Source organism: Microtus oregoni, unplaced genomic scaffold, assembly GCF_018167655.1.
Source record: "Microtus oregoni isolate MIOR12 unplaced genomic scaffold, Mior012 000020F_ref0000438, whole genome shotgun sequence".
Taxonomy (NCBI): Eukaryota; Metazoa; Chordata; class Mammalia; order Rodentia; family Cricetidae; genus Microtus; species Microtus oregoni.
This window is the reverse complement of record NW_024543079.1, coordinates 5,006,893-5,147,588: the sequence shown is the minus strand read 5'-3', so window position 1 is coordinate 5,147,588 and position 140,696 is coordinate 5,006,893. Positions and strand designations below refer to the sequence as shown.

Sequence of the window (140,696 nt, the reverse complement as noted above, 5' to 3'; positions counted from 1 at the left end):
TGTAGCTGGAGTTAGACAATTGTGAACGGCCATGTAGATACTATGGATTGAACCTGGGTCTACCCAATGCTCTTAACCACTGAGCCAACTCTCCAGTTCTGTTGCTGAGATTAGGTCTCATGTATCCCAGACTGGGCTCAAACTCAATATGTAGCTTAGACTAGCCTTCACTTCCTTATGATCCTGCTTCCTCTGCTCAAGTGTTGGAATTACAGGTAAATGCTCTATCTGGTTCACACTTCACCTTTCCAAGAGCCTAGGACCAAGAGGTGCTACTGAGCTTCCCTGTGTTTTAGAGATGGGTTGCTTTAGAGATGGAGGCATGATGATGAGCTGGGGGAGATATGTGGATGTGAGATGGTGTCAAGGCCACTGAGAGGTAGGAGAGAGCTCTGCACTAGACAAAGCCTTGGGTACATTCTGGGTCCAAGTGGTGTTTACACAGGAAACTGCTTTAGACCCGGGGGGGGGGGGGGAACGGGGACAGGACAGGGACATAGACAAGGTGAGAATGAAGCCAAAGAAGACCAAGAGAACCACATGCAGCAACACATAACCCTCAGCACAGAAATGGGGTGGGGACTGAATGGGAAGGCTTAGTCACCTGGGAGTGGAACTCTGAAAAGATTAGGAGGTGTGGCCTTATGGAAGAGGTATGGTATTGTTGGAGGAAGAGTGACATCAGGGGTAGGCTTTAAGGTTTCAAAAGCCCATGCCTGGCCCAGTCTCTCTCAGTCTGCAGATCAAGATGTAGCTCTCAGCTACCACTCAGTGTCATGTCCCCTGCCATGGAGACAATGGACTAAGCCTCTGAAATTTTAAGCAAGCCCTCAATGAAATGCTTTCTTTTATAAGAGTTGCCTTGGTCATGGTGTCTCTTCACAGCAACAGAACAGTGATTAGGACAAATGTTCACTGGTTACTAGACAGCGTACTGGGAAAGACTGTCCTTGGCTCCACAGAACCAGGTCCTTCAAGTTTTGCCCATAAGGGTTAGATTGATCTGCCCCCAACAGGTAATCTGGACTCACTAGTCTCCTTTACGTGCCGCATTCAGCAGAGCTGGCATGCTCAGCAGTTAGGCAGGGGAAATCCTGAGTGCTCACCTGCAGGGCTGTCGCCCCCAGCTCCCGTTGGGCGCTCATGTTCAACAGCAGGTCCAAGGCTGTCTGAGTGGCCATGGCAGTGGACTCTTCAGCTCCTGGGGGTATGAGGCCTGGGTTTGAGAACAGGCTGCACACCCGGCACCCAATGCCACCCTTGTCATCTTCCTACCCTACTCCCTGCCTTCTTCAAGGCTCACCTTGTTGGTAGATGATTGTGGCACCACCTAGGGCATCAGGACAGAGTAGTGGGGGAGTCTCAGGTGACTGGAAAGGTGCTGGCTCTTGGGGGGCCTGGGGAAGTGAATGGGTCAAACTTGAGAGGGGTGGCCTGATCCAAGTGCATTTCCCGAGCACATCTAATGTCATCATGTCCTCCCAGTCCCTTGTTTGACTCACCTATTATTTTTAAAGGTATTTACCAGCTCAGTGTTCAGTGGAATGGTAAGGCTCAGAAATGTGAAGGGCTGGGACTTGAACCCAAGGCTGCCAACTCCAGAGCCCATGTACTATTATTGTAGTGTGGTTATCTTCCTAGGGCCACTGGGAGCTCCCATGACAGAATACTAGCTCCTTACCCAAATCTAAACCATCCATCCTTTTTTTTTGGTCTCTGTGTATGTGTATAGGCACAAGCGCCACAGTGCATATATGGGTATCAAAAGACTACTTTGGGGAGTTATTTTTCCACTTCTACCATCTAGGACCTGGGAATCCAAATCAGGTCATAAAGCTTGGCAACAAGCACTAACTTGCTGAACCATCTCACAAGTCCCTTCATCTTCCTTCTTGTCAACAGTACTCTTGAGTTTCATGAGGGAAGGCAGGTACCCATCTACAAGATGGTACTTCTCAGCATCTCATGGCTCTAAAAGTGTGGCCATGTAACTAAGCAGCAGCTTCTAATAAGGCTCACGGGAAGATTTGGGTAGATGACAGCAAGCATCATTTTTTACCATCTCCCAGCCGTTCCCTTTGCTTCTGGCCTGGAAGGTGTTCCTGAAGCTATGCTGGACCATGAGAACAACTATAAAGACCAAAGACAGATAGATCCTAGGATGCTGTTAAAAAATATTCAGACAGCTTGGTCCCTGACCAACAGGGTTTGGGCCACAGCATCTCAGAGCTGTTAAGTTTTGCATCTAAGAACACAAGTCACTCTGGTGTATGTGCAGCACTGGAAAGCCACCCTCCGTTACGCTTACAACTGTACCCATAACTTAACTGATGTCCGCCACAGCGACTGAGGCAGGGATCATCCTGTTGGATCACAATGTGCAAAGGAGACCCCGCTAGTTCCCACTGTGTGTACTGCCTCCCAGCAGGACCTACCTCAGGCCCTGGCGAGCTGGGAGGCAGGCCAGGAGCTGCAGTATGCTGCTGCTTCAGCTCTTCTATCTGCTGCAGGGAGAAGAAGGGGCGGCGGCGGGAGGGGGGTTCCTCAGGGTGGCGCCGTCCCCACTCCTCAAAGCTGTTCGCGTGTCGGCATCGCACATGCAGGCGCAGGTTCTTCTTGTGCCGAGTGCTGAAGTGGCAGTACTCACAGGCGAAGGGCTTGGCCCCTGTGGATACGGGGGACACTTGCACCCATGCAGCTCTGCAAGGAACCCTAAACTCACTCTATAAGTCATTACCATGCTTGGACAAACACTGCTGTCCAGTCCAGTGGACTAAAGCAGAAAGGACATTCTCAAGGTCACCCCCCATTTCCCTCTTTCCTAACTAAGGCAGGGAAAGCAGTTGATGGCGCTGGGCTCAGGAGCAAGAGAATACCACAGGAGTTCCTTTATGGCATAAGGGTTAAGTCTACCTGTAGCTTGGGCTGTTGAGAGGGACAAAGAGAGCTGAACTCTGGTTGGGGTGTTGGGACTGGAGGGCTGGCCTGACCTGTGTGCTTGACAGCCACATGGGATAGCAGGAAATCCTCACGGAAGGTTCGGTAGGGACAAAAGCTGCATTTGAAGGGCTTGTCGCTAACATGGGACAACTGGTGGTTCAACAGTGCCTTCTTGTCATCACAGAAAAACTCGCAGAACTCACATTTGAACCTAGAGGCAGTTAACAGGGAGCTCAGAAACAGGAGGGGTTCCTTCCCGACCCAGGGACCTCCAGTGGGGACATACCTGCGGTTGGCAACAGCCTGGATGTGTGTAAGCAGGTGCATTTTGAAGGTGTAGCGCTTCTTAAAGGACTTCCCACACTGTGGGTGGGAAGGTGGAATGAGATGGGGACGGCCCAGAGAGGGCCCTGCCTCCAGCCACAGCTCGCCTAACTACCCACCTTATCACACATGTGTGGTTTCTCAGTGCTGTGAGTCTTCATGTGCTGCGTTAGTCTTTTTTGCATGGGATACACACGGCCACACACTGGGCAAGGGAAAGAGCTCAGCTTTGGGGTCTGGGAAGGTATAATGAGAGGTCAGAGGGAGAGAAGGGGACAGAGCAGGGAGCTCTCACCTTATCCACTACCCCTATCAGCAGTCCAGGGCCCTTCCCAGGCCAAGGCCCCACACTCACCGGATCTGGCCTCTTCTTTCTGGGAAAGGAGAAACCAAGTGTCACCAAAGCCTCCCCACAGCTGTCCAATCTCAGTCCAGACCACCCCTCTTGTTCCTCATGCCCTCTCCTCTGAACCCATGGAGAGCCAGCGGGTATTCCCTGGGGAGAATGCTAAGACTCCACAGGAGACACGCTCTGTGCTAGGTAAGCAGGGTCATGGTCTGCCCCCCTCCAGTCACAGGACACATTTCTGCACTACAGGCTCCAAGAAGCCCCACAGGAAAAAGCCCTGGAGAACAGGCTTCAACCTGGTGACCAGAATCCTAGCAGGCTACACAATCCCCTCTTTTTCAAGAAACCTGTAAGCATCTTGGAAAACTGTCACCCACCCTGGTTCCAGTACTCCATGGGTCTCTATCCACCCTCTGCTCATAGATCATAGGCCAGAGAAGCCAATTCTTTGCCGGAACCATAGGCCTGGCTGTAACTCACTGAGCAGCCACCAGGCTGAAAAACATCTGATTTTCCCAGTCCTAATCTGCTCTTAGCTCTGAGAAAGGCCTGCACCTGACCAGCACAAGACCTTCTAATCACCCATGAACCCTGTAGTCACACAATTTCCTTCAGGCCCCTCGACAACTGTCTCCACTTTCCAGATGAGAAACTAAAGCTCCCACATGAAGAAAGATCCTGAACTGGGGACCTCAAAGCGCTAGCCCTGAGGATTCTGGGAACACTGATCGGGTAGGATTCACCTTGCTTTCTGAATGTTTCTAACCAGAGCAGGGGTGCTACAGAGGACCCACGGTACTTCTGACCACATGTTCTCCTGCCTAGATTCATGTGCCCGCACAACTCACTGACCGGTCCCGGCTGTGCACGGCCGCATGTCGGATGACATCCTTCCGGTAGACACTGGTGTAGCTGCACTCGTCACACTTGTAGGGCTTGCTGCCCACATGGTTGAACATGTGCTCCTGGGAGAGACAGACAGGGCTGGAGGCTCCGCTGCCCCTCCTTCTTCCTTACCTCCCCTTGCACACTCGCTCACAGCCTCAGGGTGAGTGTGGACAGCAGAGCCTGCTGCCTGGCTGGGGACTCTTCCCAGAGAGACACCTGCTGTGCCAGTCCTTAGGCTAGTTTACCATCTGACTGAAAAGGAAATGAAGGCTCAGAATGAAGGGACCTCGTGACAGCAAAGCTTGGAGCTGGGCAATGTGGCTCCATAACCCATGCCTTATGCTCCACACTGTGGGACAGTTCCCTGAGGAGCCTAAAGAACAACTCCAGCCTGCGTGTTCTGCGGGGGAAGAAGCAGTAGCACATGGAGACAGCACAGACTGTCCGCCAGGCCATGAAGGATGAGTCTACACTCCACCCTGCCATAGCACGGGTGTCATCAGGTTGCAATTCTGCAGTACATTGGTACAGTCAACACCTGGAACCTCAACTGACACAAAATGACAAAATACAGCATGGGCTACTGTTGGCCCACACCTCTGGAGCGAGATGAAAGAAGCGTTTTTCTGAGACATGCCACTGTTGTGGAGTGACTGTTGGACGGAACTACACACCCGGCCAGTCGGGCAGCGAGGATAAGCATGTCTACACGATCTCTAATGTCAACTGCATCTTTCAAAGTGAGGTGTCACTCACTGGACACCCTAACAATTGCCTGTGGCAGCCCTCCACAGGCCACCATGTCCCAGTATCCTTCATAAGCTAGATGGTCAGAGTGACTCATCCTGCCCTGTGACCTCCTGGACCACACACCTTGAGTGAGGACCAGCGACGGGAGCGGTAGCTACATTGCAGGCACTTGAAGAGCTGTGGGTCACCAGCTTCGTGGGAATTGACGTGGAAGCGCAGATCCTCAAGGGACAGGAAGCGTGAACCACATATGCGGCATAGGTAAGGCCTAAGCAGTGGCTTGGGCGACTTGTAGTAGTACCTGCCAGGAAGGGATGGAGAGGCCACTGGCTGGGCTGTCGGCTCAGGGAATCCCCAGCCTGTTAAGCTCACCTCTGCAACACTGTACCTACTTTCGGTACTTCTTCCCTAAGAACCTCCTGGAGGGTCGCCCTCGGCGGCGAGGTTGGGCGTCAGGTTCATCCTTGCAAGAGTGGGCTGCATTCTCAGCATCCGACTGACTCACACCAGATTCCACTGGGCCTCTCCCCACCTTGCCCCATAGGCCTCCTGGGCCCGAGGAGCTGGGAGCCTCGAGATCCTGCAGTTCTGGAGGGTTCTGTGTGCTCTGGGAACTCACCAGAGGCTCTCCTACACCTGTAATGACACCAAGATTAGTCAGTCACACACTCCAGGCTGAGGCCAGTCAACTTTCACAAGTGATCACAGAATAGACACAAGGTCAGAGGAGAGGACAGTGCAGATGTCACCCTGCTTCTAACCTACTCAGCACAGCAGGACAGAAATGGGACAGTATCTCAGCAACAGCCCAGACAGTCAGGTTCTGGACTCGGCACCCTCATGGGTTGGCTGTGAATCCGCAGACAAAGACTTTCCCTCTCTGAGTCTCATCCGTCCCATCTCCCGACTGCTGTACTAACCCACAGGGATACTGTGGATTTGGGAGAAAACAACAGTGGCTTTGACCCTGGAATATCCTTGTGAGGCTGGTGACCCAAGAAAGGGTTCATGGCAAGGGAGCTCCATGGACAGCTTACAAACTCTCTGAAGTCTAATTTGAATGGCAAACCTCTTCAAATTGTTTATAAATACTATTTCAAGGGCTGAAGAGGTGGCTCAGTGGCTAAGAGGACCCGGGTTCAATTCCCCACTCACATGGCACTCACAACTGTCTAACCCCAGTCCCAGGGGATCTGATGCCTCCAGATACTGCAAGCACATGGCAAACAGACATACATATATAGGCAAAAAACCCAAGCATATAAAAATAAGAAGAAACAAACAAACAAACAAACAGAAAAACTCCTTCAAGGCTGGAGGTGTGTGAGTCAGTGGTAGAGCACTTGCCTGGCATGCACAATGTCATGGGCTGCATCCCTGGCACTGTCAACAAATTTGGCCACTTGGCATGAAGGCCTAGGGAATAACCACAGACTTCTGCACCCAGCCTGACACCTGAGCTCAATTACTAGGGCCCACAGGGCAGAAAAGAACCATTTCCCATAAGCTGTCTTCTGACATGTAAAGCTCCATGTGGTATGCTTGTGTGTGCACACACAAACGTGCACTAATTTTTCTATTCTTTTTAAATATCTTTATTTTTTGTGTATGAATGTTTTGCCTACACGTATATCTGTTTGTCATGTGTGTGCCTGGTGCCTGTGGAGGTCAGAAGGAGGCACTGTAGATCGTTGTAAGCCACCATGTGGATGCTAAGAACTGAACCTTGGTCCTCCTCAAGAGCAGCCAATGCTCTTAACCACTCAGCCACCTCTGCAGTCACTTTGTTCTGTTTTTAATGATACAGCCTGGAAGGTGCCTCCTTTGTGTGTGCTCTACAGTGTGACGTCTGGGGAATGGTACATGGACTTGTTCTTGGACCAGCAAAGCTACAGAAGGACATCACGTCTCCTGCTCTTTATTCCTGCCTTACTCACTTGACATGGGATCTCCTACTGAATACTGAACTGGAAACTCTACATTCTGGCTAGGCTGGATGGCCAATCAAGTCCTAGGGCCAACCTGTTTCTGTACCCTCAGCACTGTGAACACAGGCACACAGTCACCTCAAGTATTCCTTCTGTGGGTGCTGGAGCTTGACCTCTCATCTTGTTTCCACAGCAAATTCTCTTACCCACTCAGCCATTTCCCCAGGCCCTGGGACCAGTGCCACTCATTCTTGCTGTGAACCACTGCCTGGGTGGGTTATATTTACTTTTCTGCAACTACAGTTTCTCTGGAGGGATTCCAGAATCTACGTTCAAACTGTATAGGCACAGTGGCCACCACACAAACAGATGCTGTCCTCTTCCGCTCATAAAGAGATCCAAGGGGCAAAGTGACACGCTCTAGGTCAGAGCTGATAGGTGACAAAGCCTGTACTCACACCATGACAAGTCATCCCCTCGAGTGACACAGCAGTCACCAGGTCTCATTCTCTCTTCTCCAGTGCCATTAAAAGATGATTGGCTCACTTATAAAGACTCACCCCCTTTTCTTGCTGTGACAACTTATCACTGGAAGGCGTCTGCCTAAACTAAACAATCACCGAGGTTGGGTTTCTCCAGCTGGGGTAGGGCTCCTTTCCACGAAGCCTGCAGCAGTGGACGTAGACTGCTGCTCTGCACGCACTCAGTCTCACAAGTACCCCAGAAGCATCAGGCAGCAGAGCCATGTGTGACCCCCACACAGCCATCCCATGACTAAGTCTTACCATCATAGAGGTCCGCAGTCTCTAGGCGGGGCAGCTTTCGGGGTCGGCCAGGCCTCCTCCGAGGTCTTGGGGTGCTAGGGGTGGGACGCTGGAGCCGCAGCTGCCGGCCCCGGGGCTCATCCTCAGCTGGATTGTAGTCGCTGTCCTCTGCAGAAACAGTAAAGGACAGTGTCTAGACCCACACTCTGACAAATCCCACTTCCCCATCACTTTTCTCTCTGCCAGTGAGGTCCCCTCCAAGAAGCCATCTGCACCCTCCCCCACAGAGGACTAGCCTTCATTTTCCTGCACCTTTCCTGGCACCTGCCAATAACTCACCTTAACTGTAAGCACAAAGAGGTACCTGGTTCTCAAGTCACTTAAGCGACTGGTAGAAAACAGGCAATTAGCACTGAGTCTACAAGCTCCCAGACTGAACTGTTCCACCTTGTGGACAATAGCCACACATGGCCATTCAACCATAAAACGAGCCTGGTCCAACTCAGAAAAACTTAGTTATAAAATGCATACAAGATCTCTAAGTACAGGAGAAAAAAAAGTGAGCCAGTTATGATGATACATACCTATAATCTCAATGTTCAAGAGGAACAAGTCTGAAGCCACCAAGGGCTACACAGGAAAACTCTATCTCAAAAAATTAGGAGGGGGAGGAACTGGAGAGATGGCTCATTTACTACTTTTGCAGAGGACTCAAGTTCAGTTCCTAGCACCCATGTGGAACAGCTCACAACTGCCTGTAACTCCAGTTCCAAAGGATACAATACCCTCTTCTGGCAGCCAGGAAGTACTGCACTCAAGATGCACATACCCACAAACAGACACACATACAATTAAAACAACCAAAAACTTTGGAGAAAAACAAGGGGCTGGGGAAGTCGCTAAATCAATGAAACACTTGCTGCTGTGCATGAAGATCTGAGTTTAACCTCCAAGAACCCATGTCAAAAGTTATGCAGACAGTGGATGCCAATAGTTCCAACACCAGACACAAACAGGAGGGTCCCCAGGACTTCCTGGCTAGCCAGTCCAGCACAAACAGCAAGTTCTAGGTTCAGTGAGAGACCCTGTCTCAAAAAGTGAGGCAGCGAGCAATTGAGGAAGTCACCTGACATCAATCTCTGGCCTGCACAAGCATCCACACAAATGGTATATGTGTGTGTGTGTGAGAGAGAGAGAAAAAAAGAATATTTTATTGGTTTGAATTGGGGTGGGGAAGAGTCTCATGTAGCCCAGGTTGGCCTCTAACTATGCTAACTATGCAGTAAGAGTGACCATGAACTTCTGATATTTCTGCCTGTACTTCAGATACCACTGTGCCTGGTTTTACTAAGATTTTATGACCATACACTGAACTATTTTAGATATGTAAGTAAATAAATTGTGGCTAACAAAGCTATGGAAAACACATCTATTTTCTGCTTGCATTCTAATTCTTCTGTTGCTCTGGTTTTCGGTATGTAGCCACACAGCTTCTTCTGTACTGGAGGGACAATGATGTGTCTCCTTCCAGGTAGGCAGCCAGGAGCTCAGGATTTGTAGACGAGTGTGGGGACAGAGGGTTACCCTGCAGAGTGGCTTACCCTCTAGATCATCAATGGCCCCAGCATCCACAATGTCATCCTCCTCCTCCTCCTCTGGCCCTTCCTCCTCTGTGGTCTTGGTAGCTGTGCCCCACTTCCGTAGACGCCCCCTTTTACCAGCGGCTGTTGTTACTGCTGCTGCTGCTGCTACAAAAGCAAAGCGAGCTGCCACGTCTGGCTATGTGTGGTCCCCCCACCCCTCCAGGCCTAACTGGCTACTGCAGACACACCTGGGCGGAAGTGCCGCTCCCGCATGTGGCGAAGGAGGGTTGCCTTGGTGCTGCTCCGGTACTGGCACATCTTGCACTTGAACTGCTGCACAACCACCACCTCCATCATGGCCTCCAGGCTCTGCAGGTCCAGCTCGTCAGTGCCAGAGGCTGGGGGTGGCTGTGCTAGAGAGCTAGGTTCTCCCTGGGGCTCCTCAGGAGGTTCGAGGCATGCAGATGTAGATGTGGGGCCATCCGCCAGGGTTTCAATGGCTGCCAGACTATTGGTCAGGGTGGAAGTAGTAGACATTGGTGATGTAATGGGAGCACCTGAGGACAGGACAGAAAACGGAAGGCAGGACTGCCTGAGAGTTTCCGCTGCTCTTCTCAGGCAGGCTCAAATCCCCCACGAGGCAAGGGCAATGGCTAACCCTCTGGGGTCACATGGAGACCTCTTCTTCTGCTCGCATCTATTACAGGGTTCCCTGGGAATGGCAACAGAGTTCATACCATCATCTGGGCCCTGCAGGATCAGATACTGGGTGGTTTCTGCTCCTCCCTCTTCAGCACTGGTCACAGTAATGCAGCCTGGCAAAAGAAGATGAGGATGAGAGTCCTCGGAGGAGCCCCAGCTGTAGGCCCATACCCTTGGGTTTTACCTGGCAACTGGATACCAGTAGCAGCACCTCCTTGAGCCGTGTGTACTTCTGCTGCAGGATGGTGGGAGGTCTGGTGGGGAAATGCTGGCCCCGGCACCAGGATGCCAGAGCTACTACTCCAGCTGCCCAGTCTTTGACAAATGGGCTAGAATGTCTTCCTCTGACCTCTCCACACTTCAAGATACAGATCCTGCACTATCTTTTTCACAGTGCTTCTCAGCCTATGCCAGAGCTCTGTGAGGTGATGGGCATTGTGCACGTCATGAAAGACCCAGCACAGTAGCTTGAACTCACGGAGCACCCATCTGGGCTTACTGCCCCAGAGCCACCCTCCACTTTTTCTAAGTACCACTTTTGGGTAAGTCACTTTTTGTCTTCTTTGCCTTTCAATTCTCATGTGGGCCAGGTTAACGATAGCCATGTCATCTGGGGGTCACTGGAAGATCTGTGACCTCCTGTGCTCCCAGCACAAAGCCAGATACAACTGCTTTTTTTTAAAGAAAAATTCATTACTATTGCATGTACAGTGTGTGTATATGGACATGTGTATAGAAGTATAATGACAACTTTCTAGAATTGGTTCTTTCTTTCCACTGTTACATAGGTTCAGGAGCGGTCACCATGTTTGCCTGGCAAGCACTTGTTCACCAGCCATCTTACTGGCTCCTGTCACAACTATCTCTGCCACTGAGTGCTGTGACATCCGGGCATCATACTAAGAACCCACTGTGGCACCTTGTTTGGAAACAGCTATCAGTTTTCCTGACACATTCCACAGTAAGGCAACTATCTTGCATTCACACATCTGGCTATGGGATTCTGCAGGACCACACCCTCCCCACTCACTCTGGATGAGGTCCGGGCCAATGGTAGACTCAATGATCTTGTCAATGGCAGCACCGAGGTCTGAAGAGGAAGCTGCACAGTCCGACACCAGCATGCTGGGGTCTGGGAGAACACTGGAATGCACCAGGGCTGGGGGGCCACCTGGCACCTCTACCACTGTTCCGCGGGACACAGAAGATGAATCAGGGAGGTAGCCATGAGGCAAGGGGTCTGCTGAAATGCTCTCGGATACATCCTCCTAGGAGCAGGAAGCAGAGGGCAGTTTAGGAGCCAGGGATGGGGCAGGTCAGAGCAGCCTGCAGATCCCCAAGAACAAAGCAAATAAAGTCACCTACACTTGGACCCCACTGAGGACTAGGAGAGCTCTTCAGGCACTGAGAGCCCTAAAGTCCATGGATGTAATCAGGCTCTACCTGAGGGCTCAAAGAAGGACCTCTCTAGACCCCACACCACAGCCAGGAGGGACAATTTTCACAGGGTTTCTGCATCAGTTGCTCTCTCTGCCTCAAACTCCTCCATTATCACCCCATTGTTAGTTTGCACCCAGACTTCTCCCAACCGCTTAGTGGCTACCTCCTCTAGGAAGCCAAGCAGGACCCTACTTAGACCCTTTCTCCGTGTGCACTCTGCAGCGACTCTGTCACCTCCATCACGGTGGTATGATGACAGGTCGGGTCTGCACTCCCAGAGGAGCTGTCCAATATGGACCAGGGCTACACCTGTCCTGTAATTTAGCACATGTTACACTCAGAGCAGGCCCATTTCTGCTGACTTAATGAAACCTTAGACTGCACATCAAGGGCCTCTGCTTAGTATTCTCCATCAAGTGGTGTCGGGATACATCCATCCACTGCCTTGCAAAATGACGCATTAAGAGATAAACGCACTTCTAATTCTCACTTGGCAGAGGAGTACGGGGTCAGGAAGAGATGGGTCACTGTGGGTTTTTTTCCCTTACAACCTCACACGCATAAAATCAGACATTCCCATCCCATTAGACAGATCGGAAGGCTACAGTTACTGTGAGATGGATCAACATTTGAACCAGGAAGGGCTGACAGAGCATGAGGGCTCTAGGAAGGCCAGGAGATAAGGAATCCTGGCTGTCAGCATGCTCTGCCTCAGTTTCCCTTTCTGCAGGACCTGGAAACAACTGGTTTTATAAGTATGTCCCTTTAACAACTATGGGGTTTGTCAAAAGAACAAAACCTACTCCGAGCAGTTTGGCATGGCATGGCCTCTGTCTCAGAATCAACAAGTATTTTTCTACAAGTAAGCTTTGCTCTTTGCTGGATGGTCCCCTTGCCCACACCGTCCAGCCTGGTCCATACCACAGAGCGGCTGCCACTGTCTGAGCTCTGCCCTACGCCAGAGTCTTCGGCCTCCGTTAACTCTGGGGCAGTCGCCGCGTCGCTGCTGTCCGCGGACACGGCTTCCGAGGTGCCCACACCCAGGTCGCTCTCAGAGGGCTCCTCCGGCTGGCCCGGCCCAGGGGCCGCGTCGCTACTGCTCTCCACCTCGTTCTCCTCCATTGGCGCGGGGGATCGCCTGCCAGCAACGTGCACGGTATGCGGCTTTCACTCTGCCGGAAGAGACGACCATGGCTGCAACAAGTGGTCCACCTTTCGGGTCCGGCCAAGCTGTACCCACCCCGATGCATCGGCGTGCCCATTCCGCAGATGCAAACACTGAGCACCCGACCAAACGGGGAGGGGTTTCCTCAAGTCCCGGAGAGCGAAGCTTCCAGAAGAGGACGGGGACGCCTCGCCTCTCCGGCTGGTGCTCCTCCAGTAAAGGTGGTCGCGGCGTGCAATCGCCGCCCTTTGCTCCTCCCAGAGGCGTGAATCACCCTCCGACCCAGGGTGGGCACAGCGGCTCAGCCCTTCGGACCCCGCGTCCCCTCGGATGAGGACCCAGTGGTACAGCCCGCAGGCCCCCGGGGTCAGTGGTTCGCTCCCCCTCCCCGGGTTCCCCTGCGGAGGGGGCTGACAGCGACGGTCTCGGGGCTTGGTGACTCGGGGCTGTCCCCGGCGCTGCCTGAGCTCCAGGCCCGACGCCATCTTGTGGCGGCGCCGGGTTTCCGCTCAGGCAAATGCTAAAGCGGCTAAAGGGCCTGGGACCCCGGGGCCCTGTTCGGACAGCCCCGCCGGCCCGGGAGCTCGGCACCCGGCAGCCCCGCGGTAGGACCCTAGTGCACCGCATTGTGCAGCGGGGCGGCCCGTCTCCGGCTGTCGCTCACCTGAGCCTCTGGCTGCTGCGTCGCTCTCCGACTCCGGCATCGACGAGGTCGCCATCCTCTCACCCCCGTCGCGGAGGAACCCATCACCCTCCCTTGAGCCGGGACTACTTGCGCCGCCGCCCCCGAGGAAAAACAGATTTGCGGAGTCTTAGAAGGTCTCTCGGAGGGCTTAGAACCGTGGTCGGGTGCAGAAAGACTCTAGAAGTTTATATGCTGTCTTACCTGGGGGTGAGGGAAGCTGGGGTGGGGGACTACTTTTTCTGGTGGCGGATGGCTACAAGGGAAGTGCAGTGACGTCACGCAGGTCCCGCCGAGGCACGCAGGATGAGGCGTGGCGGAGGCGCCTAGCTCTTGTGGGCGTGGCACCCAGCATCTGGCCACACCTCTTGGGGTCGCTGGGGGAAACATCGCCTCCCAGGGTGGCTTAGAGGTGTCGTGAGCGGGAGGAAACGTCTGCTATTCTGGCTTTTCGCCTATGATTTAAGGCGCCTATCGAGCCCGATCGGGTCCTCTCGGGTTAGGTTTGCTGTGCCGTGCGGAGGGAGCGGGGGCCGTATACAGATGGGAAAACCGAGGTTTGAGGACAGAAAAGGCTGGTCCGGAATCAACAAGGGTTCTTCGGGGGATGGCGGAGGTCGGGAATTTTTTAGTGAAGGGTTAATGTTTGACCCATAGTGCGCTTTGCATCTTCTGTCTGTGCATATCTGTCTCTCTCTCTCTTTCTAGACGGTTTCTCTGTATAGCTTTGAAACTTTTCTGGAGCTTACTCTGTAGACCAGGCTGGCCTTGAACTCAGAGATCTGCTTCGGCCTCCTGAGTGCTGGGATTAAAGATGTGTGCCACCACCGCCCAGCTCTTTTTCCTTTTCCTCTTTTTCTTTTGGAGACAAGGTCCTAATATGTAGACAAGGCTGGCCTAGAATTCACAGAAGTCCTTCTGCCTCCTGAGCGCTGAGATTAAAGGCAGGTGTTGGGGATTAAAGGCCCGTGCCACCATGGCTCTCAACTTTGTTCTTTAAGATTTATTTTTAATTATGATTTAGTTTGTTTTTAATTATATGTGAATGTGTATTTCTTAACATTATTAGGACTCAAGGTCCAGGTGCCCCAGCTGTCCTCTGGTCATTGTAAGTAGTATAGGTGTGTTTAGAAGTTGGGGAATTACCTCTGTGTCAAACACAAGGCCCTGGGTTCGATTCCCAGCACACACTCACAAGCAGTGTTCGGTATTTTTAGAAATCTGCAGTTCTTGGGGTTGGAGAGATGGCTCAGTGGTTAAGAGCACTGACTACTTTTCCAGAGGATATGGGTTCAGTTCCCAGCGCCCACATGGCAGCTCATGGCTGTAACTCCAAGATCTGACAACCTCACACAGACAACATTCAGGCAAAACACCAATGCGCATAAAATATTAAAAGGAAGTCTAGACTCGGAATGAGGACTTATGCGTGCCTTTAATTCCAGCACTTGGGAGGCAGAGGCAGGTGGATCTCTGTGAGTTTGAGGCCAGCCTGGTATACAAGAGCTAGTTCCAGGACAGGAACCAAAAAGCTACAGAGAAACCCTGTCTCGAAAATCCAAAAAAAAAAAAAAAAAAAAAATGAGGATTAAGTAAACACACACATATCCCCGGGTCTCTTGAGACTTAGGTTCACTTTGAACTTGCTGTGTAGCCAAGGCTGACCTTAAATCCTGATGCTCCTGCCTCTCCCAAGGGTCTGGAGTATAGGCATGAGCCATTAAGCCCAGTTCAAGCCCTGATTTCCTGACTGCCAGTCTGGACTTCTTCCCACCAGAGCATGTTGTTGCAAAGAAGGGAAGCAGCAGAACTGGAGAAATAGTTCAGAGGTTAAGAGCACAGACTGCTCTTCCAAGAGGTCCTGAGTTCAATTCCCAGCAACCACATGGTGCCTCACAACTATCTGTAATGAGATTGGGTGCCCTCTTCTGGCCTGAAGGCATTCATGCAGGCAGAATACTGTATACATAATAAATCTTTTTTTTTTTTTTTTTTTTTTTGAGACAGGGTTTCTCTGTAGCTTTGGAGCCTATCCTGGAACTAGCTCTTGTAGACCAGGCTGGCCTCAAACTCACAAAGATCCACCTGCTTCTGCTTCTCGAGTGCTGGGATTAAAGGCATGACCACCACCGCCCGGCTAAATAAATCTTAAAAAAAAAAAAAAAAAAAGGAAGCAGTAAAAGCAGGTGCTCTCTTCCCGAGGATTTTAAAGTAGACAATTGGAAGGACAAGCCAGCCAGAAGAGGATGGGCTGTACCAGGCACTTAAGGTGCTTTGATACATTATTTTAAAGGGGCTCACTGTATCCCCAAGCTGGCCTGGTGATCATCCTGTTTGTTTGTGCCTTCTGAGCACTAGAATTACAGACAAGTCTCACCAGGCCTCCCACACATCCCAGTATGGGGAGGGGTTTGAATGAGAATGGCTCCCATAGGCTCATATATTTGAATGTTTGGTTCCCAGATAGAACTGTTTGGGAAGGATCAGGAGGTGTGACCTTGTTGGAAAAGATGTGTCACTGAGGGAAGAATTTAAGGTTTCAAAAGTCCACCATACTTTCTGTTATGTCTCTGCCTTCAACTTGTGAATCAGATGTAAGTTCTTAGCGGCTGCTCCAGCTTCATGTCTGCCTACCTGCTCCCATGCTCCTCCTGGTCATGATGATCGTGGGCTCTTAACCCTCTGGAACCATGAGCCAGAATAAATGTTTTCTTTTATAAGCCGCCTTGGTCATTATGTTGCTTCACGGCAATAGTGAAGTAGCTAAGAGAGTATGCCTTGTTTCCTTTTTCTTCTTGCCACTGGCAGAATACATGAGGTAACCAAAAGATTTGGGATTGCCATCCATCCCCTCAGTGCCCCTGCCATGTTGCTGTCTGTCTGTCAAGTTATTAATATCTCATCTAGTAAGTTTCTTTTACAAAAAAAGACCAATCTAGTAGAGCCTTTGAACTGTTTTAGAGTGTCTTTTTGCTGCAATAAAACACGACCAAAAATGTGTTATTTTGAATATAATTGGGCCTCACAGTCTCATAGGGACTGGGCACTATTATTAGGAGATATTGGAGTAGGTATGGCCTTGTTGGAGGAAGTGTGCCACTGTAGGGGCGGACTTTGAGGTTTCCTATGCTCATAATATTGCCCAGTGTCTCAGTTGACTTCCTCTTGTCTGCAAGATGTAGGACTCTCAGCTACCTCTTCAGTACCATGTCTGCCTGCATCCATGTTCCCTGTCGTGATAATAATGGCCTGAACCTCTGAAACTGAATGAGCCACCCCAATTAAATATTTTCTTTATAAGTTGCCGTGGTCATGATGTCTCTTCACAGCACAATAAGAGCCCTAAGACAGAAGTTGGTACCAGGAGAGGGGTATTACTGTGATAGGCCTTGCCATGCTTTTGTTTGGAGGAATGTGGACTTTGGGAGTCTGGGCTAAGAAAGCAGTGGAATGCTCTAAGTGCTGCTGAGTGGGCCACAGTGTTAGAGCATGGAGCATGGGCAGCGGTGCTGGGTGGGATTTGATGAACTGTGGGGGCCAAGAGGTTTCAGAGAAGACTGCTAGTGTGTAGCCTAGAGACTGGTCTAGTGACATTCTAGTGAAGAAAGTGGCTGCCTTTTGCCCTGTCTGATGAGGCCAAAGGGAAGAATTTTTGATTAATTCCCTTGGTGGAGGAAATCTCAAAACGGCCTAGTATAGACTCAATTGTGTGGTTATTAGTGGTAACTCTAATGAAGATTTATAATGAAAGGGAACAAGAAAATGTAAAATTTGAGGAGAAAAGGAATGGAGTTAAGTGGAATGAAGCTAAATTCTGTGTTCAAGGAGATTAAGAAATGGAATAAGGGAATGATGACCTCGGGGCAAGATCCCACCCAGCTAAATTCCCAACTTGTGAAAAGGAACTAAAGAAAAGCCTAGAGCCAGGTGTGGTGGTAACGCCTTTAATCCCAGCCCTCAGAAGGCAGAGGCTGGCAGACCTGAGTTTAAGACCAGCCTGGCAAGTTTCCGGACAGCCAAGCTTAAGTAGTGACAGCTGGTGAAGATGTAATTGAGTGAGGGGCCATGTTCCAGCCCAAGCAAGCAGCACAACTTGGCAGCTTCAGCCCTGTGGTGCTGGGTTTAGAGTTAAGGGTGGAAGAAAAGGGGTTAAAGCTGCTCAGACCTCGCATGTGTCAGGGTGTCCTTGAATGGAGGCCATTGCATGAAGCTGTGAAGTTGAAGCCTCCATTGCCTTAGAGAACCTAAGATGTTAGAGATGCCAGTCATGGCATCCCAGCCAAGGAGAGCTGCTAACAGGGAGTGGAAGCAGCCCAAGAGAAAAAAGTGTGTTGCAGTCAACAAAGCTGAACTGATTTGGAGATTTGAAGAGTGTTTTGACATCAGATAAGGAGATGCAGAGTTTGAAGTTTGCCCAGCTGGTTTTCAGTCTTGCTTTGGTACAGATTTCCTTGCTATGCTCCCTTCCCTATGTTTTGGAATTTTAATGCATTTTCCTGTGTATATATGTTGGAAGTGTGTGATCTGCTTTTTGATTTTGATTTTTGCAGATGATAACAATTAAGAGATTGTATTTGAACCATGGGCTTTAAAACATTTTTGAGACTGTGATAGACTATAGGGACTTTTGAAGTTGAACTAAATGAATTTTGCATTATGATACTGTTAAAAGTTTATGGGGGCGAGGGAGTGGAATGTGGTAGTTTGGATGTAATTGGCCCCCATAATCTCATAGGGAGGGGCTGGAGAAATGGCTCAGCAGTTAAGTGCATTGCCTGCTCTTCCAAAGGTCCTGAGTTCAATTCCCAGCAACCACATGGTGGCTGACAACCATCTGTAATGAGGTCTGGTGCCCTCTTCAGGCCTGCACACAGACAGAATATTATATACATAATAAATAAATAAAAAAAATCTCATAGGGAGTGGCACTATTAGGAGATGTGACTTTGTTGGAGTGGGCATGGCCTTGTTAGAGGAAGTGTGCCACTGTTTGTGACTTTGAGGTTTCCTATGCTCAGGATATTGCCCAGTGTCTCAGTTGACTTCCTGTTGCCTGTAAGATGTAGGACTCTCAGCCACCTCTCCAGTACCAACTGTGTCTGCCTTCATGCATCCATGCTCCCTGGCATGATGATAATGGACTGAACCTCTCAAACTGTAAGTGAGCCACCCCAGTTAAATGTTTCCTTTATAAGAGTTGCTATACAGGGCTGGAGAGATGGCTCAGTAGTTAAGAGCATTGCCTGCTCTTCCAGAGGTCCTGAGTTCGATTCCCAGCAACCACATGGTGGCTCAAAACCATCTGGTGCCCTCTTCTGGCATGCCGGCAGACATACAAACACAACGCTATACATAATAAATAAAACTTAATATCTGTGTATTTATTATGTATGCAATATTCTGTCTGTGTGTGTGCCTGCAGGCCAGAAGAGGGCACCAGACCCCATTACAGATGGTTGTGAGCCACCATGTGGTTGCGGGAATTGAACTCAGGACCTTTGGAAGAGCAGGCCATGCTCTTAACCTCTGAGCCATCTCTCCAGCCCTAATAAATAAATCTTCAAAAAAAAAAAATAAGAGTTGCCATGATCATGTTGTCTCTTCACAGCAATAAAAACCCTAACTAAGACAAAAAGCAACTCAGGAAGAAGAGGGCTTATTTTGTTAAACTTCTACATCATGTTCATTCTCAAAGGAATTCAGAGCAGGAACTCAAACTGGAGGAACCTTCAGACAGACCTGATGCAGAGGCCATGGAGGGATGCTCTGGCTTGCTCCTCATGACTTGCTCAGCCTGCTTTCTTATATAACCCAGGACCACCATCCCAGGGACGGCTCCACCCACAATAGGTCTGGGTCCTCCAGCATTAATTCTACCTACTGCCCAATTATATGGAAACATTTTCTCAGTTAAGGCTTTCTTCTCTTTGATAATAGGTTTTTTTGAGACAGGGTTTCTCTGTAGCTTTGGAGCCCGTCCTGGAACTCACTCTGTAGACCAGGCTGGTCTCGAACTCATAGAGATCCGCCCTGCCTCTGCCTCCCGAGTGCTGGGATTAAAGGTGTGCACCACCACTGCCTGGTGATAATAGTTTTTATCAAGTAGACATAAAACTAGCCAGCACACACCCCGAGTCTGAAACCTTTCGGTAACAACTAAAGGCGAGGGTGATTGCCTTTAGGTCATTATGTCAGAGGTTTCCATCCATAGTCAGCTGTCTCTGCTGTGGGGCCTGTGGTGAGTCCTCAACATCCAGGACCAGTCACATCATGGTGGGCAGGGACAAGATAGCACCTTCAAAGGCATGCCTCTGTTGTTTTACTCTTTTGGGGCGCCCGCCACCCAACTCCCAAATATATGAAGTGGGGGCTTATTATTATAAATGCCCGGCCTTAGCTTGTCTTGTTTCTAACCATCCCATCTACCTTTTGCCTCTGGGCTTTTTCCTTTTCTTCTCTACATCTTACCCCCATTCTTACTCCGGGGCTGGCCTCCAGCATCCTCTCTCTTGCTGCCCCTTCTTTGATCTCTCCTCCCAGACTTCTCCTCTTTATTCTGCCTGCCAGCCCCGCCCATCCTTTCTCCTGACTCGCTATTGGCCATTCAGCTCTTTATTAGACCATCAGGTGTTTTAGACAAGCAAAGAATCACAGCTTCATGGAGTTAAACAAATGCAACAATAAAAAGGAAATACATCTTTGCATCATTAAAACAAATGTTCTACAGCATAAACAAATGCAACACATCTTAAAGAAATATACTACAACGTACCTCCAGTGACCTTTCAGGAAGGTACCATCTAGTAGCCACTCAGCTATTAATCCACTGATGAATTTAACATCTCATAATCCAATCCCTTCTCAATTGTACCACCAGCTGGGGACCAAGCCTTCTACACAAACCATTTGGGAAGACACTTCTTGTCCATTTTATAGCAAAAGGCTATTATCTTCCATGTAGAGGGAAGAAAGTGAGGGTAAGAGAGACAGAGGTAGGATAGGGAGCTGTGGTGAGTGGAATGAAAATGGTCTCCATAACCTCATAGATTGGGTTGTTTAGTCAAGAGGAGGCAGGACTGTTTGAGGATTAGATGGATTAGGAGGTGTGTCCTTGGAGGAAGTGTATCACTAGGGTGGGCTTTGCCTGGCCCAGTGTCTCTCTTTGCCTCTCTGCCTCACTGCTTGTGGATCAAGATGTAGCTCTCAGCTACTGCTCCAGTGCCATGCTCTCCACCATGCTGATAACAAACTGAACCTCTGAAGCTGTAAGCAAGCCCCCAATGAATGCTTTCTCTCGTGATGATCGCTTGGCCATGCCGTCTCTTCACAGCAACAGAACAGCCCCTAAGACAGTAGCCAAGTGCATCTTAAGTCCAGAGCCACATGGAACTCAGCTGCCTTTCAGAGTGTTCTTAAATACAATGTCAATCATTGCTCTAAGAACTCTGAGTTCAAGGCCAGCCAGGGCTACAGAGTAAGTAAGACCTCTCAAAAATTAAATAAGCAAATCCCAGCACTCGGGAGGCAGAGGCAGGAGGATCTCTGTGAGTTCGAGACCAGCCTGGTCTACAAGAGCTAGTTCCAGGACAGGCTCCAAAACCACAGAGAAACCCTGTCTCGAAAAACAACAACAACAAAAAAAAAAACAAAAAAAAAATTAAATAAGCAAATCTGAGTTATAGCTCTGGTTCTGGGAAAGGGACCTAGCATTCCAAGCTCTCTAAAAAAGTTAATCCAGCTCAGTCTGTCAATAACCTGGCCGAGAGATCTGCCTCAGGAAAGCTGACTCACCTTTAATGGTGCTTAAGAGCTGGGAGAACAAATTACCCTTTCCACATCCTTCCAGAAGCCCCACCCTCTGCTGTTCACTCCCTGTGGGTGGGCTAAACCTACTCACTTTTCCTGAATTATCAGGCACGCGTGGCTTTTCTTTTTAATTTTCTTTTGGATACTGACTAGCCTGGGTATGCTTTCCTCGCTGGGCTTTCTCACTTTCTCTGATGCTGTTCCCTTCCCTCTTCCATGATGTGGCCCCTTACAGACCTTATGGCTTTCTCTCTCCCTCTGTTCGCTCTTCCTCCTCTGGAAGCTGCCAATGTTTACAACTTGTCTGCCCTGAGGTTTTCCTTTTGTTATTATTATTTATTTTGATCTCTAACAAAATCATCCTTGAACTTCCATCTTCAACTATTCTTAAATTCTTTGATTGATGAGACTAAGTACTCAAAAGAGGTCCCAACGTACCCAGTAACCTATGGCTTCCCAGGTGGAGGTCCCCAGATTTACAAGAGCACCAACTGAAATATTCCTTATTGGATGGAGCTAATGATGTTTAGAAGAGTTAGCAGGATTCTAGAAGGTCACAGTCTTATGAGCCCCATCCCCAAGGTTACTCTTCGAGACTCAGTGGAGCTGCCAGCTGGTTAGGCAGGAAGCTCAGGGATGTGGCTTCCTTGTGTTGTCATCAGTGTTGGGGTGGGCATTTTGGAGATGTAGCTCCCTTTGAGTTCCCATGCTCACTGCTTCACCAAGCTAGATTGGATAGAATTATCCCTTTGGTTTAATGTTGCTAACCTGTCTGGGGTGAATAGAGTTGGTTCATATTTTCCCAGAGAGTCACATAAGACAGTTGGCACCTGAACAGGGACTGAACTGACACACTCGGAGGAGTCGGAGAGCCCCTGTGATGGCAACGGAGGCTGAGCCCTCTTTAACCGCGAAGCATCTGTGGGAGCAATTCCGGTTAAGACAACCTTTCCCATTTGGTATGTCATGTGTGTCTCCAGCTGTGAGCAATAAGACATGCCACCAAGGCTGAGCCATCTGAGAGTAGAGTGTCCTGGGGTGGGGGTGTCCAAGCATAGTTATTTCCTCCCAATGGTGTTGCGGGAGGTCCTCCCACTCCTCCAGCCTATCACCGCTGAGGTACCAGCCCATTGGGGCGTGGTTTCTCTCCCTTTAAAAAAGCGGCCACTTCCCTCTCCTCTCTCTCTTCACTTCCTGCTCCTCCGGCGACTAGACTCCTTTCCTGGTTGCGTAGAGGGCTGTTGCCTGGGACAGTGATCTGTAAGTTTTTTCCCCTTTAAATAAATACCACCCTAATAATCATAACCCCGAATTGGTGTGACATTGTTTGTGACTTACGCCTTCACAATGGTATGGGATAGCATGCCTCCTTTGATGAAGAGGTCTGTCATGTTAGTATAGGGCAGAATCTCTGAACAGCTGATGGACCAGAGAATACATTGCAATACCTGAAAGCACCGTGTATGGGTTGGGATCATAAGTAGGCTACGGTGGCAGTTCTGTGCGGTATGTCCTATGGGGGACAGAACAGCAGAGGTTCAGCTACCTGCCGAGAGAGAACTTGGCTGCATAAGAGAGAATTCTTTTTTTTTTTTTTTAATATTTATTTATTTATTATGCATACAATATTCTGTCTGTGTGCAGGCCAGAAGAGGGCACCAGATCTCATTACAGATGGTTGTCAGCCACCATGTGGTTGCTGGGAATTGAACTCAGGACCTTTGGAAGAGCAGGCAATGCTCTTAACCACTGAGCCATCTCTCCAGCCCCATAAGAGAGAATTCTAATGGGAAAAAGACATGCAGATGTGATGTGATAATTTGAGTAAGAATGGCCCCATGGTCATATATATTTGAATGCTTAGTTATCAGGGAGTGAAACTATTTGAAAGGATTACAAGGATTAAGAGCTGTGGCTTTGTGGATGGAAGTGTGTCAGTAGAGGTGGGCTTGGAGGTTTCATAGCCCGCACGAGGCCCAGACTCTCTCTGCCTACGGGTCAGGATGTAGCTCTCATCTACTGCTCTGGTCCATGCTAATAATGGACTAATTGTCTGAGGCTATAAGCAAGCCCCCATGAATGCTTTCCCTTGTAGTAGTTGTTTAGGTCATGGTGTCTCTTCCTAGCAATAGAACAGACATGATGAGCAGGGTTAGACATGTGATGAGCAGCGTTAGACATGTGATGAGCAGGGTTAGACATGTGATGAGCAGCGTTAGACATGTGATGAGCAGTGTTAGAGATGTGATGAGCTGTGTAAGACGTGATGAGCTTTGTTAGATGTGATGAGCAGTGTTAGACGTGATGAGCTTCATTAGCCACTGATTTGGCAGGAAAAGTGGTAAGAGGTGAAGCGGACAGGATTTAAGGGAAAGAGCACAAATTATCCCTTGTTGGGATTCAAAGCTTCCACAAAAGGGAAAACTCAGACAACATAGATGGAGAGAGTGAGGTAGAAATGCTAGAAGGTACCCTCAGGGCCAACCATTAGTGTTGTGCAACCTGTGATTCAGCATTTAAGTGACCTGACGATTGGCCCAGTGTAGAAAACTCTGAATCAGGGCATCTTCTCTCTTTGAACTTCATCAGCTGGAGAAGCTTTTAAAACAAGAAATGAAAGAGCCTCTCGCAGCCTGGCTCATGAGGGCTGTAGGACTTGGGGAAGATGGGATTAATTTGATTATTGTGGAATAGGGGAAATAAATAAGTACCCATTCCTTCTTGAGTCAAAGGTTGCGTAGCCTAAAGCACCTCAAGGAAGATCAGCCCCAGGTGGACTGGCTGTGAACCCTAGGATGCTAGGTCACCACCAGGGAGGTCCCATGAATGTCGCGGGTTGAAAGATAGCAGAGGAGGGACAGACATTACTAAGACTACTAGACACTTGATGTCCAGTTCACTTAGTCTGGCAAGACTGTGCTCACAGGAGAGTGAAGTTTATCCAGCAGAGACCGCAATATGGAGCTGTAGCGGCTGTGCTGAGCTGGGGGTGTGGGGTAGGGAGTGGGGGGGATAGAGGGGTGAGGGTGGGATGGGGCATGATCTTTACGGCTAGGAGAGGCTCAAGTGGGGCGGAATGATTCAGACCAGCCTATAAATTGGATTCCTAAAGTACAAAAGCAATCAAGAGGGAATGAGAGAATGGCAAAGCACACCCAGGGTCAGTTTTGGTAAATCAAAGGAGATAGGGAACATTTGAGTGAGGCTAGAGTTCCTAGGAAGGAAATTGGTAGAAAGGAAAATGCTAGGTTTGTGAGTTTGTTTTTTATATTTGTTTTGAAAGCTTTAGATGATGGAGTCGTACAGGGGAAACTCATTACCTTTGTCTAGGGCTGATCCCTTATTTCCCTTAAGTATGCTGTGTGCATTTGTCCCATGCAAGAAAGTATGCTGGGAATAGAGATTGTTTGCCCAGTCACTGCCCTTTCTGCGGGCAGATGTGACTGATTTTCAAGACAGGGTCTCACTGTATATATAGCCCTGGCTGGCCAGAACTCGCAGAGTCCTACCTGCCTCCCTCCCCAGTGATAGGATTAAAGGCACACACACCAAGCCCAGTGTCCTGATCCCTCTTGCCCTGAACTAGGCTCAGCAATGCAAGACAGCCCCCACCAAGCCCAGGGATAGGGGTGGAGAGATAAACATTGGCCCCACAACAGCTCATCGGGATGAAGAGTGGGATCATTTGTGGAGAATGACATCAGATTACAGAGAACTGAATAGGTAGCGACAGCCATTCCTGCCACTTCCTGCCACTGCTCTCTTGATGAAATGATTGATACAAAGGCGGAAGAGATGGCTAAGTGGTGGATGAGAGAGAGCACTGCCTGCTCTTCCCGAGGACCCAGGTCCAACTCCCAGCACCCACACTGCAGCTCACTACAGGCGTGTACAGATTCATGGGTTCTTTCACCTTCTTTTGGCCTCAGACATGGCACAGACATGGTGCAGAAACACACATACAGGCAAAACACCTACATACATAAAGATAAATAGATATTTTAAAAAAGAAATAATTGATAGAAATGATGGGTTTTTCTTACTGCCTTGGGCCTTGCTAGTGTTTCATTTTTAGTATCCCATTTGCTGCCAAAGACGAGTTATCATTTGCCTGGAACAGATGGTCGTGAGCTTTCAGAGCCCCTGCTCACCCTCTGTAAAAAGAGTTCAGTACACAGTGCTCACCCTGAGTCTCTCACAGATCCGGGAGACCGTCTGCAAGAACATTGTCAGCAGACATGGAAGAACATGAACGCAGGCACGCTGCATGGCTTGGAAAGACTCTTCCAGAAGCCATAGCATTGTTGAGTGAAAGTCCCGATCAGTGTCTGGACAGGGAGTCCTGTGATGCCCCCAAAGTCATAAAAGCTATTGTCATTTGTGCTGGGTAGTCTTATGTCCACTTAACACAAGCTAAAGTCATCAGAGAGAAACCTCAGTTGAGAGAATGCCTCCATAAGATCGGGCTCTTTGGCGTGTTCTTAATTAGTGATTGATGGGGGATTGTTTACACTGTGAAGATGGGTCATTGCAACTGGTTTAATAAAAAACTGAATGGCCATAGGCAGGAGAGGTTAGGTGAGACTTCCAGGCAGAGAGAGGAACTCAGAGATTAGAATCTAGGCACACCAGAGATGCCAGAAAGACACTAAAGAAGTCAGACGTATGGTACAGAGAGGTAACTAGCCATGTAACAGAACATAGATTAATAACAACAGGTTAATTTAAGTTGTAAGAGCTAGTTGGGGGACATCTATGGTTGTTGCATGGAGAAACCCTGTCTCAAAAAAAAAAAAAAAAAAAAAAAAGCTAGCCGGGCGATGGTGGCGCACGCCTTTAATCCCAGTACTCGGGAGGCAGAGGTAGGCGGATCTCTGTGAGTTCGAGACCAGCCTGGTCTACAGAGCTAGTTCCAGGACAGGCTCCAAAGCCACAGAGAAACCCTGTCTCGAAAAACCAAAAAAAAAAAAAAAAAGCTAGTTGGGAAAAAGCCTAACCTAAGGTCGAGCTTTCATAATTAATAAATCTCTGTGTCATTATCTGTGTGCTATGACCCCAGAGAAATGCCCAGCCCCATTTGTGGATGGTGTCATCCCTGTGCTGGTAATACTGGGTTCTATAAGAAAGCAGACTGAGCAAGCTAGAGCAATCCAGTAGACAGCACTCCTCCATGACCTCTGCATCAGCTCCTGCCTCCAGGTTCCTTCCCTGCTTGAGTTCCTGCCCTGACTTCCTTCAATAATGAACAGCAATATGGGAGTGCAAGCCAAATAAACCCTTTCCTCCCCAACTTACTTTTGGTCATGGTGTTTCATTGCAGCAATAGAAACCCTAACTAACACACCACCACTACCGTTGGTGCATGCCGGAGTTAGACGGCAAGACTGTTGCTAATCTGGACAGTGGTGGTACACGCCTTTGATCCAAGCACTCTGGGAGGGAGAGGCAGGTGGATCTCTGTGAGTCTGAGCCATTGAGAAATTAGCAAATGGGATTTACAATCCTCAGGAAATAAAACCCACAAGATCCAGGAAGCTCAAGTCATGAGACTCATAAGACTAAGGCTATATGAACAGTTAATAATTGCTGGGCAGAGGAGGCTCTTCAGGGGAGCTGCCTGCTGGTTGGCAGATGCTCTGAGGATACAGCTTTTGTGAGTCATCGTTCATCCTGGGATAGGGTGGGATACAACCGCCTTTGAGTTACCCACAGTAACCCCAATAAACGCAGTCAATAATCTCGGGTCACTAAGACAAACTTGAGTGGAGTGGTTCTACTCAAGTGTCTGCCGTCCATTCTGTCTGGGGAGAATAGATGTTGGTCCATGTCTCCCAGGAAAAGGCACACAACATCTGGTCGAGTGGAAATGGCTGTGGCTCCAGGCCAGAGCTGCAGGAGCTCCCTGTGCTGTTACTACAGGTACTGGTACTACTGATACTACTGAGTACTCGGCAGGTACCAGGTCCTGCACATGCGGTCTGAGCTGCAACCACAGAGGGAAGTTCTGGATACTCCTAATGTTGCCCTGTCACTTGAGGCCAGGCAGGCAGGCAGCAGGTGGTGCTAGTCACTCACTACCTTCTCTCTGGGCCACTGACATCTAGGGATTTAGCTAAACCTGTTGTTAAAGACCTATTTATAGCCCCCAACTATATACTCCCACTTGGGATAATGAGACCCTAAAGTTGACTCCCCGCGGTGTAAAATGAAGGCTTCCTCTTGTTTGTCCTGAATCTGTCGACCTTGGAGGCAGGTGGGGTTGTTCGGGAAAGGCCTTAGGATCAGAACACTTGGGCTGAAGTTGAACAGGTTTTGTGTGTGAGGGCAACTCCTGAAGGCCGCAGGTGGCATGGACACAAACATTTCACCTGATGCTAAGAGGATAGGGGAGAGGCAAGACCTGAATTTTTGTCTCTTGCCTATGGTATCCTCAACAGTTAGTGAAGTCTGTAGGCTCAGGAGACACTAGACATCTGTTTACATGAATGAACTAATAATAATAATAATAAGTAACACACATACTTGAGACACCGTCTCCTTATGCAGCCCTGGCCGGCCCTATAACTCTGTACATCAGACTAGCCTGGAACTGGGATTTCTCTGTAGTGGATCTTACTATAAATAAGTGGAGCCTCTAAGTTCCTTTGGTGCCCTGTACATGCCTCTGTCTGTCATAGTTTGTGTCATACTGTGACGCTGCCAGCGACCCCCCAGTGTCTCCAGCAGACTCAGACCTGGGTCTGCCTTGTTTCTCTGTGCCCTGGAAACTTTTTTCTTTTTTGAAAAAGGCTCCCGTGTAGCAAAGACTGGCCCTCTGCTCCTTGTTTAGCCAAGGATGACCTTGAACTTCTGATCCTGATCCTCTTGCTGTGCCTCGATGCCTGATTTTTTTTTTTTCGAGACAGGGTTTCTCCGCAGCTTTTGGTTCCTGTCCTGGAACTAGCTCTTGTAGACCAGGCTGGCCTCGAACTCACAGAGATCCGCCTGCCTCTGCCTCCCGAGTGCTGGGATTAAAGGCGTGCGCCACCACCGCCGGGCCTCAATGCCTGATTTTATGTGGCGCTAGGGATTGATTGAACCCAGGCCTCATGTGCTCTAGGCCAGCACTCTGAGCTGCGGTCTCAGCTTAGAAACTGTTGTGTGAATTGGCTCTCAGTAGGATGACTTGACACAAAGAACTCCAATGAAGTCACATCAAACCAAGGGCTCAAGGAGCCCGGCAGCTACGTTTACACACAGCCTGCCCTGGGACAGCCCTCGCTCCCTGGGAGCCTGTGCATCCTCATCTCTGCATGGGAACAGCACACACAGCCCTGTGGAGTGGAGGGCAGGCATGTGGCAGCTAAAACCTAAGCCACAGGCTCTGGACCAGACTGTGGTTGAGCCAGGCTCTACCCTGCAGGTGTGGGGTGGGAGGTCTTGGTTGTCTCCTCTGCTCCTCACCTCTACCCTTGGGATGCCATGTGTCACACGGCATCTGCAAAGATTAAATGATACAACATATGGGGGCCAGCGTCTACTCGATGAATACACTGAGTGTCATTACATAGTTGAACAGGGAAGCCTGGACCGCATCTGTCTTTGCAGTAGCTTTTATTGCAGACACTGGCATAATGTACCCGACCCATCATCACTGAGTCCCCAAACAAACGCTAAGTTAGTGACGTGATGACACTATTTTACCTAGATGCTCAGGGCTTTGGGATCATCCCCTCTGCCCCAGACACTACGGAGGATGGGATGTGTGCCCTACAACATCAGCCCAATCAGGCAGCATCACACCTTGGAAGCGAAGGTGGGGACCTCTGGACTTGTGATGTTATGCATAGTGGGGTTTGGAGTGCCCGTTGTGAAATATTATTTTAACTATGTAAACACGTGTTACATTTGTTTGTGTTGCGGAATATTGCTTTAGCTGTGGAAAGGTGTGCCACATTTGTTTCTGCTGCATTTTTTTCACGAAGGGAAGATGTATTACATTTGTTTCAGACTTGCCTATTTAAGGCCTCTGGTCTAATAAAAAGCTGAATAGCCAATAGCTAGGCAGGAGAGGGCTAGGCGGGACTGGTGAGCAGAGAGAATCAATAGGAGGAGGAATCTAGAGAAGGGGAAGAAAAGAACGGGGGAAAAAGAGAGGAACACACCTGGGGCTGGAAGGCCAGTCAGCTAGCCAGACAATGGAGGAATCAGGAAAGTCAGACAGACAGACAGACAGGTAAAAAACCCCAAGGCAAAATGTAAATAAAGAGAAAACAGATTAAAACAAGAGCTAAGATAAGGCCGATCATTCATATCTAATAATAAGTCTCTGTGTCAGGATTTGGGAGCTGGTTGGTGGCCCCGAAAGAAAAAGCCTTCTCCAGCCCACTGTGTGTCAGATGCTGAACACCCTGTTTTGCTTTTCATCCTCGAAGTAGCCTCTAAGGTACAGAGCGCTGCCTGTTTTAAAGATGATGAATGAAGAGTTCTGGGGTGGGGCAAACTCACCCAAGGCTGTGCAGAAGTGGAGAGTGCATCTGGATTTGTGGTCTGCACCCATACCTCCAACTCCTGGGTCCCCCGTACGAGCTGCCTCCAGAGACCAGCTATGATATAATATTGATTGTCAACCTGACACGATCCTGAATCAGCCAGGAGACAAGACCTTGTGAGGACTGTCTGACTAGGTTAGCCTCTGGGTGTGCCTCTGAGGGATTATCCTGGTTAGGTAGACAGCACCATTCCCTGGGCAGTGGGACTTGAACTTCATACAAAGGAGGAAGCTGGCTGAACAAAAGCATCCATTGAGTTCTGGACTGTGGCTGCAACGTGACCAATAGCTCCGAGCTTCTGCTGCCTTGCCACCCCCCTTCCCAAGTGATTGACTGTATCTCAAACTGTGAGCCATAATAAAACTCTTAAGTTGCTTTTCTGGGAGTATTTTATCACTGCAGTAGAAAAGCTAATATGCCAGGGGGTGGAAGATAAGGCCAAGCTTGGTGTGAGCGGCAGCTTGGCATGGGGCCTTTGACAGCTATGCTCAGGCAGGCTTGGGAACAAATGGCACTACCTTGGAGCCTGGGAAGATGATCACAAAGACAAGATAGGGCCAGGAGCTGCAGCAAGGCACCAAGAAAGTGCTGAGCCCCATTCCCACATCCTTGGGATCTGCCTTCAACAAAAAGCTCCCTGCTTGCTTGTTCTGTGACCTTGACTGGGTCAACCACCTCAGTTCTGTGTCCTCACTTGTCACACGCAGGGTCATCACTCCTGCTGGGTTGTCATGGTATTACACGAGACTATGCGCAGAGACAGAACTGGGTCAAGTCCAGGCCAGACTCCAGTGCTAATTAGTTATATGACCTAAGACGCGTCTCCTCTCTGAACCTTCCTTTCCCCACTCAGATATCAGGGCCAGTGCCTGTCTCACCAGCACTCTGAATAGGATATGGCTGCTAAAGTACATTTGCCCGGGTTCAAGGCAGGCCCGGTCACCTTGATTTGCTTACTTTCTCTGTGCCTGTTCCCTGTAAAGTAGGAGTCAACATAAATCCATCCGCATGGAGCTGTGACATTAGGTAATATAATCAAGAGAAAGAATGTTGATTGGGGCTGGGGTGATGGCTCAGTGGTTAAGAGCACTGGCTGCTCTTCTAAAGGATGTGGGTTCGATTCCCAGCGCCCACCTGGCAGCTTTACCTCCATCTCTAAATCCATTTCCAGGGGATCTGATCCTTCTTCTGGCCTTAGTGGGCCCCAGGTACCCACATGGTACACAGCCATGCATACAGGTAAAATAATCACACACACAGGATTTTTTTTAAAGTTAAATAAATAAAAAGAATGTAGCCTATAGCCCTCTGCAGCCGAGCAGTCATTAGCCCCAGGTCTGGCACCACACAGGGACTAATCCTGGCTGCACGCTGGGTACCACTTTCAACAGTTTACACTCTGACTCTCGGCCTCAAAGCCGGCCTCTGAGCTGGGTGATAGACTGTCTCTATTTTGTTCCCGAAATTGAGTCACCCAGAGGTCCAGAGCTTTGCCAGAGGTCATAGAGTGATTAGTGGACAGTCTGAGTCGAGCAGACTCCTAGCCACCCTAATAAGGGATCCAGAAATGGGAGCCATTAGAATATCTGTGTTACGTTTTTGGAACCAGGAGAGAAGGCAATTATTCACGTCTCAGCGGAGTAGGGCTTAAATGAGCCCCAGAGGCAGTTCTCAGGGAGGGAGGGATACCAGCTGCTCACTTCCTGTGCCTTACAGCAGGGGGAGCTCGCTGACTCTGCCTGGGTCTGGTCGGCAGGACTGGAGATCTGGTATAGGCTACTTCCAGCCGCAGTCTTATGAGTCCGTGGAAGCGCCAGCAGAGTGGGTAGCTAGTGTAAAATCCGGTGATACAGTCTTGGCTATGAGTCACAGGACACCTGAAAGGGTTTCTTGCATCCCAGGGCAAAAGATTGGGCCGGAAATACATGTTAGAAATAGAAATAGAGACGTTTATTAAGAAAGGGAAAACTAGCCAGGAGGTGGTGGCTCACGTCTTTGATCCCGGCACTCGGGAGCAGAGGCAGGAGGATCTCTGTGAGTTCTAGGCCAGGCTGGTCTACAAAGCGAATTTCAGGACGTCAGAGCTACATAGTGACACCCTGTCTCAAACAAACAAATAGACAAAATGTGCTGGCAGGTACATTTTAAAGAGGGGGACGCTCCTGGGAATGGGAGTGGGGAAGCTCGTGCGCTGAAGAAGCATGTGCTCAAATATGCTGGACTGTGAGTCTGTTCCTGTAGCTCAGGCTGGGGGAAGGCGTCCACTCTTCCTCTGTCAAATGGTTTCTTTAACGTGTTAATTAAAAAAAATACATAGCCGAGCGGTGGTGGTGCACTCCTTTAATCCCAGCACTCAGGAGGCAGAGGCAGGCGGATCTCAGTGAGTTCGAGGCCAACCTGGTCTACAAGAGCTAGTTCCAGGACAGGCTCCAAAGTTACAGAAAAACCCTGTCTCAAAAAACAAAAGAGAAGCAACCAAATAAGCAAAAACAATTTTAAAAAAATCATTACATTTTTGATGACTATAGTGGCACCTCCAGACCACCCTGGTCCGGAGCTAGTTCCAGGGCAGCCAGGGCTACACAGAGAAACTGTCTCGAAAAGTCAAAAACATAAAAATGATTACATCTTAATTTTTGTGTGTGTGTGGGTGCTTGCCACTGTGTGCTATGGAGGTCACAGGGAAACTTTCTGTTTCTGTCCTCCTACCAAGGATTAAACTCAGGTCACCAAGCTTTGTGTCAGGGTCAGTTGAGCCATCACACTGGCCCTTTGTTAATCTTGATGGATTTTTCTTTAGTCACACAGGGAGGTACCCTGTGATCCCCTAATACAGTGGGTCTCAACCTTCCTAAAACTGCAACTCTTTAATACAGTTCCTCATATTGTGGTGACCCCAACCACAAAATTATTTTCATTGCTACTTCATAGTTGTGACTTTGCTACTGTTATGAACTGTAATGTAAATACCTGTGTTTCCTGATGGTCCTAGATGACCTCTGTGAAAGGGTCATAGGACCCCAAAATGGTAGCAACCCACAGGTTGAGAACCACTACCCTGTCAGGTTGCCTGACACTGACTTTCTAGGCCCTCCCTGTGGTCATTAGAATCTTTTGGGAATGGACCAATGTCGTGGAATAATCTTTCTGTACACTGTGAATATGGGTCACTCTGATTGGCTTAATAAAAAGCTAAATGGCCAATAGTTAGGCAGGATTTTTGGGGCAGAGAGACTGCTGGAAAGAAGAAGGCGGAGGCACCAGGAGACACTGAGCAAACAGGACGGGCAATATGGAGACGAGGTAATAAAGCCACAAGAAAGAAAGAAAATTAATAGAAATGTGTTAATTTAAGGTAGAAGAGCTAGTTAGAAACAAGCCTAAACTATCAGCTGAGCTTTTTGTTTGTTTGTTTGTTTTTGTTTTTGTTTTTTTTGAGACAGGGTTTTGTTGTAGCTTTAGAACCTGTCCTGGAACTAGCTCTTGTAGACCAGGCTGGCCTCGAACTCACAGAGATCTGTCTGCCTCTGCCTCTCGAGTGCTGGGATTAAAGGCGTGAGCCACCACCGCCCAGCTAGCTGAGCTTTCATAATCAATAATAAGTCTCCATGTCATTATTGGGGAGCCAACAGTCCCAATGAAAAATTTACCTATAAACCAGGAATCTGAAACTTCAAAAATTTTAATGAAATGCTGCAACAGAAAGAAAAAAGATATTAACATAGAGCTCAAAATGGTAATGTTAAAAAATAATGAAATATTGAGCTTGGAATAACAATTTGCCAAATACACTGATTTAGTGTTACTATTTCTGCAGTGGAACACCGACCAAAGCAAACTGGGAAGGAAAGGGTTTATTGGGCTTATGCTTCCACACCACTGTTCCTCACTGAAGGAGGTCAGGATAGGAACTCAAACGGGGCAGGAACCTGGAGGCAGATGCCCTAGAGGGTGTGGCTTACTGACTTGCTCCTCATGGCTTGCTCAGCCTGTTTTATTTTTTTATTTTTTAAGATTTACTTATTTTGTATACAGTGTTCTATCTACATATATGCACCAGATCTCATTACAGATGGTTGTGAGCCACCATGTGAGTGCTGGGAATTGAACTCAGGACCTCTTGAAGAGCAGCCAGTGCTCTTTACCTCTGAGCCATCTCTCCAGCCCCATCACCCTGCTTTCTTTTCTTTTTTCTTTTTTTTTTTTTACCCTGCTTTCTTATAGAAGTCAGTACCACCAGTCTTGGGGTTACACTACCTACAATGGGCTGCACCCTCCCACATCAGTTGCCTACAGCCCAATCTTATGGAGGCATTTTCTCAACTGATGCTTCCTCTCTGATGATTCTAGCCTGTGTCAGGTTGACACAAAACTGGACAACATATGCCCAAAGTTTAAGAGAGGAGGGGAGAAGGAAAAGTTGTAAACTGAACACCTGGCCTCTGTAGTGCGTGAACACTAGGGTTTCAGCTCTGTCTTCTGCAGCCTGCTCAGTCAAAGAGCGTGGACACTGGAAAGGGGCCTCTATGATGCTAGAGGCAAACCTGATGCTATCAGGACTAGGCCTTCTGGGGTTCCAAGAATCCCAAGTGTGACATCCCGGAGTCTGAGACTCCAGCTGTGAACATTTCTCAGCTACCTGGACTTCTTGGCCATGGAGAGGGCAGAGATACCAGAAAGCTGGGGGAGACGTCATTAAAGGTTGAGGTCCAAGGTTAAACCTGCCAGGATCTAAGCTCCACGGTGCAAAGCGGTACTGTTTACATAATGGCTAACATGTCCTGCACAATATGCTGTGTGTTGTCGCATACAGAAGCATGGCAGTTAAAACACACACCTCTGAGGACATCCGTTCCAACATGGGGTGAGGGGCAACAGGCACCTTTCATCTGTGTCTTCAGACTCAAAAGTGTAATGTGTCTTTCTTTGGACTACCAGCTCCCAAATAATAACATGGAGATTTCTTATTAAGTATGAAAGCTTGATCTTAGCTTAGGCTTGTTCCCAACTAGCTCTTAAAACCTAAATTAATCCGTTTATATCAATCTATATTCTGCCACATGGCTCTCCTCCACACTGTCAGTCCAACTTCTTGGAATTTTGCTGGGGAATCCCCATCTCTCAGATGCCTCCCCCAGTTCCTCTCTCTCTGTCCTTGGAAGTCCCGCCTATCCTCTCCTACCTAGCTATTGGCCATTTAATGCTTTATTAAACCAATCGAAAGGTGCCTTGGGCAGGTGAGGAAGGACAGACACATCTTGTCACAGTGTGATCAAATATCCTGAAACACTAAAGGATCTCGGGGGATTTTTGGCTTCTAGTCTAGAAAAGAAAACTCAAGAATGCGCAGAGAATATCAGAGGACACCCAGTTCCGTGAGCAAAGGAGCACATACACACACAGAAACACACAAAACAAAACAAAAACCAACAAAGGAAAGCTCAACCTGGGCAGTGGTGGCACACACCTTTAAGTCCAGAACTCTGGAAGCAGAGGCAGGAGGATCTCTGTGAGTTCAAGGCTAGCCTGGTCTACAGAGTGAGTTCCAGGGCAGCCAGGCCTATAGACAGAAAAACCCTGTCTCAAAACTGCACCCCTCCAAAAACAAAAACAGAAAGAAGGAAGGAAGAATGAAAGGAAAAAGGAAAGAAAGAGAGAGAGAGAAAAGCTCCTATTTATCAAGCAGCATCTCCCTTCCAGGACGTTCTGCTTTGGTGGGGCAGGGGCTGTTGGTAGGGATCAAACCCAGGCGTTAGACAATCACTTTATGACTGGCTCATAGTCAGCTCCTGTTTATTTGTTGTTATTTTTGGGTTTTGGATTTGGTTTTTGAGACAGTTTTGATGTGTAGCCCAGACTGGCCTCTCACTCTTGACCCTACTGCTCTACCTTCCGAGTGCAGGGATTACAGCCCTAGACCACTGGCCCCTGTTCTAGACTGCATGTTGTTAGATAGTTGAATGTATTACTTTCTTTGGTTTTGAGATTTTATATTGTACATTTGAGAGCTCTACCCATCCATGATGATTAAAGAACAAAAGGCTTTAAAATTTGAATGGTCAAAGCACAGTTCTGGGGCCTTATTCTGTAGCCCAGGCTTTCTGGAATTCACAGCAATCCTCTCTCCTCACTCTCTAGAGGGCTGCAAATGCTGGGGAAGGCTGTCATGAGCCGCCAAACCTGGTTAGTCAATGCAGTCTTAAAAATGGAAAGCCAGTATTCTAGGTCAGCGCTTCTAGAACATGAGTGAGTCCCTGGGGGCAGCTGGCCCCCACCCACAGCCCCAGCACAAAGCCCAGAGACAGGGAGTGAGGATGCAGTAGGTGGGCTCAAAAGCCATTCCTACCTCGAGATTAGAAAAGAAAAATAATTAATTCTTCATCTTCCTAGAGAGGATTTGCCCCCAAATAATGCTTCTCATTGCGGTTATTGGAACAAGGCAGATGTAGCTTCATTTCTTCCAAGTAGCTTACCATTGGTTTACCGCCGTACTCCATAGTACCCTCTGCCTTTAGCGGATACCAGACTCCTGGGGAATGGGCCGATTTCTGGACTCGCTGTCCTGTCCTGGTGACTCTACCTGGAAGGTTGTGCCTCTTAGCGTTCTGCCTGGAGCTGCAGTCTGAAGATGGTACCTCTCTGTGCTGATAAATTATTGTTGGCCCTTAGCAGTGTATGGGGAAAGTAACCGTGTTAAATTTCCTTCCCATCACACACCTTCATTCTGCTCTTAGGGACTAACCACACACTCTCTATGAAAAGGCTTTAAAGACATTTATGTTTTGTGGTGGTCTGAATGAGAACGGCCCCCACAGGCTTGTAGATTTGAATGCTTAGCACCAGGGTGTGGCGCTATTTGAAAGGAGTAGGAGGTGTGGCCTTGTTGGAGGAAGTGTAATATTGGGAGTGGGCTTTGAGGTTTGAAAAGTCCATGCTAAGCCAGGGTCTCTCTCTCTTTCTCTCTCTCTCTCATTCTTTCTGCTTCCTGTGAGTCTGGATGTAAAACTCTCAGCTCCTTCTCCAGCACCATCTGTCAGCTCCTTCTCCAGCACCATGGCTGCCTGCGTGCCACCATGCACCCCACCATGATGACAATGGACTAATCTCTGAAACTCAAGCAAGCTCCAATTAAATGCTTTCGAAGAGTTGCCGTGGCTGTGGTGTCTCTTCACAGCAATAGAACACCGACGAAGACAGGTTTCTAACAGATGGTCATCCTGGTTATTTTTAGTGTTTTGTTTTTGTTTTTTAAAGACCACGTATAGAGAAAATGTGCACAAACTCTCAGTTGGCCCTGTGGTCAGTGACCACTCACTAATTGAATACACCTGTGTTAACTTCCTGGCGCTCCCATAGTTAAGAACCATGAACTCAGTGGCTTAAAGGGACAGGCACTGGGGCAGGCGAGACGGCTGCAGGTAAAGGCACTTACATAAACACAGTCAGTGCTTGGGTTCAGGGTTCAGCCTACACCAGAATAATCTCATCTGGAAGGATCTCTTTTGCTAAGTAAGGTCACACTCACAAACCCTAGGTGAGCATCCACCTGAACACAGAGGTGGGAATTGGTCAGGACAGGAATGGGCTAAATGGCAGTCTACCAGCCCACAGCAGAACAGGGCCTACTGTTGGGGATTGTAACTCGGTAGTAGGGCACCTGATCAGCCATGTATGAGGTTCTAGGTTCAATCCCCAGGAATGGCAAAAAATAATAATAATAATAATAATAATAATAATAATAATGAGATGATGATGATGATAACAACAATAATGGCAAAATAATGATGATCACAGTAACAGACATCATACAGTCTCAGACTTCCTCACATCCTGTTTGGCAATGGAGTCACCACTTCCATGACTTGGTTTCCTTCCAAGCTTTTGTCTTGAAGATCTCAGCACTTTAGAGAAGTGCAGAAACAGCACAGTGGGCACCCGCGACCTTCACCGCCACACAGCTGTGAACATACAGCCCACGGTCTGCTCCTCTTTCTGTCTGTGTCTCTACACATCAGACATTTGTTGTTCTTAGCCTTGGTTTTGAGATAGGGTCTCCCTGTGTAGCCCTGGCTGTCCTGGAACTCACTCTGTAGACCAGGCTGGCCTCGAACTCATAGAGATCCGCCTGCTTCTGCCTCCCAGTGCTGGGATTAAAGGTGTGTGCCACCTCCTGGCTTTACCTGGTTCTCTTTTCCATTCAGTTCTGGGCCCAGCCCCAGGAACTGGTGCCCTGAGTCCACACTGCTGAATGTAATCCGACACGCCCACAGGTCAACCCCATCTAGACAGTTTGTTTACTCTAGATCGTGTCAAGTTGACGATTTCAAGTAACCATCGAAAGGAATATGTCGCCCCACGTCTGGCCATTTCTCACAGGCTTTTGGAAATACAGCATACTATTGATCCTGGATTCAACATCTGGGTGTTGCCATGTGCCTAGCTCAGCTGTACTATTCCAGATGCAAATACTCAGCCAGCTGTGATGTCTCTGGGGCATCACTAGCCATGGGTGACATCTGAACGCTTGAAATATGCCCAGAACTGAATGGAAAAGAGAACCAGGTAAAGCCAGGAGGTGGCACACACCTTTAATCCCAGCACTGGGAGGCAGAGGCAGGCGGATCTCTATGAGTTCGAGGCCAGCCTGGTCTACAGAGTGAGTCACTAAAGGGACTTCTAATTTTACTTAATTTCAATGTAAACTGAAATGACCCATGGATCTCATGGCCTCTGAGTCAGCACCCACGCCACCCCTGCCATCTTGCTCATTCTGCACACACAGCTGGGACTGCAGCAGGGACAAGAACTGTGTCCTGGTTCCCTGGGATTTTTCCTAGAGGGGTGTTGCTTTGTCCTGGCAGAAGGGGAGGGCAAAGGAGGGGCCCGCAGCATCTGTGAGTCCCCTGCCTCTTCTGCATACCACCCCTCATCACTCCTTCCTGGGTGCACACGCATGTTTACGCAATGCACCTCCTAAGCATTTGGCCATGGAATGACAGCAACAGACAAAACAGATGTCATCTCTGCCATGGGTCTGACGGAGGGCGTCATAAAAGTCTGTGACTGTGTGGGCCATACATCCGCTTATCATCCTCTGAGGTCAGGGCCTGGCTCTGTGCCTGGCAGTCAGAAAGAGCTTGGTCAAGGTGTTCTGAGGCCGGGCCTGTGGCCCGTGGCCTGTGTCTGTCATCCCAGCTACTCAGCAGAGTGAGGCAGGGAGGTTGCAACTTCAAGACCTATGTGTGTTACATAAGGAGTTCAAGGCTGGCCAGCCAACTTAGAAAGAGCCTGTCTCAAAATAAAATTTGAAGAAAGGATCTGAGAAAGCCTGGTGTAGTGGCAAATATCTGAAATTTTGGGACTTAGAAGATAGAGACTGGAGGACCAGGAGTCTGAGGTTATTCTCAGCTGCACAGTGTGTTGGAGGCCAGGTCCTGAGATGCCCCCCCACACACACACAGTAAAGAATGTGTGTGGGCTAGCTTGTGCTACATGAAACCCCACAAACACACACACTAAGGAGGTGTGGGGGGCAGTCTGTGCTACATAAGATTCCCCCGTACACACAAGAAATATGTGAGCCAGCCTGGGCTACATGAGACCTTTACACACACACACACACACACACACACACACACACAAATTATGTGAGTATGTGTGATAATATAGCTCACTGGCAGAAGCTTTGTCTAGTATGCCTGAGGCTCTGAGTTCAGTCCTTGCTAAGTATCATCAAAACTCAAAGTTTCCAGAAGGAAGAGTGGAGAGTAGCGGAGCAGGCTTTCTTGGACTGCCAGCCCCCAGTCATGACCCAGAGACTTATTATTAGTTATATATTCTCGGCCTTATCTTTTGCTTGTCCCACTAGCTCTTTTTTTAAAAAGATTTATTTATTTATTATGTATACAATGTTCTGCCTGCATGTGTCCCTGCAGACAGAAGTTGGCATCAGATCTTATTAAACCATGTGGTTGCTGGGAATTGAACTCAGGACCTCTGGAAGAGTAGTCAATGCTCTTAACCACTGAGTCATCTCTCCAGCCCCCCCCACTAGGTCTTATAACTTAAATTAACCTGTTTATCTACATTTTGCCTTGGGGCTTTTTACCTTTCTTTCATTCTGTACATCCTACTCTGTGTCTGGCTGGTAGTGCCTGGCCCCAGGCATCTCCCTCTCTTTCTCCCTCTTCTCTCTTCTTGTTCTCTTCACCTGCCAGCCCCACCTATCCCTCTACTGCCTAACTATTGGTTGTTCAGCTTTTTATTCAACCAATCAGGTGCCTTAAACAAGCAAGGTGAAACAGCGACACATCTTTACATAGTTAAACAAATGTAAAACACCTCTACATGGCTAAAATAATATCCTGCCACACAGACAAATGTAACACATCTTTACATAGTCAAAGTACTATTCCACAGTAGAGGAGGGGGAGTTCAGGGACTGCCCTTCAGTGCCAAGACAGAGGAGACAGGAGAGCGGCTGCTGGGGTCTCGCCTCACCTGGGGAGGATTGGGTCCACTTGAGAGAGCCCAGCCCAGGCGCTGCCCGCCGTGTGGGTTCCTGGCAGATGCTCTTTTTCCTCAGTAGCAGTCATCTGTCAGGGCCCCAGGAAGGCCGAGGTGGTGGTGGGTGGCCCCTCTTCCCCGACTGATTTACACTCAGCACAGCGGTCCCTGCAGAGCCAGCTCTGAGGGGGGGAGGCACTCCCCAAGTCCCAGGGTCAAGCTGGCAAGGACAGTCTGATTGGGCTGTGATTTTATAGAGAGAGCCATAGGACATCCTTGGCTCCCCTTGAAGGCTTCAGGTCAGCTCTGGACCACACCTGCCTGGAGGTGCTCCTGGCAGTGGTACCAGCACCCTGGAGGACAGAGGCCCAGCTCTTTAAGAGCTTGGCCCTTAGGGCAAGAGGAACACTACACCTCTCACCCCCGTATGTGAACTCTGCCCTGCCCTGCCCTGCTCACAACTGACTCAGACTGAAACTGGACCAGGTATTCATTTTGCCCTGAAACGTTTGTCCTGTCAGAGCCTGGGCTGCTGGTATCTGGGGTGTGGCCAGCTGTCTTTCATTTGCCCTGCAGGGAAGACTGTGGTGACAACAGGTGGACTCAGATGGGAGATTGCCCAATGCTGTCCATCCCTACTCCTCTTTTCTATACAGCAAACTCCTATTCAGTTCTCAAAACCCACTGAAGGCATCGTTCGTGTGGAAGACTTCTCTAACCTCTGACTTCTCCCAGAGTTCACCACCTCTTCTTCTGATGGGCACTTGGGTTTGAATCTTAGCCTTCCAAAAATTAGCTGTTACCAAAATTTTCTGTGCCTCTGCTTCTACATCTGGGAAATGGGGAAAATAAAAGCATCCAGGTCACTATGGGAATTAAATGAGTTATTAAATAAAAAATTTAGGATAGTGCTTGGCAAATCAGATGGCCCAAGGAAAGAGGGTGACGTCAAAACAGCTTAGTGGGTAAAGGTGCCTGTTGTAAAACTCAAACTGATCAAGCTCTGGAGTCACACAGTGGGAGGGTACCCTCTGAGGGCTGTTTTCTGGCCTTCATGTTCGTACAGTGGCATGCATGCATGCATGCGTCGTGCCACGCACCCACACACCTATGTGCCAACACACCTACGCACCCACACATGCCCACTCTAAACAGATACATGTAGCAGAAAAGTAGACTGCTATTGGTATTCTATTTCTTTATTTAAGAAATATCTGTAAATGCCACAAACACAGCCTCTATCCCAGTGGTGAGAGACAAACAGGAAATTCACTCTGACTTATGAAAAAAAAATGCCACAATAAGGGAAGTGGCGGGTTGAGGAGAGTCATGAGAGCAGGGAAGAGCTCCCCTTCCCAGGTTGGGGTGGTCAGCGGGATTTTCCTGGAAGAATCTGACTCAGTTGAAATCTAAGAAATAAATAAAACAGCTGGATAGAGAGGGAGGGTGAGGGAAGGCACAGGAAGGAACAGCATCCAGCAGCCGGGGGCCTTGGTGTGCTCTGGTGGGGGTAGGGGAGTAGAGTGCTGGTGGGTGCCCTTGGCTTGTAGCCTGGAATATCAGTCCATCACCTTTCTCTGTCTCCTTTCCTGGTTTTCAGGAAGGGCAAAGCTCACAGCCCCTTCCATTCTCTACACCAGCACCCTGCCTGGCACCCAGCCTGGCATTGAGCAGAGGCCCGGTGAGTGTTGCTGATGGGTGGCTATTTCAGCCAACCTTCTCATGTGTTGATGCTTGTAGGTTTGAGCTCTTAAGAGCTGTAGGAAGTCAAGTTCATTAGTCTGTTCAGTGTTCTTTTCGGTAGGGCATCTCAGTCTCCGGAATTAATCAGCCTTCAGGAACTTAAACCCCCCGTCTCACACATGCTAGCCAGGCACTAACACTGAGCTATAACCCCAGTCCCCTGCAGCATCCTAGCTTCTACCACCTACCCATCACCTAGGGGGCTTGTGCAAATGAAGCAGATTCTGGTTGAGGAGCTCCAGGTGTTTGCTTGGACTTCTGCATTTCTGATGGACTCCTAGGTAACAATGTTACTGCAGGTCCATAAGCTACACTTTGAGTAGAAAGAGCAGTCTAGTGACAGCATTGTCTTTTCCTCCTCTGTCCTTTATTGTCATCCGGATTGCAAAGGCAGGTTGGGTCCAGACTCTCCGAAACCTTGGATGGCAAGCTAAGGAGTACAGTTATTTTGGAGGCACTGGGGAGCTGTAGAAGCTCTCAGGGCATGGCCAGGAATTATTGACCAAGGGGGTGAACCTGGGAATGAGGGTGCTGAGGGCTCAAGGGCTAACCCTCTTCATATATAGCAGAGAAGGAAGGGCTGAAGCTCAGAGAGCGGCTGAGATAACGGAGGAGGGAGGGTATCATGGGTTAACCCGGGTCCCCTGCAAATTTATGTGGTAGGTACTTAACCCCCAGCACCTTCAAATGGATTACATTTGGAGACAGGGTCTTTAAAGACGGAATTAAGTTGAAATGAGGTGACTAGGCCAGTCGCTAATCCACTATGACCACTATCCCTACGGAGAGGCTATTAGGACACACGCACATCTGAAGAGCACGTGAAAGACAAGCCACCTAGAAAGCAGATGGGAGGCTTCCAAAAAAGCCAACCAACTGACGTCAGCACCTTGATCTTGGATCTGCAGGTCTGTGAAAAATGACCTTTCTGCTGTTTAAATCTCCCGGGCTGCGGGGGTTTGCTGCAGCAACCCCAGTGAATGTATAGATTCATAGCGGATGGTTTAAGAGGATTGCTCAGGCTGCTGATGACTTGAGGAACAAGGACAGGGAGAAGACACAGAAGGTTTGAGAAGACCCAGAACGAGGAAGTGCAATGAATGCAAAGCAGGAGGGAGCTGGAGGGCTCAGGTCCCATTGGAAACACTACAGAAACATCAGGAGAGATGCTCTAACAGGAAGGAGGAAGGGAGGCCTGTGGTTCCTAAAGCCAGACACTTGGGCTGAGCAGAGGAAGAGAATGGTCCTTGTCTTAGTAGGGACCCTCATTCACTCTCATCACATCTGTTTCATTTAGCTCATACAAACAAGATGCAATGGAGCCAGGCAGTGTGGTGCACGCCTTAATCCCAGCACTAGGGAGGCAGAGGCAGACTCTGTGAGTCTGAAGCCGGCCTGGTTTACAGAGTGAGTTCCAGAACAAACAAAGCTATACAGAGAAACCCTATCCTGAAAAACAAAATAATAATATAATGATAAAAATAGATAAAATAAAAGTGAAAGAATCTTCCAGGCAGTGGTGGCGCACGCCTTTAATCCTAGCACTCAGGAGGCAGAGACAGGTGAATCTCTGTGAGTTCAAGGCCAGCCTGGTCCATAGAGTGAGTTCCAGGACAGGCTCTAAAGCTACATAGAGAAACCCTGTCTTGAAAAATTAACTAACTAAATAAATAAATATTAAAGAATCAAGAAAGGGAAAAAAAGAGATTGCTATTTAAGTCCCCAAGAGGGCCACCCAGGGAACACTAGAGTACCACGATCTAGCCAAAGCTGACTCAATATTCTTGGTAATCCTCCTGCCTCAGTTTCCTGAGTGCTCAAATTATCACAGTGGCTGTGGGAACTGTGTTGGATGGGGTCTGGTGGTGTGCGGAGAAAGAGACAGTGCTGAGGATTGAACCCAGGGTCTTGTGCATGCCAGGCAAGCACTCTAACCACTGAGCTACATTGCATCTCAGGACTAATTTGAATAATTCCACCAAGGTCTGGTTTCCAGGAGTTACCCTAGTTGCCCAGTGCTTGGGTCTTGGGGGATGCTGAAGCACAGGAGTCAGAAGAGTAGGTAGGAGGCTTAAGGGGTGTGGGCTGCCTGGATTGGCTTGCAGCTCCGTTTACAGGGTGCTTGCAGGCAAACTGTTCTGGGATCCAACTAATCCTGGGAGGGGCAGTCCCACTAAAGGCCTAGAAGACCCAGATGTGGAGGCCTCATAAACTAGAGAACATAAAAGGAGTGATTAACATGTCCAGAAATGTAAACAAAACCTCACTGAACCTTGCAATCTGTCATCAGCCTCCAGCTGACTGTTCAGTGTGGCTAAGCAGAGTCACGGAGGGAGTGAGCAAGCGGACGAGCAGAAGGAGCAGGCCCTGGGCCTTCTATCCAGATACTCAACCACAACCTAATGTGATTGGTCAAAATAAACCGTGTTGTTTTCAGAGATAGGAAACACACCTGTTTTGTGTGTTTGGATTTTGAGCAGGGGAAATATGCTATTCCAGCAGGTTTTGAATTCCTAGGCTCAACTCATCCTTCCTGCTTCAGCTTCCCCAGTGCTGGGCTGGGACTCCCAGGCAAGAGTCACGGCTCCAGTCGTTAGCTTTGAGGTCCCTTTTCACAAGACTCACCCCCATTAGTAGATCCTTCCAAACCTCACAAGGGCCTGGTGAAGACACGGTTTCTCTCACCGCATAGTGAACTTAAAAGCCCCCCTCCCCAATCCATTTTACTGAAGGATTTTACTGGAGGAGGCAGGCTCTCATGTAGCCCAGGTTGGTTTTGAATTTGTGTAGCCCAAAATGACCTTGAATTGAACTGATGCTCTTGCCTCTACTTCCCAAGTGCTGGGGTAATAGATGTGTATTACCACACTCAGTGTGCCTTTTATTTATGTATTTATTGTGTGTGTGTGTGTGTGTGTGCGCGCGCCGCGTGTGGTATGCATGGAGGAGCGCACCACAACACACAAGTGGAGGTCAGAAGCAATCTGAAAGAAGTCAGTTCTCTGTAGGGTGGAGTGTAGGGAGGGGACGGAGGGTAGGGAGGTGGGGGCATGGTGGCACATGCCTTTCTGGTCAGCCAGGGCTCTGGGGGATTGATTAGATTGAACTCAGGTCATCAGACTTGGAGGCAAGAGGCTTTACTAGCCACCACCCCCCTTTTTTTAGATGAAGAAACTCAAATTTGAGAGGAGACAGTTATAATTAACTCAAGGTCACACAGTTCAAGACCAGGTCTGCCAGCTCTCACGCCCCTGCCCGGGCCCCGAGGCCCGAGGCTTAAATGGCCACCACCTGTTGCCCAGGACTGGAGCTGGGAGAATATTCTGGGTGGTCAAGCCAGGACCCTCATTCAGATCCCTGAAAGGGGGAAGCCCCCACTGCCCCATCTTTCTAGTGCTCCCTAGTGTTTTCCCACTAGAGAAGCGGGGTGGACAGGCTGTCGCCAGGCCCCACACCTCTCTCATGGTCACAAGCCTTCCCGCACCATGCTCCCACCTCTTTCCGCCCCTTTAGGTGTATCAAAGTCGCAGCGCTGCGGGAAGTTCAGGTTCGAACACGTCTCTGTAGGCTTTGTGAATATATTAGTTTTCTTTTCCTCTAACGCGCTACAGAGGTGGAGCTGGGGGGCCGGTGGGGGAGGGGGGACGGGCGGCGCAGGAGCCTAGTATGCAAATATATGCAGATATCTAAATGAGGGTGTCTCGGGGATTCGGGAGCAGAAGCCGCTCGGAGCTGGCCCGGCTTGTCGCAGCCCCCGGGCTCTGCGGCACTGCAGTGGGGAGGGCTGCTCGTGCTCTTTAGAGTCTGTGTTTTGAAGCTATGTCTCCGCAGCACAGGGGAGGAAGCACTGCGGAAATTGGTTCTGAATACTTCCTGGCGGTGTTCTCAATTGCTTCAGCTACGTTGGGGGTGCTGTGGGGGAGAGGGCGGAGAGTCTCTGAACCTCTCTGGGTTTCCTCAGCCGGGAAGGGGGCGGCTGTTCCTGTCGTCATTTCTACATCCATGGATCTTGCTAACACCCATTTCCGGACCCCACTGATTACTGAATCAGAATCTTTTATTTGTTTATTCTTTTTAAAGTCCCCAGCCTAGGACAGAGTGCAGTAGCCCACGTCTTTAAGCCCAGCACTCGGGAGCTAAGGCGGGTGTGTGTCTCTGTGAGTCTGACCGAGGCCAGCATGGTCTACACTGGGAACTCCAGACCATCTGGGACTACATAGTGAGACCCTGGTCTTTAAAAAGAAAAAATGTCCCCAGCCTTGATAGGACTGATGCAAACCTGGAGCTGCTAATCTAGTCTCTTGCAGGTGGGGGAAGGGCTGTGTAGATGTGTTCCCAGCGGTGACGGTCTGAATCCCTGGAGCTTCACACTCAGGTTGCGCCCTAGACCAGCTAAGTCAGAGGGGTTGATGAACCGGGGGCACCACTAGCAGAAAAGAAAGTCCCAGGTGGGAAGGCTGTGTGCGGAGGGCTAGTACCTATGGCAGAACTAGTCTGTAGAGTGTGCGGTCTTGGGTTCTACCCCCAGCATTGACATAAAAGGACGTCTGTACCAGGAAGACCAGTGTGCAAGAAGCTTTGCTGGACAGATTTTCCCACAAGACACATGCTCTTCCTGTGTTCTTAGTCTGTTCAGCTCAGTCCCCACGCCTAGTGTGCAGCCTTCAGGGGTCTCCTGGAGCGAAGCCTACACCACACTGGCAGAGAGGCAGCACTATCAACATACTGGCAGATTCCTGTGTGCGACTTTGAACCTTGCTACTGCCTTGTGCCCTAGCACTGTATCCAGTTCTGAGAGCCCAGGGCTCCTGGAGTACTAGACTGCCTCCTCCATCAATAACATGGCAAGGAGAACATCAGCATTACGGTCAAAAAAATCTGGATTGGCAGCGAACGTTGGTACTAGTTATGTACCTGGGCAATTGGCTTTAATTCTCTGGTCTCAGTTTCCCCATCTGGAAATGGGGTGAAAACCCTTCCCACTCATTGTAGGGATGAGGCTGTATTAAAGCAGAGTTTTCGGGCACCTGAATCACCTGGCAACCTGGCAAGCTTGTTATGTCTAAGGCTGTAGGGGTGGGGAAGACAGAGATGGGATCACTGGTAGACAGCTTGCCTAGAATGTACAAGACTGTGGGTTTGAATCCCAGCACTTCAAAAATGAATGAATGGCGAATATTTCTGGCCTCCACTTGGACTGTTGGGGTAGGGACAGATGCAGGTTTGCTTTTCTAAATGTTCCCATTTAGAAATAGCTACTGCAGGATGCTGGGGACCCCTGCACAGGAAGAGAACTCCACCTGAACTTGAACAGGAGCAAATCTGTGTGCTGTGTGCACCCCTCCCTCCTGAATTATTCCCCAGGGTCTCTTCCTCTTCCATTCTGTCAGCAAGAGCTGAGCCCCTCAGACTGTCGCCACCGTGAACAGTCAGGGTTAGGTATGCTGTGATCTCAAGAGTCACAGTGCACTTTCCAGATGTCACCCAGGGTCAAACAGCTGCACTAAACCCTGGAATGACCATAGAAGGACATCCAATCGAGGGTGGACTTTTTGCACATTGGCCATTTTAAAGGTTCCCCCCCTCCTAAATATCAAAAGCAACTTTTAAAAACGTGTATTTTGAGACAGCACCTGCTTGGCTGAGACCCCAAGCATATTCTGAACTGTCAGTGAGCAATTTAATGTAGAAGGAATGGGTCTCGCCTCCACCCTCCTCCTCCCCTCCCCAGATGTGACTCTCAACATCCTCTCTGACTGGGAACAAGTCCTTCAGGCCTTAAGCAAACTCCTCTGGACTGTTCTGTGCCCCTTCCAGCAACCTGACTCTCTTTCCTTTTTATTTGCCTCCCCTCCCCCTCATTTTTGTTTTCTATAGAACCCAGCCAAATGTGCCCACTGTTGGTTCTTAGACTTCACCCCCTCCAGCCTGGCTTCTGAGCACCCCCACCCCACCCCAGATGCTTCCCCCATTGACTTCCTTCTTGCCTGAACCAGTGACCTAATGTTAACATGAGATTTAGAGTCAGAAGCCTGAGGCAGGAGCCCTGTCATGGTGGGGGGACAACGAGCAATTTAAACACTTCTCTGAGCCAGGTATAGTGACACGTGCCTTTAGTCCCCAGCTCCAGAGGCAGTAACAAGAGAACCAGAAGTCAAGGCCACCTTGGGCTGTATAGCAAGTCAATCTCAAAACAACAAAGGGCCGGAAGTGTGGCTTATTGGTAGGTGGCTTTTCTGGCTTACATCCAGCCCCAGAGCTCTAGGTTCCTCCCTAGCACTGCATAAATCCAGGTATGTGGCGCACATCTGTAATCCCAGCATTAGGAGGGAGTGAGGAGGATCAGAAATTCAAGGTGATTCTCAGCAATCTTGTGAGTTTGAGGTCAGCCTGGTTGCATGGGACTTTGTGCAAAAAAAAACAAGACAAAACCAAAAAAGCACTTCTCTAGGCTCTGCGTCTGTCACCTTGAAAATAGTCCACAATCTCTGCTTCCAATGAGTGTCAAGGGTTCTGAAAATGACAGATCGAAATAGGACGTCACGAGGATCGACCCTACGGTACAGATGTGGTGTGCTGAGGCCTGGGACAGTGCTAGGCAAACTCTCTGGTGTCCATGTTCACAGATTTAAAATTACTCCCAACCGAGGTAGACTGGGACACAGGCAGACTCTGGGGAGAAGGCTGGGGTACTGGTGTCAGGGCTGGCCTGACATCACTGGGTGTGTGGACTTGAGGAAACTCCAGTTAGCTCATCTGTGAAATGAAATTATGAATGGATGCTTATTTGTAGCCATGAGATGAGAGCATTAGAGTCAAGGAATCATCACGTCCTCCCTCACCCTCTCCTTCCATGCCTGTCAGGTGTCAGTCACTGTGGTAAAATTTGCAGCGCATAATCTCAGAATCCTCACCATAACTCTTTGAAGCAGACCCCTGGGGACCAGGCCTTTGCAGGACCTACAGCAAGCAGGGCACATACCCCATGGCTGAGCTGTACCCCAGTCTTGCCCTATTTCACAGATGAAGAGCTAGACGTTCAGAGAGACAAAGTGACCTGCCTGCGGTCACCCAGCCAGTGAATGGTAGGAGCTGGGGTTTGAAGCCAGTACCTGACTTCCCTATGCTGTGGTTCTAAGCACTGGCAAGGGGGAGGCGTGGCTTAGCATCAGGAAGGAATCTAGGAGTCAGCAAGGGGAATTGCCCCAGCCTGTGGGAGGGATGCCTGTGGGAAGCTGGGATCTAGTAATGTACTTCATGGGGACACCTGTTTCGCCCCAGACAGGGAGCTTGTCTCCCTCACATCCTGCCATAGCCTCTCAGGCCTACCTTCCCCTACCCTCTCCAGCAAGTTTGGGAGAAGCAGACTTGGAATTCCCCCATGCTAGATAGAGCGTGCCATTCCTCATCTCTGAGGTTGTCCGTGGGGCTGGGTCACCTAACCCGTGACTCAGGACTCCAGGTCTAACCCGGTCCCCATCCTACTGTAAGGGGTTTAGAGTTTAAAGATTCCAGGTCAGGGGTTCAGGGGGTCAGGGTTGTGCCTGCTGAGGGGGCACTTCCTGCTCCCTGCCTCCTTTCCTGGGTTCTTAGGGGGAGCTGAGGAAGTGGGGAAGGGGATGTGGTAACCAGAACCACTTCCTGCTATGGCTGTGTTGAAAACCAAGCTTCTCCCAAGTTCCCTTTGATGGGGGCTGGTGAGCAGGGTGTGTGTGTGTGTGTGTGTGTGTGTGTGTGTGTGTGTAGGTGGTGGTAAAGGAGGAAGTTGGGGGTGGGGAGAGGAGAACTCTTGCTCAGATGGACTCCTCGCTCTGGGGTTTCCAGTGGGCGCTCTCTTCTCAGTTAGTAGGAGCCACCATGGATTCTGAAGACAAGTGGTAACCACTACTTACACAGTGTGCCAGGCCCCACTACATCAGGCCCAGACGGGAAGCACTGTTATTAGCACCATTTTACAGATGGGGAAAATGGTAGGTTGTGCCAGTCGCTGGAGTCACACAATGGACTGAAGCTTGAATTGAGGCAGTCCAACCCCAGAGTGAGAGCCCCTATTGCCCAGCATACTCTCTCTGCCATGTGACTCTGCTGGGCCTCAGTTTCCTCATCTGCATAGTAGAGGGAATTGGAGTAGATAGGCACACCTCCATTTATGGCGCTTGTATTTCTGTTAACATTTTTTGCTTTCAAAAAAGAATTTCTAACCGGTCACAGCAGTGTATACCTTTAATTTCAGCTCTCAGAAGGCAGAGACAAGCAGGACTGTGAGTTTGAGGCCAGCCTGGTCTACACAGTGAGCTTCAGGCCAGCTAGAGTTACCTGGCAAGACCTTGCCTCAAACCACAACAACAACACACACACACACACATCATCTATTACATTTTATCTGTGTATGTTTGTGTGTGTTCGAATGCAGAGGTCAGAGGACAATTTGTAGGAGCTGCTTCTCTTCTACCATGTGAGTCCCTGGGATGAACCCTGGTCCTCATACTTGGTGATAAGGAAGCTGGCTCTCTGGTGACTGATTATTTATTCAGTCCCTCTTCTACTGGACTGTCAGTCTAACAAGCAAGGGGACAAAAGCATAACTACTAATCCAGTTTATTTTTTTCATCCTTTTCCTCTTTTACTTCTTAGCTGGAATCTCGTGTAGCCCAGGCTACGTGAGAACTTGCTATGCAACCACAGATGATCTTGATCTTCTGATTCACCTTCCTCCGACAACTGAGTGCCAGGATATAGCTCACTTCTTAGCATAATGTCTGGCTCATAAAACTTAACAAAAATGTCTTGAATAGGTTTATATATTTACTTACTTTTTTGACTTTTTGAGACAGAGTATCTCTGTGTAGTCCTGGCTGTTCTAGAACTTGCTCTGTAAACCAGGCTGTCCTTCAACTCAAAGAAATCTGCTTGCCTCTGCCTCCTGAGTGCTGGAATTAAAGGTGTTACCTTACCACCATCCACCCACCCACCCACCCATCTATCTATCTATCTATCTATCTATCTATCTATCTATCTATCTATCTATCTATCTACAGGCTCTCATGTAGCCCAGGCTGGCCTCAAACTTGCTGTGTGTCAGAGATTAGCTTTGAACTCTTGACCCTCTTGCTTTTACTGTCCAAGTGTTGGGGGTCAGCAAAGTAGAGCAGTCATGAAAGATTTGAGGATCAAGCTGGGCATGGTGACACACCATTAATCCCAGCACTTGGGAGGCAGAGGCAGGCAGACCTCTAAGTTCATGCCTGGTCTACAGAGCTAGTTCCAGGATAGTCAGGACTCCACAGAGAAACCCCGTCTTGAAAAGCGGAAAGCAAGAACTACAGCAACAAATTGAGGATCATCATCAATGGTTTGAGTATTCGATGCAACTTTTGGACCACTTACAAAGAAAAATCAGCACACACCAGAGGTTCTTCCCCCTCGCCCTCCCCCAGGGAACATTTGGCAACATTGCTGGTTGTCACAACTGGCAGAGGTGGTACTACTGGCATCTAGTAGGAAGAGGGAGGACACCTCTACACACACTTCAGTGACCCCAAACAAAGAACCATCAGCCCCAAGTATCAAGAGTACCAAGCTTGCTAGGTGTGGTGGCACACACCTTTAGCCCCATCACTCAAGAGGCAGAGGCAGGAGTATCTCTGTGAGTCTGAGGCCAGCCTGGTCCATATTCCCAAGTTCTAGGCCAGGCAGGATGCCAAGCTTGAGAAACAAGACAAACATAGACATGGCATATGGCATAGATGTATCATACAATACATACAGGACATATATACATAGATATGACATTCAACATAGGCATGGCATAATCTAAGACATGCCATCCACACATATGACATCCTCAGCACAATTGCTGGCAAGATGGGGTTACTTCATAGATTTCTCTGAAGTCCTTGTCTGCCACTTAGATAAAGGGAGGCCCTCTTTTGTTTCCATTTCGAATCTTGTATTATTCTTTGACCCCACAATCCCAAGTCCGTGCAATATAGTTGCCTGGATCCCTGTCTTCAGCCTATGAACCCTCAGAGTCCTGAACCTCTCTCTATCCTCATCGTAGGAAGGTGGCAAGGGATCAGAGGAGGAGGGTACAAGCTTTAAGGCCCTGCAAGCCCACCCGTTTCTTTCATCTGTACTCTGATCTGCTTGGCCTCCTGCACAGGTGAAGGGCCTCAGAGTCAGACTGTCCATACTTAAATCCTGGCTCTCTTAACTTACTGTGTGATCACGGGCAATTCCCTTGACGGCTCTGAGATGAAGTTTCCTATCCCCCAAAGCCAGGGTTACTCACCAAATCAATCTCATAAGCCAGGTATGCTGTACACACCTGTAATACAGCTCTTGGGAGTCAGAGGCAGGAGACGGAAGCTCAACACAAACCTGAGCTACATAGGCTCTCGTCTCAATAAACCAAGGTTGGGCCAGGGAAACAACCTACTCTCAGGGTAACAGCATCTATCTGCTGCAGAAGCATGAGGACCTGAGTTCGGATCCCCACCATCCATGTAAAAATCTGGGCATGGCCACCCATGCTTGTATTCCCAGCACTAGGGGGATGGAGACTCAGACAGGAATGCTGCTAAGGCTTGCTGGCTGCCAGCTTATCTGAAAAACACTGTGCTCCAGGTGTAGCGAGAGACTCTGCCTCAAAGGAATAAGAGGGAAAGATGGCAGAGGAGGACCGCCAATGTTTCCTCTGGCCTTGGTAGGCATGGATGTGTGTCCCTGCACACACACCTGTAGACGTACACATACCCCCAAAACAAATAAACAAAAACAAGGACTAGGGACATCTCAGATGCAGAGTGCTTGCCTGGCATGTGGCAGACCCTAGCTGTACGTATGAGCATGTACACACATACATGCACACAGAAAGACACACACATACACAGAGACACACACACAGAAAGAGAGAGAGAGGAGGAGGAACAGGAAATGAAAGATTTATAGGGAGCACATCACAGTGTTCAACACAATAAATCACAAAAAGTGAATTATCACTGTGGCTTGGAGATGAAATGACTTGCCCAAGGCGAACATAGTTGGGAAATGGTGAAGTTGGGAAATGGTGGACCCAGGACTGCAAGTCAGGACTGAAGATCATCTATCAGAAGCATATAATAAGAGAAGCAGAGACGCCTGGGAACACACCTCGTCTCCCTTCTCCATCTCACAGGTCCATTCAGTGCAGGAGTGGATAAAGTCTGAACACAAGGGAGGCTCTGTCAAAACAGCTGGCTGAAGGCCTGTTTCACCATGGTGGCAGGCTGGGTGGACGGAATGCAGGGGGGCTGTTGGCTGTTGGTGACACTGTGCAGAAGTTTTCATGGATGGAACAGGGCTGGAAGAGGGAAGGGGTATGTGAAGAATTCATAGCTCAGGGAAAGGAAGGTGTGTGCTCCACATCACCCAGAGGCTCAGAGTCAAGACTCCAGTCTCTTCCTTCCAATCCCAAACCCAGCCACCAGACAGTTAAGAGGAATCAGTGCCATCAATTAAGGGCTCATGCACACTGTGCTAAATGCATTTTCTGTGATTCATGAGTCTCATTTTAGCCTCACATCAATATGGGGACAAAGGATTGAGGGATGAAGGGTCTGGATTTTTGGTTGTTTTGATTCTATGGACAGCAGAGGAAGGATGCTTGCCTGAGGTCCCTGGGAAGGGTGAAGCTTCTGCTTGTTCCCACATGCCCCGGAGGCTCATCTTTCCTTCCCCAAGGAGTCAGCCTGCTGAAGCTAGGGGCTTGCCCAGTGGAATTCCCCAAATCCTGCCTCAAAGAGCCTGCTCCCAGCTGGCAGGAGAGGAAGCTGAGTCAAAGGCACTATCAGGGAGAGGGATGAGAAGACAGAATCTACAGTGTGGGGAGGGGCTCCAGGCTGAGCTCTGGCCAGGGAGTGGGTGTCTCAGAAGCCCAAGAAAGGGGGAATCTCAGGCAGTTTTTCCAGTCCTCTACCGAACTAACCACTTAGGGCCTGCAGTCCTAGCGCTAGGTAAATCTCCCCACCCCTTTCCCACAAATTCTGCAGTTTGCAAAACTCAACCACTCCCCTGAGTGCTGTGGTTTCCTGTGGGTCTGGGGTCCTGCCTGACTCGGCAATATTGGACTATGGGCAGGGCAGAAAGGAGGGGGTGGTGTAAGTCCTTTCCTTGGGCTGTCCAAGACACACACACACACACACACACACACACACACACACACACACCCTGAGTCAGCACCTGCCTGGAGGGGAGAGGCGGGGCTACTGATTCAGTTTTACGGTCCCTTTAAAAACCTCGGAGAGGGCAGCTTCAGCCAGACACTGCCATCCTCACCATGAGCCCCTGGCAGCCCCTTGTCCTTGCACTCCTGGCTCTAGGCTGCAGCTCTGCAGCTCCTCTCCAGCGCCAGCCGACTTTTGTGGTCTTCCCCAGAGACCTGAGAACCAACAACCTCACCGACACTCAGCTGGCACAGGTAGACAAATGCCTCGGTGGAAAGTCGGCAAGGGCCAGGAAGATGCCCCGTGTCCCTGAGAAAGCATGGGCTTCAGATATGCTTTCTGAATTTACCTGGCACTGGGCATATCTGAAGAAACAGAGGTGCCAGAGTTAGGCACTAGGTGTAGTGTGGAGGCTCTGGGCAGTGGTGAAAATAATGGACAGATTCGAGTTTACTAAGGCAATGGGCTGGGGCTACCTCGGAGGGTTGTGTATTAGGCACAGGCTGGAAAGGAACTATAGGGGAGCTGTGAGGTAGGTAGGCATGGTTAAGAACATCTTAGGTGGGAAGGGGCTGTGTTATTCACAGGATGGGGAATTCTAGCTGTGTGAGAAGCCCTGGTGAACTGGTTTTAGAGTCCCTAAGTGTGTGGCCCAGAAGGCAAGGAAAGGGTGCCAGATTCTGCGATGACTCTGTCCCTCCGTCCATAGGAATACTTGTACCGCTATGGTTACAGTCGGGCAGCCGAGATGCAGGGCGAGAAGCAGAGCCTGCGGCCTGCTTTGCTGCTGCTTCAGAAGAAGCTGTCCCTGCCCCAGACTGGTGAACTGGACAGCAGGACACTAGAGGCCATTCGTGCACCACGCTGTGGTGTTCCAGACTTGGGCAAATTCCAAACCTTCGAGGGTGATCTCAAGTGGCACCACCATAACATCACATACTGGTGAGATGCTGGGCTCAAAGCAGGTGGCTGGGGCGGGACTGGAGGCCAGGCTGCACCTGTGCCTGACTGACAAGGTATTTTAGCAATACAAGTTCGGAAAGCTGGGAGCCCTGGGTGTGTAGCTGCTACCCCGCCCCCTCTCCTTTGTGAACCCGGCACACTCCCTCCGCCCCCCCCCCCCAACTCCGGCTTTTCACCTGCAGGATTCAGAGCTACTCGGAAGACTTGCCGCGAGATGTGATCGATGACGCCTTTGCGCGAGCCTTTGCCGTGTGGAGCGCGGTGACACCGCTCACGTTCACCCGCGTGTACGGCCTCGAAGCAGACATTGTTATTCAGTTTGGTGTCGCAGGTAAGAACTCCGGGGCTGGGCTATAGGAGGAACGACCACGGACAGAATAGAAGGGGCAGCAGACAGCTTTTTTTGCCTGCCCCACAATCCCTAGTCGCACAAAGGATGCCCCCTCCTGCGGGGCATCATTGCCACAGTCACCTCCTTGCAAAGCCTGGGGGACACAGCCTTCAGGCTCCTGCCACCAAAGAGAGCAAAGCCTACGCTCTCCTTTCCTCTCCACCTGCCTCTGCAGAGCACGGAGACGGGTATCCCTTCGACGGCAAGGACGGTCTTCTGGCACACGCCTTTCCGCCTGGCCCCGGTATTCAGGGAGATGCCCACTTCGACGATGAAGAGCTGTGGTCGCTGGGCAAAGGCGTTGGTGAGATCTTGAGCCTTCCTATATTCTCCCCTGCCCCTGCCCCAGCTCCCTTCTCTTACAGTGGCCCGTGGTCAGTCGCCCTGACTCTAGTCTCCTTACTACAGTGGTTCCCACACACTTTGGAAACGCAAATGGTGCCCCATGTCACTTTCCCTTTACCTTCGAGGGACGCTCCTATTTGGCTTGCACCACAGATGGCCGCACCGATGGTGCGCCTTGGTGTAGTACTACAGCCAACTATGACAGCGACCGCAAATTTGGTTTCTGCCCCAGTGAGAGTGAGTATACGCTGAGGGGGTGGGGTTATATGGTGGGGTGGGATGCCAGCTACCATTAAGGGTCCAGAATCTTAGTTTCCAATCCCTCTTTGCCACTAGTGGTGTGGCCAGGTCTCTCTCCCCTCCCCTCCCCCTCCCCTCCTCTCCTCCCCCCATTCTCTCTGGGTCCAATCTCCTCTGTGATATGGGAGGAGGGCTGGGACCTTGACGGTCGGAGCAACACATGGAAGTAATAACGCGGGTCTCCTCAGGACTCTACACGGAGCACGGCAATGCGGACGGCAAACCCTGTGTGTTTCCGTTCATCTTTGAGGGCCGCTCCTACGCTGCCTGCACCACTGACGGTCGCTCAGATGGTTACCGCTGGTGCGCCACTACAGCCAACTATGACCAGGATAAGCTGTACGGCTTCTGCCCTACCCGAGGTACCTCTGCCCTGCCTAGCAGGTTGAGCCTGGCTCTGTCCTCCAGCATTGTTCTCCAAAAGGTGGCTTTTCCATCCATTCACTTTCTCTCTCTATTTACCACGCACCATCTCCCTCCACATTTCTCTGTGACTCCCAGTTGGGCAGCCTTTTTTGTTTGGCCTTAGGCTTCTGCCTTGCTCTCCTATTCTAGGCGCTGCCCATTAGGGTTTCCTGGCTTCATCAGTGTTCCACAGCGCCCCCTAGGCTTCAAAAATAGGTCATCGAGATTCTCTAGTGCAGCCCTTAGTTTGCCCCCCTTCTCCGCCCCCCCCCCCCCCCCCATCACATTAGATTTACCCACCCGACTCATTTATGGTCCATGATCTCTCCAGCCGATGCGACTGTGGTTGGGGGCAACTCGGCAGGCGAGCTGTGCGTCTTCCCCTTCATCTTCCTGGGCAAGGAGTACTCCACTTGTACCAGCGAGGGCCGCAGCGATGGGCGCCTCTGGTGCGCTACCACCTCGAACTTCGACACTGACAAGAAGTGGGGTTTCTGCCCAGACAAAGGTGGGCGGCGCTCTGAGGCTCCTGGAGTGGGTTCCGAGGCACCTCCTGGTAGTCGTGGTGGCGGAGCAGCCAGGACTGGGGCCTTGACTTGCTGTTTACATCTTGGGCGTCTCCTCCTTTCCAGGGTACAGTCTGTTCCTGGTGGCAGCGCATGAGTTCGGTCATGCGCTGGGTTTAGATCATTCTTCAGTGCCAGAAGCGCTCATGTACCCCATGTATCGCTTCCTCGAGGGCTCCCCTCTGCACGAGGACGACGTGAGGGGCATCCAGCATCTGTATGGTGAGGTTGAGGGGACAGAGATGGAGGAGCGGATGAGGCTCAGCTATAGGACCAGAGAAGAGGGGAGGGAAGAAATGGAACCTCAATATCCATCTAGGGATAGGGCCTGAGAGCCCAGTAAATGCTTGGAGACGGCACCCTAGACCCGGGTACAGAAGCCAGTCCAGGGCTGGGTGTGCAGCCTAGTGGTTAGAATAGGCACTGGGTGCTGCAGAGCAGACATGAGGCCCTGGGTTTGATCCTCAGCAGGAGGGGACATCCCTTGGGTATGTCAGACCACCTTTCATGGCCTCCTCTCTAAGGCGGGTGTGTGATGACAGTATGCCTCACATAAGGCTTTGATAGAGTTTTCTGAAGCAGAATGATGCCTGGTTTTACTAAGTACCATTTAATTGTTCGTTTTGTTTTTGGTCATCATTTACCCTAAAAAATGGGGATGGTTGCTGGGTATGACGTTGCAAGCCTGTAATCCCAACACTCAGGAGGTTGAGAGGAGAGTTACCATGAGTTTAAGGCTAGCCTGAGATACATAGTAAACTCCAGGCCAACCTGGGCTACTTAAGGCCCTGACTCAAAGGAGCTTCCAAAGATTAACTTATTTGTTCTCGTATGGGTGTTTTACCTGCGTTTATGGCTCTGTACCGCGTATGCGCAATGCCAGCAGAGGCCAGAGAGGGTGCAGGATCTCTTGGAATGGAAGTTACAGATTGTTAGCTACAGTATAGGTGCTGGGAAAGGTGCTCAGGTCCTCCGGAAGAGCAACCAGGATCTTAACCACCTAGCCGTCACAGCAGGCCAGGTGTGCTTGTACACGCCTTTAATCACAGCATTTAGGAGGCTGAGGCAGGCTGATTTCTGTGAGCTGGAAACCAGCCAGGTCTACATGGTGAGACTCAATCTTTAAAAAAGAAAAGGGGAGGGAAGGATATTGAGGAATTAATCTTGCGAGTTTATAATGCTTAGAGTACCGTTTGACATGGTGGCCACTCAAAAGACTCTCGCCCCTCCTGATTTGGGGGAGGGAGGGAGACATCGCCTGTTGTTCTGCTCTGACAACCCAGTCTGTATCTTCACAGAGTTCAGTATGGACAGTTAGGCTTGGTGTGTGGGAAGAGGCCTGCTTGTGGCCTCCAGCTTCAAGGGAAACGGAAGGCATCACTGCTGGCTTCAGGAGTAGGCTGAGGCCCAGAGAAATGCTGACTAGTATGTCTTACCTAGTGTCTTGTTTTAGGTCCTGGCCCTAAGCCTGACCCAAGGCCTCCAACCACCACCACCACCACCACCACCACCACCACCACCACGGAACCACAGCCGACAGCTCCTCCCACTATGTGCCCCACCCTACCTCCCACTGCCTACCCGACCCAGAGTCCCACGGTTGGCCCTACAGGCCCCCCTGCAGCTGGCCCTACAGGTCCACCTACTGCTGGCCCTTCTGAGGCCACTACAATATCTTTGAACCCAGCAGACAATCCTTGCTCTGTGAATATTTTCGATGCGATTGCTGAGATCCAGGACTCTCTGTATTTCTTCAAGGACGGGTGAGCAGGAGGGAGTGTGCGGATGAGAGGGGGGCTTAGAGAGGAACCTGCCTGCGTCTCCCACCCACTTTCCTTGTTAGGCCAAGGTTCAGGGTCCTGCTATCTCCTTTCTTTCAGTCGCTACTGGAAGTTCCTGAATCGCAGAGGAAGCCGCCTGCAGGGCCCCTTTCTTATTGCCCGCACGTGGCCAGCTCTGCCTGCAAAACTGGACTCTGCCTTTGAGGACCCATTGTCCAAGAAGATTTTCTTCTTTTCTGGTTAGTTTGTGCCTCTCTAGTTCACCTATTCCTCAGTACCCATCAACTTAGGACAGAGTCCAGGGTAACCCATGAAACTGTGACCCAGAGGTGTGGGGGCGTCCCCTCCTGGAAGATGCAATTTGACATTTATGGGAAGGAGGCTTTTGAATTTTGATTGTTCTGACCCTTGAGTGGCATCTGAGACTAGGCTCTCTGGCTTCTCCCTCCTGGTATTCAAAGAGACTGTGCCCCACCTTTGTGTCCCCAGACCAATGTGACCCTTCTCTTCTGCAGGGCGCCAAGTGTGGGTGTACACAGGCGCATCGGTGTTGGGCCCCAGGCGTCTGGATAAGTTGGGTCTAGGCTCAGGGGTAACCCAGGTCACGGGACTCCTTCCGCATCATGGCGGGAAGGCTTTGCTGTTCAGCAGGGAGCATGTGTGGAGGTGAGAGCAACCGCGGCCGCCGGTAGGGGGAGCCCTGGCGCCACTCACCCGCAGCCCTTGGGGGCCGAAGGAGCTCAGAACTTGCTTGCTTTCCTACAGGTTTGACTTGAAGACACAGAGGGTGGATACCCGGAGTGTCACTCGCTTGGATAGGTTGTTCCCTGGGGTGCCCTTGAATTCACACGACATTTTCCAGTACCAAGGTGAGGTTTGCTGATGCTGACTGAGGAGGGTCCCTTCATGAGATGCCCCCAACACTGGTCTCCCTCCCTTAGCTACTGACCAGTTTCCCAGCAGGAGAAAGCCCTGGGAGACTGAGGGAAAGCGCCCCCAGTTCACACAGCCAGATCTAAGTCCAAGACTGCTTGCTTATCTTTCTCTTCTGGGAACTCCATCACAGAACTCAGTTCTCGGGAAGGTATAAAGAAATAATAACCTGTATCAAGGGCTATAATGTGCAGGCCTGCCACTGGAGATACTCTGAGAGGCAAGCAAGTTCTAGCTGTCTTTGGGCAAGTCACTGCCTCTCTTGGGGCCTCAGTTTCCCCAAAAGTCAAACAGAGCTTTTATCTTTTCTTTTCAACACCCATACCCCATTAGTTGGCAGTTTTGGGTTGATTCTAAAACTCAGATTTCCCAAATCTATCGTTTTCAGCCATTTCCCTTATACCCGTCCCTCCAATCATACTGGCTATCCAATAATCTTTAATACATTCTGTAAGAATGGAGCGGGATCGGAGTGAAGGGCAGTGGTCCTGAAGGTGAGCTCGAGCAGATGCTAAGGTGGAAGAAATTAACATGGCCTGACCACTGTGCTGTCTGTACTTCCAAGTTCTCCTCTTCCCTGTACTCTTGATGTTCCCTGTGTTCCACCTGTGCTGTCTCTCTTCAAGGCCATTCCTAGCTTCAGGCCTTGGGGCCAGCCGGTCCCCTATTTGGAAGGCTTCCCACCTACACTGTCACCATGCTGTCTCTCTCTCGTCCCTCAGTGCCAAGGTCACCATTTCAGAGAGTCTCCCCCGACCTTCGTTATGTCCTCACTTCCTTTTATCTCTGCCTGTATCTTGAGATCATGTCTGTATTCCTCAGGCCTCTCACAGTGCTTGGCACATAGCTGGTACTCAGTAAATACCTGTTGGATGAATGGATGAATGAGTGAACAGATGAATGAGTTTGTCCAATGAATGGGTGTTAGAAGGACTGATCTGAGCATTCAATACTACCCATTCATTCACAACCTCTATGTGGAATACCTACCAGGCACTGGGCTTGCCAGTACTTTGGGTATTGATGTCTATGCCCTCCAGCATCTCCTAGGCAGGTAGAAGAGATGAAAGTGTCTTGTAAAAACCACAGAAAGATATAGAAAGGCTGGGACAGGTGTGTCTTAGTTAGGCTTCTATTGCTGTGAAGAGACACCATAACCATGGCAACTCTTATAAAGGGAAACATTTAACTGGGGCTGGCATACAGTTCAGATGATTACTGTTTAGTCCATTATCATCATGGTGGGAGAATGGTGGCACACAGGCAGACACGGTGCTAGACCGGCGGCCGAGAGTTCTACATCTGGATCCACAGGCAGCAGGAAGACAGACACACTGGACCTGGCTTGAGCATCTGAAACCTCAAAGCCCACCCCCAGAGACACATTTCCTCCAACAAGGCCACCCCCTCCTAATAGTGCCACTCCCTATGAGCCTATGGGGGCCATTTTCACTCAAACTGCCACAGGGCGGCTATAAAAGTCTTGTTCCTGTGCACGTGAGGGAGTATAGGATTCAGCTTTCTTGTGTTTCCTCATTTCCCACAGATAAAGCCTACTTCTGCCATGACAAATTCTACTGGCGTGTGAGTTTTGAAGGTGCGGTGAACCACGTGGACCAAGTGGGCTATGTGACCTACGACATCCTGCAGTGTGCTGCCAACTAGCCCCCCCCCCCCCTTTGCTTCAGTGGTGCAGTGCACGAGGGACCACCCCAGGGGGACAGGAGCCAGTTTGCCGGATACAAACTGGTGATTTCATTTAGAGGATGGGGAGGAGTGGAGGCGGGCTGGGCCCTCTCTTCACACCTTCCTTTTGTGTTGGCCTATTTCTAATAAACGTTGATTCCCAAAACCGTTACCAGCTATTTTAATCCAATGGCTTCTCCTTGGTCGTGTGCATGTCCACACAAGCACGTGGAGGTCAGAAGAGTTGGTTATGTCCTTCCATTTTTTTTTTTTTGTTGTTGTTTTTGTGGGATCTGGGTATTGAACTCAGCCTCTCAGGCTTCTGTGGCGAGCACTTCATCTGCTGAGCCGCCTCGCTGACTCTAGCCACTTTTATTTATTATGTATGTGGTCACATTCACAAGCGTGTATTTAACTGACAGAATGCTTACTGTGTGTCAGGCAGTGCTCCAAGCTCTGCATCAATATTAAGGTATTCAGTTACCCCTACTGGAAGGTGTTATGTAACTATTTCTCTTTTACGTCTGAGGACACCACCAAGCTACTCGTTCATCAAACATTCATTGGGAGCTTCCCTAGGGACCCAGGCTTGGTATTGGGCACAGGGCACAAAGGAGTTCATTGGCTATCAGCCCTTCCTTCAGGGATCTCTCAGTGACTCTCAATGTCCTGGACACCTGCTTGCAGACCCCAGACTCCACTCTGGAGAATCCAGCTCCCTCACAAGGGAAAGCCTGTGTCTGGCAGAGCATTGAGCTTGGAAAGTGAAAAGTACATGAGCTCAAGAGGAGTGTGGGAGGCGTGGTGGGAACTCCTTCAGCCAATAGCCTTTTAGATACAGGCCCACTTCTGGTGTGGTTTCAGGTTCTGCACGTGCAGATGAAAAGCCTGCATGGCCTCTCTTTTCTGCTCAGTCAGTACAGCATTAGACTCTGTTAACTGAGGTTTCTGTTCCGCCAGGTCCCACAGTTGTTCAGTCCCAAAGAAATACACAAAGGTCTATATTATTTATAAACAGACTGGCCTATTAGCTCAGGTCTCTTATTAACTCTTATAACTTATATTAGCCCATAATTCTTGTCTGTGTTAACCACATGGCTTGGTACATTATTCAGTGAGGCAGTCACATCTTGCTTCCTCTGTGTCTGGATGAGGACTGCAGACTGAATCTTCCCTCTTTCCAGAATTCTCCTGTTCTCATTGCTCTGCCTCTACTTCCTGCCTGGTCGCCCCACCTGTACTTCCTGCCTGGCTACTAGCCAATCAGCATTTTATTAAACAAGTATAAGAAACAAATTTTTACAGGGTAAAACCATTGTCCCACAGCAAGACTCTTAATCTCAGGGCGTGGGTTTGAGACCCACGTTGGGCTCCATATTGTAGGCATATCCAAGAGTTCCACAATAGGCCAGAATAGAACATAACAAAGATTTATTTATTTGGGGATAAACTCACAGTAAGGGTAGCAATCTGCAGTCTTCTGTGTGCGTGGAAACTGAGAACCAAATCCAGCAGAAGAGAGGCTACTCCCATCTGCACACAGATTTCCTTAGCATGCCTTGTTCAAAAACTCCCACGTGTCTCCCCTAGGGTACTACCCCATTTCTCCTTACCCCCAGGCCCACTCACAGAAAACCTACCCATGAGTGGGTCCTACGCTGGTTTCCACTTCCTTGTTCCCTTGTTCTCTACAACATCACCACAGGTTCCCACCTCACAGTGCCACTGAGTCACCTGTGACCTCCCACTGTCGGCACACTGCCTATCCTCCATCCACACGTGTGCTATGACAGTCCATCCCCATCCACACGTGTGCTATGACAGTCCATCCCCATCCACACGTGTGCTATGACAGTCCATCCCCATCCACACGTGTGCTATGACAGTCCATCCCCATCCACACGTGTGCTATGACAGTCCATCCCCATCCACGCGTGTGCTATGACGGTCCGTCTTTCTCTCCAGAAGTCTTTTTCTCACACTCGGTGTCAGGAACCCTTTCCCTTGCAGCTCTTTTCTTTCCTCACTGGAGCGTCTCACGGTAGCATGCCCTGTGGCTCAATTCTCAGATTCTCCAGTGTAGACATTTACTCCCTATGATCTCACCAGCCCTCCAACTTTGAACAGCGTATCTGTCCAAACTGATGTCTCCAACTGAATCTCTCCCCTGAGCCCGAGACTCAGGTTTGACTGCCTGCTGTTTGTGACCTAATAGGTTTTCCACCTAAACAGACCCAACTTCTTCAGCTGTTGCCCCCTGACTTTTGTGGACAGGTACATTCATACACAGAGGAGAACCTTCATTCCACTGTGCCTACTCAGCAAGCACTTTACCCACTAAGCCGTCTTAGTTTTCTCCCCGGGTATTTAAACAGTTCTGTCTCTTGAATCCTTTTGTTCAGTCTTTGTGAGATTTGTGCATCGTTTGTAAATAGTGTAGATGGTTTATTCTTAGTCCTATGCCCAATCCCATTGTGTGAATGCCTGACAATGATCAATTTTGCTACTGGTAGACATTTTAGTAGATTCAAGTCTGGGATTATTATGAATAATGCTGCTATGAACAGTTTTGGTTGGGGAGTGGTTGGAAAGACAATTCAGAGGTTAAAATACTTGGTTGTCTGCAAGACAGACAATTCAGTTCCCAATACCAACATCTGGTGTCTCACGATTGCCTTTGGCCCCAGTTAACCTCAGTCCTTTTCTGAGCTCCATGGGCACTGTACACACATACACACACACACACACACACACACACACACAAATAAATAAAAATAAAAGGGAAACAAAAGTCTTTGGGAGCACATGGGTAGCCATTTCTTCCACCCACAAACTGGAGTAAGACTTCTGGACCAGCCGGGCGGTGGTGGCGCACGTCTTTAATCCCAGCACTTGGGAGGCAGAGGCAGGCGGATCTCTGTGAGTTCGAGGCCAGCCTGGTCTACAAGAGCTAGTTCCAGGACAGGAACCAAAAGCTATGGAGAAACCCTGTCTCAAAAACCAAAAAAAAAAAAAAAAAAAAAAAAGACTTCTGGACCAAAGGGCAGGCATATGCCTAGCCTTGGGGTAGGGATGTGACCAAGCAGCACAAGAGTGGTTCTGACTGGGCTCTGCTCCCCACAGTGCAGTTGCTCTCTGATTCCATTGTTACACTCTATCTATGCTATGTTCCTGCTGGCTGCACTTCCCCAGTTCATCTGCTGTATTCCCAGTAGCCGCTCCTGCCTCCTGCCTGAGTGTGTGTTGTGTGTAGGCATGCATATACATGTGTGTGGGTGCAAGCAGAGGCCAGAGGTCAACTTGTGTAGTCCTCTCCCGTCATTCTCCATCTTGATTTAAAGACACATTTACTTGTTTTTTTTTTTATGTGTGTGTGTGTGTTGTTTGGTTGGTTTTTTGAGACAGTTTCTCTGTGTATCTTTGGCTGTCCTGAATCTCACTCTGTAGAACAGGCTGCGCTTAGACTCAGTGAGATCCACCTGCTTCTGGCTCTGGAGTGCTGGGATTAAAGGCGTGAGCCACCACACCTGGCTATTTTCTTAACTGTTTATGCATGTGTCTACGGGCACCTGCGTGTTTGAGTGTGGAGTTCATCTTTCATCTGCATGGGTCAGGGATTAAACTCATGTCAGACTTGCTGGAAATCACCCTTACCTGAGGAGCCAACTTTCTACAGCCAGTTCCATCTTGTTTTTTGAGGCAGGGTCTCTCTCTTTCTCTCTGAGACCCGGGGCCTGGCCAGGCTGGCTGTCACTGAGCCCCTGGGATCCTCAGGCTTCTGCCTGTGGTCACATGCACTGTATCCACGCCCGTGTACACTTAGCTGACTAAGTAATCTTCCCATGCTTTTAGTCCAGCTCTCAGAGCCACTGATCTTGTTTAAATATAAATTAGATCATACTATCCTGCTGCACCAAAATTCCCAGCGGCTTCCATTTTGGGTTAGAAGAGAATTCAGGCCCCTCCTCAAAAATGTTGCCTTAGGTTCCTATTGCTGATAGAACACTAGGACCAAAAACAATTTTGGGAGAAAAGTGGGCTTTTTTGGTTTTTTTAAATTCCAGCTTACATGTCCATTACAACCCATCACTACAGAAATCAGAGCAGGAACCTGGAGGCAGGGACTGAAGCAGAAGCCACGAGGAACATGGCTCACAGGCTTCTTCCTCATGACTTGCTCAGCCTGCTTTCATGTAGCATCCAGAACCACCAGCAGTACCAGGGATGGCACCACTCACAGTAGGCGGGGCCCTTCCCCATCAATCATTAATCAAGGAACTGTACCACAGGCTTGTCTACAAACCAGCCTGGTGGAAACATTTTCTCGGTTGAGTTTCCTTCTAAAATGGCTCCAGCTTGTGCTGTTTGCTCTCTTTCTCATCTCCTGTCACTCAGTCACTCTGATGCAGACAGTGTCCATTCTGCTGTTTCTCGAACAGTCCAAGCTCCTTCTCACCCCAGGGCCTTGCTACTCAAGAATGCCGAATATTAAATCCAGGGCCTTGTGCATGCCGGGCAAGCATCCTCCCACTGAACCACATCTCTAGATCTATGTACGCACTGCTGCTTCTGCTGGACAAGTCTTCCCCGACATCTCCGCATCGCTGATTCTCCTCATCAGTGAGGTCTCAGTTCAGGTCTCAGGCTTTCTGGGAGCCCTTCTCAGATCTCCCTTTCAGGTCTCCTCAATAACAGCCCTAATTTTCCTTCTAAAGATATGGCACAGGCTCACATGATGATATCTACCTATTTGCTCACACACTTTCTCCGACGTCCTCCTTAGAACATATGCCTCAGGAAGGCAAAGTAGACAGTGGATAGTCACTACTCTATGGGCAGAGGTCTCCACCGCTTAAAACAGTCTCACCACCAACTTGTGCTGACTGAGCGAACCTCAGGTGTTCAGGAGACTCCAGTAGAGGTGGAGGAATCCTCCTTGCGAAATGACTCACATTTGGGTGGGCTCCTTTGGTGCTTCTGGTGAAACCGAGAGCCCAAGGTCTCAAGTGGCCAGAATTGGGAGGATGGGCACAGCGGGCACTAGGACCCGGCGCGACGCGCGGCGGGCGGGGAAGCTCTTGGTGCTTCAGCAGCCCGGGCTGCGGCCACTTGTGCGATCCCGCCGCCCCTCGCGCCATGAGCCGCAGGTTCACGGTCACCTCGCTGCCCCCCGCGGCGCCAGCTGCCGCCGCAGACGCTGAGTCTCGCCGGCATTCGGTCGCCGACCCCCGCCGGCTCCCAAGGGAAGACGTCAAAGGTAGAGGCCGCAGGGGGCGGGGCTGCCGGGGGCGGGACGAGAGGGCGGGGCCACTGCAGGGCGGGGCGGGGCCTAGGTTGGGCGAGGGGTGCTGCAGGGAGCAGAGAGGAGCGCGGACCAAGGATTTGGGACGCCCCAGCGGGAAAGGCGAGGGGGGCGGGACCGTATTCTGGTGGGCGGGGCCACAGGGGAGCAAGTAGGTCCAGGAAAAGAGCTGGGGTAGGGGCGAGAGAAGAAGGGGAGAGCTGGAGACGGAGGGGTTGGTCTGGGTCTGAATGGGAGTAGGCCCCAGCACTAAGGAGGTGGGAGACCTTGAGAAGGAGGGGGAGAGAGAGAGGGGACTATGATGTTGGGGGAGGAGGTGGGCTCCAGAACTGCGGGAAAGCGGGCCTAAGTCGATTTGGGGGGCCGGCCACGAAGGGCTGGGCCCGGAGGATGAGAGCTGGGCCAGGTTGGGTGGGTGGGGTCGCTGAGGCTGGCGCCACGTCAGCGGACCCTTGAAGCCCAACGGATTCTCCAGTCTACTGCCTCTCTGTAGAGTCGGGAACGCCTGGGTATCCCCTAAAGGAGATGGCAGACAGGGAAGTCGCATCCTGGGTAGCTAGGTCCAGGAAGGATGCCAAAGGACCCAGTCTCAATTCCCCGGGACTTAGCTCCCTCTGAAGGAGAGATCCTGAAGGGTTTGGAGGAGCTAGCTCAGCTGGAATTGGGGGGCCCAGGGCAATGATCTTGTAATAGAAGTCACGCGCAGCTACAGAGGAGAGGGCAGAAGGATCCTTCTGGCCTTCCGAAGCGAAGTGACATCCTGGTTGCAGACAGAATCTCCTCTGCAAGGGCCACTTGCAGGGTTCTCCCTCTCCCTAACTCTGAGCCCCTCATGTTTGGAAGGAGAGGGGCGAATGGGCTTGGAGTAGCCCCAAGGCCAAGAGGAGAGAGCCTTCCCTGGACGCTAGGGGTCGCTCATGAGCCGCGGGTGAGCTGGCCTTTCCTGGCGCTAACACATGCATGATTCTTACGGGGATCCTTCAGGAGGCTCCTCAAGGTATGGACAACTCCAGGTCTGGACTTCTGCAGGTTCCATTCGGGTGACCCGACCGCCTCGTGGATGTGGAAAGTCGGGTTTCTTCTCACACTCTCTCTTTACTGTAACTCCTCTTGTTTGCCATTTTAAAAAAATGGCTTATCCAGCCTCTCAGAATCAAAAATTCAGCAACGCTGAGTCTCATCACTGTTTTCTCTTCTCATCAAACCCAACTGTCCCTCGTGATTTGGCCACTGACCTCCAAAACTGATCCTGAATTCTGTTACATCTCTCCTCTGCTTGTCACGATCCCCAGATCCAAGACTCCAATGTTGCTCATATAGCCAGGACCACATCCTCCTCTCTGGATTCCCTGCTGCCAGCCCGTTCTAACCATTCCACGGGCAATGTAAAGATGCCCTCCACTGTAGGATAAAGGCCAGATCCTTGAGTGTGTCATTCAGCTTCTTTCCTCATTTGCATCTGGTACAACTCTTCCTGTTCACCCCCACCCCCCTTCCACGAGCTAGGAAAACTCCCACTCATTCTGAAAGCTATAGCCAATTTCACCTCTTCTGAAGCCCTTTCTCCTTTCCCTTGCTCCCAGGAAGAGGCAGTCATTCCTCCTTGGCCTGCCCACTGGAGCACATCAACAGATGCTGGTTGAAGCGTACCAAAGACAGAGATCATGTCTTTTATCTTCGTGTTCTGAGTTCTATACCCAGAGCCTGACAGTGAGCGATCGGGGCTCATCAGAGTATGTGGCTCTGATCTCCTCCCTCTTTGCCTTCTCTCCTCCTGTTCTTCAGACCTTGACCTGGGAATAATGTGTTGGGGACTCAGGTCCCAAGGTGATTGCTCAGTCTTTCCACTCACACTAACACCTGCACCGTTAACGTAAAGCATAGACCCAGAACCTGACTGTCCAAGTGTACGTGGGAAATGAATGTGAGTATGGGATGTTTTGTGCTTGTGTCTGAGGCTGTGTGTGCATGTCTTGATGTGTATATCCCACACCAGCTTCCATGACCTGTCAAGAAGTCAGTGAGCCAGTGCTTATGTGTGTCACGGTACTGCCAGGGTGTATGATGGACACGGCATATAGATTTATGTTTTTGTCTGTGGGGTGGGCACGTGTATCTTATGAGTTCATTCAAAGTTCCCCTTCGTCATGATTTGGGTGACTCTTTACCTCTCAAACCCTCAGATGACCTCAAACACCTCCTCCTTGAAGGTCACTGAGCGGGGAATTAGATGCGTGCTCCCAGGAGGAGCTTAGCATCTGGTGTCTTTCCCACAGCTGCCCTGTGTCAGTGTGCAGACAAGAGTCAGTCAGTGAGCAGCTCAGAGAGATGCTCTCCCCACCTCTTGTTCCCAGGGTCAAGGGGAGCGGTGACAGCATACGTAAGGGTAGGAGGTGCTGTGGGGACACTGGCAAATCACATATGTGTGAGCATCGTGTTTTCCTGTGGGTCCAGCTGTAGGGTTTGCCATTACAGGGTTGCCTGCTTTGACCTACAGGGATAAAAAGGTTACGTGAGAGACTGAGCCTCGAATACACCGTTAGCCCTGAACTGCAGCACGCATGCTTCGGGTGCCTGTCTTGATCTGTAGGAAGGAAGGCGGGTGGTAGCCTCCCAGGATAGAAGTAGACAAATCCTTACAGCTCTGAGCCAAGCCCACATCCTTTCGCCCACACCCCATCCCTCAGCTTTTCAGGGGGAGGCTGGACAGTGGAAAGGGACAGTAGGATTAGCCAGGCTCACAGAAATTGAGGCTTGCCTTCATGGAAGGACAATGAATTAACTTTTGCTAGGGAATGAAGCAAGACCATAGGATGGACCACATATTCTCTGGCCCAAGCTCTGTGATATCACCTTGAATATGCTGCTTTCCTTCCCTGGGGCTCAGTTTACCTGTCTGTAGTATAAAGCAGGAAATGTCCTTCCTCCATAAAATAACTGAAGATGAGCTTGTAGCAATAGTCACACCTCACACCAGTAATTCCAGGAGACTGAAGCAGCCTAGCCTGAACTATAAAGAAAGACCCTTCAAAAAGAGAACAAAACACTTCAAATGACAAAAAATGAGGCAAGAGTTTTTGATGCTCTATAAGGGTGGGGCCTCCCCTAGATTCAGATCTCATGCTTCAATCTCTCTCTCTGTAAATTGGGAAGAACGATGCTGTTATTGCTGTGTGTGTGTGTGTGTGTGTGTGTCTGTGTATCTGTGTGTGTGTGTCTGTCTCTGTGAGTGTGACCATGTGTATGTGCTGTCCAATTGGTTTCTCCACCTTCAATCAAGACTCAGAACCTTACTGCCCACCTCAGCCCAAGGTGAGCCTTAGGAATCTCCATGACAACAAACTGGTTACGAACAGGGCTGCAGTTGCCATGGTGACAGCCCTCTCTCTCTCTCTCTCTCTCTCTCTCTCTCTCTCTCTCTTCCCCTCTTTCCTTCTCTTCCCCTCCTTCCCTCTCTCATTCTCATCCCCCTCTCTCCCCTACTCTCTTCTCAATGAACCAGAGCTATCTACAGGCCCCAGCTTTCCAGGCGGGGTGAGGATAGGGTTGAGTTACACGAGAAGAGGTCCAGATTGGGAAATAGGGAAGATAGGCTGAGTCTGCATGGGAATAGGGGGCTGTTGGGGTGCTGTTGCCATGGCGACAGGGCTGCAGCCTGTTAATTAAGCCCCCAGTTGCCACGGAGACGGTGGTGGTTGACGTACTCTGCTGCGAGCCCTGTATGTGTGGGGTGTGCTGTGCTCTGGACTCATAAACTCTCTGCCAGGATTTGGGTCTGGAGGATAAGGCGTGCTGGTGGCAGGAGGAGGGGTGAAGGAGAGGTCTTGGGGTCTCAGCTCCATGACAGGAGGTGGGTAGGTCAAGGGGGTGATACTGTGGTAATAAGGATGGGTGGGAAATACTGTATGAGTGGACAAAAAGGTACAGTTGTGTCCTCCAGCCTCCTCTGGACAGCTCCTATCCTGGCTTAGTGGAGATGCTGGATTCTAGTCTCCACTTGTAAATTCAGCCCACGAGGAGAAATGCCTCCCATTCCATTTCCATTTCTAGACTCCAATTCCATCATAAGTGGTAAGTGGAAAAATAATTTATAAAGTCCTTCCTTGCACCTCAGTCTTCACGTGGTGGGAGGCAGCTCCACTGAGCTTCTCTCTGAGAAGCACAAGGTGGGGGGGGGTATGAATTTTAGAGACTCTGAGTTCAAAAATAGGAGCCTGATCACTGTCTCTTAAACTGCTCTATCCAGGGGCTTTCCTCTACTGTCCCATCTTCCCAGGGCTCTGGTCTTCTGCATGGGGAGGGTATGCTGAGTGGTCTCTCTGGTTACAGGGCCTCAGAACTGAAGGCCACCTCTTATTGGCCAAGGCCAGGCTGGCCATGTAGGAGGTGCTTGATGTGAGTTTTCTGAAAGCCTCACCAGGAAGGCAAAGAAGAGGGCTCAGCCTCCCTGAGCAGTGTCAGTTGAAGGGTTTGGGGACTCTTTTTAAGACTCTACCTTTGCTTGGTCTGGACTCCCCAGGAGGAATGTTTTTCCCCTTCCTCACTTTGCAGTTCCCTGTCTGATTTGGCACTCATCTGTAGACCAGGCTAGCCCCAGACTTGCCATGAGAACCCTGCCTCTGTCTCCTGATGGGTGTGCACCACTACAACCAACCAGGTGGCTTCCCCCCACCCCTAAATACTTTGTGGTGTTGAGGATTGAATTCAGGGGTCTTGTACATGTTAATCAAACTCTCTCAAACAGAGCTATATCCCAACGCCTCCTCAGGAAGAGCTCAAGGCCTTTATCCAAGACTTTCACTTTAAGGAGGCTGATGCTGAGGTCCAGAGAGAGGAGCTTGGTTTTGTCCGGGAATAAACAGATTTCTGCAGCAGAGGACAGGATAGAAGCAGTGCATTCCACATTCCAGGTGGCTCTCCAGGTCAACTCTAGTGAGGATTCACAGGGGGGCAGTCATTCTGGCCTTCACCTGTTTTCTGTGGGGATCCACATGTCCCTAAATACAGGTTTATTCCCTGGATGATCAGAGATGCGATAGCACTAGGCCATAGACCATAGATAAAGAAATATGCCCCCAGGGAGACATCCCAGACTGGAGATTGCTGGAAAACATCTCAGACTTTGTTTTACCTTTTTGCACACCTCTACAGTGTGCTGGTGTGTGTGTGTGTGTGTGTGTGTGTGTATGCATGTGCACACGTGCATGCATGTGACTAACTGACTCTGGGACAGTCAATGGTACCAAATAATCACACCTTCTTTAAAATATTATATTGTTACTGTGTATGTGTGTAGAATGTGTAGACAAGACAACTTGCAAGAGTTGGGTCCCAAGCACTGGACTCAGGTTGTCGGTCTTGGCTGTAAGTACCTTTACCTATCACAGAGCCATCACACCAGATCCCAAATGCTCACATCTTGTCCCTAACGGATTAGCTGTGTGTCTACAAAACTAAGTCTCCTCAGTTGGCCTAGTCTGAAATCATTGACAAATTCCACAGGGCTAGTATGGCAGTCGGCCCTGTCCAACGTCCCGAAAATGCCTGCATTGTAAGGTATCTCTGCAGATACGGGAGACTCTCTGCTCCAGCCAAGAAGCCTCAGGATCTTTGAAACCTGGGCGTAAAAGAGGCAAAACTCATCCCAGACTAAACCCCTGTTAATTTTTCTTTTCTTTTTTGAAGCAGAGAATCAGAGGCAGCTGAGCAGCGTAGATATGATTGTATTCTTTCATTGGAGGCAGGATGAATTTAAAAAGAGGTTCTGCTGAAGAGCCACCTATCCTGGAGTAGATAGAAATGGGTACTAGACTGAATTCTGACATTCATTGGCATTCATGGGCAGTCATTTTCTGTCTTGGTGCTTAGTTTTTTCATTTATGAAATGATAAGATGAACAGTTCTTCTGCCCGGGATTTTGAGGACTCGAGTCAGGAACCAGAGTGACTGTAAAGCTATTTCCTTTACACTTGATGGTATGCTTAGATCTCCCAGATGCAAAGGGTCCAAACCTCAGATGTCACTTTCTGCAGCGTGTCTGGACTCTAGGGTTGCTGAGGGTTCCCAGGGTAATCAAGCTCCCGGGGGAGGGGCTGGAGAGGAGGAGGAGCACAGAAGAGCCGTCAGGGCTGGAAAGCCTCCAAAAGCAATCCTGGATTAGGAGATTAGACACTCCCGACCCAGGAGAAAATCTGATCCCCAACCGGCAGGCGGCCTCATCCCCCCCTTCCCCCATCCTGTTCCTGGCCAGCCTGGGGCCAGCGTACCCTCCCTAGGGGCTGCACCATCTCGGGTGAAAAGGTGGTGTTGCTGAACCTCACTACTGCCTGCAGCTCACTGCGCTTCATCCATAAATCCTCCTATATCAGAAAGCCCCCGTCTGTGGTGTGGGCTCCAGGGACGTGTCTTGGGGTAGGATGCTGAGACTCCAACCAGCCTGAGCACCATGAGAGAGTTCTCTACAACTCCTCTAGTGGCAACCACCGGTTTAAAAACAGGATGGGCCAGACAGATCCATTGACTTGAGGCCCCTGGGGCAGCACAGGGCCTCACTGATGGGGGGTCCTGGGTTCCATCTTCCTTCAACTCCAACCTCTAGGACAGAGGTTTGGGAATGGGTCGGTTTTCCTTCCAGGCCTTGCCTCACCAGTTTTGTAGGCAGGCTCCCTGGGGCCCTTATATTTTACAGTGCTCGCCCCTGCCTCCTCAGTTCCCCACATCTTCCCTCCAGGGGTCACCTCGGACCCCCATCAGGCAGCCGCTGCGGGGCCGCCTCCCTGCGGCCGCGACCTAGTTCCCTGCCGTTATTTTTAGGGCGCGGGATGGCACCTGCCCACGTGCCGGGCCCCGCCTGCGCCGGAGAGTGGGGGGGGGGGGTTGCTTCTGCTCTAGGAAGCAAGGGCCGCGGCTCCCGCAGCACCCCCTCCAACCCACCCGCACAAGCCCCCAGTTTTCAGGCGAGGGGGCCACTGGAGTTCTCTGTCCTCCCCTCATCCCTTCTCCTCCCTCCCTCCGGCTCCCCCCCCAAAAAAAAACCCGCCAGTGGCTCACGCCTCCTGCATACGGGATGAGGTGAGCAGCGCCGCTGCTGAGAGGGGGCGCGCGCGGGTGTGAGCGTGTGTCCGTGTGCGAGTGTGTGTGCGCCGGGCGGGCGGGCACTGCAGCTTCTTCCTCCGTGGAGCGGAGAGCGAGCGAGAGAGCTCGAGCAAGCGAGCGGCAAAGGCGGGCAGAGGGGCACAGGCGAAGCGAGGCAGCCATCCCGGAGCCGGCGCCGCGCAGCCACCATGCTCAACAACCTGACGGACTGCGAGGACGGCGATGGGGGAGCCAACCCGGGTAAGCAGTGGTCCGGGGGCGGCGGGGGAGGGGGCGGCGAGGAGGAGGGCAGCTTCGGGGTGAGAGGCGGAGCGGGGGCCGCCTCCTGTAGAGAAAAGCCGGGGACTGACCCGGGCTGCGGATGCGGAGGCCGCGGTGAGGCTTGCTCCATTGGAATGCGATAGGCGCTGTCCGAGGTTCTGGAATGCGCCGCGCTCCGAGGCAGATTGGGGACCCCGGGTTGGGAAGATCCGCGGCCTGGGGCCAGACTTGGATTAGCTGAACCTGAGAGGCTGTTGGAAAGGGATGGACTAGCTGGAACAGGACTGATGTGCCATTCGACGGGCAAGAGGGAGGCTCCTTTCCCCGAGAGGGGACCCGGGCGTCCTGGCGCAGAGCAGGGACCAGCGGCTTCTGGGGGCGCAGTCTGCTGCAGTCCCTCGCTCTGAGCTTCCAGTTGGAAGGTGGGGGAAGTGATGGCTCTGAGGTTTGGAGGCATATGATAGCTCCCGTCTAGGCTGCAGCGTCCCCTTAAGGGGTACTTAGTGCAACCAGGACACCCTCCCCCAAGGCTCCCTGAAGTCCTGATCTCAGCCTGAAGCTACCTCCTCTGTGGATTTTCAGGTCTACTTTGCCGAATTTCCTCTCCTTCTCGGTTCTCCGTAGGTTCCCATTCAGGACAGGAAGCAAGATCCCTTCTTCCCTCTTTCCCCCTTCTCTTGGTACCCTGGGGCAGCAGGATGGTTTTCAGGGCGGGGCAGGGGGAAGTCTCTACAGTTAGCCCTTTTAGCATCCTGGTGAGGCCTCAGAAACGGGGTCTCAATGGCTGAGTCCCCAGCGCCGTGGTGACACTGCGGACTCGCTGCGGTGGGTGCAGAGACTTGTCAGGAGCTGAGGGGCTCTGGAGCAAATCCTTGTGCAGTTCCGGTTCTCCGTCATCCTTCACTGCCTTTTTTTCTGCTCTGAGGTCTTGGGGCCAGGCACCCCCTCGGGCTTCCAGGCCCCTCGCCGCCCCCCAGCGGTTTCAGGCATCCATCACCGCTGTCAGTTGCCCCCAGCCCCCACCCTTTAGCAGCGTTGCGTCCCCTGCGCACTAGCGCATCTCCAGTGCCTGCTGTCTGCGCTCAGAGCCTTCAAACACTCCCTTAGACATTGCTTGACCCTCTGGGCAGAGACTCCCACAGACCTCCCCAGGAAATGGCCCAAAGCCTCAAGAGCTGAAAGCATGATCTCACAGACACTAGCAGGTTTGACTCTGAGGTCCTTGGTTTTAGATCACAGTCAGAGCCAAGTGGAGGCGTGGGAAGGCTGGGGGCATCAGCATCTCTGGTCCTTTGTCCGAGACACCCCATTCCCATTCTCCCACGGGGCTGAGTCCTATGCAGGGGACAGAACTGCTGCTGGCCAGCTCATCCATCTCTCCAGTGACCCTGGGGTCATCTCTTCAGGCACTTCTCCCTTGGCTGCAGGGGGAGGGGGTTGTAAAAGTCTACTCTGGCGGCAGCGCCAGCATCTTGAAGCAGTGCTCCGGGAACGAAGGAAAGGGATGTCACTTCCTCCCGGGGTCCTTCTCAGGTGCCGCCACCATGAGACATCCCTGCTCCCCAGAATGGGTTCTGTGTATTCTTCAGCACTTGCTTCCTACACCGACCTTCACTGGACCTCTGTGTTTCTATGGGGTCGCCAAAAGAAGACACATGTGTGCTGGAAGCAGGATTCTAATAGTTTTTTTCCAGTTCTCAGGACTCCCTGTACATTTCTAGACACCGAGTGTAGCAGGCCCACCTGGAGACTTTCTTTCTATATACAGAGTCCAGCGCTTGAAATTAGAGTGGCCAGAACCTAGGTCAAGCATTCAGTATCCCAGAGTGGGAAGGTCTTCCCTGGACTCTTGGTGAGAGTGATAGGAGGAACTAAAGACTTCCCGGGTCTAAGCAAAGAAGGACCAAGAGCCCCTGACTCTGAGTCTTGATTCCTGGAACTAGATGGAAGGATCTGGTGTTGACCTCAGGGAGAGTATGAGGGCTCCTCTGAGCCAAAGAAGATCCCAAGGATATTGTCCCTGGCATCCAGATCTTTTTCCCTTTGGGGTCAGACGACCCTTTCCCTCCCCAAGCTGCCTTGGGGATTCCCTTCAGGCCCAGCCTCTGGCCTCGGGGGAGGCTCCTTAGCCTGCGCCTGTTTCCTCCGGCGAGCTCTGGCCTCCGCAGCTTAATTGAAAGCCGATTCAGGCTGAGAGCTCCCAGGGGGCGGGGACGGGGGCGGGGGCGGGGAGGGCTCAGCCTGGGTCTGGGCTGCCTCTTGCGCGCCTCTAGAGCTCTCCCAGCACCCAGACTCCTGGCTCTGGGGAGTCAGGACGAGTTTCCCCTTTGCTGTTCTGCTCCTTTGAGAACGCAGACGCTCACTCCCCATCCCCCTTAACCAGTGAGCCCAGCGTTCCAGGCAGGGGACAAAATCAGCCCTTGGCTGATGAGGCCCGGAGCCTGGCGTCTGGCCCAGGCAGCGGATGGAAAGGCGGGACCCAGGACGAGCCTACCCTGCCGCCCCCCTCCCCTGCGCTCCTTTCCTGGCCGGGATCGGGCCTGTAGTCTGGCTCTGCGCTGCGCGCTGCGTTACATAAGCGGCTGCGGGCGCGTGGCCGGCTCAGCGCGCTGCGCGGTCTGTCCGCGCTGTCGCCATGGAGACTGGCGCCCGGCCTCCTAGTTACGGGGTCCCTGGCCAAGGTGTCCCCCTTCCAGTTGGTTAAGCGTCATCCGCTGGGACAAGGAAGGAAGGCTTGAGAGGGGACGTGAAAAATAGAGGGGAGGGGCTCTTCTGATGGTGGTCTGGGACCTACTGGAGGGTGCTCTAAGAAAGGCACCCAGCTGTTCAGAGAAGCCCTTAAATCTTGCAGCTAAGGGAAGGATGTGGGGATAAGAAGCCCAGGCTAGATGGGTACCAGATGTGCTAAGAACGGTAGTTGCAATAGTAGCAGTAGGTACACTTGGGTCGCCAACATGGTATGTGTTATTTCAGTTGACTTCCTAGTTATTCTATGAGTTAGGCCAACTTACTATTCCTTTGCAACAGGAGACAGAGCCAGGGAGGCTGGTACTGAAGCTTAGCTTTCCCAGCTCAGTCCTTTCCTGAACCGCTAGGGATTTTTCTCTTACACCCCACTAGCTTCTCTAGTCCCAACTATCCTATGGCAAGAGCAGAAGGCATCTGGCCAACATTTTAGAAGGAGATGGGACCCACCTCACTCTCATTTCTCCTGGTTTCTGATCCCAGACAGATCTTTTCAGATTCTGGGGTCTGAGACGGAAGCCTTGCTGAATTTTCCTCCCATACTGCTTCCTGAATATCTATTACGTGCTGGCTATCACAGGGAGAATGGGCCTGTTATTCCCAGGAACTCACCTCGGTGAGAGGAGAAAATGGCTGGCGGCCTGGTTAGGCAATCAGGCATTTCTGCCTCAATGTGGCAAGGTGGAGGTGGGTGTTTTTTGGAGCAGGTGCTGTCTCCTGCCCCCAAATTTCAGACAGGTTGGGATACATCATGCTCTTGAGAAAGGTCCCTGGCCAGGTGACTGAACAAGGGTTCCAGGAGGCAGGGAGGAGGATGCTAGATAGACAAGGACACCAAGAGATGAGGGCTAGGGGATTCAGGGTCCACAGGGCCTCAGCTTTACTTAGAACTTGGACAATGGTGATTCTTCCCCAGAGTCCAGGAAGATGACTACTGCTGGGGCTTCAGCCCTGGCGCTGAAGGAGGCTGATGGCTGGAAATACCCAATCATGTCCCTGGAAAGCTCATATCTCGGAGGGACCCTTCTCTGCACCAACAGAGTTTCTCCTTGGCTTGGCACATTTCCTATATATGTTTGTGTGTTTACCCTTAGGTCTTCTGGTGTGCAACTTCTTTCATGGACATTGCTCCCTCCTTGTGCCCAGGAAGCTTCTGGACCTTCCAATAGATCACCCTCTTTTGCACACTTCAGTCCATTAAGCTATAGCACCATCCCACCCATTGGCCCATGCTAGGAACCCCAGGCTTTATCCTAGATTCTTCCTTCCCCCTCCCCAGACATCTGGCACAGCAATGCTTCCATAATGATCGACGCTCGAGTCTTTCCATTGCCCCAGATTACTGTGACTGAGGTGTTGTCAGCCTGTGCCCAGACTGTGGAAATGTTCTAGTCGTTGTACTTCTCACCTGAAGCCAGAAGGCTTGCTGCAATACTCCAGTCAGGTCATGACACTCTTGGGCCTGAAACTTCAGTGACTGCCATTGTCCTCTGGATGGGATCCAAATTCTTCAAGATGGCCTGGCACTTCCTTAAGGCTCACACTACCTTGAGTCATCTTCTCCCAAGCCACCCTTCATCCTTAGCCCCAATATGCCCCTTCCTAAGACTCTCGCTAGATCACGTTTTGTTCAGCAGTAACCTGTTCTGTTGGCTTCCACATCTGGGACATCAAACACACTGTTCTGGGTTCTCTGTGCCTGGAACACCCTCCTGCCACCCCCCAGTCTAGCCCTTACTCATCCTTCAGTTCTCAGCTGACGCGTCACTTCCTCTGGGAAGCCTTCTGTGACCTCTCAGGCTGGGCTGTGTGCCCTCCTGCGTCCCTGATGTTTTGTTTCCTTCACAGACTCTAGCAGTCCTGTCTACTGCTTCTCCCCTGGCTTTGGCTTGGGTCTCTAAGGACAGGAACAGTGTCTTAGGCTGCTTGATTCCTCCTCTGGCCATTCTGTTGACACATGGGAGAATGACAGTGAAGGGGGGTATAAGATGCCAAAAGGGTATCCTTGGGAGTTCAGGTGGCAGGGTTCTCTGCAGCCCTCTCTAGAAAAAAAATCATGCATGCACCCACATACTAAGATGGGCTCATTTATATCCAAGATGGAAACTCTGAAGACTCGTGGTAGATGAACCAGGACCCTTCCTCAAGAGCAAAGAAGGACACACATGTTCATCAGGCACTCAGAACAGCCAGCAGTAAATTGGGTTCTTTATCCACGCTGCCAACTAAAATCACGCAAGAAGGCAGTGCAAGCCCAGTTTCTCCAGCCTGTGACCCAAGGCTCCAGGTGTTAAAGTGGCCCCATAGCTCTATGCAGGATGGATAGGGAGCAAGTGACAGGTGTCACCCCTGACTCCTCTTCTTCTCAGGTGATGGCAACCCCAAGGAAAGCAGTCCCTTCATCAACAGCACTGACACAGAGAAGGGAAAAGAGTACGATGGCAAGAACATGGCCCTGTTTGAGGTGGGCTGCTTGGGCGACAGTTAGTCACGCTGGCTCATCAGAGCTCTCTCCCTCCCTCGGGAAGAGTAGACGCCTCTCCATTCCTCCCTCAGGTCCACCATCTTCCCCGGCCTCCCTAGCCCTCCTTGGTCTTTCCTGCCTTTACCTCGTGGTTCCCTGCCCTCCTCTCCTACCTCACCACTTCCTTCTCCTGTTCCCCCCGCTTCCCCTCCTCTGTTTCCATTGCATCCCAAACTCAGGCCTGACCTTCGTCCCCATCTCACTCCAGTTGCTTCCCTGACCTTCCTGCTCCCTAATGCTGACCCCTTTCCTCCATAGGAGGAGATGGACACCAGCCCTATGGTGTCCTCCCTGCTCAGTGGGCTGGCCAACTACACCAACCTGCCCCAGGGAAGTAGAGAGCATGAAGAAGCGGAGAACAATGAGGGTGGAAAAAAGAAGCCGGTGCAGGTGGGGCTTTGGGGGAGAAGGGATGGGAGAGGAAATGGATCTGGATGGAGGAGTGAATGACACAGAAGAAAGGAGGGCGATGGCTATGGGGGGTAGGGGAAGAAATGGGAGATGAAGGATGAAGGTGGAGGAGAGGAGGAAGGAGGTATTTTGAAGGACGCACGAGGGAGGCAACGGGAAGAACCTGGAGGCAGGTAGAAAGGAGAAAAGGACGGAAGAGCCAGAGGGAAGAGGGATGAAAGGGGGGAGAGGCAAGCAAGGAGAGGCAGGGAAGGAACATGGAGGAGGTGTGGGCTAGGCGGTTGGTACTGAGTAGGGGCTGTAGAGACTGATGCTGGCCTCTCTGGCAGGCCCCACGCATGGGCACCTTCATGGGCGTGTACCTCCCGTGCCTGCAGAACATCTTTGGCGTCATCCTCTTCCTGCGGCTCACTTGGGTGGTGGGCATCGCTGGCATCATGGAGTCCTTCTGTATGGTCTTCATGTGCTGCTCCTGTGTGAGTGACCCCTCTCCTCTGCTCAGTGAAGACAGCTGGGGTTTGGTCGAGGCCTGGGGGTGTGTAGGGGGGAGGAAGCATGAGACCTGAGCTTTTTATAGGAGTCACTACTTGTGATCTTTGAGAGTAAATTAGGTCTGACTGGTCCTTCCTGAGTCTCATAGGCTTCTCTCTGATGACTGTCAGCCAGGCTTCACCTGCGTGCCTATGTTTGCGTACTTGCACAAGTACTGCAGATTCATTGATGATAAATGCAGAGAAGAAAACAAAATTCAACATAATTGCATAAGAGTAGCATTTTGGAAGGTCCCTACTCACACACAAAAAAATGAGATTATGTCTCACAGATAACTTTGCAATTAGATTCTTCCCATCCACCTTGAAAAAAAATCTAATATCTATTGAACACCAAGTTTATATTTTTGTGTCTTCACACAAAGCCATGGGACCACTTCAAATATATCAGTGCTGAAGCTATGCCTCCCGTTTTATAGATACAAATACTGAGGCCTGAGAAGTGAATTGTCTTATGAATTGTCCTAAGTTACCTAGGGGCCAAACTAGAGTGATCAGAATTCTCTTGTATGTATGGTAGCTCCTCCCATTTTCATGGTGAATAAGAGGTTATTTTTTGAGAAGGGCTTGGCATGTGCAGAGGTTGGAACAGACCCAGACAGAAGCTCAGGAGAGGAGAGCCTGTGGGTTTGGCTGGTGGCTGTGGGGTATATTGGCTTGGCCGCCAGCCAGGCCACTGCTGCCCCCAGCAGCCACCATTCTGATGATCTCTTTCCTGCAGACGATGCTCACAGCCATTTCCATGAGTGCGATTGCAACCAATGGTGTTGTGCCTGGTATGTGACTGGGGCCTTTGCAGAGTGGGGGAGGGCTGGGGCCTGATGATTGACAGGGGGAACAGAGGGCCAGGCTTTGTGGGCCATCAGGACCCAAGACCCAAGACTGTATTGCAGACCAAGAGTAAGGCTATTATTGCTCATGAGGTAGGTAAGGGCAAGCCTGTTGGGGTTAGAGAAGGAGGCAGATGCTGGTGTTGAATAGGGCAATGGTCACCTTCTCCCCTACTCAGCCTGAGAATCTCTTGTCTGCCATCCTATTTTCTGAGCTATGACCTCCTTACAGGGGTAATTAGCGACCTGGGAATAATTACTGCCGCAAACTCCATGCAGAGTGCTTGGCTGTAGTCTCCTTTCTGGGGCGGCAGCCCGAGGTCTAGAGAAACCATCTTCTGCCCTCTGTCCCTAAGTCCTGCTCACTGCAGAGCTGCCCGGGGCCCTCTGACCTTCTCGCTGATACTAGTTTTTTTTCTGCAGCTGGTGGCTCCTACTACATGATTTCCAGGTCTCTGGGCCCAGAGTTTGGGGGCGCCGTGGGCCTCTGCTTTTACCTGGGCACTACCTTTGCTGGGGCTATGTACATCCTGGGCACCATCGAGATCCTGCTGGTGAGAGGGGGAGGGGAGGAGGCGTGGGGTCCCAGGCTGTCAGCCACTTAACGAGTGTTCCCCAAACACCTGCTATAGGTCAGGCCACACTGCCTAAAGCTAAGGCCAAAGGGAAGTTGGATGTGGTCTGTCTCAAAAGAGTTCCCAGTCTGGCTGGGGAGACAAGATACAATAATTATGTAACACAAACAGCTGTGGTTTATCAGGCACCCACTGAGCTCTCGGAGCTCCAAGTGCTTTACAGTCATTATCGCGAATCCTTAGAGGTTTAAGTATTATGATGGCATTTTACAAATGAGAAGCCCCAAAAGGCAAATAGATCACTAGCTCAAGGTCACTCCGCTGTGGGGGAAGTGGCAGAGGTGGGTTGGTAAGAGTTAAAATAACAGCTGGAATAATGAGAGCCCACCACATTCCAGGGAGTGTGCCAAGTGCTCTTTGGGCCAGGCGGTGGCGGCACCTGCCTTTAATCCCAGCACTCAGGAGGCAGAGGCAGGTGGATCTCTTTGAGTTTGAGGCCAGACTGATCTAGAAGAACTAGTTCCAAAGCTACAGAGAAACCCTGTCTTGAACCCCCCCCGCCCCCCCCCCCCGCCCAAAGTGCTCTTTGGATGTTGATTGCAGAGCTCCGACAGATGTTCTTGGGTTGTAAAAGAGAACAATGAAGGACCGTGTAGAGAGATCTCTTAGGATGGAGAGAGTCTAGGTGTCGGGACTGAAGGACGGGCAGGGCAGCTGCCTAGGCCTCCTGTTTTTTCTGTTTGAATGGGTGCAGAGTAGGGAACCTTGGTTTAAGGAAAGGGGTGCAGTTTAGTTGCCTAGAGTGCTCCAAGTCCTGGCTTTGCTTCTCAGAACAATATACACACTACACCTGGGAGGCGGAGGCAGGAGGATAAGAAGTATGAGGTCGCCCTCAGCGACATAGTGAGTTTGAAGTCTGTCAGGGATGCTAGAGATCCTGTCACAAATGAAAAGAAAAGAAAAGTGGAGCTAACATTTCCCAACCCCCTATCCTCTGCAAGCCCTAAGATTTTAAGAGTAGTAGCCCCTCACCCCCCATGAATCTCTCATGTGTTAGAAGAGAGGGCAAGGCCAGAGAGTCTCAGAAACATGTTGAGGGATGTGAGCCTACATCCCGCTGACTTCCAGGATCTGTGCTTGCCCACTCTCCCTATGGTTTTAGGAACCAAAACAGACAGAGACAGAGCTTCCGGTTTGGGGGCAGGAGAGAAGAAATCGGGGACTGGGGGCTTGAGGGGGCACATTGGGGCAAGCACTGTGGACTCTGTGACTTATGGCATCTCTAGATGCATTGTCAAACAGTTCTGCCCACTGCCTGACACTGGAACAATGTCAGAGTGAGGGAGAGAGGGAGTTAGTGAAAATCAGAAGCGTTTTTGTGTGTAGCTCTTGCGTTTCTGTTCTTTTATATGATATTTTGTTCTGTCTTTGTAAAACACAACTCCACCTATAAATATTTCCTCAAGAACCCGAAAACTCCCTTTATTTATAAATAAAAAGTAACTTAAACAAACATAAGAATTGTAAGTTTAATGTAGGCATTTTAGAAGTATGAATTATGCAAGACATCACATTTTAATTATTTTGTAAAAGCTTCCGTTGTTTTATTTTTGTTGTTGTTGTGTTGTTGTTCTTTTCTTTTCTTTTGTTCTTTGAGACAAGGTTTCTCTGTGTAGCTCTGGTTGTTCTGGAACTTGATCTGTAGACCAGGTTGGCCTTGAACTCAGAGGTCCACTTGCCTCTTCATTCCAAGTGCTGGGATTAAAGGCGTGCACCACCCACCCAGCTAGTTGTTTTCATTAGGCAGGGTCTCCTTATGGTTCAGGCTGATTTGATACTTTTGATCCTCCTTCCTCAGCCTCCTGGGTTCTTGGATTACAGACACTGATATTTGGATATCCCTACAAACACATCTACAATTATTCACACACACATGGGTAAATATTTCCACATATAAATTTATAGAAATGAGATCATAAGATACAATTGTCTTATAGAACTTTGACCTTATTCACCCAATGCCACCACACATAGTTTTTAAACTCTTGAAACGAGGTCTTGCTATGTAGCTTAGGCTGGTTTCAAATTCTCCTGCCTGAGCTTCCCATAGTTTGGGATTATAAAGTCTGTACCACCATGCTCACCATGGATAGTTTTAGCGTCAGTCCCTATAAATTTATGCCTTTTTTTGCCTTTGCTGCTGGGGATGAACCCAGGGCTTATATTCATATCAAATGTACTTTTTATCACTGAGTCATGCCACAATCTCATGCCATCTTTTTAAATAGCTTTGTAGTTTAAGTAGAAATAAAATACCCTCTAGGGATAAACATCTATTTTCCACCTTTATATCATAAATAATAAAAGTAATAACTATAATTAATAGCTATAATAAATAATAGCAGTGAAGAACCTTTCCCAACATCTTTGAGTGCTATTTGTATCGGCTGCTTCATAAACATTGCAGACGAGCCCACAGCATCTTTAGCCAGGGCTTTGTTGATGGATATCACTTCCCATCTTGGAGATAATTTCCCTGGGGTGAGTCTCAGCTGGCCTTTCCTGGGTCATCTGTCTGACTTGCTTTGCTCCTTTCCTGCAGGCTTATCTCTTCCCAGCCATGGCCATCTTCAAGGCAGAAGATGCCAGTGGGGAGGCAGCGGCCATGTTGAACAATATGCGGGTATATGGCACCTGTGTGCTTACCTGCATGGCCACTGTGGTCTTTGTGGGTGTCAAGTACGTCAACAAGTTTGCCCTGGTCTTTCTGGGTTGTGTCATCCTCTCCATCCTGGCCATCTATGCAGGGGTCATCAAGTCTGCCTTCGACCCACCCAATTTCCCGTGAGTGCTGTCTTTCTGAGTCTACAATATTGTGGCCCTCACTGACCCAGCTCAGGTCAGCATAGTAAGAATCTCTGCCAGGTCCCTCTCTCTTCACCTCTCAGAACTAGAGTGTGTGAGTTGTGAGCAATATCCCTGCAGGGTAAATGTTTCCTATTTAGGGCAAGTTCATTCAGGATGGGATAACATTTTTGGAGGAGGGAAGAGGTTCTCTTGAGTGTGTCAGCTGCTTGCTGCTGGAAAAAGGAACACACTCTGTGTGGTGGGGAAGCTTCTGGATGGGCCAGCCTCCTAGAATGGACAATCTTAGTTTTTGACACCTTCCCTAGGGTGGAAAAGAACCCAGAAGAGAGAACCCAGGGTTCAGGTCCCCTTTGGTTCTCTTGCTTCTCTAGTACAGAGTTCCCTCTATCTCAGTGGCAGAGGACAGGGCTCCAGGCTGCTGTCCATGGTGCTGAGCACAATAGCACCAACAGGCTTGTTTACTACCTTGTCTGCATGCTAGACTCGCTTGGGAAACTATAGAAACGCCAATGGCGTGCGCCAGACAGAACCAGAATCTCTGGATGTGGGGCCCAAAATTCTGTGTCTCTAAAACTCCCAGTGATTCTACTGTGAAACCAGGGAGCGGTCTTGTTCTTCCCACCTCTCTTGCTTGCTTCTCTCCCTAGGATCTGCCTCCTGGGGAACCGCACGCTGTCTCGCCATGGCTTTGATGTCTGTGCCAAACTGGCTTGGGAAGGAAATGAGACAGTGACCACACAGCTCTGGGGCCTTTTCTGTTCCTCCCGCTTCCTCAACGCTACCTGTGATGAGTACTTCACCCGAAACAATGTCACTGAGATCCAAGGCATTCCTGGTGCTGCCAGTGGCCTCATCAAAGGTTGGGGGAAGGGAAATGGCTGGTGTCCATGGAGTGCCTCGGGGATTATGGGTTAAGTTATCAGGATTAGGGGCATTCCTTGGGTTTCAGTTAATTCAGTCAGCTTTAATTGGGCATCTTGTGTAGGCCATGTTCCGTCCTAAGCAGTATGGAGAAGGAGAGGTGAAAGAGTGGAATGCACTTCATTGTTACTGAAAAGAAAGCCAATCTAATAAGTGTTCTCTGCCTACTAAGTACTTAACAACCGTGCCAAAGCACGGGGACCACAGCATACACGAGTCTCAGTACTTGGCCTTAGGGATTTTAGTGACAGAAAGAGTTGTTAATAGATTCTGATCCATAGAGATGTGTATTCAGTGAACAGAGAAGCACAAGGAGACACAGCATCCATATATATCAGATGTCAAGAACAAGGCTTCCTGCACTTGCCAAGGGAGGCTTTGGAGGACAAGCAAGAGACTGTCCCGTGTAGGGGATCACGGGAATTGCAGAGCAAAGGACAGCCTGTTTAATGTGTGTGACTGTGGGAATCATAGCCTGTCCTTTGGACTGCGAATCATTCGATGTGACTCGGGGGCTGTGTACAAAGAAAAGACAACATGGAATGATGCTAGAGAAGATGGCACAGGTCAGACTGTTGCAGGCCCTAGAAGCCTTGCTGCAGAGTTTGGGTTACATCCTGAAGGCAGCAGGGGTGCAGAAGGAGGCAGATGCTGTGAGCCCAGGAGAACGAGGACTCTTCTGAGAAACAGGGATAGTTTCAATGGCAGTGGAGTAGGGGTTATTAACTAGAGCTGTTCTGCCCTGGAGGTGGCCAGCCCATCCACGTGCACATGCACACACATACACGTACACACTTTATTTTGTCTGTTTGCATGTATATGTACACACATGCCATGTACATATAGAGGTCATAGGGACATCTTGCTGGGGTCTGTTCTCTCGTTCCACCATGTGGGTCTCCGGGTTTGAACCCAGATTATCAGATTTGGCAGCAGGTGCCTTCACTGACCGAGCCATCTTGCTGGTCCCTGGAAATATTTTTTTTTTTTTTTTGGTCATCAAAACTAGAGGGATTGGGGCTAGATAGATGGCTCAGAGGTTAAGTGAACCAGAGGACCCAGGTTTGATTCCTGCACCCAGATGGTGGCTCACAACCATCTGTAACTCCAGTTTCAGGGGATCTGATGCCTTCTGGTTTCTGCAGGCACAAGGCACATATGAGGTTCACAGACATGCATGCAGACACAATACCCATGCACATAAGACATGAGGAAAACTTGAGGGCTGCTCACGTTTAACGTGTAGATGACAGGCTTCTGCCTAACACCCTGCGGTGCTGTTTGAAAGCCCCTGTAGCAGAGTCATCTGCCCCAGCTGCCGCTGGCGCAAGGTGGAGGAGCCCTGGAGGGGGAGGAAAAGCTTGTTTGAGAAATATTAATGAGTGGTGACGGGTAGAAGTTGAGATGCTTTGAAGCAGGGGAAGGGAACAGGAGCAGCTGACAGCAACGCCAGGGTGTTTGAACTGATTGATGCTAGTGCCATAACCAAGATGAGAGATGCAGGGACAAGCCGGGGCTTGAGGGCTGATGAGGTCAACTGGGGACGTATGGAGTCAGTCTTGGAGAAGATTTTCTGTGTCTGCCCCACTAGATTGGGCTATTTAAGGGCAGAGACTCAGTCCCATTCAGCTTTGAAATCTGTGTCCCCACCCTGGCAAAACATAGGAGCTTGGAAAATGGTGTGCGTGAACAGCCAGTTGTGGGAACGAGATCTGGTTGGTCTTACCTTTCTGCTCCCTACCCTCCTGGTCTAAGCTCTGGTCCCCAACTTCCAGTCGTCTCCCTGAGTGTCTCATCTTCCTACAGAGAACCTGTGGAGTTCCTACCTGACCAAGGGGGTGATTGTGGAGAGGCATGGGATGCCGTCAGTGGGCCTGACAGATGGCACCCCTATCGACATGGACCACCCCTATGTCTTCAGTGACATGACCTCTTATTTCACTCTTCTTGTCGGCATCTACTTCCCCTCAGTCACAGGTGAGGGGAAGCTTGGGGAGGGAGGCCTGTGCCTGGGAGTGGGTGGGCAGGAGGTTCAGAGACAAGACAAGTGGCTCTCCCTGCCACCTAAGCAGTAGGTACTTCTTCAGGCCCTATGGGAGAAAGGAAGGAATCAGGCTCCAAAAAGATAGCACAGGAGCCAGGGTGATACCAGTGAGGTACCAGGCTCCCAACTCCAATATGTGTCCTTTCCTCAATGGCCCCGGCCTCTATCTGAACTGCACTTCTGCCTACAGGGATCATGGCTGGGTCCAACCGGTCTGGAGACCTGCGGGATGCCCAGAAGTCCATCCCTACCGGAACCATCCTGGCCATTGCCACCACCTCTGCTGTCTGTATCCTACACAGCTGGGTGGTGCCCACCCTGGGTGTGGGGGGAGTATTGCGGGAGGTATGGAGGTTGCTACCTTCTCTGGTGGCTCAGGATGGGCAATGGTGGGGCATCACCTTGCTAGGGATTCTCCTTCATTCTCTACATTAGACATCAGCTCTGTTGTTCTGTTCGGGGCCTGCATTGAGGGGGTTGTCCTGCGGGACAAGTAAGTCAAGGAATGGGGGTGGGTCTTGTCCTGGGGGAGGGGCAGGCTCAGGAAGAAACAGACCTGGCAGGGTGGCCTGAGCACAATACTTGCTGATTTACTCATTTTCTTCTTACTGAGTATTTTATCTTTCTTGTCACTGAAACTTAAGAAGCTCCACAGATGTCCCTTTGGTTTGGGATAATCATCTATTTATTTAAGATCTATTCATTCATTCATTCACCTGTGTATTGTTCACTGCCTTCAAGGTTCTGAGGGAAGCAAAGAGTAACACAGATTTTTGTACAGGGTTACAGAGAGCACAGGAGGTTCAGTGTGACCCGGTCAAGCAAACACATTAATAAATTGCTAGTTTTAAGGTAGTTTGATTCCTTTTTTTTTTTTTTTTTTTTGGTTTTTGAAGATAGGGTTTTTTCTCTGTATACTTCTGGCTATTCTAGAACTTGCTTTGTAGATCAGGCTGACCTTGAACTCACAGAGATCACTTGCGTCTGCCTCCTGCGTGCTGGGATTAAGGGTGGTACCACCCATACCTGGCCCATTTATCTCCTTTAATCATAGACCTCCCAGAGATCACCAGGGTCCCTTCACCTCGGCTCTTCATCCAGCATTTGAAGGACTTCAGCAGACACCCGAGGAAAAGCTGGAAGGGGCTTTTGTACATTGTAATCTGTCCTGCACCAACCATAGGCCGAAAGCATTAGACTAAAGCTCAGCTTGTGTAGACTATTCTTGTCATTAATAATAATGTGCATTGGGGTTTTGCTGCATGAGGGTGTCAGGTACCCTGGAACAACTGTCAGTTGTGAGCCACCCTGTGGGTGCTAGGGATTGAACCTGGGTCCTCTGGAAGATCAGCCAATGACTTGCTCTGGTCATTGTTCCCTAAACAATACAGTGTGACATCCAGGTCCACAACACTTCCAGTGTGTTAGGAGTTGTGAGTCATCAGACACGATTCTGAGTCTTCAGGGAAGTGCGTGCCTGCCGGTGGATACTTTGTCACCTGTAGATCTGACCACCACAGAATCTGGCATCTTGGGAACAGAGACCCATCCCACACAGATTCTGAGTGATGCTTGCCTCAGTTTTCCTTCCAAGTCTCTTTAAATTTTTTATTTATTACCAGCCATGATGGCACATACCTTTAGTCCTAGCACTCCAGAGGCAGAGGCAGGCAGACCTTTGTGAGTTCAAGGCCAGTCTGGTCTACTAGTGAGTTCCAGGCCAGCCAGGGTTGTGTAAAGAGACCTTGTCTCAAAAAACAAAGAAATTATTTTTTATTAGCAGTGCATGTGTGTGTATGTGTGCGTGTGTGTGTGTATGATGTGTGTGTGGGAGGGAGAGGGTGTACATGTGTTTGTAGGTGTGTGTGGGTCAGATGACAACCTTCAAGAGTAGGTTCTCTCTCTCCACCATAGATTCTTGGGACCAAACTCAGGTCTGAATATTTTGCATCTGTGACTGTTAGTTTTAGAGAGGTTTGATCTGCATGCATCTCATTTAACCACAGACCTTCCATGAGACTGCCTTGCAAGGGTCTGTGTTTGAAGTACAGGCACCGTTAGTCCCAAGTCATCTCACTGGCCCCTTTTTAAAGTTTATTTTCCTTTCAGTGTTTAATAGAGATTACACAACTAGGAAGGGAGGGCATTACAGGCAGTAGGGACATTTTCCAGGGTGAAGAGGAGAAACGACTGTGTTATGTATGTCCGTGTGCATACTTAAAGCTGTATTGGGTTTAGCGCCCTGGTCCCTCACTTCTGGAGAGCATGTGAACACACAAGGAGCAGGGGGATGGAAGGGACTCACATTAATACTTTGGTTTCTTTGTGGCAATGCAATGGGGTTGTGAGGCTGGGCAGGAGTCATGATGGGGGCCTGGTCTGGAGTCAGGATGGGGGCCTGGGCTGGAGTCAGGATGGGGGCCTGGGCTGGAGTCAGGATGGGGGCCTGGGCTGGAGTCAGGATAGAGGCCTGGATTATAGTCAGGGTGGGGACCTGGACTGCAGTCAGGGTAGGGGCCTGGGCTGGAGTCAGGGTAGGGGCCTGGGCTGCAGTCAGGGTGAGGGCCTGGGCCAGAGTCAGGATAGAGACCTGGATTATAGTCAGGGTAGGGGCCTGGGCTGCAGTCAGGGTAGGGGCCTGGACTGCAGTCAGGGTAGGGGCCTGGGCTGGAGTCAGGGTAGGGGCCTGGGCTGCAGTCAGGGTAGGGGCCTGGGCTGCAGTCAGGGTAGGGGCCTGGGCTGGAGTCAGGGTAGGGGCCTGGGCTACAGTCAGGGTGAGGGCCTGGGCCAGAGTCAGAATGGGGGCCTGGGCCAGAGTCAGGATGGGGACCTGGGCTGGAGTCAGGATGGGGGCCTGGCTTTTCCACAAGGAAATTAAAGCTTGATTTTGTTTTAAGAAATGGAGTCCACTGCAAGATCTTTTGGTGGGGGTGTGGCCCAATCAAGTGAAAATTTGCTTCTGTGATGTTATTTTAGAGTCGTTTGACCTCCGTGCATCTCATTTCATCATAGACCTCTCACGAGACTGCCGCCGGTCCAGCATCCCTCATTCACCGCTCTGCCTGGTGTTTGAAGGAGCTCAGCAATGTCCCCTGAGCACATCTCCAGGGATAGGATTCCAGCTGCTAAGCAGCAGCTCCTCTTTCCCTCCTCTCCACCTTCCCTCTCTTCCCCCACCTCTCTCTCTCTCTCTCTTTCACCTTTTTAAGAATACTTGTTTTTATTTTATGTGCACGAGTGTTTACCTGCATGTATGTCTGTGCACTGCATACATACCTGGTGTCTGTGGAGGCCAGAGTGAGTGCTGGATCCTCTGGGACTGGAGTCCAGGCAGCTTGTGAACTGTCATGTGAGTGCTGGGAACTGAACCAGGTCCTCTGGAGAAGTAACCAGTGCTCTTACAGCTAATCCATCTGGCACACGCCTTTAATGCCAGCACTTGGAGGCAGAGGCAGGCTTTTCTTTGTGAGTTCAAGGCCAGCCTGGTCTACAAAGTGAGTTCCAGGACAGTTAGGGTTGTCACACAGAGAAACCCTGTCTCAAAAAACAAACTAACAAACCAAAATATCAAAACCCCCCAAAACAAAACAAAACAAAAAACAAACAACATCTGATCCATCTACTCTGCCTCACCCCCCTTTTTGGAGGTGAGGTCTTGCCGCACTGCTCAGGCTGCTCTGGGATTCTTGGACTGAAGGAGTTCTCCTGCCCAGTTTCACGTGGCTCGGGCTGCGGGCACATGTGAGCGACCACACTGTTTTAAAGCAGTGGCACTGATTCAAAATACTTTCTTCTGATTTTGTTTTGTTTGTTTTTTTGAGGCAGGGCTTTTGTTTGTAGCTCTGGTTGTTCTGGAATTCACTCTGTAGACCAGGCTGGCTTTGAACTCAGATCTGCCTGCCTCTGTCTCCCGAGTGTTAGGATTAAGGGTGTATGCCACCCTGCCTGGCCTGATTCTTTTCTATTGTTTTAAACATTAATTTATTGTATGTATGTATCTGTGTGTGTTTGCACATGTGCGTATCTGTGCCATTAGTGTCCATATGGATGTCAGAAGAGAACTGTGAGAGTCAGTTCTGTCCCTTTACCCTGTGGGTCATGGGATGTGACAAGCGCCCTTCCCTACTAAGCCATCTTGCAGACCCTTTCCCGTTTATTCTTATACCACCAGCGCACACAGAAGCCGGAGCCCCCATTTTCACATGGAGATGCTGCAGCCCCATTGAGCCAATTAATTTTTTAGGATCACGTTAACAATGGACTGTTTATTAAGATCATATTTATACCCCGTCCTGGGGAGTTTTCCTATTGCGTCTCCTATTCCCTCACCATTTGTGTGAGGTAGGCTCATGAAGATCCGCAGCTCACAGCAGAGGGTCAGTGATGTGCTCAAGGTCACACAGAAGCCAGGCCCTGCAGTCAGCATCTTTCTGGGCACACCGTCGGTGGTAGCATTGCTCACCCAATGTCCTTGTCCCCTCACTGTCTCTCTCCAGGTTCGGGGAAGCTGTGAATGGCAACCTGGTGGTGGGCACTCTGGCCTGGCCATCTCCTTGGGTCATTGTCATCGGCTCTTTCTTCTCCACCTGTGGGGCTGGACTGCAGAGCCTCACAGGGGCCCCACGCCTGCTTCAGGCCATCTCTCGGGATGGCATAGTGCCCTTCCTGCAGGTCAGTGTGGCAGAGCCACCTCACACAGCAGATCAGTCATCTGGGTCCCTGCCCAGAAGACACTGCACCAGGGTCACCGCTACTGTGCCCCACAGCTGCACTAAAAAACAAGGGACCTTATTTGGGATTTGGCCTGTGATCTGTGCCGTCTCTGAACACTATCTGCTTGTAGAGGAAGAATAGAGGGCGCTTCTCCAGCCTCGGAGCAGTTGGGGACTCAGAGAGCCAGCAACAGGGCTAGGAAAAGCTGTCTTTTTCTGTGATTTTTTAAAAAATATTTATTTACTTATTATGTATACAATATTCAGTTTGTGTGTATGCCTGCAGGCCAGAAGAGGGCACCAGACCTCATTACAGATGGTTGTGAGCCACCATGTGGTTGCTGGGAATTGAACTCAGGACCTTTGGAAGAGCAGGCAGTGCTCTTAACCGCTGAGCCATCTCTCCAGCCCTTTTCTGTGATTCTTAAGGGAAAAAAAAATCTACTGAGCATACAGACACATGTTGCCTGTCCCTCAGGAGCCTCTGTCCCTCTGGGGATCATTTCAGTGTCATTCCATGACTATGGCAGTGAGGAGGGGGGTGAGACAGAGAGAGCCTGTGCTCCCTTGGGTTCCCTAGAGGATGCAGAACACAGGCACCTCCCCATACCCCCTCACTGGTTAGACGGGTCCTGCCTCTGTTCCCCTGGTTCCCAAGACTGAAGGCTTCAGTCTCCCATGATGGCTGCTCTGTTCCCAGGTCTTTGGCCATGGCAAGGCCAATGGAGAGCCAACCTGGGCGCTGCTGCTGACTGCCTGCATCTGTGAGATTGGCATCCTCATCGCCTCCCTGGACGAGGTCGCCCCCATCCTTTCCATGTGCGTGCTAGGCCTGGGGCCCATCCTTTGGCCCCGTGAGCCTCTCTTCCTGGGTCCCTCCACCATCACCTTAACAGCCCCAGGAAGTTCCCCAGTGGCCACAGAAGCCCATCTTCTGTCATATAGATTCAGCCTCACACACAGCAGGCTGTGCTGTGAGGTTTGGTTTGTCGGCATGACCCTCTCCTCTCCTCTCTTCTCCTCCTTGCCTCTTTCCTCCGAGTCCTGTTTTCTTCTTCAAGCCCCGGTTTCTCTGTCTTCACAGCGTCCTGCATCTGCCTCACCCGCGTCTTTTGCATTCCAGGTTCTTCCTCATGTGCTACATGTTTGTGAACTTGGCTTGTGCGGTGCAGACGCTGCTGAGGACACCCAACTGGAGGCCACGCTTTCGATATTACCACTGGTGAGTGCCCATTTCCCCACCCTTCCCACAGCCATTTCTCACCTCTCCTGAGCCCCACGTTAGATCTGAAGTCTGAGCAGTGTCTCTTCCTCTACAGACAGCTCAAGGAAGATCGAAGGGAGGGTCTTATGGTTACAAACAGTAATGTGACATGGCCAGAAACGGCCCAGTGACCACTCCTGTGGCCACAGTACTCAACCTCTTACACAGTAGCATGGAGGTCAGAGTCAGCTGGACTCAAATTCACAGCCTGACTCTCCACTTCCTGCCAGCGAGAGCTTGGACTGATGATAGAGCCTCTTTGAACCTCAATTTCCTCATCTGGGAAATGGGCACAATAGCCACGCTCTCTCCTAGGTTTCTGGTGAGCTTGTTGGCAGGTGATGCAGAGAGGATTCTCTTCTGGAGGGGGCTCTTCTGTGACAGGAAGAACTATGCTCACTCCACAGTGGGAAAGTTGAATTCACAGAAGGTGACTGAGCCATGGTCACCCATAAGACTATGAGACAATAGTCTTTCTTTTTTAAGACAGGGTTTCTCTGTGTAGCCCTGGCTGTCCCAGAACTCTCTCTCTCTCTGTAGACTAGGTTGGCCTCAAACTCATGGAGATCTGCCTGCCTCTGCATCCAGAGTGCTGGGATTAAAGGTGTGCACCACCACTGCCTGGCAGGATAATGGAGTTTCATGGAAGCCACATGATTTCGGTCTTAAGGTTCCTCCTCTTGCTGCTGGCCTCTTTCTGGAAGGTCCTGCTTCCAGTGTGTCCACGGACCTCTGTCTCAGAAACCATATGAACCCACATTCCTGGAGGGATCTGGCAGGGTCTAAGGGACAGAGCCTAGTGACTCTGGAGTCGGGTGGGACATGGATCAGTGTCTTGTGTATGGCTACTTGTTTATTTAGAAAGTCTGCACGATGCTCAGGGTGACAACAGTGTGGCATTTAGATCTAGATGCCCATGTCTTGCCTAGGCCTTGCCTGCCACCCTGCTTTTGCTGCCCAAGCCCAGGTGTCACCATCAGCCCTGCAAAGGGCTCAGGGACTGGGTTCTCTTCATTTTCCAGGACTCTCTCCTTCCTGGGCATGAGCCTCTGCCTGGCCCTCATGTTCATTTGCTCCTGGTACTATGCGCTGGTAGCCATGCTCATCGCCGGCCTCATCTATAAATACATCGAGTACCGGGGGTAAGTGCCGGGAGGAGGCCAAGGAAGCTGAGGGTGGGCAGGGCGAGGGCTGACTGAGTGATGGTCCGAGGCTGGAGTGCAAGCAGGGGACCCTATGGAGTAGGTTTAGAGAGGAGGCTGACAACGCCTTGAGGGACAGGCAAGAGAGCATCTAGATTTAGGAGTGATTTCAAAGGGACCAGCTACACAGCTACAGCTTGACTAAGTCAGAAGGAGAGCGACACGGGAGAGATGGCTATGCCCTGGGACAACCAGATGTGTGGGATGTCTTTATCTACCACTCCTGGTTTCCTGGACTCATGTGACCCCCGCCCACCCTGGTCCCCAGGGCGGAGAAGGAATGGGGCGATGGGATCCGAGGCCTGTCTCTCAGCGCTGCTCGCTATGCTCTCCTGCGCCTGGAGGAAGGACCTCCGCACACCAAGAACTGGAGGTGAGTGGTGAGGGTGGCTGGGGAGGATGGGGGGGGGGATGGCAGGGGAGCAGGGGTCCGATCTATCCCTCTGCCTCTGGCTGAGTGGTACCTCTCTCTAACCCCGTCTCGCCTGAGCCCCCTACAGCTCTATGATGAATTGAGTCCTGGATATTTGTTTATTTGATCATTCCATTACTTGTGAAAAAAAATTCCCAAACTTATGTTGTACGGCCAACTCTCTTCCTAGCCCTGGGGGTACCTGCCAGTTCACAGATCTGTGGAAATCACACAGAGAAGCAGAAAGACAATACTTCTGAAGCCTGCTCTCTTACTTTGAGAGGGACAGGGTCTTGAGGAGTCTTCAAATTATTGACAACATTTCTACTGAACATGAGGGGCCCTGGGGCTTCTAGACTCTTCCCCTTCTGCCCTTAGGTCAGGTACTTCCTAAGTGGCTACTGTACACACCCAGCTTGACATCTGTCCCCCTGGTTCCATCAAGGGTCGGGTTGGAAGTCAGGATTGTGGGCATATTACTAACCTGGGGCTCCCAGATACTGGGCTTGGCACTGTCTGTAGATTCTCACGCAGTCAGCATAGGGTCCAGCCCAGAACTGGTACTTGGTGGATACTATGAAAGTGATGGAGAGTGGGAGGAATGCCAGGCTGAGTGTGTGAAGAAGTGACGGGGAAATGGCAGGGAGGATGGCTGGATAAGCATCTACACATATGGAAGTCTGTCTGGGTGAATAGATGGATGTGTGAATGGGTAGGGGTGGGTGGGTATGTGGGTGACTGAGTGAATAAGGCCTTGTAGGTAAATTCATCTGGATTCTGCTGGATGACTGAAGGGTGAAACGGATGGGTGGGTGGCTGGATGGATGGATGAATGAGAGGGATGGAGCAATGGGTGGGTGGCTGGATGGATAGAGAGGGGTGGGCCTCCGCTGGAGGGTTTGCTGCTCAAGGAAATGGTTGCTGCGGCCCAGCAGGTTGCGGTGGATGGAGCCCAGGTGTGGGGGCCCAGGAGACAAATGGGTAAAACAGATGTGACTCATGTGGTGGACGGGTGGGTGGGTGGGGAGTGGGAGGTGGGTCACGTGAACCTGCATCCTCTTCAGGCCCCAGCTGTTGGTGCTGGTGCGTGTGGACCAGGATCAGAACGTGGTGCACCCCCAGCTGCTCTCCTTGACCTCCCAGCTCAAGGCAGGGAAGGGCCTGACCATTGTGGGCTCTGTCCTGGAGGGCACCTTTCTGGACAACCACCCTCAGGCTCAGCGGGCAGAGGAGGTGAGCAGAGGCCGGGCAGGGTGGGCAGTTGGGGTCGAAAGTGTCAAAAGGTGGAAAGGCGGTCTTCACCTTACTGTACTTGCCTTTCAGTACAGCTTGGGATGTCAGGGCACTCGGGAGGGAGCGTGTCTTCTCCTTAGAAGGGAGTCTGAGGGTCAGAGGGTGAGCGAGTGCCTGTCAATTCTACCCACAGGGGCTGGGGAGGTGGCTCAGAGGATGAAGCACTTGCTGTGAAAAGCAAGAGAACCTTTGTAAAAGCAGGCACTGGGATGCGGGTCTGTAGCTCTAGCGCTGAGGGTAGGGGTGGAGACAAGAGGATCCCTGGAGCTCACTGGACAGCAAGGCTAGCCAATCAGTGAGCTCCATGTTTAATGAGCACCTCAAAAAAAGTAAGATGGAGAGTGGCTTAAGGAGATAGTTGATATTGACCTCTGACCTCCACATTAACCTACAGAACCAAAGGCTGGCAGAGCCAGAAGGGCCCATTTTATGGATAAGGACACTGAGGCTTAGAGTTCAGGTTACCCTGAGGCAGAAACTACTCTCTTCCTTCTGGAAGGGGAAATCTTTTAAATCTTTCAAGGTGTTTTAAAATCCAAGCAAAACAAAACAAAAACAAATTCAAAGATCATCTAGGAGGAAGCCGGGGCCCAGCATGGGCTGGCAGGTTTCTGAAATCACAAGGCTGGCTGGAAGTCTAGCCAGGATTCGCACAAGCCCCTGGCTCTGGGTCACCTGCTTTTGTCACATCTGCAAAGGAGCATGCAGAGCCACTGTGAATGGGGCAGCCGGGTGGGCATGAACTGTATGAGAAGTGCCTGGAACCCAGAGGGTAGAGGAGCGAGCAGCGCTGAGAGACAGGCCTCGGATCCCATCGCCCCATTCCTTCTCCGCCCTGGGGACCAGGAGGGGGGGGGTCACATGAGTCCAGGAAACCAGGAGTGGTAGATGAAGACATCCCACACATCTGGTTGTCCCAAGGCATAGCCATCTACCTGCGACTCAGGCCTGTCTTCCCCCAGGGCTGCAGCTGGGAGTAGAGAGAGAAAAGGTGAGATGGGGAGGGGCACCCCTAATAGCCTGTGACAGTTGCTGTTTCCACCTCACTGAGCCGCCCACACCAATCTATCAAGACTCAGAGCTGGAGGCCCCAGCTGGTCAGGAAAACGCTACGTGAACTGGCAGAGAGCATGCTGGGTACCAGGCATTAGGCTAGGCATACAGAGAGCATGCTGGGTACCAGACATTAGGCTAGGCACAGGGAGAGCAGGACCAAGTGCTAGCCACAGGCCACACACAGGAAGGCTCCAGCCCCATTTGGCACTGTTGAGTGCTCTTCTGGGTTAATAAGGACAGGGCAGTATGACACATTAGGGCTATGATACAGGGCAGTGTCCTGAGCCCTTTCATGAATCAAGCTGTGTAAGCCTCCTGATTCCTAAGTGGAACTGCCCCCCCCCCCCTCCCCTGGACGATAAGAGTAGAGGTTAGGTGACTTGCACGAAGCCACAGCCGGGAGGTGGCAGAGATGGAATTAGTTAGACATTAGGTCAGTGGTTGAGGGCAGAGCGGCTGAAATGAGCCTCCTGGCTCCTGAATCGTCACTTACATTAGCAGCCTGTCCTTACGCGAGTCTTAATTTCTGAGCCTCGATTTCCTCATTGATAAAATGGGAACAGTGAGAACCCTTCCCCCAGTGCAGATTAAATGTGCACAGAAGATGCCCATCATTTTTGTTAAAATAAATCATTACATTGTGTGGCCGTGTAGAGCAGCCTGGCTGAACTGTGGTCTAGGTGGAGGGTGGTCTCTGGGAGGATGGCACTGGGGTCAAGGGAGGAGCACGTGGGATGGCAGTGGAGAGCGTGTTGAGCAAAGGACAACTCAGAGCAACAGCAGGGTGTGCGGAGGTGGGGTGGGTCACTGGTGATGAGCAGGGACAGGAGCCATAGGTGATGAGGCGCTGGTGTGGGCCCTGGAGTCAGGTAAGATCACAGCTGAGGTTCAGGAAAATGGGATGGACGCAGAGAGAGGGAGGATGGTTGAAAGGACCGGAGGGAGGCTGTGAGCCTCAGCCTCAGCCCAGGCTGTCTGAGGCTGGTCCTCATCTACACACGCCTTCCCCACAGTCTATCAGGCGCCTGATGGAGGCTGAGAAGGTGAAGGGCTTCTGCCAGGTGGTGATCTCCTCTAACCTGCGCGATGGAGTGTCCCACCTGATCCAGTCTGGGGGCCTCGGCGGGCTGCAACACAACACTGTGCTAGTAGGCTGGCCTCGCAACTGGCGGCAGAAGGAGGACCACCAGACATGGAGGAACTTCATCGGTACTGATGTGGTCGGCTTGTGGGCTGCTCTGCTTCTGAGGGTTCCTGAGTACAGCATGGGTGTGGGCTCAGTACATGCAGGTGGTACCACGTTAGCGTCTATGTCAGGCCCTGGGAGGAAGATGGCGCAGGACAGGGTGGGGTGAGGGCGGCAGCCTTAGAGTCATGGTGGGATCTGCGTCTTGGCTCTGGTCTTTGACAGATGTGTCCAACCATCATTTAGAGAATGCATTTGTGTGTCAGGCAAATTGAGACTTTTCTAATGCTCTCATGATCCTGAGCATGTTGGTGTGACACTGAGACATAGTGACAGTAAGAAATTTGCCTGGGTCACACAGCTGGGAGGTCGTGTTTAAAACAGCCAGAGGCCACCCATGATGGGTTTAGTTGTTCTTTTGTTTTTTTAAGACAGGGTTTCTCTGTTTATCTCTGGTCATTCTGGAACTTACTCTGTAGACCAGGCTGGCCTCGAACTCACAGAGAGATCTGCCTGCCTCTGCCTCCCGAGTGCTGGGATTAAAGACATGGGCCACAACTGCTTGGCTTCCCATGGGTTCTTAATAATTAGTAGAGGCACAGGAAGGGGAGCGCGCCCAGCTGGTAAATTGCTGATCACAGAAGCATGCAGACCAGAGTTTGATCCTGAATCCAGAGGTCTCCAGTGTCGGGGAGGCAGAGACGGGAATTTCCTGGGATTCAGCTGCCTGCCAGTCTGAGAGCTCTAGCCCAGTCGGGTCAGGCAGAATCCCATCTCCAGCAAACAAGAAAACAGACAGCAGCAAAGACAAATGAAAAACCCCAACAAGGTGAGGGCACTTGAGGAACAGGGAAGGATGCCTGAGGCTGATGTCTGCTTCCATCTACGTCGACACATGTGTGCTCACATGAACATGCAGCCCTCACATATATGCACACACGAGAGGAAAAAGAACAGGGGGCATCATTGCCATTTAACAGATGGGAGAATTGAGGCCAGGAGAGACTGGAGTACTTTCTTACAGCCAAATAGCCAGTAGATGATGAGGCCCAGGTAGATGCTGGAGGCCACAGCACTAGACTCAGGCGTGTGGTGGGAGCTGGTGCCAGGAGGCTTGGTGGCTTTCCCTCGGCACCCGGAGGATTGGTCACTGTTGCCCTCTGGTCCTTTTTTTTTGGCCTTTCCAAGAACTGGTCCGGGAAACCACAGCTGGCCACCTGGCCCTGCTGGTCACCAAGAATGTGTCTATGTTTCCTGGGAACCCTGAGCGCTTCTCCGAGGGCAGCATCGATGTGTGGTGGATCGTGCACGATGGGGGCATGCTCATGTTATTGCCCTTTCTGCTACGCCATCACAAGGTTCGTGTGCTCACACGTCTGCGGTGTGGGGAGGGCGTGTGTGCCTGCAGGATATCCGTAGGGAAGCTCGGGGCTCTGGCCAGCCTCCATGCTTGCCCTTCCTGGGGGCTCTGATCATCTCCCTTATCAGGGGTGTTGAGGAACTGATGTGTCACCCCGACAAGCACAATGCTGCAAAGGAGGGGACACTTAATACAGGGAGTGGCCCCTTAGTGGAGGCACCCCAGACCTGAGCAGGGGAATCTGCAGATAGGGATTGGGTACCAAGAGCCTGCAGGAGGGGTCTTTGGCCATGGGTCTTCTCACAGCTTCTGGCTGGACCTGGCTGGATTGCCTTTGATCCTTGCAGGTGTGGAGGAAATGTAAGATGCGGATCTTCACTGTGGCCCAGATGGACGACAACAGCATCCAGATGAAGAAAGATCTGACCACGTTTCTGTATCACTTACGCATTACGGCAGAGGTGGAGGTGGTGGAGATGGTGAGTCCACAGAAAAGCCTCAAGTTCTTCAAGTCCCGCCTGTGGCTCTTTCCTCTTGGCCCCAGCACCAATCAGGGCTCATCCGATACCCATCAGTGGAGGAAGCAGGTTGCTACCCCTTAGCCTCTTCTCTCACAAAGTGGCCGCCATGTTGGAGAGTGCTCATTCTGTGACAGACTGCTGTAGGGACTCTCCTGGCCTCCAGAGAGATACACGCATTAGACCTTTTCATTCCCAACTAGAATGCCGAGACACACAAAGGTTCAGTAATTGACTGCACAGCACAGTGAGCGGCAGAGTCAGGGTTCAAACCCAGGCAGGCTGCTGCCGGGCCTGCTCCTGGAGGGTCTCCACTCCTCTCTCCACCTCCCCAGAGGATCCACGCCTCCTGCCGTGCTCACTAACCTGCCTACGTAGCCATACACTTAGCCCCCAGTTCACAGGCAGGTGTCCGTTCATCCCTTGCTCTTTTCACAAACGTCTTCCCTTCTTCATTCACTCAGGTGACTAATCAAGCCGCTCGCTCACGGCTTCACCATTCACATCTTTGGTTCTGCGCTGGGCGCACAGGGAACTAGCTGCCTGCTTTCCCAGGCCGTGGCCCCGTGAGCGCAGTCCCCCGCCTCCTCCAGCCTTGGTGCCAGGGCATGTGATGGGCAGGTGCAGACTGGTGGGAGGGAGGGCTCCCCAGGTTCAAGCTCCTGCTTCCCTCCTGCTCACAGCATGAGAGCGACATCTCGGCATACACCTATGAGAAGACGCTGGTAATGGAGCAGCGCTCTCAGATCCTCAAGCAGATGCACCTAACCAAGAATGAGCGGGAGCGGGAGGTAAGGGTCCCCTGGTGGGGCTCTCAGACTGTGGAACTGTACAGGTTCTGGTCTGACATGCCCGGCCATCGGCACCACCATCTTCCCCTTTAGCACACACCTCCTGAAACCCTGCTCCCCTGCACTTGGACGTGTGTCTCGCTGCATCTTCCCAGCCCCCTCCCAGGGACTTTGGCATCGAGATAGACTTGCTCCTCTGTAGGAGACTTCTAGGCCCGAGGGAGAAGAATGGATGCTAAATATGTGTGGATGACGAGTTCTCAGGGGTGTGGGCTGCCAGTGTGGGAGACAAGGTTCATGTAACAGACTCTCGGGGTGGGGAACAGATGGATATTTAACATGGATGCTGGGTAGGAGTCAGGGGCAAGCCTCCTAGGGGATGAGTGAGTGACGGGCTTTCGGGAGTGGTTGTGCTGAGCACCCATGGGGTAAGTTCTCTTAGGTTTCAGTCACTGGTCTTTCGGAGTACGGATAAAAGAGCCACCCCAGGGAGTGGAGTCCCTGGGGGAAGTGAGGAATGGTGCCCAGGGCTCTGGACAGAGGAGCGCCTAGAGGTGGGCATGAGCTTGTTTGGGGAATGAGTGGCAGGTCCTGTAGGCTAGGGGGAAGAGCTGTGATTATGGGTCTCCCAGGTGAGAGAATCTGATAGGTGCTCAGGGAAGTGAGCGATGGGCCCTTGAAGGATGGGGGTGTCACCCAGGCTGACAGTGATAAGAAATGGCATGCGCTGGCATGTGCTGGGCAGCCAGAGAGACTTGGGACCAGAGTGCTAGGCTCAAGCCTTGCTGTGCCAGGTGTTAGCCTGCTGGTTGTTGGTGGCAGGAAGGTCTGAGCTCTGGAGACCAGAGGCCAGGTCAGCGATGCCTAGGTGTTTGGTCTTGAGGCGCAGTAGCGTTTGCAGTGTGTGCCACTCGGGAATACTTGTAACCTGGATGAGCATCAATTGTAGTAATGGCTCTTGGCAGGGTGTGGGTGGTGACCCCCAGCAGAACTGGCATCAACCTTTGTCACTCCCTAGATCCAGAGCATCACAGATGAGTCTCGGGGCTCCATTAGGAGGAAGAATCCCGCTAACACTCGGCTCCGCCTCAATGTTCCCGACGAGACAGCTGGCGATAGTGAGGAGAAGCCAGAGGAGGAGGTGAGTGGCTGGGGTGGTTTGGCTCTGGCAAGTGGGAGCAGAGCCTTTGGCTGAATGATCCCCCTCCTTCAGGTGCAGCTGATCCATGACCAGAGTGCTCCCAGCTGCCCCAGCAGCTCGCCGTCTCCAGGGGAGGAGCCTGAGGGGGAGGGGGAAACAGACCCAGAGAAGGTGCATCTCACCTGGACCAAGGACAAATCAGTGGCAGAGAAGAATAAAGGCCCCAGTCCTGTCTCCTCCGAGGGCATCAAGGACTTCTTCAGCATGAAGCCGTACGGGCCTGGGGGCTGAAGCTGGGGTTGGGGGACTAAAGGACTTGTCGAACATGGCAGAATCAATGAGCAGGAGGGTCCTCTTCTGGCAGTCTGATGATCCAGGGCAGAACTTGCCTTGGTTTCCCCAGTTGGAGACTTACAGAGCTGGGCTAGAATGTTAGGGGTCAGGACCAGCTCCTAAGTACAGGTGTTGAAATGGGGAAGGTGGTGGGGGCTGTGAGAGTGAGGTCATGCTCACCCAGGGCAGCCGATGGTTGGCTCAATGGGCAGCCGCCTTTTCCTGACCCCTCTCTTTTTCTTTCTCTCTTTGCTTCTCTTTATGTTTCCTGAAGGGAGTGGGAAAACTTGTAAGTGCGCCACTATTTTTCCATCTTCTCTTCTAGGTCTCTAGGGTCCCTACTCCACGGTACCCTCAAGGGGTGTCCCTGGCCTCTGGGGCCTCTAAATGGCCCAACTTGGAGAGATCTGGGGTTGGGGGAGGTCCCAGACTGGCATGCACCAGACTGGGTAGTCCGACTCATTCTGGGAGGGTGACCAGACTTTGCTCTTCCTGGCCTAGGCTAATGCCCCTAGCCTTCCTCTCCTTTCTCCTGCAGGAACCAGTCCAACGTGCGGCGCATGCACACAGCTGTGCGGCTGAACGAGGTCATCGTGAATAAATCCCGGGATGCCAAGCTAGTCTTGCTCAACATGCCTGGGCCTCCCCGCAACCGCAATGGTGATGAAAACTGTATCCTGAACTTAAGTTTGGGGGAAGAGGTGGGTTGTTGGCAAAGGGGGTTGTGTCCTCTAGCCTGGAATGAAAATAACAGAGCGGGCTCAGCACTGGACAGGGACGCGGGCTCTGGGAAGGCACAGGCTGTCTCCTTGACCAGCTCTCAGACATGGAATTTCTAGAGGTCCTCACTGAGCAACTGGACCGGGTGATGCTGGTCCGCGGTGGCGGCCGCGAGGTCATCACCATCTACTCCTGAGGGCCAGGACCTGTCACGCCGGCCGAGCGCGCCCGGCCCGCGGCCCCGGAGCCCTCACCGCACCACCCCGCCGCTGTCACCGTTTACATAAGACCCTGTGCCCGTGTCCTGGCCCCTTTCCCCGCTGCCTGCAGCCCGGAGGCCGCACCCGTCGGGGCTGACTCTGAGGGCGGCCCATGGACCCCTTTTCTGAGCCCGGCCTCGCCCCGCCGGAGCAGACGCTGCAATAAAGGTGGCGAGGCGGCGTGGAGAGGAGCGGAACCACGGTCCCGGACCCGTCCCTCCCCACGCCCCGCTGCGTTCCCCCGGGACCCTGGTCGCCGAGCCCGGGCGCCGGCCGGCCGCGCTATACATAGTGTACAGGAGACATCGCGTGTATTTTTAATGTCCCCATATTTCTGTAACTAGAAGCGCAACGGACTCCTCGCCACGGCCGCGCTCTCCCTCTGCGGGCGCCCTGGGACGGAGAAGCCCCGGGAGCCAGTTTTCCCTGCGCGCCGGAGCTGAGAGCCAAGTGCTTTAAGGCCTACGCTCTCTCCCTTCCCTGTCCATGCCCTGCGTCTCCCTCTTTTCCCTCTAGTTTTTGGCAAACACAGGTGAGACGGCGGCCGGCTTCGGTGGATGCGAGCTTTCTGGCGGCCAGGAGAGCGAGTCGTCGTCTCTCCAGGGGGAGAAAACGAGGCCGGCGTCCACCGAGGAGCCCCGCCCGGTGCCTTCGCGGAGGAGCAGGCGTCTCTCCTCTGTTGGCTTGCCGCCTGCTCCCCATGTCCCGTGGCTCCTCGCCAAAGACTGAATTCGTGGAGCTGGAGGGCACCCCCTCCCCAGTTTCCGCCTTGGGACAGGCGAGGGCTGAGGGGCCAATTCCAGTCTAGAGGCTGACTCACCAGGAGGCCTGGGCAGCCTCTGCGGTTCCCTTCCTTGGTCCCCATCTGCAGGTCCTGCCCGGGGACCCAGCTGCCTCTTGAGTGCTCTGGAGCTGGGCCTTGCTGCCTAGCAGCAGGTCCTTAGCTAAGTCTCCTAGACACCAAGTCCTGGAGTAGGGCTGGAGTCACGTGGGCTCCGTTGTTCCTTGCGCTTCTCTGCCCTCTTCTGACTTGGACCCAAGGCCTTTGGCTTCCCTAACTGGTCCTTGGCGCTTCCGCAACACCAGCCCCACTTGTGGGGAGGTGCCCTCAGCCCTTAGAAAGGCATTTGGCCGGTTCCCTTCCCCTAGGGCACGTTACTAAGGGGATAGGCACTGCATGCTCCTTTAAGCGCGCTCTGGGACTGGGTACAGTGCCTCCAGCCCCAGGGCCCTGACCTGCGCACCTAGTTAGACATCCTGCCCACTCCAGGGCTGGGGCCACTAGCTGACCTCACCACCTCCTTTCCCTTGAGCCCAAAGCAGAGAGCTGCAGCTGGTGCCGTCCAGACAAGGTCAGGTGTGGCCAGCGGCGGGGCTGGAGGTTTGCTGCTCGGCTGCACGGCCTAAGACCCCTCTGAGATTTGATGGGGGACTGGATATTCTTCCAGCCAGTAGCCATTCAGTTGGAAGTGTAGGACCCAGGATCTGTCATCCTTCAAGACTGCTCTCCCTTGCTATGGGTCTTGCCTTATGGGGCAAGAGAGGGGCTGCGCAGAAGGGGAGGAGGCTGTATCAACACCAATTAGGGAACCAAAGTTGCACACTACCTGGGCCCAGACTCTCTGGTTGGCAAAGGCAAAGTTTCCATTTATGAAAACAAACATCCCACATCAAAAACCCAAGTTTTCTGTGCTCCATGTGCAATATTTGTTATGAACCTTGTGTCGTTCAAGTCACCTTTAAATCACTGTAGCTAGATGTTCCATGTCCATCCGGGTGACTTTCACTGAGTGCAATATTTCAATAGCCTGGTAGTGAGAACGAGTGTCGCTTTTCTTTCAGCCGACCTATGTGCAGGGCAATGCAATGCAGTCCAAAACCCTTGTAAATAGGAGAGGTTGCAAGCCAAATCAAGAGTATTTATCGTTATTACTATTATTATTAGGCCTGCCTTTAATTTTAGTGTTTTGGTATTTCGCATCCTGCCTCGGTATTGATCTTGTGTTCTTTGTGCCAATATGCAAAGGAGAGGGTCGGTTCTTTCCTTTACTGTTGAATGCTCCCATTTAATGCTTTAAGGCTTTTACTGTGTTAATTTTTTAGATACCTGTCTGCACACAATGCAATAAAAATAATTTTATTACACCCTTGATAGCCTAAGGGGTACCGTTTGGACACTTTAGGATGAAATCAAATCCACTGTCAACAGATGTTGTTTTTTGAGACATGGTCTCATGGAACACAGGCTGGCTAGGAACTTGGCTAGTAGCCAAGAATGACCTTGAACTTCCTATACCCTTGCCTCCTCCTCCAAAGTGCTGGGAATTTTATGTGTGGGCCACCATATCCAGCTGGGCCTTGTGCCTGGGCCAGGACATGCCTCCTAGGTACCAGGTCACATGGCATCCTCTGGAAGGCAATGAGTCTCTAGAAACTGGGACATCATGCCAAGTCTTATAAGGGCTCTTCAAGGCTTTCAGGTTGACTAGAGATTATGCCAAACTCCTGCATGATAGGCAGTAACAAAGATGAAGGCAAAAGAGGAATGTCCCTGCCTCCAACCATCATCCACAAAGGCTCCTCACAGTGCATTCTGGACACACCTGCTGATAGTCTGGCTGTCTCTACTAGAAGCAGGTGCAGAGTATGGCAGGTTTTGATGCAAGGCCTTTGCTCTGTCCATCACTAACCCTTCTCACCAGATGGGAAGTGCAGCACACTGAGGCTCAAGTTGGGTGCAGAGATCCTAAGGCTTCATCTTGGGGGAGTGCTCTGCAAAGAAGTGCTGCAGATATACCCAAGAAAGGTGAGCACAGGTCTGACTTTCTTATTTTAATTAAAAAGTAATCATTTCATTTTATCAACAACACAAGAGTTCCAAAGAGGGGGAAAAAACCCACCATATAACACAAACAGATCAGAACATAAACTGCTGCCATTGGGGAACCTTGGGTTTTGAAACCGGTTTGCTCAACCCTGGCAGGGACTCAACTGGAGCTCCCACTCTTGATTGAGGGCGATTAGGCCCTCCTCTCCACAGATCTGATCCACAGGGTTCTTATGAGCAGTTTTTCCCAAAGGCAGAGGTGTTTTCCTTCAGCTCCATTCAGGGTGACAGCCATAGCCCTCCAAGTGCCACTGACTCCAAAGTTACGAATGCTGTCTGAGAATATATCCAGCGTCCACAGTCTAACATCAAATGGTCCCTACCTCCTGCTCATCAGAAAAGAGAACAAGAGCCTGGATGCAAACAAAAGTCTGGGGCTCAAAATAAACCACTGAAAACATGGGTGTCCATTGTCAGTCTGGAGATGCCCTCTCAGTGCTGACTAACGCTGTGGAGAGCGAGCAGCGGGCCCCAGAGTCACAATTCGTGTCAAAGTCCTGAGTGAGGCGCTTAGTCGTTTGCAGACCCTCCGAGAAAATGGAAAACTACAAAACCAAGCCAACACCCAAGGGGCCATTCTGCCGCAGACAGAGTCTTCTCTTCTGTGGCTGCCATGTCACGCTTCCCCAGTTCAGAGTAGCCAATCTGAATCCTTGAGCTGGAGTTCCATTCTCTGATGGGACCTGATGACATTGCCTGCCTGATGTGTGGAGGTGGAAACAAAGGCCGTGACCACTGACTCCACAAATAGTGCTCCAACCTGGGGCAGCCGGGATTTGGTTTCTTCCTTTTTTCCTCCAAATCTACCAGGCAAGGCCCAGAGCAACCCCATTAGACAGAAGCTGAGCCTAGACCCCAGGAATACTTATTTTCAACCCAAATAAAAGCTCCAGCCCCAAAGCAGTCTGAGTTCTGGTTCTGTTAAGTGGTAAGCAACAGCCGCAGGAAGGAGCGGTGTGAGAAACCTAGGAATCTGATGTTGACCCAGAGAGTGCGAAGAACACTTTCAAACACCTCTACTTAGGATGAAGAGGGAGGGGCCAGGGGAAAAGGGGACTAGGGACAGTGGACTGGTAGAGCCTCAGTAATGCCTCTGGTAAGAGCCCATGGGGGCCTGGGGTCGCCCCACCTGTGCTGCAGTTTGGTTAACCAGGTGGGAAAGGGCAGGGCCACTCTGGATCAGGGTGTCCAGAGCCTTCTGTACACTTGGATTGTCAAAGTTAATACCTGTGGAAGATACAGGCCTCTGGCTAGCTATGCTGCTGGCAGGTGCCAGGCGACTGGAAGGCTGACCAAAGAGTGCTTGGGAAGGAGCCCCAGGCCTGGGGCCCATGTTCCGAGTAGACCCTGCCTGTCCCACAATGTTTGGAGGCTGATTTCCTGAGGCCTGTGGTCTTTGCTGAGGCTGGCTGTTTGTTGCTGTGGAAAAATTCTGGTTCTGGGAGCTTCCGGCAGCAACTGAGGGGGATGCAGAGCTGCTGTTGGCCGCAACTGTGCCACTATTGAAGAGGCTGAGGATTTTGGCCTGAAGCTCTTGCTGGGAGGTGGGGGTTGCAGCTGGAGTGGGTGTAGCAGAGGGGAGCACTTGGCCACTCTGAAGCGGTTGGGAACTTGCTTGTGTCTTCAGCGAGGCACCCGAGGCCTCCCTGAGTGGCTGGCGGGTAATCGAGCCTAGAAGACAGAAGAGGGAGGCATCTGGTTGAGAGTGCCCCCTAAGGGCAGGAGGCCCAGCAGCCACAGGAAGAACAGCAGTCATACATCACAACAATCATACAGTACAGACAAAAGCATCAAATTCCAAAAGAGCTATCTCAGGATATGGACTATTTCACAGAAAGCAGCCTAGTGCCCAAGAAAATTGCTTGAAAAAAGGAATAAATAAGTAAACAAGGGGCATCCATTTGTGGCTCTCAGGGAGCCAACACCACTAGTTTACCCCCTACTAGCCCAATACAGGGAGCAGAGCTCAGCAGTGAATAGAGATCATTAAAGCATCATCAGCGTGCATGGCTTGTGGGGGAAGCCAATGGATGGCTCATTTCCCTTACCCACCCCAGAGAACCCTGGGCATGCCACCCTCCCACCAGAGCACGGGATGAGAGAAATGCAGAGTGAGAACTTCACCTCGGCCCTGCCACGTAGCTCACCAGGCAGAGAGTCGGCGCTGCTCCTCAAGAGCCGCTCCTTCCGCTCACGCAGGTAGTTGATGATCTTGTCTGTCTCCTCTGCAGTGAGGTATCTGTTGTCTGCCAGGAGGTTGATGAGACTCTGGATGGCTGGAGGGTGCCCCCCACGACCTCCCTCCTCAGGGCCTCCACGATCTCTTTCCTGTAGAATGGCTTCATTAGCCATCTTGGCTGCCTGTCGGGCAATTTCCTCACGTTCCTTCTCCCGACAGTTATTCTTATAGCGCTCATAATTTCTGGCCACCAGCACCATGGCATCTGCCTGGGGCATGTTGCGATGCTCTGTAGGAGGGAATGACACAGTTATTTCTCCCATGACAGAGCCAAGTGCCCATTGTGGTTGCACTCTGCCGAGCCTTTCTCATTCTCAAAGCAGAGAAGCACTAGAGAGCCAAGAAGCCTGGAGTAGAGTGAGGTGGGCTGAGGGACAGAGCGGTGCTCTTAGTGTGGGACACACCTTCCTTCAGAGCTATTTCTTCAGTGAGAATCCTGGATCACAGACTCCTGATAAAAACCAAAGGAACACAAGAGCTTCCCACAGAGTCAAACAGACCTCATGGGGAGCAGTCCTGCGGCCTCTAGACAGCAGCATGAGGCTAAAGAATCTCTGTAAAGCCTGGTTTCCTGCTGTGCTCTTCAGGGCAGAGCCAACACTGTTTTTAAATTCATCAGTTCAAAAGTCATGGACAAAGATCAAATTGTAACCCTAAATAACCTCCTTTTCTCAATGGTGGAAACAGTCTTGGAACCTTACATAAATATCCTCACTCACACTAAGGACAGCTCCTCAGAGACAAGGGACTTAGAGATTCTAACACACCCTGTGACTATGCAGGTGACAGCCAGGCCTCCAGAGATCCTTGCCAGGGTGGAAAAGGGGAAGTGAGGCTTTAAGAGCCACAATCAGGGCATGAGTGGCTGAGTCTCAATACTTGGGCTCAAAGCACTACAAGTTACTTTGAAGGATGGTGTCCTTCCTCTGGAGGCCAGAGCCTCCTCCTGTTCTCCCGACTCCTCTACTTACCTACTTTCCCATCACACTGACTGTCTGTGACAGTCTCTTGTCTGCAGGAGCTGCATTTCAGGCAGCAGATGCCTAAGCCAGACTTCACTGGGAGCCAGGTGTGCCTAAGTCTTTCCACGAGATAGGACACAGTGGGAGCACTGACACCAGGGATATTAGTGATGCTACAAATCACCTGCCTCCACATCAGAGCAGTTATCAGAGAACACCAAGGAAAATATGATGATCAATGTCTCCTCACAGCACAAGAAGGATCTGCCATACTGGAGCTGAAACACGTCAGCCATTCCCCAAAGCTACTCACTTCTCACAAGCAGGACACAGAATCAGTGTGCTGGTGACTATCTCTGGGAAGTGGATTCCTTGGGCCTCCATACCTTGTGGAGTTCCAAACATGATGTTGACTGTGCAAGAGCGGTGAATCTGGTGCTGCTGGGTGATGACAATGGCAAATGGGGATCCTCCCCGGCTGACATCCTCCAGCGCTTGTGAGAGCGACACCTCTGTGTTGAGGAAGATCAGGTCCACAACCATGCCGAGGTCTCGGACCTTCCGCCCCACAGATTCAGCATAATCTCTGTAAGAACAGGATCCAGATGAGCATTCCCTAGCCACGTCTCAATCTGGACACCGCTGGACCTCAGCCAGCTGTGTCTCCTCCTCAGAACCCAGTGTCAGGCTTCCCCAATGGTTTCACTTGCCTATGAGCACACAGGGAAGTTGCCAGTAGGACAGTATTTGACACCTGTCCCTCCATCTCATCTACTAGTTAAAGCTGACTATCACTGGGCACTATTTCTATTCAGAGTCTTGCTCTGTTAGTCCCAACCAGCTTGTTCAGACCTTGGGAGTTCATCATTCGGTTCCCTGGTACTTTAACTTGGAAAACAAGTATCATGGAGAATACTTCCCACTGAATTTAGCTCAGCAAACTGTTTCCAGAGGACCAGTCCATAAATGAACCAGAGGGAATAGTAAAAAGGGTATACAAGAAAAAATGTGAGCCATTTCGTGAGTCTTAGAACATCAAGGTATAGCTCCAACACTTCCACAAGGAAAGACTTGGCATACTAAGGACTTCAGCTTCATAGCTGAATACTTTGGACCATAAAGTTGACAGTTACGGTATGAGGTGACACCAGGAAGCATCACCAGCTTCACTTCGTGCTTGAGTCATCACAGCCTCACTTATACGGAAGAAACTTCATCTTCACCTTTGTTCTCATGCCACTCAGATGTTTAAAATGGTAACACCTCCACTCCCAGTCAAGGCAAAGACAGTGTCAGAAGGGATGAAGGGGAACTGAGCACGTGGAGACATGCTTGTTCTGGAGAAGCCTGTCTGCTTCTTCATTCCAAAGGGCAGCATGTGTCACAGCAGCAGGCTCACACTCCCCAACACTGGAAGCCTGAGTATCCTGTAGGGCCTGCTAGAGTACATCCTGGGAGTTCCCAACTGGAGCCACAGGACAGGAGCATAGCTCCAGACTTGCCACTCCCATCAGCCTCTGCCTTCTGTCTTAAGATCTCAACAATGGAGTGGTTAGGGTGGATCTCCAGTGGGTCCTCTGCTGTCTCTTAACCCCAAGGCTGTTGTTTCTCAGGGGTCAAACCATCATGATTTTTTTTTTTGTTATTTGCTGTCTACTCATAAGTGCTCATGACAACAGTAGCATAAGGATGTCACCAAGAGATCTGACACAACCAGGTTTTCAATCTTTTTTCTAAGATATTTAATAATTTTGCTAAGTTTTCAAACTTGATGTTCTCTTCCTGTTGTCCATGTTCTGGATGTCCCAAGCCGCTTTTGTAACTGACATATCTTCACCTTAAAACTCTTCAGCTACTGGACACAGCACCAAGGAGTTCAGTCACACAGATCACTTTTGAGCCACTCCTTGGAGAAGGTTCATAGAGGGCTCCCCTGGGAGACAACAGATGTGTTTCTGGTTTTCTTCACTCTGGTCTTTAGAAGAACCCACATTATCCCCCAAAGCAGCCATGTTGTATGGTATAAATTGTGAGAATATCCAACCTGGAGGGAAGGCTTCACAAAACTTTTTGTAGTTTCTCTTCATCGTCCACCAATTTATTACATTTAAAACGTTTATTTTCATTTTATGTGGTTAAATGTCTTTGTCTGCATGTATTGTCTGTGTACCATGTACCTTGTGTCCCAGGGGACCAAAAGTGGGCACTGGATCCTCTGGGACTAACTAAAGAGGGTTGCTGGCTGCCATGTGGGTGCTGAGATTGAACCCTGGTCCTCTGGAAGAGCAGTCAGGAGTGCACTGAACTCCTGAGCCACCTCTCCAGCCTATCTTCTACCACTTCAATGAATAAAAAGTTCTAAGCATTTTTTGTTTTTACCAAATTCATTTTGATAGCTTTCTAAATTTTGCTTTGATTTCACAACAACATTTCACAAGAAATACTTAAGAAGGAGATTCTTGGAATCCATAATAACTCTAGTAAAATATGGATCCTAAGGGGCTAACTTGTGATTATGCAGTCCAGTGTTCCTCCCAATTGCTGGCGGAGTACTTGGGGAGGTCTTTACTGATGTCGCCAGGCTTCTTCCAAATAGGCTTTATTCTGTCAAGCTCCTCACCACCCTTTTCTTCTGCCTCTGCCATGGATCTAAGCATGTATCACGAGTTCTGCATCAAACTCCTTTCCTTTTCTTTCTCTTCTTTGTCTTCAGCCTTACCACTGCTGACTCTCATTCATTCTCCATGAAGAGTGTAATGAGATAAGCCAAAAAACCAGGGACCATTTCTTTACAACCTTCTTTATTCATCTTTTCTCTGAGCACCCAGGTGCAGTCCTCTTCCTGGTGCAAAGGGACATTTGTTCGACAACCCACGGGCTCCCTGTCAGTCCACCATGCCAACACCTAGGCTTAACGGTCACAGCATGCACCAATATCATGTCATTTCTCAGCAACCAGATATACCGAATAAAAACCACCACCAAACTGGGCAATCATACAGGACTCTGCACTAGCCTGCACAGTCTGCATGAAAATTTTAATCCTCGACTTGGTGAAGCTGGCCTTAGGTCAGATCTTGATGACTGGGAATTGGATTAATGTGCAGCTCCTTTCTAGGTTTTAGTTTATCAGGATCTGTCGAGCTTTCATATCTGATTCTGTCCAGAGCATCTAATGAACTTATTTGAACAGACAGTATTAATGATCAATGATATTTACTGGGCAGTTTCTGCCTGGAAGGCAAAAATCTAAACCCTTCTCCTCCATCAGTAGGATTTTCTTAGGTACACTGTCTGGACATACTACACAGGTTCTGCAGTATAGCAGTCCCAGGGTTCTGAAGTACATCTCAAAACAGGAATTTACCATGTAGTCCAGGCCAGCCCTGAAGCAATTCTACCTTTACTCTGGAATGCAGAGACTATAGGCATGCCTCACTATGACCAACTGACACCTTTCTTTTGATTCTCTAGTTTTACCGCCAACGGCTAAGACCTGGTGTACTTCGCATCCCTTGGGAACACAATGGGAAGAAAAGTTTGGGTTTTGATGTTAGAAATACGTTTGGATTTAAGTTCCAGGATTTATCTGTAAAGTTATAAAGCTATGGAGCAAGTTCTTTGTCTCTTATCAAACTCAGCTTTTTTCTTCTAAAGCCAGTAAATGAGGAACATGGCTCAGTGCCTGTCATTTTCTTCATCTTCCCTCCAACTTAAATCCCTAACCTCTTTTAAGACTCACTCATGCTTTTTCTGTCACCTTTCTCACTAGGCTGAGAGCTAAAGGCTGATAGGACGACGTGTTTGTTTATTACTACTGCAGTCCCAGGACCTAGCCCCTCCACCTACCTCCCCCTTGCTGAATGACACACATATAATTAGTGATGATAAAAATTGTTTATGTAAATCACCCAGGGGGTTGTATGGGATAAGACACTCAGGGGTCATACTGGGTAGGTACTCAGAAAATGGTGGCTATTTATTTGGCATCTAGACAAGGCAGGGCAACTCAAAGCCTGTGAACTCTTGCCTGATGGCTAGTGTTTTAACACCAACTTCCAGAGCCACTGCACTTTTCTAACTGCAAATGGCTAGAAAATATACAGATTATCTAACTACATAGGGAAACAGAACATAGCCACGGCCAAATGTGTAAGCTGGACAGAGTGGAACAGAGAGGTATCGTGGACTTTGACTTGACTAATGTGGTCACTTCAGTAAGGCCAGGCTCTGTTCCATTCAAGACTGCCCCTTATGGAAGTGGAGGAGATAAATTATTTTTCTTGACTAGACTATACTCCCAACATTACTCGTAGATCATATGGTTCTACTGGGCTAATCTCATCGCTAAATCTATAGCATACAACCCAGCCCTAGTAAATTACAATATTCTGGACCCCTATCCAAAGTGATAAAATCAGACATAGAAGTTATTAGAGTAAGCCAGTTTAGTCTCACAAAAAAAAAATCTAAGATTTCTGAAAGAATAATAATTGAAAATCTTAGCAGTTGAGAGTGCTAGCTGAGTGAGCACAACAACCTAGCAGGTAACAGTAGTTCTAGGTTGGTCAAGAGGCCCTTTCTCTGTCCCTGTCTCTCTCTTTGTCAAGATAGAGTTTCTGTGTGTAACAGCTCTGGCTATCCTGGAACTCACTCTATAGAACAGGCTGGCCTCAAACTCAGAGATCCCCCTGCCTCTGCCTCCTGAGTACTTGGATTAAAGGCATGCTAAGAGGCCCTTTCTCAAAGGAACAAGGCAGTGAGTAATAGAGGGAGAGCGTATGCTGTCCCCTGACTTCTGCAGCATCCATACACATATGCTCATGTGTGCACAGGAACGCACACACACATGCATGTGCACACACACACACACACACAGAGAGAGAGAGAGGGAGAGAGAGAGAGAGAGAGAGAGAGAGAAAGAAAATACCAAGGGGGAAGTGAAAGAGAGAAAAAAATACCAGGAAAAGCAAAGTCTCATCTTCAGCAGGTTTGCTAAGCTAAGAAGATACCTGTCTAGTGGAGTGCTAAGCAAAACCTTCCATTTTTCTGATGCTTTTCCACACTGAGGAGAAGGAAGCACGGGTTCTTACTTAGTCTGTTTGTTGACCACAATAACAGAACAGTCCACAGGCCTCTCAGCATCAAAGCGTCGCTGGATCTCCTCAAAATACTGACGATAAAGCTCCTCTCTACGTCGTTCCTCACGTTTCAAACGCTCTGCAAGACACCAGCAGGGAAATTGGAAGTAAGGGCTGTCCTTCCATAATGTAATTAAGACATTCTGAATTAATCCTCATATACACCTCCCAAAATTAACCATTTTTATTATTTTCTACTATCTTAAATCCACCAAGATGAAACCATGGGTGACAGGCCTTGGTCACTGTAGCGCTTTATATGATCCTCCAAGAAAGGCTGTTAACAACCATTTATTTAATAAAGGTAGATCAACCAATGTGGTATCTCATGCCTGTATAATCCTAGAACTTGGAAGACTGAGGCAGGAGGACTGCTGACTTCAAGGTCAGCCTGGCTCACAAATTGAACTGCAAAGCCAGCATGGGCTACTTTGTTTTTTTTTTTTTTTTTAAAAAAAGAAAATAGAAAAAAAGAAAAAAGTTGGGCAAGATTGTCTATGCCATGGAGGTGGAGGTAGGTCTCGGCTACCTCTAAACCAAAAAGTAAATCAGCCATTGTCTATTTCTCTGAATACCTTACCCAACACTGGGAATTGCTAGCCTTTTAACTTCTGCCCACTTGGCAGATATATTTCATTACTATTCCAATGTGAATTTTTGTACTTTTTTTGAACAAACAAACCAGCCAACTAACCAAAGTACAATTTTTATAATGCCTGTGCTAGTCAAATGGGCAAGAGTGACTATACTCTGAACATCTGTAGTGAGGTCCCTCCTATCTCTTATCTGGCTAGTATAAAACAATAAGAAAAATTTGAAAACAGAGCTGAGAAACGTAGGTGGTAAAAAGTAACACCCATGCTTGCCTTTACCTAAAGAGAAGCTGTTAGGTAAGCATGATAGACACACACAAACCCCACACTATATGCATGGTCAGCTACCTGCAAAACAAGCAAAAAGGCAAGTAAGTCTCAGAGCCTTCACCTGTGACGTCTGCTCCTCCTCACTGCTGGACACTCTCAATTCCGGTGGGATGACCAACCTACAGGATGGTGCTAATTTGCATTTAAACATCAACATTAACATCTGTGGATTGCCTGGCTGGATCATTAAGCCCTTTGTGTGGAAGCAGTGGTGTTAATAAATGACTCTCCCCAAGTAACAGGAACACATTGTTGAGACTTCACCTTTTGTACGAGGACCTCGTCCATCAAAGCTGTCTCTGTAGCGGTCGAAGTAAGAGTCATCCTTTCTCCGGCAGTAGTCATCCATCCTGAGATAGCGGTCGTAAGAGCCTTCCCTCCTGAAAAGTTAGGAACAATTTCTCAAGTTATAACACTGTCCTATCCAGCAAAACTCAGATGCAGAGAATACTTCAAAACCAAAGTCCCTCCAAGGTAGTCACAGAATTTTGGAATCCAGGTTTGTATGTAGGACTTGTTTATTGTTTCTGGGGCTGTGACTAAGTTAACTCATCTTACAAAATGATATGGACTTGGGATGAAAAGAGATGGAATAAAGACAGCACTGGAGCAAATGGCTGTCAGAGGGACTATGTTATGCCTTCTCATCTCTCTTCCCTCTACTTTAAAAAAACTGTAGTAAGGGGGCTGGAGAGATGGCTCAGTTAAAGAACACTGGCTGCTCTTCCAAAGGTCCTGAACTCAATCTCCATCAACCACATGGTGGCTCACAATCATGTATAGTGGAATCTAATGCCCTCTTCTGGCATAAAGTCATACATGCATATACATAAAATAAACGACTAAATCTTAAAAAAAAAACTGTAGTAAAATATGTATCAATAATTTGCCATTTTAACATTTTTTTTTTCAGCAGGGTCTCATGTGGCTTGAACTTGCTCTATAGCCAAGGCTGGCTTTGAACTTCCCTGCCTCAATTTCCTGTGCTGTACATCACCATATGGGCATTAAACCACCTAAGCGCATACTTCACAGGCGCTACAATCCCAGTGCCATGTAGCTGTGACCATTATTCATTTTGAACTGTTGGACAACCTCAAAAAATCATTTGCCTGCTTTCCCCAGCCCCAGCGATCTCTTGTCTTTATGGATTTGCTTCTGCTTTCGTTTGTATAACACTGTCTTTCACAACATGGATGATTCAGATGCTTTTTTGTTTTTTTGAGAAAGGGCTTCTCCTTGCTCTACTGGAACTCACTCTGTAGACCAGTGTAGATGTAAGTCACCAAACAATCCCACACCAGTTTGGAATTATGATTAATAAAAGGGTTATTTACTTAAAGGGAAAGCTTACAGATCACTGTCCTAGACAACAGCCCTCTTTGAGACCAGGTACAGAGTCTAGTAGCTGGAAGCAGAGACCATGCCCAAGCAGGCTGGTATCTTAAAGGATATTGGTTGAAGGAGCAGAAGGAGCTCCTGCAGCAGACCAGGCTAGCCTCAAGCTCAGAGATCCTGCTTCTGCCTCCTGAGTACTGGGATTAAAGGAGTGTGCCGCCACCACCACCCAGCTCCAGATGCTTTTAATAAGCACAATTCATCAATCTTTTACACATTCATCAAACTTAACAAGTGCTACTTGATAGGAATATAAGGAAATGCAAGGTCACTTATACAGAATTTTCAGTAAGTGCCCCCAAATACAACTAAGAAAAGTTGCCAACAAAAAGGCAGATGGACAAGCTTTGGACATACCTGTACAGAGGGTCTCGGGAGTCTCTTATGTCTCTGTATCTGTCATACACAGGATCTCGATGATCTCGAAAATCTCTAGAGTCTCTTAGATCACGAAAGTCCCGAAAATCCCTCAGGTCCCGAGCATCACGTATACTTCTGCTGTCTCTGTGATCCCGAATGTCCCGGCTGTCTCTGTGGTCCCGCAAGTCCCGAGGGTCTCGAATGTCTCTGCTATCCCGGGCATCTCGGCCATTCCTGCCATCCCTGGGTTCTCGCCTTGGACTTCCTCGAATTGGAGAGCGATCACGCCTTGTATCTCGACTATCTCCAAAGCCATATGGATCCCTGTGGGAGTTAACAAAAACATGCTAAGACAAAGAAACTTTGGGTGGCCAATCCTTTAGTTCTTTATAGGAGAATGCTACCTCCCTCCAAATATTTTTCTCTGAAATATAGCACACACAGTGAGAACATAACTGAAAATGTTAGGACAGTCCCCATCTTGTTAACAATAAGTCCTAGAAAGTTCCAGAACCTCAAAGATTATAGCATCAAAAGAAGTATGCACAAACAAAAGCCCAAAGTTGTGGCTGGGGTAGCAGTAGTCATCAGGCTTCAGGCATTACGCAGTGCTTCTCACACATGCCGAGTTAGCCTTTCCATTGCAACAGACTTTCAAAGTGAGCGTTCTTTCCCCTACATGCTATTTCCTCCCATGATCAGTTATCTGAAAAAGACTTCATGGGTCAGGACTACAGGGCACAGTAAGGGTCAAGGTTCATAAAGGAAAAGCCAACCTTTCAGCTCTTTATGGGAGAAAGTACCACCCTTCAAATCTTTCCTCTCAAACACAGCCCTTTAACAGTGAGAGCAGGACTAGAATTTTAAGGACAGTTACCCCATCTATCACTCTGCTCAGACACAATCTCATACAAAGTAACCGGAGGACTAATTTTTACAGTATATATAGAAAACCAGTTGAAAAATCTCAACAGGACACTCAATCACAAGAGAAAAAGCGAGCAGTCTGGTATGCCAAGCTAACAGTTCTAAAATAATCAGCTCTTGTTCTGCTGCTGGTAGCAGTCTCTTTGCACAGAATCTTGTTAGGTCCTTTTCCACTATTTCCTTCTTGTTTACTGGCTCAACCTAAGTTGCTTTTATGACTTAATTCACAAACACACCTGTTTGCACACTTTTGTTCATATGGCTTCTCTATTTCCTACATGAGTCCAAGTGCCACCAATCCTCTCAAGCAAGCCCATGTGCCATCTTCCAGCCACTTCCTTCATGTCTGACCCACTAGCAGGATTACATCCTCCATAATGCCTGTCCTCAACTTTTGATCTTCCGCAACAGGCTCCACCACAGCTCTCGACTGCAGTAAATGACACGACTGAGAGGCACTCAGGCTCCAAGTTCTGTCTAAATCACACACGTTAGTTTCCTTCTCTGAAAGCTGGCATCAGTTCTGTCCACTTTACCTTCACTGGTACTACCCAATGCTAACTTCTAAACCAGAGTTAGAACCTTCTAGAACTCTCCTTTCTGCTCTTGCTGGAATATTTATGTAGTAAAACTCTTTTGTTCATTTCCCACAGTATTTAAATTCAATAAATAATTTCCACCACGGGTAGGAAGGGCCTGAACAATCTTGGTCCCTAACTTCCTCAACCCTGCAGCACTTCCTTCCTCCACAATTTACTGTATGGACCTTTCATCTACACCCAGCTGAGATCTTTCCTGATCCTATAGCGCAGCAGGATGGACCCAGATCCCATTTTTAGGTTTCAGTATAGAAATATCCCCTATGCCCTGATTCTCAATAAGTTTATTTTTTGATATTTGAGACAGGGTCTCATACCCTAGATTCATGATCCTCCTGCCTCCCACCGAGTGCTGGGATTACAGGTGTGTGTGCTACAACACCTGACTGAAACTCCAGCACTCAGGAGGCTAAGGTGGAAGGATTGCCATTGACTTTGTGGCTAGTCTAGCACAGAAAGGGGATACAGACAGCTATACAGTGAGGGCTACACAGTGAGACATGACTAATAAGTATGGAAAAAAATTACTTTCTGCTTCTAAAATGTCAAGGCTATAATTTTTGGGGGGTGGTACTAGGGGTTATGCTCATGGTATCATGTATGTTAAAAGTGGGTGCTCTACCACTGAGCTGCATCCCACCCCAACAACTGTACTTTCTCATATTGACTATGTATATATTCTAGATTCATTTAGTGTATCTTCACTAGTAGACTGCAAAATCTTCAGAACAAAGATGTCATCTGATTCTGCCCTAAAAACATACCACACAGAACTACGCTGGAAGGAGCGTGTTCTACACACACTACTATTGCACTCAGCAAACTGTCCGAGGTAATGGTCATACAGCACACAACATTTTAATCAATAATGGACCACATGTGCAACAATATTCCTTTAAGGCTATATCACAGAGCAGCTGCCTGAATGTAAATACACTTTATATGGTTTACAAAACAAAAAAATTGCCCAGTGGCAGGTTGGTGGCACCTGTTCACATAGACACTCTACAGACAGAATGCTGTCTTGAAGACTGTGCCCTTAAGATACAGCAAGGAGTTCAGAAAATGTCTGTACTGACCTCTGTTGAGATTCTGGCATTCATCACCACTGTACATATGAGGCATCTATCACAATGCCATTGGCTTGAGAAAGCCTTTGTTTCTCTTCATCCTTACAACCACAGCAAAAACAATTTAAATGTAATTTTGTTTTCGATACATTTTTTGCCCTCCCTCCCCCAGATGAGGGGCTTGTAAGGTTGTTTAGGCTGGTCTTAAACTCTAGGTTCAAGAGAGTTTTCTGCCTCAGCTTCCAGAACAGCTGTGGCAATTCTGGTCCTCTATTTTAGGGCTCATCAGTACTCTTTGATTTGTTAGCACTGTCACACAGCAGCAGCCAGGTGTTTAAATGGGTGCCGAACATTCTTTACCAGAATCAAGTGCAGACTAACCAAGACTGCCAAGCTCCTACTGTATCACAGAACTGTCCTGCTATGTGGAACATATGCTACAGTGTAAATGTGGGCAAACAGTCAGGATACGACAGGAAGTGACAAATACAAAGTATTTTTAGATTATTAATGACCGGCAGATAAACCTGCCTTGGGGAGCGATTAGAAGTAGTCATTAGAGGTGGAATCAGATTTCAAGTGTTCTTGGCAATCAGGTCTGAAATAGCATGAGTCTGATGGACTGAGGACCACACAGGCCTTGGGCTGGGAGAATGTGGCTAAGAACCCCATGTGTCACAGCATGCTATCTGCAGCCTTATGACAATTATGAATGCCATAGCTGGCTCTTGTTATTACTGTTTTTATTTTTGTGGTGCTCCTACATGCGCCACCAAGTTGTTCTTATTCTTTCCACCCCATTGAAGCATCTTACCTGGTAGTTTACCTTTGCAGGCTGACTGTTAACAACCCTGTCCTCACAGCCTGGGTCCATACTTCTTGTATGACACAACATTCCTTCCCCTTCCCTCAAAGACTGAAGTCCATGTGCAACAAAGCTAATAATTCTCTTCCGGATAAACATGCAAAAAGGACAATATTCCCAAAGGGGAATGGATGGAAGCAAAGGAGAGGTGGTAGTGAGGGCAGTAAAGACAGTAATTCTCCAAAACAAAAAGGCAAACGCTTCCCTCCTCCAGATGAACAACATGGCAGAGCACTGTTGTTGCAGAGACAAAAATGAAACAATAAAATCCTGTTATGGCTACTCTAGGACCCAAATAACATTCTCAGAGCAATGACACTCCTGCTTTCGATCCCACCACCTTTCTCAAAAACAAAAACAGTTAACAAGGTAGTGCTGTGTTCAGTGTCCAGAGCTGGCAGAGGGCAAACTCCTGCCTGAGGAGCTTGACCTTAGATGATAGGTATGTTACAAGCAGGTTTCTGGAGCACACAAAGCTCACAAGGTCACTGCACAAGCAGTGTTTACAAAGGGAAGCCAAAACAGCACACAGTCATGTACTACACCACTAGAGACCACAAAGGAACACAACACGGCAGTTAGGCAGCAGCACCAGAGACTACAAAGGGTGACAGGTGGTTAACACACAATTTTGCTCCATGTTCATGATCTATTCGGGGGAGAGGGAAAGGGAGGCAGATGCTCTTTAAGAGACAATCAAATCACTGGGCAACATTCTAGAGATAAGGCAGGGTTAGGTGAGGGGGAAAAACCACGGCTCAATAGCAGTGACTTGCTTCTGGTTGACAGGCTTTCTTGCTGGGCACTAAAGGAGCTTGGAGGGTACTAGGCATTTGAGAGCATACAGAGAACTGACAGATGGTCAGCTTAATAGGCTGAGCTGGACTTGAGCTGTTTTTCAGCCAGCTTGAAACGTCAGATCCAGGACAGTGTTCCTTGGTTTTGGCAGTCCAGGAGGTTCAGGAGAAAGGCCCTATCTTCTTTCTTTTTTGTCAGTGACTCCTTTCTTCCTGTGTCCACCAAAGTATTGGGAGGATTAGCCTTCATTTGATCCTGAGAAAAATCCTTCATTAGCTCTTCATAGATCTTGCCCACAAATACCATTATCTAAATGTCGTGTGGCGCTGAGCCTCCACCATGACAGCTCCAGGTAGTGAGAAATAAGGGACTTGTAGAATTCTATCATCAAATACTTGTAGGAAACGAGGTACAATGAGATGTACACTTCACAGGTCCAAATTCTTTAGGTGCTCAAGCTTCTCCCTGGAAAGCATGTTGGCTCCTCCATTGATAGAAGTGGCACTTCTTGAGATCTGATGACTTTTCTTGAAGAGGTAAATCACAGCCGAGAGTCTTCCACTGTGATGCCACTGAAAGTTGGGGCAATCTTATACCAAACGGAACAAGCAATTATGGAAGAAGTTAAGGCCCACATGGACAAGGTGAAAACACTGAGGCCATACAGGAAATCTGTCCAGAGCTGGGTTACTTCTGATGAGCTTTCACCAGTGGCTTTCACCAGAGAGGCATATACATATGGACAATATCCTTCAAAAATGTAAAGGGGAAAACCCCCTAAGGAGCTTTTGTTGTGGAGAAAGTAATTCTATTTATTGTTCTTTAGGTCATATGGGAAGGTTTAGGAAATAGTATTTGAGGCCACACTGGCACAAGGATATGTTGCAAAATCTAGTTTTCAAGATAAACTGAAAATGGCAACTTCAAAAATCTGGGTCATGAGAATTCTAACTCAGTCCCCGAAAGCAGACCAACACCTGTTGACCAGCTCCAGACAACCTGGATAAGTATGTCGTGCACTACAGTGGTCTAAGGAAGCAGCCCAAGGGCTGTGCAATAAAGATCCAGGCTGAAATGTGATTGTGAATAAGGAGCCCTCATGCAGATTCTATGCTTGGCCAGGCCAACAGAGTCAGAATTACACTTTGACAGCTGGAATCATTAGGGAGGTACATTACTGAACACTGAGCAAGCCCAGCAGAACTGTGTTCACAGAGACATCTAAAGAGGTGATAATCCTGTGAAAACTCCCAGAGACACAGAGGTGTTCTGACAGTCAAGGTTAAAGTCCAGCAAAACAAGTGTTATAAAGGCCTGGCCAGCACACCTAAAAACATTTTTTTTTGTTTTAGAGTAGACAGAACAAAGAGATAATGGTGTATCTTAAAGAAAATGCTGGTCGCCAGTTCAGTGTCAAGCTTTACTCCAGAAAACAGCAACCACGTGCATAGGAAGAAGGGTTTGGGCTGCTCAATGAAGGCAGCTCACCTGCTAACACTGAGCTACCTCAGGCTTTGACTGGAAGCATGCACCCAAGAGGTTGGCAGTCCTGCCCTACCTACACATGTATTCCACTGCTGTTCTACTGGTGTGTTCAGAGAAGGAAGCATAGGTAGGGCAGTGACCAAAACAGCACTACTTTTACTTCAGTACATTTACTTTGTCTTGATCTATTTCTATTTTTTTAAAGGTAAAAATTTGAGCTTCTTTTGTTCAAGTTTTAAGTGGTACTCAAAACAAATTTTACCAAACTTGAGCATTTTGTTTTCCCCTCAAACAAAATAAGCATAACCATAGAGAACACCACTGTGCTAAATGCCAAGGAAACCAGTCACATATCACAAGAAAAACTTTAATCAAATGGCACTAGCCTAGTAGTCCGTCTTGCTGATCGTGAACATGGCAAGAAGCCACACCCTATCTACATTCAAACAATCTGTCTAGAGGTTAGTTCTGAGGTCTATCAAGATGTCTGCACATTTGTTTACCTGGTAGGGAGATCATTTGAAAGGGTTCTGTCTAACGCTATTTATATACTTGTTTGCTTGTGGGAAGCTATTTTTTTAAAAAAGAAAAAAAATACTATTCCTTCCTGCAGTAGTTTGAGTAAGAATGACCATATAGGCATTTATACTTGAATGCTTAGTCACCAAGGAATGGTGACATATATTTGAAAGGATTAGAAGGATGAGGAGGTGTGGCCTTGTTGGAGGAAATGTATCACTGGGGGTGTGCTTTAAGGTTTCAAAAGCCCACACCAGGCCCAGATTTTCTCAGCCTAGGGGCCAGATGTAGCTTCAGTGCCATGGTGCTCCCATGTTCCCTGAGTGACTATCCTAGAAAGTGTGTGTGTGCTTTCTTTTTTGTATTTCCAGCTATAAAAACATAGCTGATTCTATCCGGAGACTACAAGCATCACAGAGAGAGAATTTTTCTAGTAGAGTCAATGTCTTCATAGTTATACATTCCATATTCATTTAAGCCACTTAGTTGAGAAAAATACATACTAGTGCTCTCTGAAAATGACACATATCACATCTCCTCTTTCAAGTCATTAGCAATTACAATTCTGACCTTGGATGCAAACTCTTGGCTATACCCACTGCATGTTTACGGAGGCAATGAGTGACAATAGAGATGGGACTGTGACTGCCCTAAACCTACACTAGTTAGATACAGCCTGACTGAAGGAGATACTACATGGAAATCTTTTAAGTTTTAAGGATTTGTGTCTTCACAATATGTGAGCTCCTCGCACACACCTGTAAGTCAGCCAGTGAAGTATTTATTTGCAAGCCACAATCAATCATTTCTTCTCTTTTCTTTTTCTTTCAAGACAAGCTCTAGTGTATCCCAGGCTAGTCTTCAACTTACTATGCAGTTGATGATGATCTTGAACTCTTAGCGTCTACTTCACAGGTGCCTGGATTACGGCATGCACCACCACACAGTTTATGTGGTACTGGGGACTGTACCCAGAGCTTAGTATACACTAGGCAAGCCTTCTACCAACCAACTTGTAGGCCCATATTTCTATGTGGCATGGCAGCCAAACCATCAAGCCATAGGCCACACCTGAGACAGGTCAGGTATCCTGCCAGGCAGGCTGTAGCTAATCTAACAAAAGGTCAAGATGTTTTGCTCCTTCCTTTGTAATTTGGAGGACACCTGATAGAAATGCTAATTCAAACCTACAGCAGACAGGTAGTCGTGGACCGGACTGAAAGCCATTCACCTGGTTACCTAGGAGACAGAATGCTAATGTATTTCCACCTTAGTTAAGTTTTGGTATGAAAGAATGGAGAATAAACGAGAAAATTTTCAGAACGTAAACTCAAGATAGCATGAGATATCTCTGAGAATCTCCCTCCTGATAAAACCATGTGAGTCGTGTCTTTATTTCCGTCTCCTCCACACCGGTCCAGAGAGAGATAGTATATGTTGGGGTCTGGTCGAGAAAAATAATTGAGGGTTCGGGCTAGCATTGGACCCCAACACCAAGTGAGCTATACTTGCAGTCTGTCACAGGCATTAAAGGATTAGAAGGAAAAATATATGATATGCCTTCTTGTAGAATGAAACCAACAGATATCTAGGACATCCACGTGACAGCTGCGGCATAGCTGCAGTGTGGTGTTAAATTCAATTTCTTTGTACATTAGGGTTCTGTCTGAACAACTAAACTTAGTTCATGCAGGGAATGTAGTTTCATTTAAAAATTCCAATTACAGCTGGGTAGTGGAGGCACACAACTTCAATCCCAGCACTCAGGAGGCAGAGGCAGTCGGATCTCTGTGAGTTTGAGGCCACCCAGGTCTACAGAGTTACGTTCCAGGACTGCCAGGGCTACACAGAGAAACCCTGTCTCAGAAAACAAAAACAAAACAAAATTTACATTTATTCTGTGTAGGGGGTGCCACGGCGCACACATGTGGAGGTTAAGAGACTTATGGGAGTCAGTTCTCTCCTTCCACTATGTTGGTCCTGGGGATCCAACTCAAGCAGCTGAGCTAGTGTCAAGTACCTGTTCCCTCTGAGCCATTTCACTGGCCTGGAATGTGTTTTATTGTGGGTTGTAGTTTCTGTAGAAGTCTGGCATTTTATTTAGGAGCAAAAGCAAAATCCAGAGGACACTTGAGCCTTCAAGGGACATCAGGTATCAACTACATTGTGTCGGTTTGCATCCCGCACGAAACTGCGCATACTGCATCCCATTTGCAAGTTGCCATGGGACCACAAAGTGTGCATACAATCTCAATGGAACACTAGCAGTTCTTCCTCTGTATCTTGAGAGTACACACCAAGGATATGACTTTTGTCTACACTGGAAGTGATGTGGGAGTGATTTCTTTCTAATCTGTTGCTTTCATTGGTTAATTAATAAAGAAACTGCCTAGGCCCATTTGATAGCCCAACCCTTAGGTGGGTGGAGTAAACAGAACAGAATGCTGGGAGAAAGAAGCTGAGTCAAGGAGTCGCCATGATTCTCCTACCGGACACAGACGCAGGTTAAGATCTTCCCTGGTAAGACACCTTGTGGTGTTACAGGGATATTAGAAATGGGTTAGGTCAATATGTAAGAGCTAGCCAATAAGAGGCTGGAACTAATGGGCCAGGCAGTGTTTAAAAGAATACAGATTCCGTGTAATTATTTTGGGGCATAAACTAGCCATCGCGCTCCTACTACAACATGGAAGGAAGGTCATATTGGGAAAATTCCTTTCCTCTATGTGCAGGAAAGCTCAGAAAAAGGAAGACTTTTGAGAAGTGGAGTGTTTTGCCCTTTTTATTTCCCCTCAATTAAGTAACCCAAACATGCGAGCACACAGGATCTGCAGCACAGGCACAGCAGCAATCTCTCAAGCAGCTCTTTCTGCAAACCTGAGTTACGTCTGGACCGGCAGCGATTTGCAATGAAGAATCAAATCTCTGCTGCCTGTTGCATTGCAGCATGGCAGGCAGACACCAACACGACCCTGGGGCCCTCTTCCTGCTCTGAAGGCTCCCAATGACACGTTAGCTGGGGGAAAATAGAGGTTTATCCTCTTCCAATTGCCTGCAACTCACGCTGCAAGCTGAACTTGCTGGTTTTGTCACCGAAAACACAAAGCTTCCTCTGCATCTCCTGATGTATGATTTTAAAAAGTAGGAAGGCCCTTCACACAAGGTTCTTGTTTGCTTGAGAGTTTCTCATTTGTTGGGGGGGAAGAAAAGACCCTTGATGTGTGAAGTTGGGCTTAACTCCCCAAAGCCCAACTCTCCCAAGGTAACTCACTGCTTCAGGGTACTTTACCTTCGTGTGGGGCTGGGTCTTGATGGAGCCGTATTCATATTTCTTCTTTCCGCTGCCTTATTAATATCTGTAAAGAATAATCAACCCATCTGTTCAATGCTACGGAATAAAAACAAGATCATCAGCACATTTTAAATGAAAGCAACAACCAAAAAATAAAAAATAAAAATAAAAAAGAAAGAAAGAAAAAGAAAAAAAAACAATGGCAACCAGCTGGTATGAGGAAATCCATTCAGAGACATACTGGCATTTGGGCAGTTTTCATTATTAAGTTAAAGGTATACAGTAAAGGTATAAGTAAAAGGTAAAAGATGTCCCTCTATTTTGTACAAATTTAATTATGTCAATATTTCAATACCCTGCCAAACCCTAAACTTAACATTGCCCTGTCCAAAGGGAGGCAAAGGTGGTTGTCAGTTGGATATTTTTGTGTTTGTGTGTGTGTGTGGGGGGGGGGGATAAGGTAAATAATTCTTATATTAAAAAGAAGCTAGAATTAACTGTCTTAAAACATCACTATACAGTGAAACACAGCCTTTTTAACATAGTCTGGATTGCTTTTTAATTGGATAGAAATCTTCCAGAATGAGATATAGGAAAGAAACTAATTTTTAAAATAAAAGAATGTGATTCGCTCACGTCTATAAGCTAAGGTAAGCACGAGCATGTTGCATATGGGTTGTGGAAACCATTCCTAGTCAACTTTCATTTAGAGAGGATGGCATGTGCCATGGGATGAACAGCATTTTAAGAGCTTAGAGAAAGGTCGATAAATGCATGCAGTGAAAGATTGTTTTGTTAAAAACAAAATACCATATTCTAAGAGGTAATTGAGTACTAAACACACCAACCGATGTCTCAGAATAACAGCTGATCTTCTCAGAAAATAAATGAATGCATTAGGAGTTCCAAAGTTGACAGAGACACTGCCTCCTACTGCAGTTCAGCTTCATCCCTCTTGTTCCACTGAAGCAGTCAACAGCATCACAGCTAATGACTCAAATGGTATTAAACACTCAGATAATAAAATACTTTAAAATACTAATTATGTATTTAAAAAAAAATCCCAAGCAGTTTCCAATCATGTGCGAGACCACGGCAGTGAGAAAAGCTTACAGTGGTCTACTATAGGCTTCACTCACTCTGTAAGCTGCCAATTTTTTAAGTTCTCATTTAAGTGAGGAAGAGCTGTAATTCCACTTAAATCAGAAGTCTCTATATTATGACCTGAAGGATATTTTTTAACAAAACTGAAGAAAACACGAATCTACATAACCAGAGAAACTTACTCTGCCCAAATCATTCCTTATCTCCTGAATTACAAAGACACAGAAGAATATAATCTCTACTTAAAGTTAGAATATATTTTCTATGTACGACTTGACTAGAAATAGATGCCAGAGCTTTGATACTGAAGGAGATTCTGTAATTTACAATTAAGTTCACAAATATCCTTCTACAACATGGGTTCCTGGGATCAAGTCAGGCAAGCATGTATCTTTACCCACTGAGCATCTCTCTGATTCTTAATTTTTTAAAAAATATGTAATTGTGAAGAAAAAAGTTAAGCTTTCCAAGAGCTTACTAATCTATCAGGCTCATTACACATTTCAAGTACAGACAGGATTTGGAGGAAATACACTACCTTTAACTAATCACAGAATTCGGATACTATCACTGGGTACACCTAGTATGTGCACATAAATAGTGCTGCTTGTAGCACAAGCTGCTTTGAACTTCAGATCTTCCGCCACATACCCTGGAGTGCTGGAATTTTTAGGTACCATACTGCTCCCTGTGGTACTATGTTAACTGCTAAGTTTCTGTCAAATCTGTCCTTTCCCTCTGCATATGAAAGGTTATTACACTGTATCCAGTCTGTGAATGTCACCATATAGGAATTACAAGATCAAAGTGGTTATATATTATGAAAATTTGAGGCAAAATTTGAGGTTCAAAATAGAAAGGGGATATTTTATGTCCAAGTTACTAAAAACAATTTTGATTTAAAGATTATTTAAAGAACACTTACAATTATATACTTAAGCCATTTTTATCATAATTGCTATGTAGTATCTATTCTCCTTAATAGAAAGCAATGATATATAGATGGTGTGGCATATATTTCCTCTACAAAAAAAAAAAAGACAGACAGACAGATAGAGAGAGAGAACACTCTTAATTCCCTGCCCCTTTCCTACTTCTTTGAGATAGGCTAGTCCCACATTCAAGACACTCCTTCGGTGTCAGTCTACCAAGTGCTGGCCTCCATAACTAGTTTTGTTTTGTGGTAGTAGGCAAATTCTCTGCCACTGAGCTGCATCTTTAACACAAACTACTTTATATGTTAGAGGCCAACACACTTTTAGTTTGGTCTGCCAAATGTTTGTCTTTCCACCTTCATTTCACCCATCTTTCAGTTTGGGTGACATGCAGAGACAATGAAATGGGACTTTCTGGCTAAGGACCTCATTCAGGACTGCTCGTGTTAGGGTAGAGTGGAGAGGGTTTCAGACAGTAGTGAAAACATCATCTCCGACACTGCTGTTGAGCCCCTCACAATCCTAGCACACACACAACTTCTGGAGATCTGAGTTCCTGTCGCCAGAGGCAAAGGTTGAGGGAGCTTTTCTCTGAAAACACACGCAGTTATTGGTAAAGGAGCTTCTGTATTAATCACATTCTTTTCCTCCTGACACCTCAGAGAACTAGACAGCCAACGTCAAGGAAATAAAAATGGCATTATCTAAAGGAGAAGAAAAAAAGCAGCAAGAATCAGAGCTTTATCGGGACAAAAAATGGAATGCTTCTCTAGAGCAGAAGAGGGAAAAACACGGCTTCTTTCTGTTTCTGACATATTATTCTGGTCAAACACTTTTATAAGAACCAAAGTCAGTCTCTCCATGTCGTCTCCACTTTTGCTTGGATGCTACTTATACAGTTAAATAATCTGATCAGCAAGGTGCCATTTGGTATTACAATAATCAGCAGGAGATAGAACCTCAGCCTGAACAGCTGTGGTTTTCAAGCATTCTGACAGCTTCAAGTTCAAAGCACTTCTCAGTTAAAGATTGTTACGTCAAGAAACCAACACCAAGGGCTGGAGAGATGGCTCAGAGGTTAAGAGCATTGCCTGCTCTTCCAAAGGTCCTGAGTTCAATTCCCAGCAACCACATGGTGGCTCACAACCATCTGTAATGAGGTGTGGTGCCCTCTTCTGGCCAGCAGGCATACACACAGACAGAATATTGTATACATAATAAATAAATATTAAAAAAAAAACCAACACCAACCAAAGGGATTTATAGAGTAAGAAAAAACTGGAAAAATAATCAAGAAAGCATGTTTCACAGAAGCAGAATAGCCACTTTAAACCGTGACAGAATAGGGTGAAGATTCCAGACAGTGTATAGCTTCCAATCTACACTTTCATTTTATTTCAGACTAATATGCCACGCAGGGCTCAATAGGTGCCCTTGTGTGTTATAAACATGCGTGTTTCATTCATAGTAGCATGAACTGCTGTTTTGCTCCACATACATACATATGTATATGTATGTATCTATATATGTATGTGCATGCATATATATATATATATATGTAGAGAGAGAATATAAATAATTTACAAAACAAGGGTTTTGTTGTTTCTGCAGTAGTGGGCCTTATGAATGTGAAGTAAGCTTTCTACTATGGAGCCATAGACATGCCCTTCAACTAAATTCTTCAACTCAGCAGGCACAGCAACAGGAAACAATGAGAATGAGATGTAAAGCAGTGTGAACCATGAGCCCTGAATGGTTCACAGCACCATTATTACTGTTGAAGATTCCAGAAGCCCATAAAATTCCAATAACGGCCAACAAATGAAATAAAACTGCCCCCAAAGTTTAGCTGAAAAGCAGCTAGCAACCAGGAGTGACTACGCTGGCATTATATGAAGATGACACCATTTGGAAAACCCATACCCACTAAGACAGCAAAATCACCTACTGCAGGGTTTTTAAAGGAAGATGGCTTTGGTGACACATGTAAATCAGGGACAACTGTGATGAGTTTTACTGTCACAGGCCAGAGATTAAAAAAAAATGCCAGGAAGCTGCGCATGGTAATGCAGACCTTTAATCCTAGCACTTGGAAGGTAGAGGCAGGTGGATCTCTGTGAGTTTGAGGCCAGTCTGGTCTACAGAGTGAGGTTCAGGATAGTCAGAGATACAGAGAAACCCTGTCTCAAAACAAAACAAAACAACTTAAAACCAAAAACCAAAATAAAACACACACACAAAAAAAAAAAGAAAGAAAAAGAAAAAAAAAAACCAACAAAAACTACCCCCCTAAAAGAAGCCATGCTTGTTGCATTTCTTCTATTTGGCACTTTAGGCTAACTTCCCTCTGACTACTACACATTCCCCCACAGTTACCTTCCATTCTGCATTTATTGTATCTTTAACTGTATTTGCATACCATTCTTGGAAAGAGGAACTTATTAAGTGTTCACTCTGTCCCAAAGCCCATACAGAACACCACATGCTTGATTTGATCCAATCCTTTCACAACTCTTCAGCTAGAACTACACGGTGAGACCGTGTCTCAAAAAAGGAGGTTTTCAGTTTGTAGATGAGGAAATCTGAGGGTCACAAAAACCATGTGGTTTATCTTAGACCACATTATTATCAAGACAAAAATCTAGAGGTCTGGGAGTTTCAGGCTCTCACATTAAAAGCTAAGCACTGGGCCAGCCTGTAATGCCAGGTGGAGATAGCAGATCCTGAGGGCAGCCACACAGTCTAGGTCAGTGAGAGACCCTGTCTGAAGGCAATAAGGTGAATGGCAATAGGGGAACCCAACCTATGTCCTACTCTGACATCCCTACGCACATGTATATTCATACTCATGTACACATCATGTATACATAATATCACCCCCACACAAAAAATCTGAACTCAGATCCAAGTCCAACCAACACAAACTGCTTAAATATCAGGCTAAGCCTGCCCTAACACAGACATGGTTTCTATTTAGAACAATTTTGCTGACTGATCACAGCACAAGGGAACCTGGGAAAGGGCCAGTCTATGCCGAACACCCAATGTTTAAATGCCTCATAGATACTCAATGGAGTAGAATTTACTTTATCAATTTCCATTACCTCAAACTAAATATTTCCAAAATATTTCTGGGTTTTGCTACTGATATTTTAACTCTTCAGTTGAAAATTATTTTTGTTGTTGTGGCCTTTAGTTCCAAATTCTCCTGTCCCAGCCTCCTAAATATTGGGATCAAAGAGCTCCAAAAAAACTTAATGAACAGTAATTTCCTGCTGTTTTTTTAAAAAAATATTTATTTATTATGTATACAGTGTTCCGCCTGCATGTATCCCTGCAGGCCAGAAGAGGGCCCCAGATGGTTGTGAAACACCATGTGGTTGCTGGGAATTGAACTCAGGGCCTCTGAAGAGCAGCCAGTGAGTGCTCTTAACCATTGAGCCATTTACTCAACCCCAATTTCCTGCTCTTTTAACTGTGAAATTTTGTGTGTTATTAGAGAGAGGATGAGAGGCGTGGGCACTCTGGGGATTGAACCTATGACCTGGTTTGTAAAGGGTGGGCAGCACTACAGTGTAACTTTCACCCCTCACCAAAGAAGCTTTTTTTTTTTTTTTTTTGCAGCAAATGACTATTACAGAAATGTACACACTGCAGGCAGTGGTTTCAAGACAGGGTTTCTCTGTGGGGCAGTCCTGACTGTCCTGAACACTCTGTAGACCAGGCTGGCCTCGAACTCACAGAGATCCACCTGCCTCTGCCTCCTGAGTGCTGGAATTAAAGGAGTGTACCACCACACCCAGCCCAAAGAAGCTTCTTTTTTGCAGCAAATGACTATTACAGAAATGTACACTGCAGGCAGTGGAGGCACACACCTTTAAGGGGAATTCAGTGAGTTAGAGGCTAGCCTGGTCTATAAAGCAAATTCTAGGACTGTTATACAAAGAAAACCTGTCAAAAAACCAGGAAAAAAAAAAAGAAATCCACAAGCTGGTCAAATGCAGAAAGTATAGAACCAACCCTAACTGATACATTTAAAACACAACCCCTATACCTAAGGCTCGGGAACATCTTTGAAGAGGAGGCAGAAAAACAATATTAACAGCTAGAGATCCAAAACACCTTCTGTCAGACAGTGTCTTGTAGACATGGCAGGGAGAAACACCCGAGAAATCTCAACAATACCACTGTCTAGACAATATTTGTATAATGACAACACCAGTTTACATGCCACTGTAGAAAGGGGAAATTTCACAAGGCCATAATACCCCTACAGGAAGAGCTACATATAGGTAATCAATGGCTGCTGAGAGGCAGAATCACTTTTTTCCAGGGACAAGTCCTAACAGGCTATCCAATCCCGAGTGCTAAGCCCTAAACACATGTACACATTAGCAAAAATAAAGAGACTCAGTAGTTACATAGATGTACACATACGTACAGGCACAGATCTGTGCACATGTATATATAATACACATAAAATATATAATACAATACACATAATAGTATGTATACAAACACACACACACATATATATATATATCAATATATGAACAATCAATCAATCAATGAACAATTTAAAAAGAGGCCATGAATTTGAGAGGGAGTTGGGGATGGGGACATAGGAGTTGGGGGGGGGGTATAAATATAGCATTCATGGATGAAATTCCCAAGTAAGAAATGTAAATGAAAAAGTTCACAAGTTATACCCATTTGTAATTATGGGACACATTGTGATGTTATAAGGTACAGAGGTATGCATGTTCATAGCCTGTGTCATCTGTACATACATATATGTAGTGTGGAATAATTGAGTCAAGTTACCATCCATCACTTTCAACACTTATCCCTAACTGCATTTTTACTCCTCCCCCATCATCTCCCCAACCCACAGCCCACAGTAACCATCATACTCTTCTGCTGTGAGATGGCTTCAGAGTCCACATAAACAAGGTCACTGAGCTTTTGCCTATCTGTGCCTGCCGATCCCCCTCTTTCCTTTTTTTGGCTAGGATCAGCATATCCCAGCTGAAGCCCCACTTAAGGAATTCATTCAGTCAAATCGCTTGATTTCTCTGAGCCTGTGTCTTCTTGATAAAATGAATATTCTACTGTGTTTCCTATGATGATTTAATGAGACAAACTAAAAGATTTACTGAGAGTCACAAAGTTCAGCTAATATAAAGTAAACCACTACTACAAAAAACTTAAAATACAGTTTTAAAACAGGCAAAATAGAAAAGCTTAGCTCAGCTGGGTGGTGGCAGCGCACGCCTTTAATCCCAACATTCGGGGAGGCAGAGGCGGGCGGATATCAGTGAGTTCAAGGCCAGCCTAGTCTACCAGAGATAGTCCCAGGACAGGCTCCAAAGCCACAGAGAAACCCTGTCTTGAAAAACCAAAAACAAAACAAAACAACAACAACAACAAAAAAAACCAAACAAAAAAGAAAAGCTTAAGTAAGTCAATGAACTTGAGAAGGACAGTTTATAATTAACACACGGAATTATTTCTTTTATGTTGCCATTTGTCGAATTCATACTGTATAAACCAGGCGTTGGTGTTGCACACCTTTAATCCCAGCACTCAGGAGGCAGAGGTAGGCAGATTTCCGAGTTTGAGGCCAGCTTGGTTTATAGAGTAAATTCTAGAACAGCCAGGGTTACAAAGCAAAACCCTGTCTCCAAAAACAAAAAAACAAACAAACAACAACAATAAAAACCAAACAAAAAATTCTTACTGTACTAGGTGTCAGATATGTGGAGACAACAAGGTTGACATCCCTGACTTACAGGGGTTCACTGTTTAATAAAGGTGAAAGGTACTCACAGGGAGATGGCAGGTGATGGAGGGGGGAAGGAAGGAAGGACTGAAAGAAACAGTGGAACTGGAAGAAAGAACATCTTGGGAAAAGGAAAGAACCACCCAGCACATGTGAATGCAAAGGAATGATGCAAAAGACACAGCCAATCAGAACAGCACAGGAGGTTTGCACTGAGAAGAGGAGGGCAGATGAAGCCAGTCTAAGGCTAAATCCACATCATAAAACACTTTGCTGTGAAAAAAGGAAGAAAGTGATGGCAAAAGGACCTGCTAGATATGAGACATGAACTAAATTACCAAAACAAAGCCAAATTAACAAAGCTTCCCTGCCTAAAGACAGGGCAGGAGCATTAAACTTAAGGCAGTTTTTGCCAGGCAGGGAGGTGGCTTTACGGAGAAAGGCAATTGCCACAAAAGCCTAGTGACCTGAGTTCAAACCCCAGTACCCATGAAAAGGAAGGAGAAAACAGACTCCACAGAGTTGTCCACTCTCCACCACATGAATGCTGTGACATGTGTGCACCCCCACACATCACACCCACATAACAAAATTTTCAAAACAGAATGCTGCCCATTACAGTATCTCGCTTTGGGAACCACTGGTTTAACAGTGAAAGAAAGACGTGGAGAAAATTTCAAAAGATTATGATTTTACTTTTAACAATGGAATATAAAATGAACTTTTGATCAAATAGCCACCAGGCTTCTCTTTAACCAATTTTCTAACACTTTAATAGCAGAAAGAAATGACAACCATTCTCTATTTTCTTAGCATCACTGAAAAAATTACAGCAAAATAACAACAACAAAGAAACCATCATCTTAGCTTTGGGTTCAGTGCTGGGGTAGACCAAAGGGCCTTGAGCACACTAGGCGTGTGCTCCAGCACCAGCTTCACCCAAGCCATCTTAACACTTCAAGCGGACACTTGAGCACGAGTGAGTACATTCAGTCAGGCAGGAGTCTCGCAACCTTTCCATCTTACAAAGCAAAACTCTGTGTCCATTAAACAAAACCTCCCCCCACTCTCTTATATATATATAGATATGTTTCCACTTAAATTATACATATACATTCATTCCCTATGTCACACCGCTTTAATGGTGATGTGTCAGGACCTCTTGGGAAGTTTATTTACTTCCTGTCCTCAGAGCAGAGGGCTGGACGAACCCAGGGCCACTCTGAGTTGAATCCCCAACTAAAAGTTCATTAATAAATCAAATTCCTAGGTCCTGTCCTAAGTTTACAGAATCTGAGTATCAGACCAGTATTTTGTAACTGAGCTCAATTCTAAGGGGACTTAACAAATATTTGGGAAGTACTAGTTTGTTACCTATTTATTCCTCCAGCTTACACAATATAATACACAGGCCTTTCATTTACACGTCTCCCTAAATCTGTTCAAACAGAAGTAACAAACACCAACTATCAGGAAGAAAATCTAATCATAGCCAGGATTATTATTGACAGTGATAACTTCTGGTTTATGTTTGCACTTGTCTTAAAATGCTAATTCTAAAAATGGTTCAGCTTCATAGTGTGAACTAGATTGCTTCTTAGCTTTTCAGCTAAGTTGTAGTGTAGTCTGAACTAGAAACAATAGGAATATTTAGAAAGTCTCTGGACCTTTCGATAGCTAATACCTTACATTCAGAAGAATGCCTTTTCCTAAAAAGGAATGTCTCCCAAGATTAACTTCAGATTTACTAAACACTGCTTTAGTGGTGTGGATGTGAAAGTATGTGGCCATCTTAATTTTTTCCCAAAAGTTACATTTAGGTAGTAAAACAAAATACTTCAAAGAGGACCCTAGGAGCAAAACAATACTGACAGCTCTGGCTTGCAGAATTAAGTTTGCTCTTCATTAGCCAGAGAATGGGCTAATGAAGGTAACATGCTTTCAAAAACAACAAAATCAGTTAAAGGAAAACATCAGAATGCACTCCACCATGACTGTGTCACCTGTGCGATCCTGTTTCCTTTGGAGGTCACAGTGTGATTATACTTTTCACACTGCTTTCAGGGACTGTGTGTTCCCATGTTTTAGCCACTGTCATAGCTTTTCTTTCTAGCAGTTGATGTTTAAGGGTTATTTCTCTTTCACCAGGGTTTTAGGAAGACTTCTCAGTAGATGGCCTAACTGAATGTTATATTGTGGAAGCTGGAGGAATAAATAGGTAGCCTTACCTTTATCTTTCATTGTTAAAGCTGCTATTAATGAAAGTAACAGAGGGTCATCTTCTGTTGGGCACTGCTCTGACAGCTTATCTCTTAGCAGAGTAGTCTACACAACCATGTATGCTGTTCGTAGGACACATCTTTTAGCACATACAAAAAGCTGACAGTGAGCTTTGAAAGTATTAGTCTTAAAGACACATGATAATCATTCATAAACCACAAGGTGTACAGGAAGCAATGCAGTAGAAAGAACAATGCTTTGGGGGGACATTTAACTGGAGTTCATGGGAAGACAGAGGCAAAGTCATAATGAGACTATCATCATCTCTGGTACATTAATACACACATACAGACAAACACACAAGTACAGAGACACAGACACACACACAGGGCTAGCTAACAGAGAGACCTCAGAACTCCTAGACTATGGAAGCTACACAACATTGCCTAGTTTTGCCTATGAAATCTTTTATCTCTAACAATATTGTCTCAAAATGTTCTTAATATGTGATCTTGGGCAAGAAATCTTAAAACTCCTTGAGCTCCCATTTCCATATATGCACAAAACTTCACAACACATCTAATACCACTAATGCACGCACTTCAGAGAACAAGTTGCAGGAGCAAGGGAGTGGTAGTTACCGCGTGCGCTGCTAGCTGTGGATCCCCTCTGCAACTAAGTGCCAATGTGAGTTTAGGAATAGAGACATTTTTTCATGCAGGGAGTCAAAAGCAGAAAACTAAAGGGCATATTCCAAAGGTTTCCTTTTCGTAAAAGGCTTTTCAATCTTAAAAGCACATGCGGATCCTAGTTCTCACAGTGACAAGCTTACAAAGGCACTGCCACCTGCAGGCACAGACACGGAACACCCAGAATGGTTATTTAAAAAGTTTCATAGCAAACCTTTGCTCATGGGACTGCTAAAGCCTTTCCAAAAGCTGTTTATTTTTAGTTAGGAGCACTAATAAATGAGGCTCCACTTGCTTATATTCTGAAATGGACTCCTGAGTAAAATAAAATCCCCTTTCTTCTTTGCACAGGATTGCTGCTTGGAAATCTGAGGACAATGATTGACCTTATGTTTAGTTCTACTCTTAATATCAAGGTCATATACCTAAGAACCTTGACTTCTTGTCTTACGGCCCTTGGTAGGGGGGTATCTGGAATGGCCCAAGTTGGCTTTGCTGAGTTTCATTTTAGGAACTAAAGTAAATCTGCTCTCATACTTTATAAAAACCAAATTTATGAGGAGAGAACCAGTGGGAGAGTTAACACTGCTATCTAGACAAATGCCTTTACAATGTGGTGGGTGCGCCAGCACACTGTACAAGGAAAAGCAGTCTTTATCAAGAGGTTAAGAGTATGCATGTCAGGGGTCCCAAAGAATATATGGAAGGTGAAAGATGAGCTAAATGGACGAGACAAGGAAACCAAAAGGAAGAAAGACATCCATGTTAATCATTGGTCAAGGATCTCCAATCCCCTAAGGTAAAACCAGGGCCCTGTTCAGAAAGGTCAATACAAAGTTATTGTTTCACACTCATACTGATACACAAGAGTCAATGTACAGTTGTCAAAAGTCCCAGCGGTGTTTGCAGAAACATCGGTTTATAAGCTGTCAAGGGGGCTACCACACCACAGTGCTACAGAAAACTGAGGCGGCACGTCCAGCGTATCTGAGGGGTGATTCTTGCAGCTGTTGGGGTTCCACTTCCAAGTCAGTAATGGCAACCTTTTACAAACAGGATAATTATCATCCCGAAGATCCCAGGGCATTTCAATGCGATCTGGAATGCCGCAGGGGGAAAAATCCTATATACAGTGAAAGCCACAACACGACAATTAACCCCGTAGTCCTAGGGCAGCGGTTCCCAAAGCCTGGAGCGCACAACTTCAGGAGGAACAAGGACACAGTGTTTATTTTAATAGACAGGTATTTATTTTTTTCTTTTATGAGCGTCAGAAAAATAACTGACTTTCCATTATACGGTTTGGGGTTGAAGTTTCCGTCTTAAACAAACTGTATTTGGGGGAGGGGGTTCAGAGTCGGTTTTAGAAAAAACATTTAACATTCGGTAAATAGTACAAGATGACAGGCAGACTGTAACGGTGCAGCGCGAGGGACGGAAGCTGGGGGACCTGGTCCTAAGCACAGCCCCTGGCCCGTTACTGTGGAGCGGAAAGGACCCAGCGCTAGGGCCCTGGAAGCCAGTGGGTTGCGGCGCTATGTCCGTGTAAGAACCTCGGGCACGGTTTCTCTCGCCCGGTTTTCCGGGCCCAGGGTGCGCTTCCATAAAACGGGCGAGGAGTCACACAAGTTGACATCTCGAGAATGCGCCCAGGGCGACAGTGCACCCCAGGTTGCTTGGCGTGGGGACACTGACGCCGAGACCGGTGTCCATGACCCGGGTTCGAATCCCGCCTGCGCCCACTGATTCGCCGAGCCCCTCCCGCCGCCCCCGCCCCTCTCCCCGGGCGAGCGAGCGACTTCACAGACTGGTGCTCAGGGCGTACTCGATCCTACAAAGACGACTCGGCGCTGTCCACCTCAGCCCACAGTCGCTTGCCAACTGGGCTCGGCCAGACAGAGGCCTGGGCCGGACCGGAGCCGGACCGGAGCCAGAGGCAGCCGCGCCCCGCACCGGGCATGCGCAGCTTCGCGCGCGCACCCGGAGAAGAGGCCTCGGCCGCGCGTCGAGCGGACCCTCCCGCCACAGCGCCCCCCAACCCCCAACTGCCTGCCCATCAGTACTACGCCTCGGCGGACGGCCACCGCTTCCCGGCACTCACCGCTACCAGCGCGGCCGCCTCCCCGCCGCTCCTCCGCCTCAGACCCGCCGCTACGGCTTCGGCCTCAGCCCACCTGCCCGCCGTAGGACAAAGGCGCCACCAACCGACCGGCGCGGGCACGAGGCAATGGCGGCCGGGGCGGAGTGTGTTGGTGGGGGCAGAGGGCGCGCACGCAGCGGCGGCCACGGCAGTGACGTAAAAAGCGTGTGGGTTTACGGCAGGGCTGAGTTGAGGCGTCCATCTCCTTGGCGACGAGGAGAAGTGGCGCTCGGGCGGCGGTTGGGAACGCCAACGGTTGCCTAGTAACGGGGTCTCTGTGGAGCTCCGCAGAGGACTTCTTCGGTCTGGCCT

The 140,696-nt window shown here is 49.2% G+C and overlaps 4 protein-coding genes across 10 annotated transcripts in view; 2 read left to right on the top strand and 2 right to left on the bottom strand.

Annotated features, from left to right (window-relative positions):
* The window catches only part of Znf335 (zinc finger protein 335), a 19,345-nt gene extending 5,726 nt beyond the window's left edge, over positions 1-13,619 (bottom strand). For 2 of the 3 annotated variants that reach the window (XM_041670115.1, XM_041670118.1), the window contains exons 1-17: positions 13,498-13,619; positions 12,590-12,840; positions 11,259-11,496; positions 10,264-10,341; positions 9,775-10,083; positions 9,545-9,691; positions 7,965-8,111; positions 5,644-5,887; positions 5,375-5,552; positions 4,466-4,578; positions 3,620-3,638; positions 3,384-3,500; positions 3,227-3,303; positions 2,991-3,151; positions 2,436-2,665; positions 1,304-1,397; positions 1,107-1,201 (exon numbers count right to left, since the gene is read on the bottom strand). In XM_041670115.1, the coding sequence (XP_041526049.1) occupies positions 1,107-1,201; positions 1,304-1,397; positions 2,436-2,665; positions 2,991-3,151; positions 3,227-3,303; positions 3,384-3,500; positions 3,620-3,638; positions 4,466-4,578; positions 5,375-5,552; positions 5,644-5,887; positions 7,965-8,111; positions 9,545-9,691; positions 9,775-10,083; positions 10,264-10,341; positions 11,259-11,496; positions 12,590-12,790 (2,448 nt within the window). In that variant the 5' untranslated portion in view covers positions 12,791-12,840; positions 13,498-13,619. The remainder of the gene's footprint in view (positions 1-1,106; positions 1,202-1,303; positions 1,398-2,435; positions 2,666-2,990; positions 3,152-3,226; positions 3,304-3,383; positions 3,501-3,619; positions 3,639-4,465; positions 4,579-5,374; positions 5,553-5,643; positions 5,888-7,964; positions 8,112-9,544; positions 9,692-9,774; positions 10,084-10,263; positions 10,342-11,258; positions 11,497-12,589; positions 12,841-13,497) is intronic. The other variant, XM_041670116.1, reaches the window with a different exon arrangement.
* Mmp9 (matrix metallopeptidase 9) lies at positions 13,094-61,831 on the top strand. Of its 2 annotated transcripts, none has more exons than XM_041670122.1 (13): positions 13,094-13,652; positions 55,014-55,246; positions 55,450-55,598; positions 55,834-55,962; positions 56,067-56,240; positions 56,492-56,665; positions 57,040-57,216; positions 57,341-57,496; positions 58,728-59,037; positions 59,155-59,294; positions 59,571-59,721; positions 59,821-59,924; positions 61,535-61,831. In XM_041670122.1, the coding sequence occupies exons 2-13, from the start codon at positions 55,053-55,055 to the stop codon at positions 61,651-61,653; spliced, it is 1,977 nt and encodes a 658-aa protein (XP_041526056.1). In that variant the 5' UTR covers positions 13,094-13,652; positions 55,014-55,052; the 3' UTR covers positions 61,654-61,831. The 2 variants fall into 2 exon arrangements, with proteins under 2 accessions (XP_041526056.1, XP_041526055.1); XM_041670121.1 differs by lacking the exon at positions 13,094-13,652 and adding an exon at positions 54,418-54,558.
* Positions 61,832-66,761: 4,930 nt separating this feature from the next.
* Slc12a5 (solute carrier family 12 member 5) lies at positions 66,762-106,199 on the top strand. 3 transcript variants are annotated; one of them, XM_041670602.1, is made up of 26 exons: positions 66,762-66,931; positions 79,447-79,541; positions 79,860-79,991; positions 80,342-80,488; positions 81,285-81,339; positions 81,817-81,947; positions 84,571-84,812; positions 85,484-85,695; positions 87,564-87,734; positions 87,992-88,090; positions 88,237-88,294; positions 92,298-92,472; positions 93,214-93,332; positions 93,637-93,735; positions 94,800-94,919; positions 95,248-95,352; positions 96,456-96,624; positions 98,754-98,949; positions 100,115-100,284; positions 100,634-100,765; positions 101,488-101,595; positions 102,614-102,736; positions 102,809-103,008; positions 103,344-103,358; positions 103,608-103,741; positions 103,894-106,199. In XM_041670602.1, exons 1-26 carry the CDS (start codon positions 66,811-66,813, stop codon positions 103,983-103,985), a joined length of 3,420 nt encoding a protein of 1,139 aa, XP_041526536.1. In that variant the 5' UTR covers positions 66,762-66,810; the 3' UTR covers positions 103,986-106,199. The 3 variants fall into 3 exon arrangements, with proteins under 3 accessions (XP_041526536.1, XP_041526534.1, XP_041526535.1); XM_041670600.1 differs by lacking the exon at positions 66,762-66,931 and adding an exon at positions 73,830-74,311; XM_041670601.1 differs by lacking the exon at positions 66,762-66,931 and having other exon boundaries at positions 79,528-79,633.
* Positions 106,200-106,868: 669 nt separating this feature from the next.
* Ncoa5 (nuclear receptor coactivator 5) lies at positions 106,869-140,480 on the bottom strand. Of its 2 annotated transcripts, none has more exons than XM_041670604.1 (8): positions 140,346-140,480; positions 127,512-127,578; positions 117,957-118,283; positions 116,466-116,581; positions 115,231-115,357; positions 110,524-110,723; positions 109,084-109,404; positions 106,869-108,607 (listed from the first exon to the last, which is right to left on the bottom strand). In XM_041670604.1, the coding sequence occupies exons 2-8, from the start codon at positions 127,547-127,549 to the stop codon at positions 108,018-108,020; spliced, it is 1,719 nt and encodes a 572-aa protein (XP_041526538.1). In that variant the 5' UTR covers positions 127,550-127,578; positions 140,346-140,480; the 3' UTR covers positions 106,869-108,017. The 2 variants fall into 2 exon arrangements, with proteins under 2 accessions (XP_041526538.1, XP_041526539.1); XM_041670605.1 differs by having other exon boundaries at positions 108,506-108,607; positions 109,061-109,404.
* Positions 140,481-140,696: the final 216 nt, after the last annotated feature.

Coding starts and splice junctions, on each gene's coding strand:
- Slc12a5 (XM_041670602.1), top strand. CDS start 66,811: ATGAGCCGCAGGTTCACGGTCACCTCGCTGCCCCCCGCGGCGCCAGCT. Junction 79,992..80,341: donor GAAAAAAGAAGCCGGTGCAG/GTGGGGCTTTGG, acceptor CCTCTCTGGCAG/GCCCCACGCATGGGCACCTT. Junction 81,948..84,570: donor GCACCATCGAGATCCTGCTG/GTGAGAGGGGGA, acceptor CCTTTCCTGCAG/GCTTATCTCTTCCCAGCCAT.
- Mmp9 (XM_041670121.1), top strand. CDS start 54,418: ATGAGCCCCTGGCAGCCCCTTGTCCTTGCACTCCTGGCTCTAGGCTGC. Junction 54,559..55,013: donor CCGACACTCAGCTGGCACAG/GTAGACAAATGC, acceptor CTCCGTCCATAG/GAATACTTGTACCGCTATGG. Junction 56,241..56,491: donor TGGTTTCTGCCCCAGTGAGA/GTGAGTATACGC, acceptor GGGTCTCCTCAG/GACTCTACACGGAGCACGGC.
- Ncoa5 (XM_041670604.1), bottom strand. CDS start 127,549: ATGAATACGGCTCCATCAAGACCCAGCCCCACACGAAG. Junction 118,284..127,511: donor AGACCCAGCCCCACACGAAG/GTAAAGTACCCT, acceptor TAACTCCCACAG/GGATCCATATGGCTTTGGAG. Junction 115,358..116,465: donor ACGAGGTCCTCGTACAAAAG/GTGAAGTCTCAA, acceptor GGTGTCTTGCAG/AGCGTTTGAAACGTGAGGAA.